Source organism: Pseudophryne corroboree, chromosome 6, assembly GCF_028390025.1.
Source record: "Pseudophryne corroboree isolate aPseCor3 chromosome 6, aPseCor3.hap2, whole genome shotgun sequence".
Lineage (NCBI taxonomy): Eukaryota > Metazoa > Chordata > Amphibia > Anura > Myobatrachidae > Pseudophryne > Pseudophryne corroboree.
The window spans coordinates 370,908,504-371,052,682 of record NC_086449.1 but is presented as its reverse complement, the minus strand read 5'-3'; the positions used below and the strand labels follow the sequence as shown (position 1 = coordinate 371,052,682).

General features: G+C 48.3%; 1 protein-coding gene across 1 annotated transcript; it reads left to right on the top strand.

Annotated features, from left to right (window-relative positions):
• The first annotated feature begins 25,495 nt into the window (after positions 1-25,495).
• Positions 25,496-141,257, top strand: LOC134932346 (transmembrane protein 53-like). The gene is made up of 3 exons (XM_063926691.1): positions 25,496-25,645; positions 106,628-107,162; positions 139,932-141,257. The coding sequence occupies exons 1-3, from the start codon at positions 25,574-25,576 to the stop codon at positions 140,294-140,296; spliced, it is 972 nt and encodes a 323-aa protein (XP_063782761.1). The 5' UTR covers positions 25,496-25,573; the 3' UTR covers positions 140,297-141,257.
• The last annotated feature ends 2,922 nt before the right edge of the window (positions 141,258-144,179 follow it).

The window sequence follows — 144,179 nt, the reverse complement described above, 5'->3', positions numbered from 1 at the left end:
ACTACGAGAAATAGATTTACCGGTAAGTAAAATCTTATTTTCTCTAACGTCCTAGTGGATGCTGGGGACTCCGTAAGGACCATGGGGATTATACCAAAGCTCCCAAACGGGCGGGAGAGTGCGGATGACTCTGCAGCACCGATTGAGCAAACAAGAGGTCCTCCTCAGCCAGGGTATCAAACTTGTAGAACTTTGCAAAAGTGTTTGAACCTGACCAAGTAGCCGCTCGGCAAAGTTGTAATGCCGAGACCCCTCGGGCAGCTGCCCAAGAAGAGCCCACCTTCCTAGTGGAATGGGCCTTAACCGATTTTGGCAGCGGCAATCCAGCCGCAGAATGAGCCTGCTGAATCGTGTTACAGATCCAGCGTGCAATAGTTTGCTTTGAAGCAGGAGCACCAAGCTTGTTGGATGCATACAGGATAAACAACGACTCTGTTTTCCTGACCATAGCCGTTCTGGCTACATAAACCTTCAAAGCCCTGACCACATCAAGCAACTCGGAATCCTCCAAGTCAGTAGTAGCCACAGGCACCACAATAGGTTGGTTTATATGAAAAGATGAAACCACTTTCGGCAGAAAATGTGGACGGGTCCGCAATTCTGCTCTATCCACATGAAAAACCAGATAGGGGCTTTTATGTGACAAAGCCGCCAACTCTGACACACGCCTAGCCGAAGCCAAGGCTAATAGCATGACCACCTTCCACGTGAGATATTTCAACTCCACCGTTTTAAGTGGTTCAAACCAGTGGGATTTCAGGAAACTCAACACCACGTTAAGATCCCAAGGTGCCACTGGAGGCACAAGAGGAGGCTGAATATGCAGCACTCCCTTTACAAACGTCTGAACTTCAGGTAGAGAAGCCAAGTCCTTTTGAAAGAAAATGGATAGGGACGAAATCTGGACCTTAATGGAACCCAATTTTAGGCCCAAATTCACTCCGGACTGTAGGAAGTGAAGGAAACGGCCCAGCTGGAAATCCTCCGTAGGAGCATTCCTGGTCTCACACCAAGCAACATATCTTCACCATATACGGTGATAATGTTGAGCTGTCACGTCCTTCCTAGCCTTTATCAGCGTAGGAATGACCTAATCCGGAATGCCTTTCTCTGCTAGGATCCGGCGTTCAACCACCATGCCGTCAAACGCAGCCGCGGTAAGTCTTGGAACAGACAGGGCCCCTGTTGCAACAAGTCCCGTCTTAGAGGAAGAGGCCACGGGTCTTCTGTGAGCATTTCTTGCAGATCTGGATACCAAGTCCTTCGTGGCCAATCTGGAACAATGAGGATTGTTCTCACTCCTCTTTTTCTTATTATCCTCAGCACCTTGGGTATGAGAGGAAGAGGAGGAAATACATAGACCGACTGGAACACCCACGGTGTCACCAGGGCATCCACAGCTATCGCCTGAGGGTCTCTTGACCTGGAGCAATACCTCTGTAGCTTTTTGTTGAGGCGGGATGCCATCATGTCCACCTGTGGCAGTTCCCACCGACTTGTAATCTGTGCGAAGACTTCCTGATGAAGTCTCCACTCTCCCGGGTGGAGGTCGTGTCTGCTGAGGAAGTCTGCTTCCCAGTTGTCCACTCCCGGGATGAACACTGCTGACAGTGCGCTTACGTGATTCTCCGCCCAGCGAAGAATTCTGGTGGCTTCCGCCATCGCCACCCTGCTCCTTGTGCCGCCTTGTCGGTTTACATGAGCCACTGCGGTGATGTTGTCTGACTGAATCAGAACCGGTTGGTCGCGAAGCAGGGTCTCCGCTTGACGTAGGGCGTTGTACATGGCCCTTAGTTCCAGGATGTTGATGTGAAGGCAAGTCTCTTGACTTGACCACAGACGTTGGAAATTTCTTCCCTGTGTGACTGCTCCCCAACCTCGGAGGCTTGCGTCCGTGGTCACCAGGACCCAGTCCTGAATGCCGAATCTGCGGCCCTCGAGAAGGTGAGCGCTCTGCAGCCACCACAGGAGTGACACCCTGGCCCTGGGGGATAGGGTGATTAACTGATGCATCTGAAGATGTGTTCCGGACCACTTGTCCAGTAAGTCCCATTGAAAGGTCCTCGCATGGAACCTGCCGAAGGGAATGGCCTCGTATGATGCCACCATCTTTCCCAGGACTCGGGTGCAGTGATGTACTGACACCTGTTTTGGTTTTAATAGGTTCCTGACCAGTGTCATGAGTTCCTGAGCTTTCTCTATCGGGAGATAAACCCTTTTCTGGTCTGTGTCTAGAATCATGCCCAGGAAAGGCAGACGAGTCGTAGGAACCAACTGCGACTTTGGAATATTCAGAATCCAGCCGTGTTGCCGTAACACTTCCAGAGAAAGTGCGACGCTGTTCAGCAACTGCTCTCTTGATCTCGCTTTTATGAGGAGATCGTCCAAGTACGGGATAATGGTGACCCCTTGCTTCCGCAGGAGTACCATCATTTCCGCCATTACCTTGGTAAATATTCTCGGTGCCGTGGAGAGACCAAACGGCAACGTCTGAAATTGGTAATGACAATCCTGTACCACAAATCTGAGGTACGCCTGATGAGGTGGATAAATGGGGACATAAAGGTATGCATCCTTTATGTCCAGAGACACCATAATATCCCCCCCTTCCAGGCTTGCAATGACCGCTCTCAGCGATTCCATCTTGAACTTGAACCTTTTCAGGTATATGTTCAGTGATTTTAAATTCAATATGGGTCTGACCGAACCGTCCGGTTTCGGGACTACAAACATGGTCGAATAATAACCCCTTCCCTGTTGAAGGAGGGGAACCTTGACCACCACCTGTTGAAGATACAATTTGTGAATTGCAGTTAACACTATTTCCCTCTCGTGGGGGGAAGCTGGTAGGGACGATTTGAGGTATCGGTGAGGGGGCATCTCTTCGAATTCCAGCTTGTATCTCTGAGACACAATTTCTATCGCCCAGGGATCCACCTGGGAGTGAACCCACTTGTGGCTGAAATTTCGAAGACGTGCCCCCACCGGGCCTAGCTCCGCCTGTAGAGCCCCAGCGTCATGCGGTGGATTTTGTAGAGGCCGGGGAGGACTTCTGTTCCTGGGAACTAGCTGTGTTGTGCAGCTTCTTACCTCTGCCCCTGCTTCTGGCAAGAAAGGACGCACCTCGGACTTTCTTGTTTTTTTGTGATCGAAAGGACTGCATTTGATAATACGGTGCTCTCTTAGGCTGTGAGGGAATAAAAGGCAAAAAATTTGACTTTCCAGCTGTAGCTGTGGAGACCAGGTCCGAGAGACCCTCCCCAAACAATTCCTCATCCTTGTAAGGTAAAACCTCCATATGCCTTTTTGAGTCGGCATCACCTGTCCATTGCCGAGTCCACAGGACCCTTCTGGCAGAAATCGACATAGCATTTATTCTAGAACCCAGTAGACTAATGTCTCTTTGAGCATCTCTCATATATAGGACAGCGTCTTTAATATGCCCCAGGGTCAACAATACAGTATCCTTGTCTAAGGTATCAATTTTCTCAGATAAGGTATCCGTCCATGCTGCTACAGCACTACACACCCAGGCCGACGCGATTGCCGGCCTCAGTAAGGTACCTGAATCTGTATAAATGGACTTCAGGGTAACCTCCTGTTTGCGATCCGCAGCATCTTTGAGGGTAGCCGTATCCTGTGACGGCAGGGCTACCTTCTTGGATAAGCGTGTTAAAGCTTTGTCAACCCTAGAGGAGGATTCCCAGTGTAACCTGTCCGTTGGCGGGAAAGGATACGCCATAAGAATCCTTTTGGAAATCTGCAGTTTTTTATCTGGAGATTCCCAAGCCTTTTCACATAACTCATTTAGCTCGTGTGAGGGGGGGAAAGGTTACCTCCGGCTTCTTTTCCCCATACATATGCACCCTCTTGTCAGGGACTGGGGTTTCCTCTGTGATGTGCAACACATCCTTAATTGCTATAATCATATAACGGATGGATTTAGCCAATTTTGGCTGTAACTTTGCATCATCGTAATCGACACTGGAGTCAGAATCCATGTCGGTATCTGTGTCAACAGTTTGGGATAGTGGGCGCTTCTGAGACCCTGACGGCCTCTGCGACATAGGATCAGGCACGGGTTGGGAACCTGACTGTCCCGAGGCTTCAGCTTTTTCTAACTTTTTATGCAAGGAATTAACATTATCATTTAAAACCTTCCACATATCCATCCAATCAGGTGTCGGCGCCGTAGGCGGAGACACCACATTCATTTGCTCCCGCTCTGTTTCCATATAGCCTTCCTCATCAGACATGTCGACACAAGCGTACCGACACACCACACACACAGGGAATGCCCTCTCTGAAGACAGTTCCCCCACAAGGCCTTTTGGAGAGACAGAGAGTGAGTATGCCAGCACACACCCCAGCGCTATAAACCCAGGAATAACACTGTGACTTAATGCTAACCCAGTAGCTGCTGTTTATATTGCTTTTTGCGCCTATTTATGTGCCCCCCCTCTCTTTTTACCATCTTCTACCGTGTATCTGCAGGGGAGAGCCTGGGGAGCTTCCTCTCAGCGGAGCTGTGGAGAAAAAATGGCGCTGGCGAGTGCTGAGGAAGAAGCCCCGCCCCCTCGGCGGCGGGCTTCTGTCCCGCTTAAATATGCAATTTTTTGGCGGGGGCTCATACATATATACAGTGCCCAGCTGTATATATGCTTAACTTTGCCAAAAGAGGTCCCAAATGCTGCCCAAGGCGCCCCCCCCCGCGCCCTGCACCTTTACAGTGAGCGGAGTATGTGTAGGTGTGTGGAGCAATGGCGCACAGCTGCAGTGCTGTGCGTTACCTCAGTGAAGAACAAGGAGTCTTCTGCCGCCTGTGAAGTCTTCTTTGCTTCTCATACTCACCCGGCTTCTGTCTTCCGGCTCTGTGAGGGGGACGGCGGCGCGGCTCCGGGACCGGACGGCGAGGGTGAGATCCTGCGTACCGATCCCTCTGGAGCTAATGGTGTCCAGTAGCCTAAGAAGCAGGACCTAGCTTCAGAGAGTAGGGCTGCTTCTCTCCCCTCAGTCCCACGATGCAGGGAGTCTGTTGCCAGCAGAGCTCCCTGAAAATAAAAAACTTAACAAAATACTTTCTCTCAGCAAACTCAGGAGAGCTCACTGAAAAGCACCCAGCTCGTCTGGGCACAGTATCAAACTGAGGTCTGGAGGAGGGGCATAGAGGGAGGAGCCAGTGCACACCAGAACCTAAATTCTTTCTTAAAGTGCCCATGTCTCCTGCGGAGCCCGTCTATCCCCATGGTCCTCACGGAGTCCCCAGCATCCACTAGGACGTTAGCAGGGACGTGCGGTGAGCTAAATAGCTCAGGAGGCACTGACTAGCACCAGAGCCAGATATACATGCAATATATGAGCCAAAACGTACATGTGGGTATTATACACAGGTGCAGCAGTAGAAACTATTGGAAATTTGGTGAGTTTTGATCAGAGATTAGCGGAAAAGTAAGCCAGGTGAGGCACTGCCTCCCCTGCCATAGACTTTTTACTCCAGAGTTTTGGCTATAAAAATTATTAGGATAATGTAAAGAAGATATTTCAAACATATTCTTTGTATTTTTCATATACTTTATACAGTCAAAACTCTGGCACAAACGTTAATATGACAGGAAAGGCTCTGCCTCACCCCACCGCACGTCACTGGACGTTAGAGAAAATGGCATTGAGGAAGCTGACCAGGCGAGTGCAGGGACTCTCTGCTCATATATTAGCTGACATTGCAAATTTACACATATACTGTGCAAAAGGAAGCCTGACTGGAGCTTAAATGGGGAATCCAATTAGCTGTGATAGTGCTATCTGTGATCGCGGCTATTGTTATTACACCTATCTCGCGAAAAATCAGCATATTGTAGCCTGCGCGCTCCTGTTTTTCACACTTATCCTATTCCAAAATGGTGAAAATGGGATTTGCGCGATAATAATAGCCGGCAAAAGCGGTGATAAGTATAGGAGAAAATCTGCTTCTACCCCCCAAAAAGCCAAACTACGGAAAACATTATAAAGGTCTATTAGTGGCCATAATAAAACTATTTGGTGTCATTAAATTGGGTCAAATGGCTGTTATATGAATTTAAAAAAGAAATGTGAAAAAAATTATAGAAAGCTATTTTTTCAGCAAAATAAGTGCTCTTATTAAATTTGGGTTACATAAAATGGGTATAAGTATATATTAGGGTCATTTTAGGGGACTTTTTTTTTCTAAAGTGGAAACGGACCAATTACTCCCACCTGCAAGTCTAAAAATACTTGTCCCATTCATAAAGCACCCCAATATACCTGCCCCATACTTGTACCCCAATTTCCATCACTTTGCATTTTTTGACGCTCAAAATGACGTCATTATAGGCTAATTAAAAACCTCAAAGTGCCTAAATATACCCCTTTCACACCACACATGGCGGGTCGCACCCGGGAGCCGTACACGGGTGCGACCCGCCTCAGGCCCCTTTTCACTGACATTCCCAACCTGGCATATTGCCGGGTTGGTTGACGTCCGCGATGACTCGGGCGGCGCTTGTAGATCAGATTATCTCCAAGTGCATTCTGTCCCTATAGTGTCGCATCGACCCGGCTTTCCCGTTCACACACCGCACAGCGACCATGGTTAAAACTCTGGGAGTAATTCAGACCTGATCGCTGCTGTGCGTTTTCGCACAGCAGGCAATCAGATCCAAACTGCGCATGCGTATATACGGCAATGTGCAGACGCGACAGACGGCTGAAAAGCGGATCGCCGGTCAGTGATGGTTTGTGCAAAGGATCCATTCGCACGGGCGTTTGCATGGAGATCGACAGTAAGAGGGTATTTGTGGGTGGCAACTGACCGTTTTAAGGGAGTGTTTGGAAAAATGCAGGCATGTCCAAGCGTTTGCAGGGCGGGTGTCTGACATCAAATCCGGTCCTGAACAGGCTGAAGTGATTGCAGCGGCTGAGTAAGTCCTGGGCTGCGCAGAGACTGCACAAAATCAGTTTGTGCGTCTCTGCTACACATGCGATCGCACACTTGCACAGCTAAAATACCCTCCTCCTGTAAGCAGTGACTATCTGGTCGCAGCAGTGCAAAAATTGCTGCCCAGAGCTCAGGTCTGAATTACCCCCTATGTTCAACCCTGGTTTCTACCAGGGTTGAAATACCTGGTCGCTGGACCTGGGATGTTTCCCCTGGCCCCATTCACACCGCACAGCAACACGGTTATGCGCGCTCATGTGCAATAACCCGTGTTAGAAGCTGGCGGTGTCCAAGGAGTTCAGAACAAACCCCAATATTTTTAGCTTAAAAATAAGAATTTACTTACCGATAATTCTATTTCTCGGAGTCCGTAGTGGATGCTGGGGTTCCTGAAAGGACCATGGGGAATAGCGGCTCCGCAGGAGACAGGGCACAAAAAGTAAAGCTTTAGGATCAGGTGGTGTGCACTGGCTCCTCCCCCTATGACCCTCCTCCAAGCCTCAGTTAGATACTGTGCCCGGACGAGCGTACACAATAAGGAAGGATTTATGAATCCCGGGTAAGACTCATACCAGCCACACCAATCACACTGTACAACCTGTGATCTGAACCCAGTTAACAGTATGAGAACAGCGGAGCCTCTGAAAAGATGGCTCACAACAATAATAACCCGATTTTTGTAACTATGTACAAGTAATGCAGATAATCCGCACTTGGGATGGGCGCCCAGCATCCACTACGGACTCCGAGAAATAGAATTATCGGTAAGTAAATTCTTATTTTCTCTATCGTCCTAGTGGATGCTGGGGTTCCTGAAAGGACCATGGGGATTATACCAAAGCTCCCAAACGGGCGGGAGAGTGCGGATGACTCTGCAGCACCGAATGAGAGAACTCCAGGTCCTCCTTAGCCAGGGTATCAAATTTGTAGGATTTTACAAACGTGTTTGCCCCTGACTAAATAGCCGCTCGGCAAAGTTGTAAAGCCGAGACCCCTCGGGCAGCCGCCCAAGATGAGCCCACCTTCCTTGTGGAATGGGCATTTACATATTTTGGCTGTGGCAGGCCTGCCACAGAATGTGCAAGCTGAATTGTATTACACATCCAACTAGCAAAAGTCTGCTTAAAAGCAAGAGCACCCAGTTTGTTGGGTGCATACAGGATAACAGCAAGTCAGTTTTCCTGACTCCAGCCGTCCTGGAACCTATATTTTCAGGGCCCTGACCACATCTAGCAACTTGGAGTCCTCCAAGTCCCTAGTAGGCGCAAGACACCACAATAAGCTGGTTCAGGTGAAACACTGACACCACCTTAGGGAGAGAACTGGGGACGAGTCCGCAGCTCTGCCCTGTCCGAATGGACAAACAGATATGGGCTTTTTTGAGAAAAAAACCACCAATTTGACACTCGCCTGGTCCAGGCCAGGTCCAAGAGCATGTTCACTTTTCATGTGAGATGCTTCAAATCCACAGATTTGACTGGTTTTAAACCAATGTGTTTTGAGGAATCCCAGAACTACGTTGAGATCCCACAGTGCCACTGGAGGCACAAAAGGGGGTTGTATATGCAATACTCCCTTGACAAACTTCTGGACTTCAGGAACTGAAGCCAATTCTTTCTGGAAGAAAAATCGACAGGGCCGAAATTTGAACCTTAATGGACCCCAATTTGAGGCCCATAGACACTCCTGTTTGCAAGAAATGCAGGAATCGACCGAGTTGAAATTTCTTCGTGGGGCCTTCCTGGCCTCACACCACGCAACATATTTTCGCCACATGTGGTGATAATGTTGTGCGGTCACCTCCTTTCTGGCTTTGACCAGGGTAGGAATGACCTCTTCCTGAATGCCTTTTCCCTTAGGATCCGGCGTTCCACCGCCATGCCGTCAAACGCAGCTGCGGTAAGTCTTGGAACAGACATGGTACTTGCTGAAACAAGTCCCTTCTTAGCGGCAGAGGCCATAAGTCCTCTGTGAGCATCTCTTGAAGTTCCGGGTACCAAGTCCTTCTTGGCCAATCCGGAGCCATGAGTATAGTTCTTACTCCTCTACGTCTTATAATTCTCAGTACCTTAGGTATGAAAAGCAGAGGATGGAACACATACACCGACTGGTACACCCACGGTGTTACCAGAACGTCCACAGCTATTGCCTGAGGGTCTCTTAACCTGGCGCAATACCTGTCCCGTTTTTTGTTCAGACGGGACGCCATCATGTCCACCTTTGGTAATTCCCAACGGTTTACAATTATGTGGAAAACTTCCCCATGAAGTTCCCACTCTGCCGGGTGGAGGTCGTGCCTACTGAGGAAGTCTGCTTCCCAGTTTCCATTCCCGGAATGAAACACTGCTGACAGTGCTATCACATGATTTTCCGCCCAGCGAAAAGTCCTTGCAGTTTTTGCCACTGCCCTCCTGCTTCTTGTGCCGCCCTGTCTATTTACGTGGGCGACTGCCGTGATGTTTTATCCCACTGGATCAATACCGGCTGACCTTGAAGCAGAGGTCTTGCTAAGCTTAGAGCATTATAAATTTACCCTTAGCTATATTTATGTGGAGAAAAATCTCAAGACTTGATCACACTCCCTGGAAATTTTTTTTCTTGTGTGACTGCTCCCCAGCCTCTCGGGCTGGCCTCCGTGGTCACCAACATCCAAAACTGAATGCCGAATCTGCGGCCCTCTAGAAGATGAGCACTCTGTAACCACCACAGGAGAGACACCCTTGTCCTTGGATATAGGGTTATCCGCTGATGCATCTGAAGATGCGATCCGGACCATTTGTCCAGCAGATCCCACTGAAAAGTTCTTGCATGAAATCTGCCGACTGGAATTGCTTCGAAGGAAGTCACCATTTTTTTTACCATGGCCCTTGTGCAATGATGCACTGATTTTAGGAGGTTCCTGACTAGCTCGGATAACTCCCTGGCTTTCTCTTCCGGGAGAAACACCTTTTTCTGGACTGTGTCCAGAATCATCCCTAAGCACAGGAGACTTGTTGTCGGGATCAGCTGCGATTTTGGAATCTTTAGAATCCACCCCTGCTGTTGTAACAGTATCCGAGATAGTGCTACTCCGACCTCCAACTGTTCCCTGGACTTTGCCCTTATCAGGAGATCGTCCAAGTAAGGGATAATTAAGACGCCTTTTCTTCGAAGAAGAACCATCATTTCGGCCATTACCTTGGTAAAGACCCGGGGTGCCGTAGACAATCCAAACGGCAGCGTCTGAAACTGATAGTGACAGTTCTGTACCACGAACCTGAGGTACCCTTAGTGATAAGGGCAAATTTGGGACATGGAGGTAAGCATCCCTGATGTCTCGGGACACCAGATAGTCCCCTTCTTCCCGGTTCGTTATCACTGCTCTGAGTGACTCCATCTTGATTTGAACCTTTGTAAGTGTTCAAATTTTTTTAGATTTAGAATAGGTCTCACCTAGCCTTCTGGCTTCAGTACCACAATATAGTGTGGAATAATACCCCTTTTCTTGTTGTAGGAGGGGTAATTTAATTATCACCTGCTGGGAATACAGCTCGTGAATTTTTTCCCATACTGCCTCCTTGTCGGAGGGAGACCTTGGTAAAGCAGCCTTCAGGAGCCTGCGCAGGGGAAACGTCTCGACATTCCAAACTGTACCCCTGGGATACTACTTGTAGGATCCAGGGGTCCTGTACGGTCTCAGCGTCATGCTGAGAGCTTGTCAGAAGCGGTGGAACGCTTCTGTTCCTGGGAATGGGCTGCCTGCTGCAGTCTTCTTCCCTTTCCTCTATCCCTGGGCAGATATGACTCTTATAGGGACGAAAGGACTGAAGCTGAAAAGACGGTGTCTTTTTCTGCAGAGATGTGACTTAGGGTAAAAACGGTGGATTTTCCAGCAGTTGCCGTGGCCACCAGGTCCGATAGATCGACCCCAAATAACTCCTCTTCCTTTATACGGCAATACACCTTTGTGCCGTTTGGAATCTGCATCACCTGACCACTGTCGTGTCCATAAACATCTTCTGGCAGATATGGACATCGCACTTACTCTTGATGCCAGAGTGCAAATATCCCTCTGTGCATCTCGCATATATAGAAATACATCCTTTAAATGCTCTATAGTCAATAAAATACTGTCCCTGTCAAGGGTATCAATATTTTTAGTCAGGGAATCCGACCAAGCCACCCCAGCTCTGCACATCCAGGCTGAGGCGATCGCTGGTCGCAGTATAACACCAGTATGTGTGTATATACTTTTTATGATATTTTTCCAGCCTCCTGTCAGCTGGCTCCTTGAGGACGGCCCTATCTATAGACGGTACCGCCACTTGTTCTGATAAGCGTGTGAGCGCCTTATCCACCCTAAGGGGTGTTTCCCAACGCGCCCTAACTTCTGGCGGGAAAGGGTATACCGCCCATATTTTCTATCGGGGGGAACCCACGCATCATCACACACTTCATTTAATTTATCTGATTCAGGAAAAACTACGGTAGTTTTTTCACATCCCACATAATACCCTCTTTTGTGGTACTTGTAGTATCAGAAATATGTAACACCTCCTTCATTGCCCTTAACGTGTGGCCCTAATAAGGAATACGTTTGTTTATTCACCGTCGACACTGGATTCAGTGTCCCTGTCTGTGTCTGTGTCGACCGACTAAAGTAAACGGGCGTTTTAAAACCCCTGACGGTGTTTTTGAGACGTCTGGACCGGTACTAATTGTTTGTCGGCCGTCTCATGTCGTCAACCGACCTTGGCGCGTGTTGACATTATCACGTAATTCCCTAAATAAGCCATCCATTCCGGTGTCGACTCCCTAGAGAGTGACATCACCATTACAGGCAATTGCTCCGCCTCCTCACCAACATCGTCCTCATACATGTCGACACACACGTACCGACAGACAGCACACACACAGGGAATGCTCTGATAGAGGACAGGACCCACTAGCCCTTTGGAGAGACAGAGGGAGAGTTTGCCAGCACACACCAAAAACGCTATAATTATATAGGGACAACCTTATATAAGTGTTTTCCCTTATAGCATCTTTTTTATATATTTCTAACGCCAAATTAGTGCCCCCCCTCTCTGTTTTAACCCTGTTTCTGTAGTGCAGTGCAGGGGAGAGCCTGGGAGCCTTCCCTCCAGCCTTTCTGTGAGGGAAAATGGCGCTGTGTGCTGAGGAGATAGGCCCCGCCCCTTTTTCGGCGGCCTCGTCTCCCGCTCTTAACGGATTCTGGCAGGGGTTAAATATCTCCATATAGCCCCCGGAGGCTATATGTGAGGTATTTTTAGCCAAAAAAGGTTTTCATTTGCCTCCCAGGGCGCCCCCCTCCCAGCGCCCTGCACCCTCAGTGACTGCCGTGTGAAGTGTGCTGAGAGGAAAATGGCGCACAGCTGCAGTGCTGTGCGCTACCTTAAGAAGACTGAGGAGTCTTCTGCCGCCGATTCTGGACCTCTTCTCGTTTCAGCATCTGCAAGGGGGCCGGCGGCGAGGCTCCGGTGACCATCCAGGCTGTACCTGTGATCGTCCCTCTGGGGCTAATGTCCAGTAGCCAAGAAGCCAATCCATCCTGCACGCAGGTGAGTTCACTTCTTCTCCCCTAAGTCCCTCGTTGCAGTGATCCTGTTGCCAGCAGGACTCACTGTAAAATAAAAAACCTAAGCTAAACTTTTCTAAGCAGCTCTTTAGGAGAGCCACCTAGATTGCACCCTTCTCGGCCGGGCACAAAAATCTAACTGAGGCTTGGAGGAGGGTCATAGGGGGAGGAGCCAGTGCACACCACCTGATCCTAAAGCTTTACTTTTTGTGCCCTGTCTCCTGCGGAGCCGCTATTCCCCATGGTCCTTTCAGGAACCCCAGCATCCACTAGGACGATAGAGAAATAGGGATTTTGCACTACTTATCCACAGCTCTGAGCTGGTTAAGAGACATCCGCGATAAGCTCTATGGAGACTTATCACTGACAAGTTATTGCTGATAATAGGATACCAGCGAAAAGTTACCGCGAAACCGCAATATCGCGGCTAATTGTACACCCCCCCATAGTCTTGTAACTAATACATTTAGTTAAAACACTGTTTCAACTGTTCTTTCAATAATTATCCCCCAGCAAATTCAAGCATATATCCGATTCACATTATCTAATGTTATATTAATACACACAAAGTTTAAACATTAGCAGAGTGTCTTCCTCCTGAAAAGATTAGTCACATAGATAATGGACACATTCCATACCCTTCTCTTCACTGGCCTCTCAATGCAGAACTGCTAAGCACAAGGGACCGTCTGCAAATAAACCATTTGTCTGCACTGTAACTAACTTTTGCATACTATTCCATGGATACTTTATTGCTAACCATCTAATGCAGTGGTTCTCAAACTCGGTCCTCAGGACCCCACACAGTGCATGTTTTGCAGGTAACCCAGCAGGTGCACAGGTGTATTAATTACTCACTGACACATTTTAAAAGGTCCACAGGTGGAGCTAATTATTTCACTTGCGATTATGTGAGGTGACCTGCAAAACATGCACTGTGTGGTGTCCTGAGGACTGAGTTTGAGAACCTGTGATCTAATGATTACATTTAGGCTTGCCATAATATCCCTTTAATCCAGGACACCAATGATTTACACAGGTTCTGTGGCAGATTAAAATCAGATGTAATGCAGGCTTGAATTTAGCCAGCCACAGAACCCATGAAAATGCATTGGTGTCCTGGAGTAAAAGGTTTTTATGGCAAGCCTAGTTAAATGGGCATCATTCTGTTGTATTGTTGGAAGGTTTGGATAAAGGGCCTGATTCAGATGTGATTGTAGGAGCTATCGCTGCTGCTTAGATAGAAGATGGATGGATTGTTCCGACTGGTTATTGGTTATTTGAGACAGCTAATCACTGATTGATACAGTGGCAGAACCTGCTCTGCAGCTAGGGGTCAGAGACTGACAGGTGAATGTAGATGCCTGAGAATTGCAGGTATCAGTAACTTCCCAGCGAGTCTGGACAATGTGTTAAAGTAGTTTAATTTAAAACAAAACCAGCCAAACAGCTCACACTCACCTGGAAGTCAACAAAGTCTGCAGCTCACAGGCTATTACATTTTACTCCTGATTAGGATGCATCACCACAGTTCCAGCAAGTCTGCCTGGTTTTAAAAGGCAAAACCAATCAAATTTGACTTTTTTTTTTTTAATTATTGTAGCTTTAAAACATCAGGTTGACTAGTCTGGAAATCCCTGCATCTTGCTGGCTATTTCATTTCCCCCTGAGTAGTAACATACATACTCTCTTTGGCAGGCACAAACCACTGCAATGGTTCATACTACTGAATCCCTTCCACCATTCAATGCCGGATCCTTAACCACTTGCCTGGCATGGTCGCATCAGATGTGACCATGCCTGCAAGTGATCTATCTGACCTGGTCGCACAGGATGTGACCAGTCAGATAGAGAGTGTTAGCTGTGGCAGGGAAGGGAAACTTACCTCCGTTGATGCTGTCAGAGGGACCGGAAGGTCCCTCTACCTCCCTGCACTCTCCCCTACTGATTGGCGTGCTGCGGATCACTGCTGATCGGTCAGCGCGGCAGGATTCCCCTCCTCCAGCGGCTGCTGACAATGGCAGCCGCTGGGGAGTGTAAATTAACCCTCCCCCTGTATACCAGGAGGCTGTCCCGCTTTCAAAATGAAAGCCGTGATGGTCGCAATGTTTCCGATGTTCCCGATTGATGTTTGAAAAATATTTATATATATTTTTTTTTACATATATATATATATATATATATATATATATATATATATATATATATTTTATTTTTTTTAACTAAAATCATTTTGGATAGGGTTAATTTCATGTTCTTCACCTAATTCACTCATAAAAACCCCCCACAATTTTGAAGCGGTTTCTGGCAAAATAAATCGTCAGTTAAGTGTTTAATTCACCGATATATGGAACTGCTGGACAAGTATTTGGGGTAAAATCCAAACCTTCTATAAGTGTATCCTAAATGTGATTTAGAGCAATCAAACATCTCACAGGATGGGACTGGTTTGATATACAGAAATCCCCCCTTTATCTCCCACTCTAATCAATTCTACATGCCCCAGGTCACAAACCCAAAACATACCATTCCTCTGTTAACTCTGTAACAACTCATACCCCTTTCAGACCGCATCAAAAACCTGGTATATTGCGGAGTTTTTGCTGTGTCAACCCGTTTTGAACTGCAGTGTGAATGCGCCATTATGAATTAACCAGGTATTTCAACTAGTGATGAGCACCGGAAATTTTTCGGGTTTTGTGTTTTGGTTTTGGGTTCGGTTCCGCGGCCGTGTTTTGGGTTCGAACGCGTTTTGGCAAAACCTCACCGAATTTTTTTTGTCGGATTCGGGTGTGTTTTGGATTCGGGTGTTTTTTTCAAAAAACCCTAAAAAACAGCTTAAATCATAGAATTTGGGGGTCATTTTGATCCCAAAGTATTATTAACCTCAATAACCATAATTTCCACTCATTTTCAGTCTATTCTGAACACCTCACACCTCACAATATTATTTTTAGTCCTAAAATTTGCACCGAGGTCGCTGGATGGCTAAGCTAAGCGACCCAAGTGGCCGACACAAACACCTGGCCCATCTAGGAGTGGCACTGCAGTGTCACGCAGGATGGCCCTTTCAAAAAACACTCCCCAAACAGCACATGACGCAAAGAAAAAAAGAGGCGCAATGAGGTAGCTGTGTGAGTAAGCTAAGCGACCCTAGTGGCCGACACAAACACCTGGCCCATCTAGGAGTGGCACTGCAGTGTCACGCAGGATGGCCCTTCCAAAAAACACTCCCCAAACAGCACATGACGCAAAGAAAAAAAGAGGCGCAATGAGGTAGCTGTGTGAGTAAGCCAAGCGACCCTAGTGGCCGACACAAACACCTGGCCCATCTAGGAGTGGCACTGCAGTGTCACGCAGGATGGCCCTTCCAAAAAACACCCCCCAAACAGCACATGACGCAAAGAAAAATGAAAGAAAAAAGAGGTGCAAGATGGAATTGTCCTTGGGCCCTCCCACCCACCCTTATGTTGTATAAACAGGACATGCACACTTTAACCAACCCATCATTTCAGTGACAGGGTCTGCCACACGACTGTGACTGAAATGACTGGTTGGTTTGGACCCCCACCAAAAAAGAAGCAATTAATCTCTCCTTGCACAAACTGGCTCTACAGAGGCAAGATGTCCACCTCATCATCATCCTCCGATATATCACCGTGTACATCCCCCTCCTCACAGATTATCAATTCGTCCCCACTGGAATCCACCATCTCAGCTCCCTGTGTACTTTGTGGAGGCAATTGCTGCTGGTCAATGTCTCCACGGAGGAATTGATTATAATTCATTTTAATGAACATCATCTTCTCCACATTTTCTGGATGTAACCTCGTACGCCGATTGCTGACAAGGTGAGCGGCGGCACTAAACACTCTTTCGGAGTACACACTTGTGGGAGGGCAACTTAGGTAGAATAAAGCCAGTTTGTGCAAGGGCCTCCAAATTGCCTCTTTTTCCTGCCAGTATAAGTACTGACTGTCTGACGTGCCTACTTGGATGCGGTCACTCATATAATCCTCCACCATTCTTTCAATGGGGAGAGAATCATATGCAGTGACAGTAGACGACATGTCCGTAATCGTTGTCAGGTCCTTCAGTCCGGACCAGATGTCAGCATCAGCAGTCGCTCCAGACTGCCCTGCATCACCGCCAGCGGGTGGGCTCGGAATTCTGAGCCTTTTCCTCGCACCCCCAGTTGCGGGAGAATGTGAAGGAGGAGATGTTGACAGGTCGCGTTCCGCTTGACTTGACAATTTTGTCACCAGCAGTTCTTTGAACCCCAGGTTTTAAATCTAGGATCGAGCACGGTGGCCAAAATGTAGTGCTCTGATTTCAACAGATTGACCACCCGTGAATCCTTGTTAAGCGAATTAAGGGCTCCATCCACAAGTCCCACATGCCTAGCGGAATCGCTCTGTGTTAGCTCCTCCTTCAATGTCTTCAGCTTCTTCTGCAAAAGCCTGATGAGGGGAATGACCTGACTCAGGCTTGCACAACGTTGAAATCATTCTCCACTGCGCTTGAGACAGGTGCATTCCACCTCCTATATCGTGCTCAGTTGTATAGGCTTGAATGGCCTTTTGCTGCTCCTCCAACCTCTGAAGCATATAGAGGGTTGAATTCCACCTCATTACCACTTCTTGCTTCAGATGATGGCAGGGCAGGTTCAGGCGTTTTTGGTGGTGCTCCAGTCTTCTGTACGTGGTGCCTGTACGCCGAAAGTGTCCCGCAATTCTTCTGGCCACCGACAGCATCTCTTGCACGCCCCTCTCGTTTTTTAAATAATTCTGCACCACCAAATTCAAGGTATGTGCAAAACATGGGACGTGCTGGAATTTGCCCAGATTTAATGCACACGCAATATTGCTGGCGTTGTCCGATGCCACAAATCCACAGGAGAGTCCAATTGGGGTAAGCCATTCTGCGATGATCTTCCTCAGTTGCCGTAAGAGGTTTTTAGCTGTGTGCGTATTCTGGAAAGCGGTGATACAAAGCGTAGCCTGCCTAGGAAAGAGTTGGCGTTTGCAAGATGCTGCTACTGGTGCCGCCGCTGCTGTTCTTGCGGCGGGAGTCCATACATCTACCCAGTGGGCTGTCACAGTCATATAGTCCTGAGCCTGCCCTGCTCCACTTGTCCACATGTCCGTGGTTAAGTGGACATTGGGTACAACTGCATTTTTTAGGACACTGGTGAGTCTTTTTCTGAGGTCTGTGTACATTTTCGGTATCGCCTGCCTAGAGAAATGGAACCTAGATGGTATTTGGTACCGGGGACACAGTACCTCCAACAAGTCTCTAGTTGGCTCTGCAGTAATGATGGATACCGGAACCACGTTTCTCACCGCCCAGGATGCCAAGGCCTCAGTTATCCGCTTTGCAGCAGGATGACTGCTGTGATATTTCATCTTCCTCGCAAAGGACTGTTGGACAGTCAATTGCTTGGTGGAAGTAGTAAAAGTGGTCTTACGAGTACGACTTCCCCTCTGGGATGACCATCGACTCCCAGCAGCAACATCAGCAGCGCCAGCAGCAGTAGGCGTTACACGCAAGGATGCATCGGAGGAATCCCAGGCAGGAGAGGACTCGTCAGAATTGCCAGTGACATGGCCTGCAGGACTATTGGCATTCCTGGGGAAGGAGGAAATTGACACTGAGGGAGTTGGTGGGGTGGTTTGCGTGAGCTTGGTTACAAGAGGAAGGGATTTACTGGTCAGTGGACTGCTTCCGCTGTCGCCCAAAGTTTTTGAACTTGTCACTGACTTATGATGAATGCGCTGCAGGTGACGTATAAGGGAGGATGTTCTGAGGTGGTTAACGTCCTTACCCCTACTTATTACAGCTTGACAAAGGCAACACACGGCTTGACAAATGTTGTCCGCATTTCTGTTGAAATACTTCCACACCAAAGAGCTGATTTTTTTGGTATTTTCACCAGGCATGTCAATGGCCCTATTCCTCCCACGGACAACAGGTGTCTCCCCGGGTGCCTGACTTAAACAAACCACCTCACCATCAGAATCCTCCTGGTCAATTTCCTCCCCAGCGCCAGCAACACCCATATCCTCCTCATCCTGGTGTACTTCAACACTGACATCTTCAATCTGACTATCAGGAACTGGACTGCGGGTGCTCCTTCCAGCACTTGCAGGGGGCGTGCAAATGGTGGAAGGCGCATGCTCTTCACGTCCAGTGTTGGGAAGGTCAGGCATCGCAAACGACACAATTGGACTCTCCTTGTGGATTTGTGATTTTGAAGAACGCACAGTTCTTTGCTGTGCTTTTGCCAGCTTGAGTCTTTTCATTTTTCTAGCGAGAGGCTGAGTGCTTCCATCCTTATGTGAAGCTGAACCACTAGCCATGAACATAGGCCAGGGCCTCAGCCGTTCCTTGCCACTCCGTGTGGTAAATGGCATATTGGCAAGTTTACGCTTCTCCTCTGACAATTTTATTTTAGATTTTTGAGTCCTTTTTTTACTGATATTTGGTGTTTTGGATTTTACATGCTCTGTACTATGACATTGGGCATCGGCCTTGGCAGACGACGTTGCTGGCATTTCATCGTCTCGGCCATGACTAGTGGCAGCAGCTTCAGCACGAGGTGGAAGTCGATCTTGATCTTTCCCTATTTTTGGAACCTCAACATTTTTGTTCTCCATATTTTAATAGGCACAACTAAAAGGCACCTCAGGTAAACAATGGAGATGGATGGATACTAGTATACTTATGGATGGACGAGCGACTGCCGACACAGCGGTAGCTACAGCCGTGGACTACCGTACTGCATCTGCTGCTAATATAGACTGGATGATAATGATATAAAAAATATATATATATATCACTACTGCAGCCGGACAGGTATATATTATATAATGACGGACCTGCTGGACACTGTCAGCTCAGCACTGCAGACTCCTAAAGTAAGCTACTAGTATCAAGAAGATAGAAAAAAAAAAAACACCACGGGTAGGTGGTATACAATTATGGATGGACGAGCGACTGCCGACACAGAGGTAGCTACAGCCGTGGACTACCGTACTGCGTCTGCTGCTAATATAGACTGGATGATGAGATATAAAATATATATATATCACTACTGCAGCCGGACAGGTATATATTATATAATGACGGACCTGCTGGACACTGTCAGCTCAGCACTGCAGACTCCTAAAGTAAGCTACTAGTAGTATCAAGAAGATAGAAAAAAAAAAAAACCACCACAGGTAGGTGGTATACAATTATGGATGGATGAGCGACTGCCGACACAGAGGTAGCTACAGCCGTGGACTACCGTACTGCGTCTGCTGCAGTGCTAATATAGACTGGATGATAATGATATAAAAAATATATATATATATCACTACTGCAGCCGGACAGGTATATATTATATAATGACGGACCTGCTGGACACTGTCAGCAGAATGCGTTTATAGAATAAAAACACCACACGACGAGTGTTTAACTTTTTCAGGCAGACAATCACAATATACTGGTGGTCAGTGGTCACTGGTCAGTCACACTGGCAGTGGCACTCTGGCAGCAAAAGTGTGCACTGTTAAAATATGTACTCCTGCTATAACTGCTCCCCAGTCTCCCCCACAATTAAGCTGTGTGAGCAGTGAGCACTCAGCACAGTCAGATATACAGTATTACATAGATGATGCAGCACACTGAGGCTGAGCACAGATATGGTATGTGACTGTGTCACACTGTGTATCGTTTTTTTTCAGGCAGAGAACGGATTAATTAAACTGGTGGTCACTGGTCACACTATCAGCAAGTAGTACTCCTAATATGCTCCCCAAAATTAGTAAAATCAAGTGTCTCTACTACTCTCTAGTCTACTCTAAACGGAGAGGACGCCAGCCACGTCCTCTCCCTATCAATCTCAATGCACGTGTGAAAATGGCGGCGACGCACGGCTCCTTATATAGAATCCGAGTCTCGCGAGAATCCGACAGCGACAGCGGATGATGACGTTCGGGCGCGCTTGGGTTAACCGAGCAAGGCGGGAAGATCCGAGTCTGCCTCGGACCCGTGTAAAAAGCGTGAAGTTCGGGGGGGTTCGGTTTCCGAGAAACCGAACCCGCTCATCACTAATTTCAACTCGTGTAAAAAGAAGGATCCTACATGGTTCGGAACTGGTTCATTTGGCAGTGTGAAAGCCTCAGACCTGGGATATTCAACCGGGGAATCTTTAAAAGGAGGTGATAGGTTGTCTCCCTGCATGATGTAACCAGTCTGAACCCCGGAAATAACAGGCAGCACTCTGTCAACGGTGAGTCTTTATTTATACTGCATTCACAGTGCTACAGTGCTTGGACAATATGGCAACCTGGAGTGAGGATGAAGTTAGGGAGTTGTTGAGGATAAGAGGGGAGACTGAAATCGGTAACCAAATTAAAGGGACTGTAAAGGATGCAATAACCAATAAAAACATCACAAAGATGCTTGCAGCCTCTGGTTTCCAGGGTACCTCACAGCAGGTAATAAATAAAGGCCCTTAAAAAGAATTTCAATAAGGTCCATGACCACAACCGAAATAGAAGTGGTGCTGTCCGTATGGAGTGTCAATATTACGAGCAGTGTGCCACCATATTTGGCCACACAGCACTTACGACACCTGTTAGCTTATCCTCCAGCCACATGTGCTGTGTCGGCCATGACTGCTGCACTACTGAGCACTCCCCAGCCCCTCCTTGTAATACCTTTCAAACCTCATCAATGTGAGCCAGAAAAGTCCATTTAAAATGACATCACACTGTTTTCAATGGGTGAACCGGGTTCAGTGTGAAAGGCACCAACCCGGTAATAACACGGCTCCAAGAGCCGATTGCGGGGTGGCATGCCACGCTACTTATTCTCCATCCAGCGGTGTCGTGGACACCCCAAGAGGGAGAATAGTTGTCAGTATCCCGGTGGTTGGGATTCCGGCACCGGTATGCAGAGCGTCGGGATCCCGACAGCCGGGGTATCGAGCGCCTCCCCTACATGTAGAGTATAGAAGTGTAGATGCTTGTGTAAATCTGTGTCTGACCAGTAAAAAAAAAAGAAAAAATTGCACTTTTCTCACTTGCACATGCATGGATGTTTTAAATATAGATTTATGGAGATTATTTTACGTAGTGGTGTTTTATACACATAAGGTTGCAAAGGTCATTGGCTATTGCACACTACCCTTTGCTTGAGTTGTGACAATGGGCACTAGTCGGCAGGGATCGACGGCCCTGGCATTTATGTGCATGTTAAAGGGGGCGCACACACATGAAAATAGGTGCGGACACTGCTCACTGGGGCGCGCTACAAGTCAGGGGGTTGTGGACTTGCAGCACACCCCATCTTTTTTTGGTACAGGCACTTCGGGCGGGGGGAGTGCAAAACAGAGAGCTGAAAGCTACTCACGGCCTTCTCAGATCTCCGTGTAGCCGGACCAGCCCACCACACCACACCAATGGCCCTACTGGCATATGCCAGAAGTGCCAGCTATGCAGTCCAGCCCTGCTAGTCGGAACGCTTCAGCAGTCTATCTGAAACCCTTTTAGAACCTGTTACAAGGGCCTCTCCCTTTTAGAGTAAACATTAGTGCTACATTAAAGAAAAAAAATTGTACATATCTTACAACAGGCTTTCCCGACCTCGCTCCTCACGGCACACTATCACTACAGGTTTTAGTGATATCCATGCTTGAGCACAGGTGACTTAATTAGCGCCTCAGTTATTTTGATGTAACCATCTGTGTGCTGAAGCCTGGATATCACCAAAACTTGCACTGTTAGTGTTCCTTGAGGACCGCGGTTAGGAATGACTGTCTTACAAAAACAATTGCTCGCTTATCATCTATGCAGGTGCATCCATACTGATGGAATGGAGGAATCAGTATATAATACCGACAGCCAGGATGCCGGCAGTGGGGCGAGCACTAGCTTGCTTCTTGCGGGCAGGTTATATTCTCACTCTGTGGGTGGTGTGGACACCCATAGAGGGAGAAAAGCCTGTGGCGTCGGCATTGTACCACTATACGGGATATCAGCGTCGGCATTGTGATCGCCGGGATCCCGTGTGGCGGAATCTTTACCGCTTCTCGGAACAGAAGATGCTTCTACATTCCCTTCCATCTGGCACAACATACTCTGCTCCTGGATTTCCCCCTAAATTTGTGATTGCAGCCACCTTTGCTGAAACACCTTTCTCACAAATTAACTAATACAACACCAGTGACTGAAATCACAAATATAGGGGCCCATTTATCATTGCATATTTGCAGCTATTTCCCAAAACACCCATTTTCGGGGGTTTGCCGCTAATATTAAGTAACCCTTGAATGTATATGAGGGACCACAGCAGATATCTCTGATACATGCTGCGATCCCTCCATTACTGCTGGCAGCAGCATCCACCATAAGTTTCAATGGGGGATGCAATGCTGCCAGATTTACCTATATCTGGAATACTAGGCATTCCCAATATTGGCCCCTGCAGCTACCACCATCTGGAAATGTCGATAGCCTATGTGCTACACATCACATAGCTGGCCGGCAGAGGGTTTACCTGGAACACTCCCTGGAAGTGGCCTTTGTGCCTGTGCATGTGTTCTGACGGCTGTTGGGATTCCTGCATTGAAATACTGATGCAGGAATCCCAACAGCCGTCAGAACACAGATGCCGGAATAACAACCAGGTCAGCATCCCGACAGGCGGGAACCCGAAGGTAAGTACAGCCGGGAGAGGGAGGGTTTTAGGCTGCAGGAGAGGGGGTTAGAGTTAGGCACCACCGATGGTGAGGTTAAGGCGCTAAAATGGAAGGATTAGGATGTGGAAAAGGGGGGTTAGGTTTAGGCACTGAAAAGGTGGAGGATTAGGGTGGCTGCAGTATGGGAGGGTTAGGGGGCAAGGTAGAATACTTACCTCACCCCTGTCAGTATTGTGAACATTGGGTTGCCGGCGTCGGTATAGCCACCGCTGGGATCCCGTCTGCCGGGATCACAACTGCTAATAATAAACAAACAATCTATGATAAATGGATACAAAAGAAGATACAAACTAGCGCTGCTGATGTTTTAACAAATTAAAACAATCTAAAACGTTAATGAAAGCATCTGCCTGAAAAGCTTCATGTACTCGAACTGAACATGATCCTCAGTATGAATCCAAGTAATTGGAGAGACACTCACATAGAAATTCAGTCTCGCATTCACGTAAGGGTATCTTTAATATTGATAGCAGAATACCAGATGATTTTTTTCAAAGACAGCGAGTAATTGGAATCACACTTACATTAAAATTCAGTCTCGAGTGCACTAAAAGGTTTCTTTTTCCATCCCACATTCACTGCAGACAAGATACTGATAGACCGATGTAGTTAAAAACATACACAGGTTTATTCATAAAAATTGGCAAACATGGATTCCATAATAAAAAAGTCCTGCAGTCAAAAAGTGTTCATCACAGCATGGATAACTGAAGACTGAATTTCTATGTGAGTGTCTCTCCAATTACGTGGATTCATACTGAGGATCATGTACAGTTCGAGTACATGAAGCATTTCAGGCAGACGCTTTCATTAACGTTTTAGATTGTTTTAATTTGTTAAAACATCAGCAGCGCTAGTTTGTATCTTCTTTTGTATCCGTTTGTATTTTGGGAGTTCACTGCTGCATGAATAGACCCCTAAGGGGTCTATTCATGCAGCAAAGAAAAGCCCTGTTTTGCGTTAAACAGGGCATTTCTCTGCTTACCGCAATTCACAGAGCCGGTTACCGTGGAGAAGTCTCTGACTTCCCCAGCGGCACCCCCGCTCTGTGGCTGAATCGCATCACCATACCTTTGTATGGTGAGTGCAATTCATGAAGGTGCGGAAAGCTCTGCTTTCCGCTTCTCCATGGAGTTCCGGTTCGCCATCTCAGGACGGCGTAACCTGAACTGTGGTGCGGAGACATCAGGGAAGCTCAATGCTTCCCTGATCGCTGCTCTGCACCTCGCGCTGGCTCCGCCCCCGACCTCCCAGCAACTACTGCGGCCGGCCGGGAGGTCAACACCCTGCGCATGCGCAAAGGGACCCGCCGCTGGACCCCGCGCATCGCTGGGAAGGACCGCTGGAGATGACCTCACCACAGGAGCCCCAGACACCGCAGCGCATCGTCGGAAGGGTAAGTATACATGAATTGCTACTTATCACAGCTATACATCGCATCGAAGCGATACGATGTATAGTGATAAGTAGCAATTCTGTTTTCGTTTCCTACACGAATAGACCCCTAAGGAGTCTATTCATGCAGTAGAGAAAAGCACTGTTTTGCGTTAAACAGGGCATTTCTCTGCTTACCGCAATTCACAGAGCCGGTTACCGTGGAGAAGTCTCTGACTTCTCCAGCGGTACCCCCGCTCTGTGCCTGAATCGCATCACCATACCTTTGTATGGTGAGTGCGATTCATGAAGATGCGGAAAGCTCTGCTTTCTGCTTCTCCATGGAGTTCAGGTTCGCCATCTCAGGACGGCGTAACCTGAACTGTGGTGCGGAGACGTCAGGGAAGCTCAATGCTTCCCTGATCGCCGCTCTGCACCTCGCGCTGGCTCCGCCCCCCGACCTCCCAGCAACCACTGCGGCCTGCCGGGAGGTCAACACCCTGCGCATGCGCAAATGGACCCGCCGCTGTACCCCGCGCATCGCTGTGAAGGACCGCTGGAGATGACCTCACCGCAGGAGCCACAGACACCGCAGCGCATCGTCGGAAGGGTAAGTATACATGAATTGCTACTTATCACAGCTATACATCGCATCGAAGCGATGCGATGTATAGTGATAAGTAGCAATTCTGTTTTCGTTTTCTACATGAATAGACCCCTAAATGAGAAGTCCAGAAGCAGAGTATATTGTACCTGGTGGAAGGGGTCAGGTTGGAGAGTGTGGTTCTGCAATGCTGTTTCATCACCTTAACAACATTGCTTAGCCGAACACGTTAGCTGTGTAAGGTTGGTGCAGGAGATTGGCAGACGCTCCCTCAGTGAAGGTCTGCTGCTTGTCCTCTGCAGTAACCGGCAGCGCATGATGTGTTGGGAAAGCTTGCTGTGCGCCCTGCGCTGTGCCGTCTGCCGCACCCTCTCCTTCTTCTATACGGTAAGTGGCCAGCAGCAGCCCCGCCAAGCTGGGGTATAACAGAGAAGCCTCGGGCCGCGACCACCAGAGCGCATCGTGTGGAGTGAGGAAGCGCAGCACAGTGAGCTGACTGGCGGCGGTAGCTGCAGTGCAGAATAGCAGCCCTATGTTACCGATATGACAGTACGGACCTGACCTGTTTGTTGGGACTAGTCACTAGATCATGTCATTACTATAAACCATGCTCAGCAGGCTGGAGTTACTAAGCATCCCTGCTATGGCAGCTGCCAGGCACTAGGCGGAGGTGTTGCTGTGTGTAGCTGGGCATGCGGCGGCGACTGCTGCGCTGTGTCAGTGAGGCGCTGGAGTTGGCTCATTTCCTGTTTATGAAGCAATGTTATATAATCATTAATCTCAACACGTGCAAGCCGAAAGGTGATGTATTCTCTCTCTAGGGAATTCGTCTCTGTTAACCACAAAGTGGTAATGTAAGTACTATGGTATGTCCGTGCTGTTGTTAATAATACATATCGAATTGAAAGTGTACACACGGGTTGAGCTAGTGATAATATATCTGGGTGTAGATTTCAGGAGATCTTGCAGGGCAGACAAAGTGGCACCACTGTAGGCAAACACTGAAGTCTTTTGAAAATAGTTCTAATTATGTAATAAATGCTATATTTGTGTCATATATTCACCTTTGTGTATATTCTTTCACCGTTTGAGAACCACTGACCTAGGGGAAGATGTATGAATGAAGCCGTCTAAAGAGTGAAGGCCCATACACACTGGGCGATTTTGAGCTGAAAACAGCTCACTTTTGGTGTGTTGACCTGCTTTCAGCTCAAAGCCGCCCAGTGTGTATGCCCAGGCGATAAAGGGCTATCCATAGCGTCCTGCTATGGAAAGCCGTTCACCCCCCTGACATCGCTGGGCAGCGGGGAAAAGCGCTCAGTGTGTATGCACTGAGCGATTTTCAGCCCAGCGATGTCAGCGATCATCGCTGTGAATACACGCTGGGCAAAAACGCCAAGTGTGTATGCACCTTAAGGGAGTGGAGAAGTTGCCCACAGAAAATAAATGGCTTCTACCTATCAGAATATACTTGATAAATGCTAGCTAGATGCTAAGTTGTTCTAACAAATTCATTTACTTTCCCATTTCTCATACGTCCTAGAGTATGCTGGGGATGCTTCAAGAACCATGGGGTATAGACGGGATCCGCAGGAGACATGGGCACTTTAAGACTTTAAAAGGCGTGTGAACTGGCTCCTACCTCTATGCCCCTCCTCCAGACTCCAGTTAGATTCTGTGCCCAGTGAGACTGGATGCACTCGGGAGAGAAGCAGACCTACTTCTGTGAGTTCAAAGGCTCTGCTTCTTAGGCTACTGGATACCATTAGCTCCAGAGGTCCGATCACTTGGTCCGACAAGCTGCTCGTTCCCGGAGTCGCGCCGTCACCCCCCCTTGCAGAGCCAGAAGAAAGAAGCCGGGTGAGTAAAAGAAGAAACGAAGACTTCAGTGCTGAGGTACCGCGCAGTGGTCGCGCTGCGCGCCATGCTCACACACACACACACACACACACACACACACACACACACAGCGGCACTTGCAGGGCGCAGGGGTGCGCCCTGGGCAGCATGAATATTGAAGTCTTAAAACTGGCAAATACATATATTATAAGTGCCTAGGCACTAAATATAGATCCCCCGCCAGTATAAAAATATGGATTTGAGCGGGACTGAAGCGCGCCGGTGAGGGGGCGTGGCTTAGCCCTCACAGCTCTAACCAGTGCCATTTTCTCTTCACAGAAGCTGCAGAGACGCTGGCCCTGACCTCCACACTGATGTACAAGTAACAGGGTGCAAAAAGGGGGGAGGGGCACAGTAGATTTGGTGCTATTATCTTTATTATAAAAGCGCTAGCAGGTCTGAGGCATTGTATGTAAAGTCTCAGTACCAGGCTGGGTGGTGAGTTGGCAAACTCCTTCTGTGTCTTTCTAACAGGCTTTGCTGTGGGTCTGTCTCGTATAGCCCAGTGTGCTTGAGAGTGTCGGTACGTGTGTGTCGGCATGTCTGAGGCTGAGTGCTCTTCCCAGGAGGAGACCGGAGTGGGGACAGAAAAGACTGTGGGAGTGACCGTGTCGGCACCGCTGAGTGGGTAAATATGTTGAGTGTTTTGAATGCAAATGTGGCTCGGTTGACTAAGAGATTAGATAAATCAGAGTCTAAGAACCAGACATGGAGGAAATATATGGAAGATGCATTGTCACAAGCTCAGACCCCTTTGGGGTCACAGAAACGTGCATTTACCCAGATAGCAGAGACAGATACCGACACGGACTCTGATTCCAGTGTCGACTATAGTGATGCCAGATTAAATCCTAAACTGGCCAAGAGTATTCAGTACATGATTGTGGTGATAAAGGACGTATTACATATCACGGAGGACCCTGCTGTTCCTGATACTAGGGTCTGTATGTTTAAAGGAAAGAAACCTGAAGTAACGTTTCCTCCCTCTCATGAACTGAACACTTTTTGAACAGGCTTGGGAAAATCCTGACAGGAAGGTACAGGTTCCCAAAAGAATTCCAGTGGCATCAGGGCCGTCTTTTCGTATGGGCTCAATGGGCTCTTGCCCAAGGGCCCTAGGAGTATAAGGGCCCAAGGCTGATAGCTGAGGGTCCCCTCTTTCCAGGGGTACCAGATTTTTGAAAATCGGCCCTGAGGAACCAGAGATATTCGACTTTAAAGCAATGGTCCCCATCCAAGCCTGTTAATTGCTCTTCCCAGCCAGATATCTCGAGTTCTGTCTGACTTAGAGTTTTTCTGAGGGTATACTCCAAAAGCTGGGACTCTCCTCTTTTGGCGACCCCTCGCAGCTTGTCTCTACTATGCCCAGAACCAGAAATATCGGCTTTCAAGCAGCTGGTCCTTGCTCCAGCTCCACATGCCCAATATGCAGTTTTATATTTTCATTGGTGGATAGCTTTGGCTCCTGAACTCTGATCCCCAAGTCCCCGAAACCTCCTGAAAGGTGAGACTCTCTAGTTTTTTTTATCCCATTAAAGCTAGGAAATCTATTTCCAGGAACTGGAGATATCTGCAGTAAAGCAAGCTGCCCTCCACCAGAAAATTATGAATATTAAGCCCACTCCACTATTGACCCCTCCCCTGCTTATTAAACACCCCCTACCACCCTGAAGTCACATACCCTGGCTCCTTCATTCAGCCCAATGTCCCCTTCTACAGTTTAGTGTTCTCCTTCCTGCCCCATCTGTGCAGTAAAGGAGTAATTAGCAGAAATTATTTCTCCAGGTCCTACATGCTGAGCGGAAGATAGAACCCCCCTTCTGCCCGCGGGACACCAAAGCTGCCACTGATAGAAACCCCTCACCCCTACCGCTGATGGGTGGGTAGGGGGCCCAGTGCATTGCTGTGCCCAGGGGCCTACACTGCTGTTAAGACGGCTCTGAGTTGCATATCCGTTTCTCTCTGGGGACAGGGAAAATTGGGAGTCAACCCCCTCGGTGGACAAAGCACTATCGCATCTGTCCAAGAAGGTGGCGCTTCCGTCTCCGGACACGGCAGCCTTAAAGGATCCTGCGGATCGTAAGCAGGAAAATACAGTAAAATCCATTTATGTCAATACAGGTTCGCTACTCAGGCCTGCCGTTGCTTCGGCATGGGTGAGTAGCTCTATTGAAAAAATAAGAATTTACTTACCGATAATTCTATTTCTCGTAGTCCGTAGTGGATGCTGGGGACTCCGTAAGGACCATGGGGGTATAGCGGCTCCGCAGGAGACTGGGCACAAAAGTAAAGCTTTAGAACTGCCTGGTGTGCACTGGCTCCTCCCCCCATGACCCTCCTCCAAGCCTCAGTTAGGATACTGTGCCCGGACGAGCGTACACAATAAGGAAGGATTTTGAATCCCGGGTAAGACTCATACCAGCCACACCAATCACACCATATAACTTGTGATCTAAACCCAGTTAACAGCATGATAACAGAGGAGCCTCTAGAAAAGATGGCTCACTACAGCAATAACCCGATTTTTTGGTAACAATAACTATGTACCAGTATTGCAGACAATCCGCACTTGGGATGGGCGCCCAGCATCCACTACGGACTACGAGAAATAGAATTATCGGTAAGTAAATTCTTATTTTCTCTAACGTCCTAAGTGGATGCTGGGGACTCCGTAAGGACCATGGGGATTATACCAAAGCTCCCAAACGGGCGGGAGAGTGCGGATGACTCTGCAGCACCAAATGAGAGAACTCCAGGTCCTCCTCAGCCAGGGTATCAAATTTGTAGAATTTTACAAACGTATTTGCTCCTGACCAAGTAGCTGCTCGGCAAAGTTGTAAAGCCGAGACCCCTCGGGCAGCCGCCCAAGATGAGCCCACCTTCCTTGTGGAATGGGCTTTTACAGATTTTGGCTGTGGCAGGCCTGTCACAGAATGTGCAAGCTGAATTGTACTACAAATCCAACGAGCAATAGTCTGCTTAGAAGCAGGAGCACCCAGCTTGTTGGGTGCATACAGAATAAACAACGAGTCAGATTTTCTGACTCCAGCCGTCCTGGAAACCTATATTTCCAGGGCTCTGACAACGTCTAGCAACTTGGAGTCCTCCAAGTCCCTAGTAGCCGCAGGCACCACAATAGGTTGATTCAGGTGAAACGCTGAAAACCACCTTAGGGAGAAACTGAGGACAAGTCCTCAATTCCGCCCTGTCCGAATGGAAAATCAGATGAGGGCTTTTACAGGATAAAGCCGCCAATTCTGACACGCACCTGGCCCAGGCCAGGGCCAACAGCATGACCACTTTCCATGTGAGATATTTTAACTCCACATATTTAAGTGGTTCAAACCAATGTGACTTTTGGAACCCAAAAACTACATTTAGATCCCAAGGTGCCACTGGAGGCACAAAAGGAGGCTGTATATACAGTACCCCTTTCACAAACGTCTGAACTTCAGGGACTGAAGCTAGTTCTTTTTGGAAGAAAATTGACAGGGCCGAAATTTGAACCTTAATGGACCCCCATTTCAGGCCCATAGACACTCCTGTTTGCAGGAAATGTAGGAATCGACCTAGTTGAAAATTCCTCCGTCGGGGCCTTACTGGCCTCGCACCACGCAACATATTTTCGCCAAATGCGGTGATAATGTTTTGCGGTAATATCTTTCCTGGCTTTGATCAGGATAGGGATGACTTCATCCGGAATGCCTTTTTCCTTCAGGATCCGGCGTTCAACCGCCCTGCCGTTAAACGCAGCCGCGGTAAGTCTTGGAACAGACAGGGTCCTTGCTGGAGCAGGTCCCTTCTTAGAGGTAGAGGCCACGGATCCTCCGTGAGCATCTCTTGAAGTTCCGGTTACCAAGTCCTTCTTGGCCAATCCGGAGCCACGAATATAGTGCTTACTCCTCTCCATCTTATAATTCTCAGTACCTTGGTTATGAGAGGCAGAGGAGGGAACACATACACTGACTGGTACACCCACTGTGTTACCAGAGCGTCTACAGCTATTGCCTGAGGGTCCCTTGACCTGGCGCAATACTTGTCGAGTTTTATAAACATGTGGAAGACTTCTGGGTGAAGTCCCCACTCTCCCGGGTGGAGGTCGTGTCTGCTGAGGAAGTCTGCTTCCCAGTTGTCCACTCCCGGAATGAATACTGCTGACAGTGCTATCACATGATTTTCCGCCCAGCGAAGAATCCTTGCAGCTTCTGCCATTGCCCTTCTGCTTCTTGTGTCACCCTGTCTGTTTACGTGGGTGACTGCCGTGATGTTGTCCGAATGGATCAACTCCGGGTGACCTTGAAGCAGAGGTCTTGCTGAGCTTAGAGCATTGTAAATGGCCCTTAGCTTCAGGATATTTATGTGAAGTGATGTCTCCAGGCTTGACCATAAGCTCTGGAAATTCCTTCCCTGTGTGACTGCTCCCCAGCCTCGCAGGCTGGCATCCGTGGTCACCAGGACCCAGTCCTGAATGTGCGGCCCTCTAGAAGATGAGCACTCTGCAACCACCACAGGAGAGACACCCTTGTGCTTGGTGACAGGGTTATCCGCTGATGCATCTGAAGATGCGACCCAGACCATTTGTCCAGCAGGTCCCACTGGAAAGTTCTTGCGTGGAATCTGCCGCATGGGATTGCTTCATAGGAAGCCACCATTTTTCCCAGAACCATCTCATTGATGTACTGAGACTTGGCTCGGTTATAGGAGGTTCCCGACTAGCTCGGATAACTCCCTGACTTTCTCCTCCGGGAGAAACACCTTTTTCTGAACTGTGTCCAGGATCATCCCTAAGAACAGAAGACGAGTCGTCGGAATCAGCTGCGATTTTGGAATATTGAGAATCCAATCGTGCTGCCGCAACACTACCTGAGATAGTGCTACACCGACCTCCAACTGTTCCCTGGATCTTACCCTTATCAGGGAATCGTCCAAGTAAGGGATAACTAAAATTCCCTTCCTTCGAAGGAGTATCATCATTTCGGCCATTACCTTGGTAAAGACCCGGGGTGCCGTGGACCATCCATACGGCAGCGTCTGAAACTGATAGTGACAGTTCTGTACCATAAACCTGAGGTACCCTTGGTGAGAAGGGTAAATTGGGACATGAAGGTAAGCATCTTTGATGTCCCGAGACATCATGTAGTCCTCTTCTTCCAGGTTCGCAATCACTGCTCTGAGTGACTCAATCTTGAATTTGAACCTCTGTATGTAAGTGTTCAAAGATTTTAGATTTAGAATCGGTCTCACCGAGCCGTCCGGCTTCGGTACCACAACAGTGTGGAATAATACCCCGTTCCCTGTTGCAGGAGGGGTACCTTGATTATCACCTGCTGGGAATACAGCTTGTGAATGGCTTCCAAAACTGTCTCCCTGTCAGAAGGAGACATCAGTAAAGCCGACTTTAGGAAACGGCGAGGGGGAGACGTCTCGAATTCCAATTTGTACCCCTGAGATATCTCCTGAAAGATCCAGGGGTCTACTTGCGAGTGAGCCCACTGCGTGCTGAAATTCATTGAGACGGGCCCCCACCGTGCCTGATTCTGCTTGTAAAGCCCCAGCGTCATACTGAGGGCTTGGCAGAGGCGGGAGAGGGTTTCTGTTCCTGGGAACTGGCTGATTTCTGCAGCCTTTTTCCTCTCCCTCTGTCACGGGGCAGAAATGAGGAACCTTTTGCCCGCTTGCCCACGAAAAGACTGCGCCTGATAATACGGCGTCTTCTCATGTTGAGAGGCGACCTGGGGTACAAACGTGGATTTCCCAGCTGTTGCCGTGGCCACCAGGTCTGAAAGACCGACCCCAAATAACTCCTCCCCTTAATAAGGCAATACTTCCAAATGCCGTTTGGAATCCGCATCACCTGACCACTGTCGTGTCCATAACCCTCTACTGGTAGAAATGGACAACGCACTTAGTCTTGATGCCAGTCGGCAAATATTCCGCTGTGCATCACGCATATATAGAAATGCATCTTTTAAATGCTCTATAGGCAATAATATACTGTCCCTATCTAGGGTATCAATATTTTCAGTCAGGGAATCCGACCACGCCAACCCAGCACTGCACATCCAGGCTGAGGCGATTGCTGGTCGCAGTATAACACCAGTATGTGTGTAAATACCTTTTAGGATGCCCTCCTGCTTTCTATCAGCAGGATCCTTAAGGGCGGCCATCTCAGGAGAGGGTAGAGCCCTTGTTCTTACAAGCGTGTGAGCGCTTTATCCACCCTAGGGGGTGTTTCCCAACGCACCCTAACCTCTGGCGGGAAAGGATATAATGCCAATAACATTTTTGAAATTATCAGTTGTTATCGGGGGAAACCCACGCATCATCACACACCTCATTTAATTTCTCAGATTCAGGAAAACTACAGGTAGTTTTTCCTCACCGAACATAATACCCCTTTTTGGTGGTACTCGTATTATCAGAAATGTGTAAAACATTTTTCATTGCCTCAATCATGTAACGTGTGGCCCTACTGGAAGTCACATTTGTCTCTTCACCGTCGACACTGGAGTCAGTATCCGTGTCGGCGTCTATATCTGCCATCTGAGGTAACGGGCGCTTTAGAGCCCCTGACGGCCTATGAGACGTCTGGACAGGCACAAGCTGAGTAGCCGGCTGTCTCATGTCAACCACTGTCTTTTATACAGAGCTGACACTGTTACGTAATTCCTTCCAACAGTTCATCCACTCAGGTGTCGACCCCCTAGGGGGTGACATCACTATTACAGGCAATCTGCTCCGTCTCCACATCATTTTTCTCCTCATACATGTCGACACAAACGTACCGACATACAGCACACACACAGGGAATGCTCTGATAGAGGACAGGACCCCACTAGCCCTTTGGCGAGACAGAGGGAGAGTTTGCCAGCACACACCAGAGCGCTATATATATACAGGGATAACCTTATATAAGTGTTTTTCCCCTTATAGCTGCTGTATCTTTAATACTGCGCGTAATTAGTGCCCCCCCTCTCTTTTTTAACCCTTTCTGTAGTGTAGTGACTGCAGGGGAGAGCCAGGGAGCTTCCCTCCAACGGAGCTGTGAGGGAAAATGGCGCCAGTGTGCTGAGGAGATAGGCTCCGCCCCCTTATCGGCGGCCTTATCTCCCGTTTTTCTATGTATTCTGGCAGGGGTTAAATTCATCCATATAGCCCAGGAGCTATATGTGATGCATTTTTTTTGCCATCCAAGGTGTTTTTATTGCGTCTCAGGGCGCCCCCCCCCCCAGCGCCCTGCACCCTCAGTGACCGGAGTGTGAAGTGTGCTGAGAGCAATGGCGCACAGCTGCAGTGCTGTGCGCTACCTTGTTGAAGACAGGACGTCTTCTGCCGCCGATTTTCCGGACCTCTTCCGTCTTCTGGCTCTGTAAGGGGGCCGGCGGCGCGGCTCTGGGACCCATCCATGGCTGGGCCTGTGATCGTCCCTCTGGAGCTAATGTCCAGTAGCCTAAGAAGCCCAATCCACTCTGCACGCAGGTGAGTTCGCTTCTTCTCCCCTTAGTCCCTCGATGCAGTGAGCCTGTTGCCAGCAGGTCTCACTGAAAATAAAAAAACCTAAAACTAAACTTTTCACTAAGCAGCTCAGGAGAGCCACCTAGTGTGCACCCTTCTCGTTCGGGCACAAAAATCTAACTGAGGCTTGGAGGAGGGTCATGGGGGGAGGAGCCAGTGCACACCAGGTAGTTCTAAAGCTTTACTTTTGTGCCCAGTCTCCTGCAGAGCCGCTATACCCCCATGGTCCTTACGGAGTCCCCAGCATCCACTTAGGACGTTAGAGAAATGGGCAGATAACTTGTCATCTGAGATAAATACACTAGACAGGGATAGCGTGCTTTTGGTCATATCAGGGACGCTGCAGCATATTTAAAAGAAGCTGCAAGGGATATTGGCCTTTCTCTGACGTCCTAAGTGGATGCTGGGGACTCCGTCAGGACCATGGGGAATAGCGGCTCCGCAGGAGACAGGGCACAAAAGTAAAAGCTTTAGGATCAGGTGGTGTGCACTGGCTCCTCCCCCTATGACCCTCCTCCAAGCCTCTGTTGTTTTTGTGCCCGGCCGAGAAGGGTGCAATCTAGGTGGCTCTCCTAAAGAGCTGCTTAGAGTAAAAGTTTTATTAGGTTTTTTATTTTCAGTGAGTCCTGCTGGCAACAGGCTCACTGCAACGAGGGACTTAGGGGAGAAGAAGTGAACTCACCTGCGTGCAGGATGGATTGGCTTCTTAGGCTACTGGACACTAGCTCCAGAGGGACGATCACAGGTACAGCCTGGATGGGTCACCGGAGCCGCGCCGCCGACCCCCTTGCAGATGCTGAAGAGAGAAGAGGTCCAGAAATCGGCGTCTGAAGACTTATCAGTCTTCATGAGGTAGCGCACAGCACTGCAGCTGTGCGCCATTGCTCTCAGCACACTTCACACCAACGGTCACTGAGGGTGCAGGGCGCTGGGGGGGGCGCCCTGGGCAGCAATGAAAGTACCTATACTGGCTAAAAATACATCACATATAGCCTCTGGGGCTATATGGATGTATTTAACCCCTGCCAGGTTGTCAGAAAAACGGGAGAAGAAGCCCGCCGAAAAGGGGGCGGGGCCTATTCTCCTCAGCACACAGCGCCATTTTCCCTCACAGAACTGCTGGAGGGAAGGCTCCCAGGCTCTCCCCTGCACTGCACTACAGAAACAGGGTTAAAACAAAGAGGGGGGGCACTTATTTGGCGATATGATTATATATTAAGATGCTATAAGGGAAAACACTTATATAAAGGTTGTCCCTGTATAATTATAGCATTTTGGTGTGTGCTGGCAAACTCTCCCTCTGTCTCCCCAAAGGGCTAGTGGGGTCCTGTCCTCTATCAGAGCATTCCCTGTGTGTGTGCTGTGTGTCGGTACGTGTGTGTCGACATGTATGAGGACGATGTTGGTGAGGAGGCGGAGCAATTGCTTGTAATGGTGATGTCACTCTCTAGGGAGTCGACACCGGAATGGATGGCTTATTTAGGGAATTACGTGATAATGTCAACACGCTGCAAGGTCGGTTGACGACATGAGACGGCCGGCAAACAAATTAGTACCTGTCCAGGCGTCTCAAACACCGTCAGGGGCTTTAAAACGCCCATTTACCTCAGTCGGTCGACACAGACACGGACACTGACTCCAGTGTCGACGGTGAAGAAACAAACGTATTTTCCTTTATGGCCACACGTTACATGTTAAGGGCAATGAAGGAGGTGTTACATATTTCTGATACTACAAGTACCACAAAAAAGGGTATTATGTGGGGTGTGAAAAAACTACCTGTAGTTTTTCCTGAATCAGATAAATTAAATGAAGGCGCTCACACGCTTATCACAAGTGGCGTTACCGTCTCCAGATACGGCCGCCCTCAAGGAGCCAGCTGATAGGAGGCTGGAAAATATCCTAAAAAGTATATACACACATACTGGTGTTATACTGCGACCAGCGATCGCCTCAGCCTGGATGTGCAGCGCTGGGGTGGCTTAGTCGGATTCCCTGACTGAAAATATTGATACCCTTGACAGGGACAGTATTTTATTGACTATAGAGCATTTAAAGGATGCATTTCTATATATGCGAGATGCACAGAGGGATATTTGCACTCTGGCATCAAGAGTAAGTGCGATGTCCATATCTGCCAGAAGATGTTTATGGACACGACAGTGGTCAGGTGATGCAGATTCCAAACGGCACATGGAAGTATTGCCGTATAAAGGGGAGGAGTTATTTGGGGTCGGTCCATCGGACCTGGTGGCCACGGCAACAGCTGAAAAATCCACCTTTTTTACCCCAAGTCACATCTCGGCAGAAAAAGACACCGTCTTTTCAGCCTCAGTCCTTTCGTCCCCATAAGGGCAAGCGGGCAAAAGGCCAGTCATATCTGCCCAGGGATAGAGGAAAGGGAAGAAGACTGCAGCAGGCAGCCCATTCCCAGGAACAGAAGCCCTCCACCGCTTCTACCAAGTCCTCAGCATGACGCTGGGGCCGTACAAGCGGACTCAGGTGCGGTGGGGGGTCGTCTCAAGAGTTTCAGCACGCAGTGGGCTCACTCGCAAGCGGACCCCTGGAGCCTACAAGTAGTATCCCAGGGGTACAGATTGGAAATTCGAGACGTCTCCCCCTCTCAGGTTCCTGAAGTCTGCTTTACCAACGTCTCCCTCCGACAGTGAGGCAGTATTGGAAACAATTCACAAGCTGTATTCCCAGCAGGTGATAATCAAAGTACCCCTCCTACAACAAGGAAAGGGGTATTATTCCACACTATATTGTGGTACTGAAGCCAGACGGCTCGGTGAGACCTATTCTAAATCTGAAATATTTGAACACTTACATACAAAGGTTCAAATCAAGATGGAGTCACTCAGAGCAGTGATAGCGAACCAGGAAGAAGGGGACTATATGGTGTTCCTGGACATCAGGGATGCTTACCTCCATGTCCCAATTTGCCCTTCTCACCAAGGGTACCTCAGGTTCGTGGTACAAAACTGTCACTATCAGTTTCAGACGCTGCCGTTTGGATTGTCCACGGCACCCCGGGTCTTTACCAAGGTAATGACCGAAATGATGATTCTTCTTCAAAGAAAATGGACGATCTCCTGATAAGGGCAAGGTCCAGAGAACAGTTGGAGGTCGGAGTAGCACTATCTCAAGTAGTTCTACGACAGCACGGGTGGATTCTAAATATTCCAAAATCGCAGCTGTTTCCGACGACACGTCTGCTGTTCCTAGGGATGATTCTGGACACAGTCCAGAAAAGGGTGTTTCTCCCGGAGAAGAAAGCCAGGGAGTTATCCGAGCTAGTCAGGAACCTCCTAAAACCAGGAAAAGTGTCAGTGCATCATTGCACAAGGGTCCTGGGAAAAATGGTAGCTTCTTACGAAGCGATTCCATTCGGCAGATTTCACGCAAGAACTTTTCAGTGGGATCTGCTGGAAAAATGGTCCGGATCGCATTTTCAGATGCATCAGCGGATAACCCTGTCTCCAAGGACAAGGGTGTTTCTTCTGCGGTGGCTGCAGAGTGCTCATCTATTAAAGGGCCGCAGATTCGGCATTCAGGACTGGGTCCTGGTGACCACGGATGCCAGCCTGAGAGGCTGGGGAGCAGTCACACAGGGAAAAAATTTCCAGGGAGTGTGATATAGTCTGGAGACTTCTCTCCACATAAATATACTGGAGCTAAGGGCAATTTACAATGCTCTAAGCTTAGCAAGACCTCTGCTTCAAGGTCAGCCGGTATTGATCCAGTGGGACAACATCACGGCAGTCGCCCACGTAAACAGACAGGGCGGCACAAGAAGCAGGAGGGCAATGGCAGAAACTGCAAGGATTCTTCGCTGGGCGGAAAATCATGTGAAAACACTGTCAGCAGTGTTCATTCCGGGAGTGGAAAACTGGGAAGCAGACTTCCTCAGCAGGCACGACCTCCACCCGGGAGAGTGGGGACTTCATCGGGAAGTCTTCCACATGATTGTGAACCGTTGGGAAAGACCAAAGGTGGACATGATGGCGTCCCGCCTGAACAAAAAACTGGACAGGTATTGCGCCAGGTCAAGAGACCCTCAGGCAATAGCTGTGGACGTTCTGGTAACACCGTGGGTGTACCAGTCGGTGTATGTGTTCCCTCATCTGCTTCTCATACCCAAGGTACTGAGAATTATAAGACGTAGAGGAGTAAGAACTATACTCGTGGCTCCGGATTGGCCAAGAAGGACTTGGTACCCGGAAATTCAAGAAATGCTCACAGAGGACTCATGGCCTCTGCCGCTAAGAAGGGACTTGCTTCAGCAAGTACCATGTCTGTTCCAAGACTTACCGCGGCTGCGTTTGACGGCATGGCGGTGGAACGCCGGATCCTAAGGGAAAAAGGCATTCCGGAAGAGGTCATTCCTACCCTGGTCAAAGCCAGGAAGGAGGTGACCGCACAACATTATCACCACATGTGGCGAAAATATGTTGCGTGGTGTGAGGCCAGGAAGGCCCCACGAAGAAAATTCAACTCGGTCGATTCCTGCATTTCCTGCAAACAGGAGTGTCTATGGGCCTCAAATTGGGGTCCATTAGGGTTCAAATTTCGGCCCTGTCAATTTTCTTCCAGAAAAGATTGGCTTCAGTTCCTGAAGTCCAGAAGTTTGTCAAGGGAGTACTGCATATACAACCCCCTTTTGTGCCTCCAGTGGCACTGTGGGATCTCAACGTAGTTCTGGGATTCCTCAAATCACATTGGTTTAAACCGCTCAAATCTGTGGATTTGAAATATCTCACATGGAAAGTGACCATACTGTTGGCCCTGGCCTCGGCCAGGCGAGTGTCAGAATTGGCGGCTTTGTCTCACAAAGCCCATATCTGATTGTCCATTCGGACAGGGCAGAGCTGCGGACTCGTCCCCAGTTTCTCCCTAAGGTGGTGTCAGCGTTTCACCTGCACCAGCTTATTGTGGTACCTGCGGCTACTAGGGACTTGGAGGACTCCAAGTTGCTGGATGTTGTCAGGGCCCTGAAAATATAGGTTCCAGGACGGCTGGAGTCAGGAAAACTGACTTGCTGTTATCCTGTAGGCACCCAAAAAACTGGGTGCTCTTGCTTCTAAGCAGACGATTGCTAGTTGGATGTGTAGTACAATTCAGCTTGCACATTCTGTGGCAGGCCTGCCACAGCCAAAATATGTAAATGCCCATTCCACAAGGAAGGTGGGCTCATCTTGGGCGGCTGCCCGAGGGGTCTCTGCTTTACAACTTTGCCGAGCTGCTACTTGGTCAGGGGCACACCCTGGCTGAGGAGGACCTGGAGTTCTCTCATTCGGTGCTGCAAAGTCATCCGCACTCTCCCGCCCGTTTGGGAGCTTTGGTATAATCCCCATGGTCCTGACGGAGTCCCCAGCATCCACTTAGGACGTCAGAGAAAATAAGAATTTACTTACCGATAATTCTATTTCTCGTAGTCCGTAGTGGATGCTGGGCGCCCATCCCAAGTGCGGATTGTCTGCAATACTTGTACATAGTTATTGTTACAAAAATCGGGTTATTATTGTTGTGAGCCATCTTTTCAGAGGCTCCGCTGTTATCATGCTGTTAACTGGGTTCAGATCACAGGTTGTACAGTGTGATTGGTGTGGCTGGTATGAGTCTTACCCGGGATTCAAAATCCTTCCTTATTGTGTACGCTCGTCCGGGCACAGTATCCTAACTGAGGCTTGGAGGAGGGTCATAGGGGGAGGAGCCAGTGCACACCACCTGATCCTAAAGCTTTTACTTTTGTGCCCTGTCTCCTGCGGAGCCGCTATTCCCCATGGTCCTGACGGAGTCCCCAGCATCCACTACGGACTACGAGAAATAGAATTATCGGTAAGTAAATTCTTATTTTTGGGATCAAGGGCCAATGCCATGGCTGTCTCAGCTAAAAGGGCATTGTGGATTCATCAATGGAATGCTGATGCTGACTCGAAGAAGGCTATGGAGTCTCTACCGTTTAACGGTAGTGTCTTGTTTGGTGACGGCCTCACTGACCTGGTATCTACGGCTACCGCGGGTAAGTCGTCATTTTTACCTTATGTTCCTGCACAACAAAAGAAAATGCCCCACTATCAGATGCAGTCCTTTCGGCCCAATAAATTAAAAAAAGGACGAGGTCCTCCTTCCTTGCTGCGAGAGGCAGAGGACGGGGAAAGAGGTCACAGGCTGTGGCAAGTTCCCAAGAGCAGAAGTCCTCTCCGGCTTCTACCACATCCACCGCATGACGCTGGGGCTCCTCTGCGGGAGTCCGCACCGGTGGGGGCACGTCTCAAACTCTTCAGTCAGGTCTGGGTGCTCTCGGACCTAGATCCTTGGATATTAGAAATAGTAACCCAAGGGTACAAATTAGAGTTTCAGGACGTGCCCCCTCACCGATTTTTCAAATCGTCCTTGCCAGCTTCTCATCTAGAAAAGGAAGTGGTATGCGTAGCGATACTAAAGCTGTGTCAAAATCAAGTCATTGTCACGGTACCCCCGTCACAATGGGGGGAGGGTTTTTATTAGAGTCTGTTTGTGGTCCCGAAGCCGGATGGCTCAGTCAGACCGATTCTGAACCTAAAATCCCTAAATTTCTTTCTGGAAATGTTCAAATTCAAAATGGAATCTCTCCGAGCAGTGATCTCCAGTCTGGAGGAGGGGAATTTTATGGTGTCGGTCGACATAAAGGATGCTTACTTACACGTTCCCATATATCCTCCACATCAGGCATACCTGAGGTTTGCGGCTCAGGATTGCCATTACCAATTTCAGACATTGCCGTTTGGTCTGTCCACGGCACCACGGATTTTCACCAAGGTTATGGCGGAAATGATGGTTCTCCTGCGCAAGCAGGGAATCACAATTATCCCGTTCTTGGACGATCTGCTCATAATGGCGAGATCCAAGGAGCAATTGCTGAAGAATGTTGCACTCTCACTGACAATTCTGCAACAACATGGTTGGCTCCTAAACTTGCCAAAATCACAGTTGGTTCCGACGACACGCCTGTCGTTCCTGGGTATGATTCTGGATACAGAATTACAGAGAGTATTTCTTCCAGTGGAAAAGGCTCTGGAAATACGGAACATGGTAAAACAGATTCTGAAACCAGCAAAAGTGTCAGTTCTTCAATGCACTCGGCTGCTGGGGAAGATGGTGGCGGCCTACGAGGCCATTCCGTATGGCAGGTTCCATGCCAGGGTGTTTCAGTGGGACCTGTTGGACAAGTGGTCCGGGTCTCACCTGGACATGCACCGGACCTATCTTCCAGGACCAGGATCTCCCTTCTGTGGTGGCTGCACAGTTCTCACCTTCTGGAGGGACGCAGGTTCGGGATTCAGGATTGGATCCTGGTGACCACAGATGCAAGTCTCTGAGGCTGGTGAGCAGTCACACAAGGGAGAAACTTTCAGGGAAAATGGTCAAGCCAGGAAGCTTGTCTACACATACACATTCTGGAATTAAGGGTCATTTACAACTGCATTCTGCAAGCGGAACATCTTCTTCGCGGTCTGCCAGTCTTGATTCAGTCAGACAACAGAACAGCAGTGGCGTACATAAACCGCCAGGGCGGAACAAAGAGCAGAGCGGCGATGGCCGAGGCCACGAAAGTTCTTCGCTGGGTAGAAAGACATGCAAGCGCGCTGTCAGCAGTCTTCATTCCAGGAGTGGACAACTGGGAAGCAGACTTCCTCAGCAGAATGGATCTCCATCCATCAGAGTGGGGTCTTCATCAAGAGGTTTTTGCAGAAGTAACAAGTCATTGGGGAATTCCTAAAATAGACCTGATGGCGTCCTGCCTCAACAAGAAACTTCAGAGATATTGTTCCAGGTCGAGGAACCCTCAAGCAATAGCGGTGGACGCCCTAGTGACACCGTGGGTGTTTCCGTCGGTCTATGTGTTCCCTTCACTTCCACTCATTCCAAAGGTGATAAAGATTATAAGAAGAACAAGGGTTCAGGCGGTACTCATTGTTCCAGACTGGCCAAGGAGGGCCTGGTATCCAGATCTTCAGGAGTTGCTCATAGAAGATCCCTGGCCGCTTCCTCTGCGGGAGAACCTGTTTCAACAAGGTCCGTGCGTGTATAAGGACTTACCGCGGCTGCGTTTGACGGCATGGCAGATGAACGCCAGATCCTAGCCAGAAAGGGTATTCCCAGTGAAGTCATTCCCACTCTGCTTCAGGCTAGAAAGGAAGTAACGGCAAAGTATTACCACCGTATTTAGAGAAAATATGTGTCTTGGTGTGAATCCAAGAAGGCTCCTACGGAAGAATTTCAGCTGGGGCGTCTGCTCCATTTTTTGCAAGCAGGTGTGGATGCAAACCCAAAGTTGGGCTCTATTAAAGTACAAATTTCGGCCTTATCTATTTTCTTTCAAAAAGAATTGGTCTCCCTTCCAGAAGTTCAGACCTTCGTGAAAGGTGTGCTACACATCCAACCTCTATTTGTGCCCCCAGTGGCACCGTGGGATCTTAATGTGGTATTGCAGTTCCTGCAATCTCATTGGTTTGAACCTTTACGTAAGGTTGAGTTAGAATTCCTTACTTGGACAGTAGTCATGTTGTTGGCCTTGGCATCCGCAAGGCGGATATCTGAATTGGCGGCTTTGTCTCACAAAAGCCCCTATTTAATCTTCCATGCTGATAGAGCGGAGTTGAGAACTCGTCAGCAATTTCTGCCAAAAGTGGTTTCATCATTTCATGTAAACCAGCCAATTGTGGTGCCAGTGGCTACTGACGCCTTGGCGGAGTCAAAGTCTCTCGATGTGGTCAGAGCTTTGAAGATCTATGTCGCCAGGACGGCGCAGCTTAGGAAAACAGAGGCTCTGTTTGTCCTGTGGGCTCCCAACAAGATTGGGGCCCCTGCTTCTAAGCAGACTATTGCGCGCTGGATCTGTAATACGATTCAGCAGGCTCATTCTATGGCAGGCTTGCCGTTACAGAAATCAGTAAAAGCCCATTCTACCAGAAAGGTGGGCTCATCCTGGGTGGCTGCCCGAGGGGTCTCTGCATTACAGCTTTGCCGAGCTGCTACTTGGTCGGGATCAAACACCTTTGCGAAGTTTTACAAGTTTGATACCCTGGCTGAGGAGGACCTCTTGTTTGGTCAATCGGTGCTGCAGAGTCATCCGCACTCTCCCGCCCGTTGTAGAGCTTTGGTTTAAACCCCATGGTTCTTGAAGCATCCTCTAGGACGTATGAGAAAATAGGATTTTAATACCTACCGGTAAATCCTTTTCTCTTAGTCCGTAGAGGATGTTGGGTGCCCGTCCCAGTGCGGGCTGTATCTGCAGTTTGGTTATGGTTACACTCCTGTTGAGTTAAGTTCGGTCAGGCTGTGGCTGATGTTGGTCATACCGTTGCATGCGTTGTTGTTGAATGCCATGTTATACGGCGTGTTTGAGGTGTGAGCTGGTATGTATCTCACCTTAGTTTTAAAAAATTAAATAAATCCTTTTCCTCGAAATGTCCATCTCCCTAGGCACAGTTCCTATAACGAGTCTGGAGGAGGGGCATAGAGGGAGGAGCCAGTTCACACCCCTTTGAAAGTCTTAAAGTGCCCATGTCTCCTGCGGATCCCGTCTATACCCCATGGTTCTTGAAGCATCCCCAGCATCCTCTACGGACTAAGAGAAAAGGATTTACCGGTAGGTATTAAAATCCTATTTTCTCCAAGGCTTGACAAATTTCCCTCAGTCCACTGCTACTGTAACTAATTGGGAAAAAATCTGCACTGTTACCACAAAGGTAGCATTTTCTATTGACAAACTGTAGTCACTCACTATAATATCCTATATAATAAAAGGCTAATGCTGCTCCTCACCTCTATGGGGAGAAATCAATTGTTTTCGTGCTGGCGCCCGACTGAGCAATTCAAGTATTGTTCCGTTCTGGCGTGCACAACCGCTGGTGCTGACGTTACTGTTATGATGTTCCATCATTTTGACGGGATGGAAACAAGTGAATATATAAAGCATTAGGTATTCCTGAAGGTATGCAGTCAGCATACCGCTTGTTGGGATCCCGGCTGTCACAATACTGCCGCCGGGATCCTGACGGGGGCACCATACCGATTTACCCTCTATGGGTGTCCACGACACCCATAGAGGGAGAATAGAATCTGTGGTGAGCTCGTCCCCCTGCCGGCATTTTACCGCTCAGGATGCCTATGTCGGTATACTGACATTCGCCATCCCGTGTGGCGGTAAATCATACTAAACCCATTCCTGAATATGGTTGATTCCAATTGGGAGAATCCCTGGCCTGTCAGTGGGGAGAGGGAGATATTGTTTAGAATCACACTACATGACTCGTTGGCAAACAGTGGTAATCATACTGAATGAGAACCCTACTCTGTGGCATAAAATGGGCAGGATGCAGCAAGCATCGCATTTTGCTTGCAATGCATCCCGCCACACTCTGCATGTACAGTATATCGATGTTTAGTAACGCTGTATGCATGAAGAATATCACAAAGGACTGCTCTTGCAATAAGAGCTGTCCTTTACGATGACAGGACTTCAGGGTTTAGGACCCGGAGTTCTATCTGCACATGCGTTGAGTGCCGCACGTTTTCGGGTTGGATCCCTCTCAGAAGGAGCTGCATACCAGCCCTGGAATCTTTCACATTCCGGGGCTTGGCGCATATGCGGAACGTGGCCAAACCTCCAGAAAAAGCATTTTTGGAGGTTTGGCCGCATTTCTACACTTGATGCATCTCGTCCTATGTATTGGGGGAACTGAGGTGTAGTGTACTGTGAATTGGGCACCAGAGACAGGTATGTGGTGAGATCTGATGGCATCTAGGAAAGTCTGAGGGGTATTGAAGTGATGTTTGGTAGTATATGAAATTTAAAAAAAATTGGTTAGGGGTGATGGCCTTTTTCAATATTTTGGAAAAAATTGTTCAGCCCTGCTATAATTGAGTTGCAAATAATAAAAGTAGATTCCACACTTGTCCCACTCATAAAGCATCCCAATGTACCTGTCCCATACAGTGTAGCCCAATTTCCATACTTTTGCACTTTTTCAAAATAAAAATGACGTCATTATTGGCCAATTAAAAATAATTTAGAACTTCTAAGTGCTTCATTAGTGATTAAGGGGGGTGTCACAAGGGTTCTGAACCAAATCCCAACATTTTTACCTTTTTTTAAAATAGGGATTTTCCTCAACTTTTCACTTGCTCAGAGGTGGTGAAAAGAAATTTGTGATAAACCTATAGAGAATGATTGCCAGCGATTAACTGAATAGGTAAGTTTTTGCGAATAGAGATAAAAGCTAGTTTTTCACATTACCATGGGTGATGTTGGCCAATTGTATATCCCCCAGTGTGTGCTATAAATTCCAAATAATTTGCATAATTATTTTTCTCTGACGTCCTAGTGGATGCTGGGACTCCGTAAGGACCATGGGGAATAGCGGCTCCGCAGGAGACAGGGCACAAGAATAAAAGCTTTAGGATCAGGTGGTGTGCACTGGCTCCTCCCCCTATGACCCTCCTCCAAGCCTCAGTTAGATTTTTGTGCCCGAACGAGAAGGGTGCAGGCTAGGTGGCTCTCCTGAGCTGCTTAGAATAAAAGTTTAATTTAGGTTTTTTTATTTTCAGTGAGTCCTGCTGGCAACAGGCTCACTGCATCGTGGGACTAAGGGGAGAAGAAACGGACTCACCTGCGTGCAGAGTGGATCGGGTTTCTTAGGCTACTGGACATTAGCTCCAGAGGGACGATCACAGGTTCAGCCTGGATGGGTCACCGGAGCCGCGCCGCCGTCCCCCTTACAGAGCCAGAAGAGACGAAGAGGTCCGGTGAAATCGGCGGCAGAAGACAATCCTGTCTTCAGACTAAGGTAGCGCACAGCACCGCAGCTGTGCGCCATTGCTCTCAGCACACTTCACACTCCGGTCACTGAGGGTGCAGGGCGCTTGGGGGGGAGCGCCCTGAGACGCAATATAAATGACAATACCTTAGGTGGCAAAAGAATACATCACATATAGCTCCTGGGCTATATGGATGTATTTTAACCCCTGCCATTTTTACACAAAAAAGCGGGAGATAAGGACGTCGTGAAGGGGCGGAGCCTATCTCCTCAGCACACAAGCGCCATTTTCCCTCACAGTTCCGCTGGAAGGACGGCTCCCTGACTCTCCCCTGCAGTCCTGCTTCAGAATCAGGGTAAAAAAGAGAAGGGGGGGCACTATTGGCAGCAAATGACAATATAAACAGCAGCTATAAGGGAATAACACTTATGTAAGGTTATCCCTGTATATATATATATATATATATAGCGCTGGGTGTGTGCTGGCAGACTCTCCCTCTGTCTCTCCAAAGGGCTCGTGGGGTCCTGTCCTCTATCAGAGCATTCCCGGTGTGTGTGCTGTGTGTCGGTACGTGTGTGTCGACATGTATGAGGAGGAAAATGATGTGGAGGCGGAGCAATTGCCTGCGTTAGTGATGTCACCCCCTAGGGAGTCGACACCTGACTGGATGATCGTGTTCAAACAATTAAGTGATAATGTCAACACTTTGCAAAAAACTGTTGACGACATGAGACAGCCGGCAAATCAATTAGTGCCTGTCCAGGCGTCTCAGACACCGTCAGGGGCCCTAAAACGCCCGTTACCTCAGTGGGTCGGCACAGACCCAGACACAGATACGGAGTCTAGTGTCGACGGTGATGAGTCGAACGTAATGTCCAGTAGGGCCACACGTTACATGATCACGGCAATGAAGGAAGCATTGCACATTTCTGACACTACAAATACCACTAAGAAGGGTATTATGTGGGGGGTGAAAAAACTACCAATAGTTTTTCCTGAGTCAGATGAATTGAATGAGGTATGTGATAAAGCGTGGGTTTCTCCCGACAAAAAACTGCTAATTTCTAATAAATTATTGGCACTATATCCTTTCCCATCAGAGGTTAGGACACGTTGGGAAACACCCCCTAGGGTAGATAAGGCGCTCACACGTTTATCTAAACAAGTAGCGTTACCGTCTCCTGATACGGCCACCCTCAAAGAACCAGCTGATAGAAGGCTGGAAAATATCCTAAAAAGTATATACACACATACTGGTGTTATACTGCGACCAGCAATCGCTTCAGCCTGGATGTGCAGTGCTGGAGTCGCGTGGTCGGATTCCCTGACTGAAAATATTGATACCCTGGATAGGGACAATATATTGTTAACTATAGAGCATTTGAAGGATGCATTACTATATATGCGTGATGCACAGAGGGATATTTGCACCCTGGCATCAAGAGTAAGTGCTATGTCCAACTCTGCCAGAAGAACGTTATGGACGCGTCAGTGGTCAGGGGATGCGGATTCCAAACGACATATGGAAGTATTGCCGTATAAAGGGGAGGAGTTATTTGGGGCTGGTCTTTCGGACCTGGTGGCCACGGCAACGGCTGGAAAGTCCACCTTCTTACCCCAGGTCACTTCACATCAACAGAAAAAGACACCGTCTTTTCAAACTCAGTCCTTTCGTTCCCATAAATACAAGCGAGCAAAAGGCCATTCCTTTCTGCCCCGGGGCAGAGGAAGGGGAAAAAGACTGCACCATGCAGCCGCTTCCCAGGATCAGAAGCCTTCCCCTGCTTCTGCCAAGTCTTCAGCATGACGCTGGGGCTTTACAAGCAGACTCAGGCTTGGTGGGGGCCCGTCTCAAGAATTTCAACGCGCAGTGGGCTCACTCGCAAGTGGATCCCTGGATTCTACAGGTAGTATCGCAGGGGTACAAGCTGGAATTCGAGGCGTTTCCCCCTCGCCGGTTCCTGAAGTCTGCTCTGCCAAAGTCTCCCTCCGACAGGGAGGCAGTTCTGGAAGCCATTCACAAGCTGTATTCCCAGCAGGTGATAATCAAGGTACCCCTCCTACAACAAGGAAAGGGGTATTATTCCACGCTGTTTGTGGTACCGAAGCTGGACGGCTCGGTGAGACCAATTTTAAATCTGAAATCCTTGAACACTTACATAAAAAGGTTCAAATTCAAGATGGAATCACTCAGAGCGGTGATAGCGAACCTGGAAGAAGGGGACTATATGGTGTCTCTGGACATCAAAGATGCTTATCTCCACGTCCCAATCTACCCTTCTCACCAAGGGTATCTCAGGTTTGTAGTACAAGACTGTCATTATCAGTTTCAGACGCTGCCGTTTGGGTTGTCCACGGCACCTCGGGTCTTTACCAAGGTAATGGCCGAAATGATGATTCTTCTTCGAAGAAAAGGCGTATTAATTATCCCTTACTTGGACGATCTCCTGATAAGGGCAAGGTCCAGGGAACAGTTAGAAGTCGGAGTAGCACTATCTCAGATAGTGTTACGTCAGCACGGGTGGATCCTAAATATTCCAAAATCGCAGCTGATTCCAACGACACGTCTTCTGTTCCTAGGAATGATTCTGGACACAGTCCAGAAGAAGGTTTTTCTCCCGGAGGAGAAGGCCAAGGAGTTATCCGAGCTAGTCAGGAACCTCCTAAAACCAGCCCAGGTGTCAGTGCATCAGTGCACGAGGGTCCTGGGAAAAATGGTAGCTTCTTACGAAGCAATTCCATTCGGAAGATTCCATGCAAGAACGTTTCAGTGGGATCTACTGGACAAATGGTCCGGTTCGCATCTTCAGATGCAGCAGCGGATAACCCTGTCACCAAAGACAAGGGTGTCTCTCCTGTGGTGGTTGCAGAGTGCTCATCTTCTAGAGGGCCGCAGATTCGGCATTCAGGATTGGATCCTGGTGACCACGGATGCAAGCCTGAGAGGCTGGGGAGCAGTCACACAGGGAAAAAACTTCCAGGGCTTGTGGTCAAGCATGGAAACATCTCTTCATATAAACATTCTGGAACTACGGGCCATTTACAATGCCCTAAGTCAAGCGAAACCCCTGCTTCAGGGTCAGGCGGTATTGATCCAATCGGACAACATCACGTCAGTCGCCCACGTAAACAGACAGGGCGGCACGAGAAGCAGGAGGGCAATGGCAGAGGCTGCAAGGATTCTTCGCTGGGCGGAAAATCATGTGATAGCTCTGTCAGCAGTGTTCATTCCGGGAGTGGACAACTGGGAAGCAGACTTCCTCAGCAGACACGACCTTCACCCGGGAGAGTGGGGACTTCACCCAGAAGTCTTCCACCTGATTGTAAACCGTTGGGAAAAACCAAAGGTGGACATGATGGCGTCACGTCTAAACAAAAAATTAGACAGATATTGCGCCAGGTCAAGGGACCCTCAGGCAATAGCGGTGGACGCTCTGGTGACACCGTGGGTGTACCAGTCAGTGTATGTGTTCCCTCCTCTGCCTCTCATACCAAAAGTACTGAGAATCATAAGAAGGAGAGGAGTAAGAACGATACTCGTGGTTCCGGATTGGCCAAGAAGGACTTGGTACCCGGAACTTCAGGAGATGCTCACGGAAGACCCGTGGCCTCTACCTCTAAGAAAGGACCTGCTCCAGCAGGGGCCTTGTCTGTTCCAAGACTTACCGCGGCTGCGTTTGACGGCATGGCGGTTGAACGCCGGATCCTGAAGGAAAAAGGCATTCCAGATGAAGTCATCCCTACCCTGGTCAAAGCCAGGAAGGATGTAACCGCAAACCATTATCACCGCATTTGGCGAAAATATGTTGCGTGGTGTGAGGCCAAGAAGGCCCCTACAGAGGAATTTCAACTGGGTCGTTTCCTCCATTTCCTGCAAACAGGACTGTCTATGGGCCTAAAATTAGGGTCCATTAAGGTTCAAATTTCGGCCCTGTCGATTTTCTTCCAGAAAGAACTGGCTTCAGTACCTGAAGTTCAGACATTTGTAAAAGGGGTACTGCATATACAACCTCCTTTTGTGCCTCCAGTGGCACCTTGGGATCTCAATGTTGTTTTGAGGTTCCTTAAGTCACATTGGTTTGAACCACTCACCACTGTGGACTTAAAATATCTCACATGGAAGGTGACGATGCTGTTAGCCCTGGCTTCAGCCAGGCGTGTGTCAGAATTGGCGGCTTTATCATATAAAAGCCCTTACTTAATTTTTCATTCTGACAGGGCAGAATTGAGGACTCGTCCTCAATTTCTCCCTAAGGTGGTTTCTGTTTTTCACATGAACCAACCTATTGTGGTGCCTGCGGCTACTAGGGACTTGGAGGACTCCAAGTTACTTGACGTTGTCAGGGCCCTGAAAATATATGTTTCCAGGACGGCTGGAGTCAGAAAGTCTGACTCGCTGTTTATCCTGTATGCACCCAACAAGCTGGGTGCTCCTGCTTCTAAGCAGACTATTGCTCGTTGGATTTGTAGTACAATTCAACTTGCACATTCTGTGGCAGGCCTGCCACAGCCTAAATCTGTAAAAGCCCATTCCACAAGGAAAGTGGGCTCATCTTGGGCGGCTGCCCGAGGGGTCTCGGCTTTACAACTTTGCCGAGCAGCTACTTGGTCAGGGGCAAACACGTTTGCTAAATTCTACAAATTTGATACCCTGGCTGAGGAGGACCTGGAGTTCTCTCATTCGGTGCTGCAGAGTCATCCGCACTCTCCCGCCCGTTTGGGAGCTTTGGTATAATCCCCATGGTCCTTACGGAGTCCCAGCATCCACTAGGACGTCAGAGAAAATAAGATTTTGCTTACCGATAAATCTATTTCTCATAGTCCGTAGTGGATGCTGGGCGCCCATCCCGAGTGCGGATTGTCTGCAATACTTGTACATGGTTATTGTTAACAAAATCGGGTTATTGTTGTTGTGAGCCATCTTTTCAGAGGCTCCTTCGTTGTTATCATACTGTTAACTGGGTTCAGATCACGAGTTGTACGGTGTGATTGGTGTGGCTGGTATGAGTCTTACCCGGGATTCAATATCCTTCCTTATTGTGTACGCTCGTCCGGGCACAGTATCCTAACTGAGGCTTGGAGGAGGGTCATAGGGGGAGGAGCCAGTGCACACCACCTGATCCTAAAGCTTTTATTCTTGTGCCCTGTCTCCTGCGGAGCCGCTATTCCCCATGGTCCTTACGGAGTCCCAGCATCCACTACGGACTATGAGAAATAGATTTATCGGTAAGTAAAATCTTATTATTAACCATTTCTTATAAAGCGTAGAATATTCCGTTGCGCATTAAAATTATTATTCTTTCTAAGCATTACATCCAAGACAGTTTATTCTGATTCTGCAGTTTTTAAACTCTTGAAACGTCTTTGCAGTATTACTAGAATTAAAATTTCTAGTGTAAAGCGTTTTATAGCTGAAGCGTCCTTTACGATTCAAGGTGCTAGTACTACTGGGGAAAATTCATTTACGGGTGGATGCTTTCACCTGGCTGAGTCAGCATGGAAGTAGCCGCGCTTTACGGCAGCCCGATCTTGCACAAAACTGTTTGCTACTCCATAGGATAGCGAGCACGTTTGAGCAAAACTGGGCAGGTGAAGGGTGTGAGATGTGGTGCCGTTACCCACGTTTAAACGTCACGGCAATTTGCTCCCTTTGTCTGCAGTTGACTTCCACTCTCTGTATTGGAAAAGGTAGTTATGACTGCAAGCATGAAAAAAGCTGAGTTAGCAACATTTTTCTTTATCTGTTTTCACAGCATAATATACTGAAAAGTTCAAACTCTCAAATATGTTCCTGGTCTTTAGCAGGCTTTTCCCCCCCCCCCTGACTTTTGTACTGACTGTAAGTGGGAAGTGCTTATAACAGACCTAAAGGGAGGGAGCAAAAGTGGGAAGCAGAGTCGATGACACAGTGTCTGTGAGTGCTGAGAGAGAGCTGAAACACAGGTGTGGACAATAGTAAGTCTTATTTGTTAAATATCTAATTCTTTAGCTCTGTAAATCACCAAGTATCACAAAGAGATGAATAATAAAATGCTGTTTAATAAAATAGAGTTAAGAAACCAACCCATTCTTCAAGTGCAGTGAGAGGTAACCTGATATACTGTACTTTCAATGGCTCCTCTAACCCAGTGGCTCCCAAACTTTTTTGAATCACTGCGACCTAGAGTATCAGAATTTTGTTCATTGCACACTAGGCGAAACGCTTCTTATTGTGAAATTCAGATAGAAATATTAAATTCAGTGAATTGTGTTTACATGTCATCCTTAAGTTCATTTGTGTGGTGAGGGACAAGATTTGCTTCTGTTTGGCCACATATGTTATGATTGGCAGCCATCAGCACTAGTTTTGCCTATTACATTGACTATAAATAATTTGAATTGGTCCTGGACCACCAATCCAAGGCTCCCCTGCAAGTGTCCTGACGCACGTCAGGGCGTCTAGGCACACAGTTCGAGAACCACTCTCAAACCTTTAAAAGGGCTGCACATTACACTCACAATCAGTAATAAGCTAAAATAAGACATTTACATAAGAGAACCTGATCTGTAATAATATATTAGCAGACATATTTTAAACAAGTGTAACGAGGTGAAAAACAAATCTGGAGGGAGCAGGTGATTGCTCTGAATGTACTAGTTGCTGCATGTAGGTAGTGTTTCTAGGATAATTGCTTTCTTGTAATTGCTGACGGCTCATAAAATAAAATAATCTGCTTTTCCTTTCAACAGCCAATGCCCAGTCTGCAGCATAAAGTAACCCCAATATGAATTGCTCACTGTTATGAATGCAATCCCACACACACACACTGAACTGCAGACTATTTTCTCTTACGTCCTAGAGGATGCTGGGGACTCCATAAGGACCATGGGGTATAGACGGGCTCCGCAGGAGACATGGGCACTCTAAAGACTTTAGATGGGTGTGCACTGGCTCCTCCCTCTATGCCCCTCCTCCAGACCTCAGTTAGATCCTGTGCCTAGAGGAGACAGGATGCACTGCAGGGGAGCTCTACTGAGTTTCTCTGAAAAATACTTTTGTTAGGTTTTTTATTTTCAGGGAGCACTGCTGGCAACAGGCTCCCTGCATCGTGGGACTGAGGGGAGAGAAGCAGACCTACTTAAATGATAGGCTCTGCTTCTTAGGTTACTGGACACCATTAGCTCCAGAGGGTCGGAACACAGGTCTCACCCTCGTTGTTCGTACCGGAGCAGCGCCGCCGTCGTCCTCACAGAGCCGGAAGATAGGAGCCGGGTGAGTATAAGAAGAAAGAAGACATCACAGGCGGTAGAAGACTTCAGATCTTCACTGAGGTACCGCGCAGCGGTAACGCTGCGCGCCATTGCTCCCACAAATTCACACACTGACGGTACTGTAAGGGTGCAGGGCGCAGGGGTGGGGCGCCCTGGGCAGCAAAATTAACCTCTAGGGACACTGGCATTGATATACATATATACTGCGGAGGCAGTATATTACACAAACCCCCGCCAGTATAAAGATTTGAGCAGGACCGAAGGCGCCGTTGAGGGGGCGGAGCTTGATCCTCCAGCAGCTGGCTCCCCGGACTCTCCCCTGCTGAACACAAGTACAGAGGGCACAAAAGAGGGGGGGGGGGGGGGGGCACATTTATTTGGCGCAGTGAGGTTTTTTATATATATATATATATATATATATATATATATATATATATATATATATATACATACACAAAGGAAGTCCTGTACTCGCATCAAATTTTCCAGGGTGGGTGCTATCCCAACAGAACGAAGTCCGCTGAATCCATAGATGTCCACAAAGGTGGCGGGCGCACTCTCACAAATATATTCAAATTCTTTAGTGAATATCAACTGTTCTTTATTGTAGCCTCATAAATCGACGTTTCGATCCTTCCACAGGATCTTTTTCAAGAAAGGCAGTACGATATCATTTATTTCGTGATATACAATCATTAGACAATGCCTAAAAAGAATACAAAAATGAGAAAAAACTCAGCCTCCCAGGCCCCTTAATGATGGCAGAAAATCTATATAAACAGGGCTTCAATTACCCCTTTCACATAGTGACTATAGTGTACAATCAATCTAATTCTTATGATGCTTAATAAACACCTTCAACCAAAGTGTGATTTGTCACCAAAGTGTTCGGAGAAACCACCTTAGTCCCTTAAGCATAAGTTATACTTGTCCACCAAAACGTTCCTAATAGTACCATTTAACCCACTCGTGGGAATGATATTATAATAAAGACTCTCACGGGAACCAGAAATCACTTACACAAGGGCTTAAAAACAGGGTGACAGTATCCAGGGCCAGAGGACTGCCAGCATCGTGTGTGGTCCTATAGCAACTACATGCATGAAATGAGACTGTTAGATGACTGAAAAACTCCACAATTTCAAACAAGACACTAGCATGATAAGTAGGCTATTACCTATAGCGATCACAATCAAGGTATAGTGTATCCTGGGTTCATAGTAGTTCAATACAGCTGCTCAGCCCAACCTACTGAAACAATATTTACTATTCAAAGTGTGCAAATCTCACAACTCAACGCAACATATGCAAGAAACAGTGCTTACCGTGTGCTAGAGCCTGCCATGTGATCCCAGGAAGAATGCTATAGACAGCCTAGCCCCGGATATATATATACCCCCGGACCGGAAGTGCGTGCACAAAGGCAAAAAAGGCAAAAAACTCCACAGTCTACTATATAAAAGATGTACATTGGCTGCATACACTCACCGCAGGCTAATGTTTCACAGGGCGGACACTGTACTCTGCCCGTCATTCAGGCCCTCATGATTTCATGTTCGGCCGCGTTTTGCGTTCCACTCACCGGAAGTGGAACGCTATGCGTTCCAAACCCCGGAAGTGGATGCAGTGTGTTTCTTACAGGGCGGACTCTGTACTCTACCCGTCACTCAAGCCCTAATGATATCATGTTTGGCCGCGTCATGCGTTCCACTGACCGGAGGTGGAACGCAATGCGCTTCAAACCCCGGCAGTGGATGTGGTGTGTCTCTAACAGCTGGGTAGTAACTGTACATCCTCACTGTGAATTCAACTTGGTTTAGCGTTAGGGTTCACGTTCATCGTATCCCCGCACTACCTTCTACCGGCACCACTTACTCGTCTCAATGGGGCAGTTAGAAAAAACTTACATGTATATATATATATATATATATCAACACTGCGGTTCTCCATTACACTAATGAGTCGGGTGGACAACATACTCAACCCGATTAGCCTACACAAAACTCGGTGGCTCAGGAAATATATTCTAATGTCATGCAATCATGACCTGAAGTTTAATAAATAATCTTTACATGATGGTAATTATTTAAATTATTTAAATTCATGCCATCAGGGACCTGGAAGGATGGGCTAACAGACATAATCAAAATACATAAAAAAATAAAAAAAATACATAAAAAACAAACACACATAACACAAATGTCTACAGGAACACCCCATAGGGGTTATTTTCATTTAATCCTCTTGGGGACACCGTATCCAAGCGGCTGATCCAAAAGCACTCCCTTTGTTTCAGCCTCTTGGTCCGGTCTCCACCAGTAACACTCGGGGGCACCATATCAATGATTTTACACTTTAGACTGGCAACCTGGTGACGGGCTTCAATGAAGTGACGAGCCACCGGCTTATCTGATTTGCCGCTATTCAATGCCACATGTATAGATGAGCGGTGATTCGCCATTCGATCCCTAAAATTGCGGGTAGTTAACCCAACGTAAAACAATCCACATGGGCATTTTAGAATGTAGATGACAAAGTCTAATCTACAATGTAGATGATATTTAAGTTTAATGGTAGAACCGGTGTGAGGATGGGAAAATGTTGGCCCCACCATCATTGAACGACACGTAGTGCAGCTCCCACAGGAGAAACAGCCTGGTTTTTGCTGCAGCAACTGGGTAGTAGACATAGGAGCATTAGGATATAATACAGGTCTCATGAGCATTTGCTTTAGATTCGGTCCTCTGCGGTAGGCCAACATAGGAGGGTTCATACGTGAGAAAGGTAATGCTGGATCAGTGCTAACGATTGGCCAGTGTTTCTTAAGTACCTTGTTGAGGTGCCCTGAATGGTTATCATAACGTGTCGCAAAGACTAGACGATTGTCTAGTCTATCCTTATTCTTAGGCTGTGTTCCTGCAAAAATATCACGGGCTCTGGATAAACAATGGGAAAGTGTCTTATGTGTGTACCCACGTTCTACAAAACGCTCTTTGACCTCTTTGAGGGGTAATTGAAGCCCTGTTTATATAGATTTTCTGCCATCATTAAGGGGCTGAGTTTTTTTCTCATTTTTGTATTCTTTTTAGGCATTGTCTAATGATTGTATATCACGAAATAAATGATATCGTACTGCCTTTCTTGAAAAAGATCCTGTGGAAGGATCGAAACGTCGATTTATGAGGCTACAATAAAGAACAGTTGATATTCACTAAAGAATTTGAATATATTTGTGAGAGTGCGCCCGCCACCTTTGTGGACATCTATGGATTCAGCGGACTTCGTTCTGTTGGGATAGCACCCACCCTGGAAAATTTGATGCGAGTACAGGACTTCCTTTGTGTATTACATTGCTGGGGATTGTTCTCTGGTTTCCTGATACCCATCTGTGCTAATTTGTATACATGTGAGAATTGACTATACATGGGCTAAGTTTTGTTCGTTTATGTTGTGTGTTATATCTCAGCTTCTTTAGTTGAGACGGTGAAACGGTTGATCTTGTAAACTCATAGTAATATTTAAGAACTGATTGAATCCCCCCAGTATGACGCAAGAGGGAGCATATTTATTGGACGACGGATTATTGTCCTTGGCAGAACAGGGAACCATCTCATTCACTGACGAAGAGGTTGAAAAGCTACTCTTTGAAAAGATTGATTTTGAGTCTCTGCCTGCAGATACACCGGTCGATGTTTTCTATAAGCTCATTAAACAACGCCAAAAAGAAGTTGACCTAAAGCTCCACGGCCAATTTCTTTCAGAGTATCATCGACGACGGCAGATTCCCAGAGGATTCCGCATCACCAACACACCTACATTAGGAAGGAGTAATCCTAAATTCTGTAGTCGGTGGTGCGGAATCCTCAATAAATGTTCCTTCGATCTTATGGCTTTAGTCATAGAGGAAGTTGGGTTCGAGCTAAAGAACATTAAGATTGAGATTGAAGCTGCCAATATTACAGCTATACCATTGTTGACAGAGGATAAATCTCAAAAATGGATTGACAAGCTACAAACACAGATCGATACGTATCACCGAGAGCTTGTCTCTTTTAAACGTAAAAAATTAGCCATTGTCACCAGTGATTATAAAAACCATTTGGTGTACAGATGGCTATTAGGTAACACCCAAAATCCTATTAACCAGACGGGTAGGTTCCCTAGGAGAAGACGAGCCCCCAGGTATACACGGGAGCTCGCTTCTTCTATTTCGACATCTGATACTGATCCCAATGAGGGCAGCCAACAGAGACGTTTTTTTGGACCAGGGCCCCGAATCCACGATAACGGCAGGAAACAAAAAAGGCAGTGTAGACCACATCCCAGACGAAGCTGGTACTCGAAGAAGAGGGAGACCAAAAAAGACGTGAATGCTGTCTTTAATTTATCTAGTATTCAACTTGATGAAGCCGATTTATCACTTTTAGCTCACGGCTTGTCTTTTGTTCCCACTTGCCATCACAACCGCTTTGAGAGTAGCATTGACCAATTTAAATTTGGTCGGCAACTACGATTAAAAGAGTTCTTTTCTGATAAAATAAGTAAAAATACACCATCCCCCTTTAAAAAAAGTTCAACATTTGACCCGCCTACACAGAACGCCAGTCTAAAAACATTCTTGAGGGTGGTCCAGAGGGACACCAGTAATTTCTCTCCACCTAGACAATTTTTGATAATTTATCTCAACTTGAAAGGAAATCCTTGACTAAATTGAGAGCAGATTCCAGCATTGTTATACGCCCCGCAGACAAGGGCGGGGCTGTGGTCATCCAAGACTGGCAGGACTATGATCGAGAGATCATGCGCCAGCTAGCTGACAGGGAGACTTATAAACAAGTCGATTCAAATCCCGTACCGGGTATTAAACGTACCATAGACGAGTGTCTTAGAAGAGGGAGAAACAATGGTTGGTTTGATGATGAACTATTCTCCTATTTATCAGTTGAGCACCCTCGGTGTCCGATCTTATATACTTTACCGAAGGTTCATAAAACTCTGGTACAACCCCCTGGACGACCCATCATAGCGGCGGAAGGTTCTTTGCTACAACCGTTGGCCAAATTTGTGGATAGTATCCTCCAGCCTATTGTGGTCGAAAGCATGAGCTATATAAAAGACACAGGTGACTTCCTTCAACAATTGAAAAATGTTGATTGTAAGCACACATCATGCTTTTCGGCCACAATGGATGTGAATTCATTGTACACAGTTATTCCACACGACGGCGGACTGGAAACAGTGCGAGCTGCACTGATATCGCACCCTAAATGTACTGTACCAACTGAATGTATTATTGAACTTACCGAATTGGTCTTACGTTCCAATCATTTCCTGTATAAAGACATGTACTTTATACAACTAGCGGGGACGGCGATGGGGTCCAATTTGGCCCCATCGTATGCCAACTTATATATGACGAACTATGAAACAACCCAGATCTTCCCACAATATGGTCCTCAAATTTTATTTTATCGTCGATTCATCGATGATGTTTTTTTACTTTGGCTCGACACTGAGTCATCGTTTCACACTATGGTTAATAATCTTAATCAGTTGGACAGTCCTATAAAGTTTACTTCTAGTATCTCTGGTTCTGAAATTAATTTTTTAGATGTACACATTAGCAAGGTTGGGGATACTTTCGTTACCTCTGTCTATAGAAAACCGACCGACAGAAATCTGACGCTTCATGCGACCAGCCATCATCCACCTGCATTAAAGGAGAACTTGCCAGTGTCCCAATTTCTAAGAGTACTAAGAATTAATTCAGACAGAACCAACATTGAAATTCAACTCAAAGAGGTCAAAGAGCGTTTTGTAGAACGTGGGTACACACATAAGACACTTTCCCATTGTTTATCCAGAGCCCGTGATATTTTTGCAGGAACACAGCCTAAGAATAAGGATAGACTAGACAATCGTCTAGTCTTTGCGACACGTTATGATAACCATTCAGGGCACCTCAACAAGGTACTTAAGAAACACTGGCCAATCGTTAGCACTGATCCAGCATTACCTTTCTCACGTATGAACCCTCCTATGTTGGCCTACCGCAGAGGACCGAATCTAAAGCAAATGCTCATGAGACCTGTATTATATCCTAATGCTCCTATGTCTACTACCCAGTTGCTGCAGCAAAAACCAGGCTGTTTCTCCTGTGGGAGCTGCACTACGTGTCGTTCAATGATGGTGGGGCCAACATTTTCCCATCCTCACACCGGTTCTACCTTTAAACTTAAATATCATCTACATTGTAGATTAGACTTTGTCATCTACATTCTAAAATGCCCATGTGGATTGTTTTACGTTGGGTTAACTACCCGCAATTTTAGGGATCGAATGGCGAATCACCGCTCATCTATACATGTGGCATTGAATAGCGGCAAATCAGATAAGCCGGTGGCTTGTCACTTCATTGAAGCCCGTCACCAGGTTGCCAGTCTAAAGTGTAAAATCATTGATTGGGTGCCCCCGAGTGTTACTGGTGGAGACCGGACCAAGAGGCTGAAACAAAGGGAGTGCTTTTGGATCAGCCGCTTGGATACGGTGTCCCCAAGAGGATTAAATGAAAATAACCCCTATGGGGTGTTCCTGTAGACATTTGTGTTATGTGTGTTTGTTTTTTATGTATTTTTTTTATTTCTCTGACGTCCTAGTGGATGCTGGGACTCCGTCAGGACCATGGGAATAGCGGCTCCGCAGGAGACAGGGCACAAAAGTAAAAGCTTTAGGATCAGGTGGTGTGCACTGGCTCCTCCCCCTATGACCCTCCTCCAAGCCTCAGTTAGGTTTTTGTGCCCGTCCGAGCAGGGTGCAATCTAGGTGGCTCTCATAAAGAGCTGCTTAGAGTAAAAGTTTTGATAGGTTTCTTATTTTCAGTGAGTCCTGCTGGCAACAGGCTCACTGCAACGAGGGACCTAGGGGAGAAGAAGTGAACTCACCTGCGTGCAGGATGGATTTGCTTCTTAGGCTACTGGACACTAGCTCCAGAGGGACGATCACAGGTACAGCCTGGATGGGTCACCGGAGCCGCGCCGCCGACCCCCTTGCAGATGCCGAAGTAAGAAGAGGTCCAGAAACCGGCGGCTGAAGGCTTTTCAGTCTTCATGAGGTAGCGCACAGCACTGCAGCTGTGCGCCATTGCTCTCAGCACACTTCACACCAACGGTCACTGAGGGTGCAGGGCGCTGGGGGGGGCGCCCTGGACAGCAATGTTAATACCTTTTCTGGCTAAAAAGAATACATCACATATAGTCCCTGAGGCTATATGGATGTATTTCACCCCTGCCAGGTCTCAGAAAAACCGGGAGAAGAGCCCGCCGGAATAGGGGGCGGGGCCTATCTCCTCAGCACACAGCGCCATTTTCCCTCACAGAACTGCTGGTGGGAAGGCTCCCAGGCTCTCCCCTGCACTGCACTACAGAAACAGGGTTAAAACAGAGAGGGGGGGGCACTTATTTGGCGATATGATTATATATTAAGATGCTATAAGGGAAAACACTTATATAAAGGTTGTCCCTGTATAATTATAGCGTTTTGGTGTGTGCTGGCAAACTCTCCCTCTGTCTCCCCAAAGGGCTAGTGGGGTCCTGTCCTCTATCAGAGCATTCCCTGTGTGTGTGCTGTGTGTCGGTACGTGTGTGTCGACATGTATGAGGACGATGTTGGTGAGGAGGCGGAGCAATTGCCTGTAATGGTGATGTCACTCTCTAGGGAGTCGACACCGGAATGGATGGCTTATTTAAGGAATTACGTGATAATGTCAACACGCTTCAAGGTCGGTTGACGACATGAGACGGCCGGCAAACAAATTAGTACCTGTCCAGGCGTCTCAAACACCGTCAGGGGCTTTAAAACGCCCATTTACCTCAGTCGGTCGACATAGACACAGACACGGACACTGACTCCAGTGTCGACGGTGAAGAAACAAACGTATTTTCCTTTAGGGCCACACGTTACATGTTAAGGGCAATGAAGGAGGTGTTACATATTTCTGATACTACAAGTACCACAAAAAAGGGTATTATGTGGGTGTGAAAAAACTACATGTAGTTTTCCTGAATCAGATAAATTAAATGAAGTGTGTGATGATGCGTGGGTTTCCCCCGATAGAAAATTATTGGCGGTATACCCTTTCCCGCCAGAAGATAGGGCGCGTTGGGAAACACCCCTTAGGGTGGATAAGGCGCTCACACGCTTATCAAAACAAGTGGCGTTACCGTCTCCAGATACGGCCGCCCTCAAGGAGCCAGCTGATAGGAGGCTGGAAAACATCCTAAAAAGTATATACACACATACTGGTGTTATACTGCGACCAGCTATCGCCTCAGCCTGGATGTGCAGCGCTGGGGTGGCTTGGTCGGATTCCCTGACTGAAAATATTGATACCCTTGACAGGGACAGTATTTTATTAACTATAGAGCACAGAGAGATATTTGCACTCTGGCATCAAGAGTAAGTGCGATGTCCATATCTGCCAGAAGATGTTTATGGACACGACAGTGGTCAGGTGATGCATATTCCAAACGGCACATGGAAGTATTGCCGTATAAAGGGGAGGAGTTATTTGGGGTCGGTCCATCGGACCTGGTGGCCACGGCAACAGCTGGAAAATCCACCTTTTTTACCCTAAGTCACATCTCAGCAGAAAAAGACACCGTCTTTTCAGCCTCAGTCCTTTCGTCCCCATAAGGGCAGGCGGGCAAAAGGCCAGTCATATCTGCCCAGGGATAGAGGAAAGGGAAGAAGACTGCAGCAGGCAGCCCATTCCCAGGAACAGAAGCCTTCCACCGCTTCTGCCAAGTCCTCAGCATGACGCTGGGGCCGTACAGGACCCCTGGATCCTACAAGTAGTATCCCAGGGGTAAAGATTGGAAATTCGAGACGTCTCCCCCTCGCAGGTTCCTGAAGTCTGCTTTACCAACGTCTCCCTCCGACAGGGAGGCAGTATTGGAAACAATTCCCAAGCTGTATTCCCAGCAGGTGATAATCAAAGTACTCCTCCTACAACAAGGAAAGGGGTATTATTCCACACTATATTGTGGTACTGAAGCCAGACGGCTCGGTGAGACCTATTCTAAATCTGAAATATTTGAACACTTACATACAAAGGTTCAAATCAAGCTGGAGTCACTCAGAGCAGTGATAGCGAACCAGGAAGAAGGGGACTATATGGTGTCCCGGGACATCAGGGATGCTTCCTCCATGTCCCAATTTGCCCTTCTCACTAAGGGTACCTGAGGTTCGTAGTACAGAACTGTCACTATCCGTTTCAGACGATGCCGGTTGGATTGTCCACGGCACCCCGGGTCTTTACCAAGGTAATGGCCGAAATGATGATTCTTCTTCAAAGAAAATGGACGATATCCTGATAAGGGCAAGGTCCAGAGAACAGTTGGAGGTCGGAGTAGCACTATCTCAAGTAGTTCTACGACAGCATGGGTGGATTCTAAATATTCCAAAACCGCAGCTGTTTCCGACGACAATTTGCTGTTCCTAGGGATGATTCTGGACACAGTCCAGAAAAGGGTGTTTCTCCCGGAGAAGAAAGCAAGGGAGTTATCCGAGCTAGTCAGGAACCTCCTAAAACCAGGAAAAGTGTCAGTGCATCATTGCACAAGGGTCCTGGGAAAAATGGTGGCTTCTTACGAAGCGATTCCATTCGGCAGATTTCACGCATGACTTTTCAGTGGGATCTGCTGGAAAAATGGTCCGGATCGCATTTTCAGATGCATCAGCGGATAACCCTGTCTCCAAGGACAAGGGTGTTTCTTCTGCGGTGGCTGCAGAGTGCTCATCTACTAAAGGGCCGCAGATTCGGCATTCAGGACTGGGTCCTGGTGACCACGGATGCCAGCCAGAGAGACTGGGGAGCAGTCACACAGGGAAAAAATTTCCAGGGAGTGTGATCAAGTCTGGAGACTTCTCTCCACATAAAACAATGCTCTAAGCTTAGCAAGACCTCTGCTTCAAGGTCAGCCGGTATTGATCCAGTGGGACAACACCACGGCAGTCGCCCACGTAAACAGACAGGGCGGCACAAGAAGCAAGAGGGAAATGGCAGAAACTGCAAAGATTCTTCGCTGGGCGGAAAATCATGGGATAGCACTGTCAGCAGTGTTCATTCCGGGAGTGGACAACTGGGAAGCAGATTTCCTCAGCAGGCACGACCTCCACCCGGGAGAGTGGGGACTTCATCGGGAAGTCTTCCACATGATTGTAAACCGTTGGGAAAGACCAAAGGTGGACATGATGGCGTCCCGCCTGAACACAAGAGACCCTCAGGCAATAGCTGTGGACGTTCTGGTAACACAGTGTGTGTACCAGTCGGTGTATGTGTTCCCTCCTCTGCTTATCATACCCAAGGTACTGAGAATTATAAGACGTAGAGGAGTAAGAACTATACTCGTGGCTCCGGATTGGCCAAGAAGGACTTGGTACCCGGAACTTCAAGAAATGCTCACAGAGGACTCATGGCCTCTGCCGCTAAGAAGGGACTTGCTTCAGCAAGTACCATGTCTGTTCCAAGACTTACCGCGGCTGCGTTTGACGGCATGGCGGTGGAACGCCGGATCCTAAGGGAAAAAGGCATTCCGGAAGAGGTCATTCCTACCCTGGTTAAAGCCAGGAAGGAGGTGACCGCACAACATTATCACCACATGTGGCGAAAATATGTTGCGTGGTGTGAGGCCAGGAAGGCCCCACGAAGAAATTTCAACTCGGTCGATTCCTGCATTTCCTGCAAACAGGAGTGTCTATGGGCCTCAAATTGGGGTCCATTAAGGTTCAAATTTCGGCCCTGTCAATTTTCTTCCAAAAAGAATTGGCTTCACTTCCTGAAGTCCAGAAGTTTGTCAAGGGAGTACTGCATATACAACCCACTTTTGTGCCTCCAGTGGCACTGTGGGATCTCAACGTAGTTCTGGGATTCCTCAAATCACATTTTAAACCGCTCAAATCTGTGGATTTGAAATATCTCACATGAAAAGTGACCATGCGGTTGGCCCTGGCCTCGGCCAGGCGAGTGTCAGAATTGGTGGCTTTGTCTCACAAAAGCCCATATCTGATTGTCCATTCGGACAGGGCAGAGCTGCGGACTCGTCCCCAGTTTCTCCCTAAGGTGGTGTCAGCGTTTCACCTGAACCAGTTTATTGTGGTACCTGCGGCTATTAGGGACTTGGAGGACTCCAAGTTGCTAGATGTTGTCAGGGCCCTGAAAATATAGGTTTCCAGGACGGCTGGAGTCAGGAAAACTGACTTGCTGTTATCCTGTATGCACCCAACAAACTGGGTGCTCTTGCTTCTAAGCAGACGATTGCTAGTTGGATGTGTAGTACAATTCAGCTTGCACATTCTGTGGCAGGCCTGCCACAGCCAAAATATGTAAATGCCCATTTCACAAGGAAGGTGGGCTCATCTTGGGCGACTGCCCGAGGGGTCTCGGCTTTACAACTTTGCCGAGCTGCTACTTGGTCAGGAGCAAACACGTTTGCAAAATTCTACAAATTTGATACCCTGGCTGAGGAGGACCTGGAGTTCTCTCATTCGGTGCTGCAGAGTCATCCGCACTCTCCCGCCCGTTTGGGAGCTTTGGTATAATCCCCATGGTCCTGACGGAGTCCCAGCATCCACTAGGACGTCAGAGAAAATAAGAATTTACTTACCGATAATTCTATTTCTCGTAGTCCGTAGTGGATGCTGGGCGCCCATCCCAAGTGCGGATTGTCTGCAATACTTGTACATAGTTATTGTTACAAAAATCGGGTTATTATTGTTGTGAGCCATCTTTTCAGAGGCTCCGCTGTTATCATGCTGTTAACTGGGTTCAGATCACAGGTTGTACAGTGTGATTGGTGTGGCTGGTATGAGTCTTACCCGGGATTCAAAATCCTTCCTTATTGTGTACGCTCGTCCGGGCACAGTATCCTAACTGAGGCTTGGAGGAGGGTCATAGGGGGAGGAGCCAGTGCACACCACCTGATCCTAAAGCTTTTACTTTTGTGCCCTGTCTCCTGCGGAGCCGCTATTCCCATGGTCCTGACGGAGTCCCAGCATCCACTACGGACTACGAGAAATAGAATTATCGGTAAGTAAATTCTTATTTTTTTTATGTATTTTGATTATGTCTGTTAGCCCATCCTACCAGGTCCCTGATGGCATGAATTTAAATAATTTAAATAATTACCATCATGTAAAGATTATTTATTAAACTTCAGGTCATGATTGCATGACATTAGAATATATTTCCTGAGCCACTGAGTTTTGTGTAGGCTAATCGGGTTGAGTATGTTGTCCACCCGACTCATTAGTGTAATGGAGAACCGCAGTGTTGATATATATATATATACATGTAAGTTTTTTCTAACTGCCCCATTGAGACGAGTAAGTGGTGCCGGTAGAAGGTAGTGCGGGGATACGATGAACGTGAACCCTAACGCTAAACCAAGTTGAATTCACAGTGAGGATGTACAGTTACTACCCAGCTGTTAGAGACACACCACATCCACTGCCGGGGTTTGAAGCGCATTGCGTTCCACCTCCGGTCAGTGGAACGCATGACGCGGCCAAACATGATATCATTAGGGCTTGAGTGACGGGTAGAGTACAGAGTCCGCCCTGTAAGAAACACACTGCATCCACTTCCGGGGTTTGGAACGCACAGCGTTCCACTTCCGGTGAGTGGAACGCAAAACGCGGCCGAACATGAAATCATGAGGGCCTGAATGACGGGCAGAGTACAGTGTCCGCCCTGTGAAACATTAGCCTGCGGTGAGTGTATGCAGCCAATGTACATCTTTTATATAGTAGACTGTGGAGTTTTTTGCCTTTTTTGCCTTTGTGCACGCACTTCCGGTCCGGGGGTATATATATATCCGGGGCTAGGCTGTCTATAGCATTCTTCCTGGGATCACATGGCAGGCTCTAGCACACGGTAAGCACTGTTTCTTGCATATGTTGCGTTGAGTTGTGAGATTTGCACACTTTGAATAGTAAATATTGTTTCAGTAGGTTGGGCTGAGCAGCTGTATTGAACTACTATGAACCCAGGATACACTATACCTTGATTGTGATCGCTATAGGTAATAGCCTACTTATCATGCTAGTGTCTTGTTTGAAATTGTGGAGTTTTTCAGTCATCTAACAGTCTCATTTCATGCATGTAGTTGCTATAGGACCACACACAATGCTGGCAGTCCTCTGGCCCTGGATACTGTCACCCTGTTTTTAAGCCCTTGTGTAAGTGATTTCTGGTTCCCGTGAGAGTCTTTATTATAATATCATTCCCACGAGTGGGTTAAATGGTACTATTAGGCACGTTTTGGTGGACAAGTATAACTTATGCTTAAGGGACTAAGGTGGTTTCTCCGAACACTTTGGTGACAAATCACACTTTGGTTGAAGGTGTTTATTAAGCATCATAAGAATTAGATTGATTGTACACTATAGTCACTATGTGAATGGGGTAATTGAAGCCCTGTTTATATAGATTTTCTGCCATCATTAAGGGGCCTGGGAAGCTGAGTTTTTTTCTCATTTTTGTATTCTTTTTAGGCATTGTCTAATGATTGTATATCACGAAATAAATGATATCGTACTGCCTTTCTTGAAAAAGATCCTGTGGAAGGATCGAAACGTCGATTTATGAGGCTACAATAAAGAACAGTTGATATTCACTAAAGAATTTGAATATATTTGTGAGAGTGCGCCCGCCACCTTTGTGGACATCTATCTATATATATATATATATATATATATATATATATATATATATATATATATATATAAAAAATATAATATAGAAAAGCGCTGTACTGACTGGGTTTATATTCCAGTGTCCGGTGGCGCTGGGTGTGTGCTGGCATACTCTCTCTCTGTCTCTCCAAAGGGCCTTACTGGGGGACTGTCTCCATATAGATATATATCCCTGGGTGTGTGTGGGTGTCGGTACGTGTGTGTCGGCATGTCTGAAGCGGAAGGCTCATCTGAGGTGGAGCAGATGATTGTGGTGTCTCCGTCGGCGACGCCGACACCTGATTGGTTGGATATGTGGAATGTTTTAAATGCAAATGTGTCTTTATTACATAAGAGATTGGACAAAGCAGAGTCCAGGGAAGTAACAGGGAGTCAATCCATGGCTTTGGCTGTGTCACAGGGCCCTTCAGGGTCTCAGAAACGTCCCCTGTCCCACATAGCAGACACTGATACCGACACGCATTCTGACTCCAGTGTCGACTATGATGATGCGAGGTTACACCCTAGGGTGGCCAAAAGTATTCATTATATGATTATTGCTATAAAAGATGTTTTGCATATCACAGATGACCCCTCTGTCCCTGACACGAGGGTATTCATGTTTAAGGAAAAGAAACCTGAGGTAACCTTTCCCCCGTCTCATGAGCTGAACGCCTTATTTGAAAAGGCTTGGGAAACTCCAGACAAGAAACTGCAGATTCCCAAGAGAATTCTTATGGCGTACCCTTTCCCCGCGCAGGACAGGGTACGGTGGGAATCCTCACTCAGGGTGGACAAGGCTTTAACGCGCTTGTCCAAAAAGGTGGCGCTACCATCTCCAGACACGGCAGCCCTCAAGGATCCTGCTGATCGCAGACAGGAGACTACCTTAAAATCAATTTATACACATACGGGTGCCTTGCTCAGACCGGCGGTAGCGTCGGCATGGGTATGTAGCGCAGTAGCAGTGTGGGCAGATATCTTGTTATCTGACATTGACACCCTAGATAGGGATACCATTTTATTGACCTTGGGTCACATTAAAGACGCAGCCTTATATATGAGAGACGCTACGAGAGACGTTGGGCTGTTAGGTTCAAGAGCCAACGCCATGGCTGTTTCTGCTAGGCGAGCCCTGAGGACCCGCCAATGGACTGGGGATGCTGATTCAAAGAGACATATGGAAGTTTTACCTTACAAGGGTGAGGTCTTATTTGGGGAGGGTCTAGAGGACCTGGTTTCCACGGCTACCGGGTAAATCTTCTTTTTTGCCTTATGTGCCCCCATAGCAAAAGAAAACACCACAATATCAGATGCAGTTCTTTCAGTCGCATAAGTCCAGAAGAGGTCGGGGTTCTTCCTTCCTCGCCAGAGGTAAGGGAAGAGGGAAAAGAATGCCTGCGACGGCTAGTTCCCAGGAGCAGAAGTCCTCCCCGGCTTCTACTAAATCCACCGCATGACGCTGGGGCTCCGCTGAGGGAGTCCGCGCCGGTGGGGGCACGTCTTCGACTCTTCAGCCAGGTCTGGGTTCTGTCAGACGTGGATCCTTGGGCGATGGAAATTATATCCCAAGGCTACAAACTGGAATTCGAAGAGGTGCCCCCTCTCCGATTTTTCAAGTCGGCCTTGCCAGCTTCTTCCTCAGAGAGGGAAATAGTTTTAGCTGCAATTCAAAAGCTGTATCAACAGCAAGTGATTATCAGGGTTCCCCTAGTCCAACAGGGAAAAGGGCACTATTCAACCCTGTTTGTGGTCCCGAGACCGGATGGCTCGGTCAGACCCATTCTGAATCTAAAATCCCTAAACCTGTACTTTAAAAAAGTTCAAATTCAAGATGGAATCGCTCCGGGCAGTGATCTCCAGCCTGGAAGGGGGAAAGGGGGGGGGGGGGGGGAAGGGTTTTATGGTGTCACTAGACATAAAGGATGCATACCTTCATGTCCCCATATATCCCCCTCATCAGGCGTACCTGAGATTCACTGTACAGGACTGTCATTACCAGTTTCAGACGTTGCCGTTTGGGCTTTCCACGGCTCCGAGGATTTTCACAAAGGTAATGGCGGAAATGATGGTGCAGGGAGTCACAATTATCCCGTACTTGGACGATCTCCTGATAAAAGCGAGATCGAGAGATCAATTGATGAAAAGCGTGTCGCTCTCCTTGAGGGTGCTGCAGCAGCACGGCTGGATTCTAAATCTACCATAGTCACAGTTGATTCCAACGACTCGGCTATCTTTCTTAGGCATGATTCTGGACACGGAACAGAAGAGGGTCTTTCTCCCCGTGGAAAAAGCCCAGGATCTCCAGAACATGGTCAGAGACCTGCTAAAACCAAAAAGAGTGTCAGTCCATCAATGCACTCGAGTACTGGGAAAAATGGTGGCGGCCTACGAGGCCATCCCCTTCGGCAGGTTCCATGCGAGGACATTCAGTGGGACCTTCTGGACAAGTGGTCGGGGTCCCATCTACAAATACATCAGAAGATAAGCCTGTCCCCCAGGGCCAGGGTGTCTCTCCTGTGGTGGCTGCAGAGTGCTCACCTTCTCGAGGGTCGCAGATTCGGTATTCAAGACTGGGTTCTGGTGACCACGGATGCGAGCCTCCGAGGATGGGGAGCAGTCACACAAGGAAGAAATTTTCAGGGACTATGGTCAAGCCAGGAGGCGTGTCTACACATCGACGTACTGGAATTGAGGGCCATATACAATGGCCTACGACAAGCGTAGTATCTTCTTCGCGACCTACCGGTTATGATTCAGTCAGACAACGTCACAGCCGTGGCTCATGTAAACCGCCAAGGCGGGACAAGGAGCAGGGTGGCAATGGCGGAAGCCACCAGGATTCTTCGCTGGGCGGAAAATTACGTAAGCGCGCTGTCGGCTGTCTTCATTCCGGGAGTGGACAACTGGGAAGCAGACTTCCTCAGCAGACACGATCTCCATCCTGGAGAGTGGGGACTTCATCAAGAAGTTTTTGCAGAGATAACAAGTCGTTGGGGGCTTCCTCAAATAGGCATGATGGCGTCACGCCTCAACAAGAGGCTTCGGAGGTATTGTGACAGGTCAAGGGACCCTCAGGCAGTAGCGGTGGACGCTCTGGTGACACCATGGGTGTTTCAGTCGGTCTATGTGTTCCCTACTCTTCCGCTCATCTCAAAAATATTGTGACTCATAAGACAAAAAAGAGTGAAAACAATACTCATTGTTCCAGATTGGCCTCGAAGGGCCTGGTATTCAGATCTTCAGGAAATGATCACAGAAGATCCGTGGCCTCTTCCTCTCAGAGAGGACCTGTTGCAGTAGGGGCCCAGCGTGTTCCAAGACTTACCGCGGTTACGTTTGACGGCATGGCGGTTGAACACCAAATCCTAGCTGGGAAAGGTGTTCCAGAGGAAGTCATCCCTACTCTGATAAAGGCTAGGAAGGAGGTGACGGCAAAACATTATCACCGTATCTGGAGGAAGTATGTATCTTGGTGTGAAGACAAGAATGCTCCTACGGAAGATTTCCATCTGGGCCGTTTTCTTCACTTTCTACCGACGGGAGTGGATATGGGCCTAAAGTTAGGCTCCATTAAGGTACAGATTTCGGCCCTATCAATTTTCTTTCAGAAGGAATTGGCTTCTCTCCCAGAAGTCCAGACTTTTGTAAAGGGAGTGCTGCACATCCAGCCTCCTTTTGTGCCCCCAGTGGCACCATGGGACTTTAATGTGGTGTTACAGTTCCTAAAATCTCACTGGTTTGAACCTCTTCAAACGGTTGACTTAAAATTTCTCACTTGGAAAGTGGTCATGTTGTTGGCCTTGGCGTCTGCAAAGCGGGTGTCCGAATTGGCGGCTTTATCTCACAAAAGCCCCTATCTGATTTTTCCATGTGGATAGAGCAGAGTTGAGGACTCGTCCTCAATTTTTGCCTAAGGTGGTTTCATCGTTTCATATGAACCAACCTATTGTGGTACTTGTGGCTACGGGTGACTTGGAGGATTCCAAGTCCCTTGATGTAGTCAAGGCCTTAAAAATGTATGTAGCCAGGACGGCTCGGATTAGGAAAACAGAGGCACTGTTTGTCCTGTATGCTGCCAGCAAGGTTGGCGCTCCTGCTTCTAAGCAGACTATTGCTCGCTGGATCTGTAACACGATTCAGCAGGCTCATTCTACGGCTGGATTGCCATTGCCAAATTCGGTAAAGGCCCATTCCACTAGGAAGGTGGGCTCTTCTTGGGCGGCTGCCCGAGGTGTCTCGGCGTTACAGCTTTGCCGAGCGGCGACTTGGTCGGGTTCAAACACTTTTGCAAAATTCTACAAGTTTGATACCCTGGCTGATGAGGACCGCATGTTTGCTCAATCGGTGCTGCAGAGTCATCCGCACTCGTCCGCCCGGTCTGGAGCTTTGGTATAATCCCCATGGTCCTTACGGAGTCCCCAGCATCCTCTAGGACATAAGAGAAAATGAGATTTTAAACCTACCGGTAAATCTTTTTCTCCTAGTCCGTAGAGGATGCTGGGCGCCGGTCCCAGTGCGGACATATTTCTGCAAGGCTTGTATATAGTTTTCTGCTGCAGGGTACACTGGTCTCCACAAGGATAGACATTGGGGTGTAGAGTAGGATCTTGATCCGAGGCACCAACAGGCTCAAAAGCTTTGACTGTTCCCAAGATGCATAGCGCCGCCTCCTCTATAACCTAGCCTCCCTGCACAGGAGCTCAGTTTTGTAGTTGGTGCTGCAGATAGCAGGCACATAACAGGGGCTGCTCCAGTCAGCCCTAAGAAGAGCTTTTTTGTGAAGAAAAGTGAAGACTACAAGGGCGGCAGCAGAGTTTAGATGTCAGGAGACATTCCCTGCTGCAGCTCCATCACTCCCCAGTGGTGCTGTACACTCCCGTGTCCTGGTTGCCGGGTACCTACAGCAGGAGGCTCCGGTTTTCTTCACGTTAGACACACACGGCTGGGGCTCTCCAGGATCGCGTGGCCGCGCTTCGGGAGGTGGTAAGTGGGTCCCGTTCGCAGGACTTGCTCTTTATCGCGATCTGGCGCGTCCGGTGGGAGGCGGGCCGCGCACGCTAACGTGGACACTGTGACAGTACAGGCGACCCCACTAGGCCACCAGGGCGCAGGCACAGGTCGGTTTCTCTTATAAACCGTTTTATATAAGCCCATAGTGTTAGGGTCTCCTGCCCTGTGCTGCCACGTCGTCATGGCAACCGGGAGACAAGTGCTAGTGGAGTAACCTGAGCGCAGCTGATACTCCGGTTCGGGTCTTTTGCTGTACAGTGGTTATAGGCTCTGTGCACAGCAGGGGATCCGGTGCTGGTTTTTGTGCTCACAGTCTGTGAGGTCTGAGTGGGGCGTGGACAGCACCTGCTTTATAAGGCCTCTTTTCAGGGTAAGCAGATGCTGCTGAATCTTTGTTGGTTAGTCAGTTCATGAAAGTTAGCCAGTACTGTGTAGCTTTGTATTTTTTTGTTGCTTACTGCAAATAGGCCTGGGGATTTGGTATTACACTCTGCCAATCCAGACCTAGCAGTAAGACTGGAGTCAGTCGTTTAGCTTGCTGGGGTTCTGTTACTACTCTGTGAACTTAGCAAGTTTGCGGCTGTATTCTAACACTTGCCTGTCTTATCCTGTCTCACTGTGCTAGGTGTCAGGGGTCAGTTTAGTGGCAGTAAGCTTAAACCTGTGCACTGCAAGTGAGAATCAGGATTGTGGAGTCTCTCCTTGTGTCTATCATTCCATCTCTGACCAAGGAGTTTACTGCCACACCCGTTGGTAACCCTTTAGGGTTTTGCTGTTGCCCTTAGCAACAGCATTTCGGGTTCTCTACGTATTAAAACACAACATCTTGCTATTTCCATCTGAGCAGTTCTAATACAAGGGAGATACCCAGTTCCTTAGCCTCTGGGCTTCTCTGTTCACTTTGTGTGTATTTTGTTACCCTATCACCTTCTGTGTACGTTATGTCATATTCCCCAGTTTGTCTGTGAGTCCATTTGTTTTGCATAACAGTTCAAACACCAGTACATTCCTGCAGACACTGGAGTGCATAACAGTTCTGACACCAGTACTTTCCTGCAGGCACTGGTGTGCATAACACATAGTACCGGTGGTTATGTCCAGCAGGGGGGATAGGGCTTAGACCTGTAGCCCCTCCCCCAGCCCCAGGGCGCCATTTACAGTAAATTTTCCCGCCCTGGAGCTGCATATCTCTCTCTCCCTCACTCCCAGTCAGTGTTTGGGCGCCATTTTTCTCTGCTACACTGTTCCTGGGACTGCTTGGGCAAATCCTCCTTTGTAAAGCCGCCTGACAGTCAGCGCTGTACCTTTTACAAGACACTTAAATATTCTACATGTCGTTTAAACAGTGATGGTTAAAAAAGAGTGCATTTGGTCAGGGTTATTTGGTACAAGTACCCTGTGATATACATCCAGTCTTTACTGTGCAGTGTTATAGCTATTGATTACATAGCTATATATAAACTTGTCCAGTGCAGTATTATTGCTTGTCATAACGTCTGCATTGTACAAACTGTGACTATATGTGTGTGCATTGGCCTGCTGGGTGACCTCCAAATTTCGTGTCTCTCACTCAGCTTGCTATCCCTATATTCTATAACCTGTGGGGGCTAGGTGCGTCAGGTTTATTAGAATATAATATAGGATATTCACAAGATATACTTTAATTGTATTTTTCTCAGTGATTTTAGTCGCCATATCTCTCCAGAATCCTTGTTTGTGCTGACTACACTGCACAGGGGTTTGGGTCAGGTATTGTGCTGCTGACAAATTGTACTGTGTTACCTTATACTGCAAGTTATAACATGTCTGCTTTTGAGGGTAATGGTTCTGGGGCTGAACACATTGGGAGTGGTGCTAAAGCCGCAGATACTTTTGAGGAAAATATAACAGCTGAGGGCTCTGGTTCTGGGGGTTCCTTGCCCCCCAGTGGGACTGTGGCAACGGGGGTCCAGAATGACCCGCTGTGGGCTACTTTCTCCACACTACCGAATACGCTAGTTACTAAACTAACTCCCCCTATGGGACCTCCTATGCCGGTCCAACCGTATATGGTCCCAGCGGTTAATCCGCCGTGGGCACATAACTTGTCTGCTCAGTTAAAGAAATTGAACCAGTCACTGACTACTAAAAAGTCAAACCCTCGCTCGCCTAAGACCAAGGGGTCCTCTAAGCGGGCCATTACTTCCTCACAATCCACTGCTGTCACTGACACCTCATCTGATGAAGGTGGCGTTTACACTGACCCCACAGATTCTGACACTGATAATACTGATGGGGATAGTAGTTCACAGGTGGATGTTCCTGATCTATTGGAGGCTATAAAGTTGATTCTACAGATTACGGATGATCCCGAGCCATCCGTTTCTCCTAAGAAACCAGATAGATTCAAGCGTCAGAAGGTGGTTCAAACAAGTTTTACCTCATTCTGATCACCTGGTTGATATACGTCGGGAATCCTGGAAAAATCCAGGTAAGAAGTTCGTGCCTCACAAGAAGCTGCTTGCTCGCTATCCCCTCGTGCCAGAGCTGCCTAAAATTTGGGAGACTCCTCCAGTGGACTCGCATGTGGCAAGGATGGTGGTTTCCTCAGCTCTACCTGTCACTACCGTCACTTATCTGAAAGAGCCTACGGATAAACGTGTGGAGGGTTGTCTGAAAGCGATTTACACCCTCACGGGTGCTGCTCAAAGGCCCACTATTGCAGCAACATGGGCTGCAGAAGCTATTGAAGCGTGGGCCCAAGAGTTGGAAGCTGAAATCTCTTCTGACCATGCTAGACAATGCTTGTCATATATTATCACAGCTTCTCACTATATTAAGGAGGCGGCTTCTGATGCCGGTGTTCTGGCAGCCAAGGCTATTACTACGTCAGTCCTGGCTCGCCGGATATTGTGGCTAAGATCCTGGTCTGTGGATCTGGATTCTAGAAAAACCCTGGAGGTACTCCCTTTTAAGGGAAATATCCTGTTCGGAGAGGACTTAAATAAGATAGTGGCTGATTTGGCTACTGCCAAAACAGCCTGTCTGCCAAGTACTGCTACTTCTGTGCCGAAGGCCAAAAGTACTTCCTTTCGTCCCTTTCGTCCTTCAGGTAAAGCAAAAGGTCAGGCGTACCACAAACAAGCCCGCACTTCTAAACCTGGTAAGCCAAAGCCCAAAAGAGCCTGGGCTGCCCGTCAGCCAGCTTCCAAGACCGATAAGCCTGCCGCATGACGGGGCGGGCCTCCCCCGCTTCTAGGGTATACCCAGGAATGGTTGAAGACCACTTCAGATGCCTTGGTACGGGAAGTCGTCACTCGAGGCTACGCCATAGCCTTCAAAAACCGTCCCCCCTCATCGATATTGCCTGACAGACATCCCCTCGGACCAGACAAAGGCAAAGACTCTTCATTCAGTGGTACAGACCCTCCTGGACACAGGAGTGGTAGTGCAGGTGCCTCTTGCTCAGAGGGGCCAGGGATACTATTCTCCGCTGTTTCTAGTCCCGAAACCGAATGGGTCCTCCCGGCCCATTCTCAACCTCAAGGCATTGAACAAGTTTGTGAGAATCTCCAAGTTCCGTATGGAAACCCTTCGCTCTATTGTTCTGGCCTTGGAACCTGGGGATTATATGGTCTCCCTGGATATACAGGATGCTTACCTGCATATTCCTATAGCAGTGTCGCATCAGCAATACCTGAGGTTTGCGGTTGGCAACCTCCATTACCAGTTTCTCTGACGTCCTAGTGGATGCTGGGACTCCGTCAGGACCATGGGGAATAGCGGCTCCGCAGGAGACAGGGCACAAAAGTAAAAGCTTTAGGATCAGGTGGTGTGCACTGGCTCCTCCCCCTATGACCCTCCTCCAAGCCTCAGTTAGGTTTTTGTGCCCGTCCGAGCAGGGTGCAATCTAGGTGGCTCTCATAAAGAGCTGCTTAGAGTAAAAGTTTTGATAGGTTTCTTATTTTCAGTGAGTCCTGCTGGCAACAGGCTCACTGCAACGAGGGACCTAGGGGAGAAGAAGTGAACTCACCTGCGTGCAGGATGGATTTGCTTCTTAGGCTACTGGACACTAGCTCCAGAGGGACGATCACAGGTACAGCCTGGATGGGTCACCGGAGCCGCGCCGCCGACCCCCTTGCAGATGCCGAAGTAAGAAGAGGTCCAGAAACCGGCGGCTGAAGGCTTTTCAGTCTTCATGAGGTAGCGCACAGCACTGCAGCTGTGCGCCATTGCTCTCAGCACACTTCACACCAACGGTCACTGAGGGTGCAGGGCGCTGGGGGGGGCGCCCTGGGCAGCAATGTTAATACCTTTTCTGGCTAAAAAGAATACATCACATATAGTCCCTGAGGCTATATGGATGTATTTCACCCCTGCCAGGTCTCAGAAAAACCGGGAGAAGAGCCCGCCGGAATAGGGGGCGGGGCCTATCTCCTCAGCACACAGCGCCATTTTCCCTCACAGAACTGCTGGTGGGAAGGCTCCCAGGCTCTCCCCTGCACTGCACTACAGAAACAGGGTTAAAACAGAGAGGGGGGGCACTTATTTGGCGATATGATTATATATTAAGATGCTATAAGGGAAAACACTTATATAAAGGTTGTCCCTGTATAATTATAGCGTTTTGGTGTGTGCTGGCAAACTCTCCCTCTGTCTCCCCAAAGGGCTAGTGGGGTCCTGTCCTCTATCAGAGCATTCCCTGTGTGTGTGCTGTGTGTCGGTACGTGTGTGTCGACATGTATGAGGACGATGTTGGTGAGGAGGCGGAGCAATTGCCTGTAATGGTGATGTCACTCTCTAGGGAGTCGACACCGGAATGGATGGCTTATTTAAGGAATTACGTGATAATGTCAACACGCTTCAAGGTCGGTTGACGACATGAGACGGCCGGCAAACAAATTAGTACCTGTCCAGGCGTCTCAAACACCGTCAGGGGCTTTAAAACGCCCATTTACCTCAGTCGGTCGACATAGACACAGACACGGACACTGACTCCAGTGTCGACGGTGAAGAAACAAACGTATTTTCCTTTATGGCCACACGTTACATGTTAAGGGCAATGAAGGAGGTGTTACATATTTCTGATACTACAAGTACCACAAAAAAGGGTATTATGTGGGTGTGAAAAAACTACATGTAGTTTTCCTGAATCAGATAAATTAAATGAAGTGTGTGATGAGGCGTGGGTTTCCCCCGATAGAAAATTATTGGCGGTATACCCTTTCCCGCCAGAAGTTAGGGCGCGTTGGGAAACACCCCTTAGGGTGGATAAGGCGCTCACACGCTTATCAAGTGGCGTTACCGTCTCCAGATACGGCCGCCCTCAAGGAGCCAGCTGATAGGAGGCTGGAAAATATCCTAAAAAGTATATACACACATACTGGTGTTATACTGCGACCAGCTATCGCCTCAGCCTGGATGTGCAGCGCTGGGGTGGCTTGGTCGGATTCCCTGACTGAAAATATTGATACCCTTGACAGGGACAGTATTTTATTGACTATAGAGCACAGAGAGATATTTGCACTCTGGCATCAAGAGTAAGTGCGATGTCCATATCTGCCAGAAGATGTTTATGGACACGACAGTGGTCAGGTGATGCATATTCCAAACGGCACATGGAAGTATTGCCGTATAAAGGGGAGGAGTTATTTGGGGTCGGTCCATCGGACCTGGTGGCCACGGCAACAGCTGGAAAATCCACCTTTTTTACCCTAAGTCACATCTCAGCAGAAAAAGACACCGTCTTTTCAGCCTCAGTCCTTTCGTCCCCATAAGGGCAGGCGGGCAAAAGGCCAGTCATATCTGCCCAAGGATAGAGGAAAGGGAAGAAGACTGCAGCAGGCAGCCCATTCCCAGGAACAGAAGCCTTCCACCGCTTCTGCCAAGTCCTCAGCATGACGCTGGGGCCGTACAGGACCCCTGGATCCTACAAGTAGTATCCCAGGGGTAAAGATTGGAAATTCGAGACGTCTCCCCCTCGCAGGTTCCTGAAGTCTGCTTTACCAACGTCTCCCTCCGACAGGGAGGCAGTATTGGAAACAATTCCCAAGCTGTATTCCCAGCAGGTGATAATCAAAGTACTCCTCCTACAACAAGGAAAGGGGTATTATTCCACACTATATTGTGGTACTGAAGCCAGACGGCTCGGTGAGACCTATTCTAAATCTGAAATATTTGAACACTTACAGATGCTTCCTCCATGTCCCAATTTGCCCTTCTCACTAAGGGTACCTCAGGTTCGTAGTACATAACTGTCACTATCAGTTTCAGACGATGCCGGTTGGATTGTCCACGGCACCCCGGGTCTTTACCAAGGTAATGGCCGAAATGATGATTCTTCTTCAAAGAAAATGGACGATATCCTGATAAGGGCAAGGTCCAGAGAACAGTTGGAGGTCGGAGTAGCACTATCTCAAGTAGTTCTACGACAGCATGGGTGGATTCTAAATATTCCAAAACCGCAGCTGTTTCCGACGACAATTTGCTGTTCCTAGGGATGATTCTGGACACAGTCCAGAAAAGGGTGTTTCTCCCGGAGAAGAAAGCAAGGGAGTTATCCGAGCTAGTCAGGAACCTCCTAAAACCAGGAAAAGTGTCAGTGCATCATTGCACAAGGGTCCTGGGAAAAATGGTGGCTTCTTACGAAGCGATTCCATTCGACAGATTTCACGCAAGACTTTTTCAGTGGGATCTGCTGGAAAAATGGTCCGGATCGCATCTTCAGATGCATCAGCGGATAACCCTGTCTCCAAGGACAAGGGTGTTTCTTCTGCGGTGGCTGCAGAGTGCTCATCTACTAAAGGGCCGCAGATTCGGCATTCAGGACTGGGTCCTGGTGACCACGGATGCCAGCCAGAGAGACTGGGGAGCAGTCACACAGGGAAAAAATTTCCAGGGAGTGTGATCAAGTCTGGAGACTTCTCTTCACATAAAACAATGCTCTAAGCTTAGCAAGACCTCTGCTTCAAGGTCAGCCGGTATTGATCCAGTGGGACAACACCACGGCAGTCGCCCACGTAAACAGACAGGGCGGCACAAGAAGCAAGAGGGAAATGGCAGAAACTGCAAAGATTCTTCGCTGGGCGGAAAATCATGGGATAGCACTGTCAGCAGTGTTCATTCCGGGAGTGGACAACTGGGAAGCAGATTTCCTCAGCAGGCACGACCTCCACCCGGGAGAGTGGGGACTTCATCGGGAAGTCTTCCACATGATTGTAAACCGTTGGGAAAGACCAAAGGTGGACATGATGGCGTCCCGCCTGAACACAAGAGACCCTCAGGCAATAGCTGTGGACGTTCTGGTAACACAGTGGGTGTACCAGTCGGTGTATGTGTTCCCTCCTCTGCTTATCATACCCAAGGTACTGAGAATTATAAGACGTAGAGGAGTAAGAACTATACTCGTGGCTCCGGATTGGCCAAGAAGGACTTGGTACCCGGAACTTCAAAAAATGCTCACAGAGGACTCATGGCCTCTGCCGCTAAGAAGGGACTTGCTTCAGCAAGTACCATGTCTGTTCCAAGACTTACCGCGGCTGCGTTTGACGGCATGGCGGTGGAACGCCGGATCCTAAGGGAAAAAGGCATTCCGGAAGAGGTCATTCCTACCCTGGTTAAAGCCAGGAAGGAGGTGACCGCACAACATTATCACCACATGTGGCGAAAATATGTTGCGTGGTGTGAGGCCAGGAAGGCCCCACGAAGAAATTTCAACTCGGTCGATTCCTGCATTTCCTGCAAACAGGAGTGTCTATGGGCCTCAAATTGGGGTCCATTAAGGTTCAAATTTCGGCCCTGTCAATTTTCTTCCAAAAAGAATTGGCTTCACTTCCTGAAGTCCAGAAGTTTGTCAAGGGAGTACTGCATATACAACCCCCTTTTGTGCCTCCAGTGGCACTGTGGGATCTCAACGTAGTTCTGGGATTCCTCAAATCACATTTTAAACCGCTCAAATCTGTGGATTTGAAATATCTCACATGAAAAGTGACCATGCGGTTGGCCCTGGCCTCGGCCAGGCGAGTGTCAGAATTGGTGGCTTTGTTTCACAAAAGCCCATATCTGATTGTCCATTCGGACAGGGCAGAGCTGCGGACTCGTCCCCAGTTTCTCCCTAAGGTGGTGTCAGCGTTTCACCTGAACCAGTTTATTGTGGTACCTGCGGCTATTAGGGACTTGGAGGACTCCAAGTTGCTAGATGTTGTCAGGGCCCTGAAAATATAGGTTTCCAGGACGGCTGGAGTCAGGAAAACTGACTTGCTGTTATCCTGTATGCACCCAACAAACTGGGTGCTCTTGCTTCTAAGCAGACGATTGCTAGTTGGATGTGTAGTACAATTCAGCTTGCACATTCTGTGGCAGGCCTGCCACAGCCAAAATATGTAAATGCCCATTTCACAAGGAAGGTGGGCTCATCTTGGGCGGCTGCCCGAGGGGTCTCGGCTTTACAACTTTGCCGAGCTGCTACTTGGTCAGGAGCAAACACGTTTGCAAAATTCTACAAATTTGATACCCTGGCTGAGGAGGACCTGGAGTTCTCTCATTCGGTGCTGCAGAGTCATCCGCACTCTCCCGCCCGTTTGGGAGCTTTGGTATAATCCCCATGGTCCTGACGGAGTCCCAGCATCCACTAGGACGTCAGAGAAAATAAGAATTTACTTACCGATAATTCTATTTCTCGTAGTCCGTAGTGGATGCTGGGCGCCCATCCCAAGTGCGGATTGTCTGCAATACTTGTACATAGTTATTGTTACAAAAATCGGGTTATTATTGTTGTGAGCCATCTTTTCAGAGGCTCCGCTGTTATCATGCTGTTAACTGGGTTCAGATCACAGGTTGTACAGTGTGATTGGTGTGGCTGGTATGAGTCTTACCCGGGATTCAAAATCCTTCCTTATTGTGTACGCTCGTCCGGGCACAGTATCCTAACTGAGGCTTGGAGGAGGGTCATAGGGGGAGGAGCCAGTGCACACCACCTGATCCTAAAGATTTTACTTTTGTGCCCTGTCTCCTGCGGAGCCGCTATTCCCCATGGTCCTGACGGAGTCCCAGCATCCACTACGGACTACGAGAAATAGAATTATCGGTAAGTAAATTCTTATTTTCGTCCGTTACCTTTTGGTTTAACCACGGCTCCGCGAGTCTTCACCAAAGTTATGACGGCGGTACTCCGCCGTCAAGGGTTCAGGATCCTACCGTATCTGGATGACTTGTTGATACTGGCAAATTCCCCAGAAATTCTCCTACATCACCTAGATATGACTGTCCGGTTTCTACAAACCCACGGGTGGCTCATCAACTGGAAGAAATCCTCCCTGGTCCCTGCTCATGCATGGTGCACCTGGGAGCGCTATTGGACACTCACAACCAGCGGTTGTTCTTGTCTCAGGAGAAAGTCCTGAAGCTTCAGGACAGGATTCGTTGCTTCCTCTCTCGTCTGCAAGTGTCGATACATTAGGCGATGCAGGTGCTTGGCCTCATGGTGTTAGCATTCGACATGGTGGAGTATGCTCAATTTCATTCTCGCCCTCTCCAGAGGCTGATTCTGGCCAAGTGGGACGGCCTGCCTCACCGGATCAGGTCTCGCATGATCTCATTGACTCCGGAGGTCCGTCTGTCGCTGTACTGGTGGCTCCGGGACCAACAATTGTGCAGGGGTCGTCCCTTCTGGATACCCGACTGGGTCTTGTTGACGACGGATGCCAGCCTAAGGGGTTGGGGTGCGTTGTTGGAGCAACACTCCCTTCAGGGTCGGTGGACCAAGGAGGAGTCTCTCCTCCCAATCAACATTCTGGAATTGCGGGCAGTCTTCAACTCATTGAACCTGGCCCAGCATTTAATACAGAACCATCCTGTTCAAGTACAGTCGGACAACGCCACCACAGTGGCTTACATAAATCATCAAGGCGGCACTCGAAGCCGCTTCGCAGTGAAGGAAGTCTCACGGATTCTTCAATGGGCGGAACGCCATCTACCGGCCATATCGGCAATATTCATTCCGGGAGTCCTGAATTGGGAAGCGGACTTTCTCAGTCGTCAGGACGTACATGCCGGAGAGTGGGGCATCCAACCAGAAGTGTTTCAACTCCTTGTGGAAAGGTGGGGCCTTCCAGATGTGGACCTGATGGCGTCTCGACACAATCACACGGTTCCCGTCTTCGGAGCAAGGACAAGCGATCCTCAAGCAGCATTCGTGGATGCGCTGGCGGTGCCATGGAAGTTTCGGCTGCCGTACGTGTTCCCTCCGGTGTCACTCCTGCCCAGGGTAATTCGGAAGTTCAAGCAGGAAGGAGGAAGCCTGCTTCTCATAGCTCCAGCGTGGCCCAGACGGCACTGGTTCTCAGACCTTCAGGGCCTCTCGTCAGAGCGTCCAATTCTACTTCCACAACGCCCAGACCTCCTCGCTCAGGGCCCCTGTGTCTACCAGGACCTGGCCCGGCTGTCTTTGACGGCGTGGCTCTTGAAGCTTCTGTCTTGAGGGCTAAAAGGTTTTCTGAGGCGGTCATTCAAACTATGTTCCGGGCCCGGAAACCGGCTTCTGCTCGGATTTACCATAGGGTCTGGCATTCTAACTTTGTTTGGTGTGCATCTAACAATTATGACGCTTCCAAGTTTAGTACAGCCAAGCTTTTGGCTTTTCTTCAGCAAGGCCTAGACTTAGGCCTGCGTCTGGCCTCCCTCAAGGTTCATATTTCTGCATTGTCGGTGTGGTTTCAGAGAAAAATTGCGACCTTGCCTGATGTTCATACCTTTACTCAGGGTGTGTTGCATATCCAACCTCCCTATGTCCCGCCTGTGGCTCCTTGGGACTTGTCGGTGGTTTTGGAGGCGTTACAAGAGTCTCCGTTTGAACCTCTTGGTTCAGCTGATCTTAAGTGGCTTTCCCTTAAGGTGGTATTTCTGCTGGCTATTGCCTCTGCTAGAAGAGTGTCGGATTGGGTGCCTTGTCTTGTAGTTCCCCATATCTGATATTTCACCGTGACCGGGCGGTTCTTAGGACCCGTCCCGGATATTTACCTAAGGTGGTTTCTTCGTTCCACCTTAATCAGGAGATTGTGGTTCCGGCCCTGGTCTCTCCTGACTTGTCTCCCAAAGAGTGGTCTTTGGATGTGGTACGGGCTCTCCGTATCTATGTGAAGAGAACTGCTTCTATTAGGAAATCTGATTTTCTCTTTGTTCTGTTTGGTTTTCACAAACGTGGCTGTCCTGCTCACAAGCAGACTTTGGCCAGATGGATTAGAATGGTGATTGCACATGCTTATGTGAAGGCTGGTCTGTCCGCTCCTGCTCACATTACGGCTCATTCTACTCGGTCTGTTGGACCTTCTTGGGCGGGCCGCCGTGGTGCGACCCTTGAACAATTGTGCAAGGCGGCTACGTTGTCCTCAGTGAACACTTTCATAAGGTTCTATGCCTTCGATACTGCAGCTTCCCAGGATGCTTCCTTTGGACGCCGGGTTCTTGTGCCCGCTACAGTGCGTCCCCTCCCATAAGGAACTGCTTTAGGACATCCCCAATGTCTATCCTTGTGGAGCCCAGTGTACCTCGCAGCAGAAAACGAGATTTATGGTAAGATCTTACCTTTTTTAAATCTCTGTCTGCGAGGTACACTGGGCTCCACAAGGCGCCCACCCTGACGCACTTAGCTTCTTTGGGTTGGTCTGGCATTAGCCGCAGACTCTTCTCCTGTCGTGAGAGTGTGGTGTATGTGGTTACTAACTGTTGTCGTCTCTTTTCTCTTGGGCTGGTTAACTAAAAACTGAGCTCCTGTGCAGGGAGGCGGGGTTATAAAGGAGGCTGCGCTATGCATCTTGGGAACAGTCAAAGCTTTTGAGCCTGTTTGCGCTTCGGATCACGATCCTACTCTACATCCCAATGTCTATCCTTGTGGAGCACAGTGTACCTCGCAGAAAGAGATTTAACAAAGATAAGTTCTTACCATAAATCTCGTTTTCTCTTACGTCCTAGAGGATGATGGGATCCACATTAGTACCATGGGGTATAGACTGGTCCATTAGGAGCCATAGGCACTTTAAGAGATCAATAGTGTGGACTGGCTCCTCCCTCTATGCCCCTCCTGCCACACTCAGTTTAGAAAATGTGCCCTGAGGAGCCGGTCACAGCTAGGGGAGCTATTAGGAGTGTTCTTAGTTTCTCTGACGTCCTAGTGGATGCTGGGACTCCGTCAGGACCATGGGGAATAGCGGCTCCGCAGGAGACAGGGCACAAAATTTAAAAGTTTGACCACTAGGTGGTGTGTACTGGCTCCTCCCCCTATGACCCTCCTCCAAGCCTCAGTTAGGTTTTTGTGCCCGTCCGAGCAGGGTGCAATCTAGGTGGCTCTCCTAAAGAGCTGCTTAGAAAAAGTTTAAGTTTTTTATTTTCAGTGAGTCCTGCTGGCAACAGGCTCACTGCAACGAGGGACTTAGGGGAGAAGAAGTGAACTCACCTGCGTGCAGGATGGATTTGCTTCTTAGGCTACTGGACACTAGCTCCAGAGGGACGATCACAGGTACAGCCTGGATGGGTCACCGGAGCCGCGCCGCCGACCCCCTTGCAGATGCCGAATAGAGAAGAGGTCCAGAAACCGGCGGCAGAAGACGTCTCAGTCTTCATGAGGTAGCGCACAGCACTGCAGCTGTGCGCCATTGCTCTCCGCACACTTCACACCAGCGGTCACTGAGGGTGCAGGGCGCTGGGGGGGGCGCCCTGGGCAGCAATGTAATATACCTATTCTGGCTAAAATATATCACATATAGCCCCTGGGGCTATATGGATGTATTTAACCCCTGCCAGGTTCCAAAAAAACCGGGAGAAGAAGCCCACCGAAAAGGGGGCGGGGCCTATTCTCCTCAGCACACAGCGCCATTTTCCTGCCCAGCTCCGCTGCGAGGAAGGCTCCCAGGACTCTCCCCTGCACTGCACTACAGAAACAGGGTAAAAACAGAGAGGGGGGGCACTTATTGGCGATATTTATAATATTTGAGCTGCTATAAAGGGAACACACTTATTAAGGTTGTCCCTATATATATTTATAGCGCTTGGGTGTGTGCTGGCAAACTCTCCCTCTGTCTCCCCAAAGGGCTAGTGGGGTCCTGTCTTCTATCAGAGCATTCCCTGTGTGTCTGCTGTGTGTCGGTACGTGTGTGTCGACATGTATGAGGACGATGTTGGCGTGGAGGCGGAGCAATTGCCTGTAATGGTGATGTCACCCCCTAGGGAGTCGACACCAGAATGGATGGCTTTGTTTATGGAATTACGGGATAGTGTCAGCACGCTACAAAAGTCGGTTGACGACATGAGACAGCCGGCAAACCAGTTAGTACCTGTCCAGGCGTCTCAGACACCGTCAGGGGCTGTAAAACGCCCTTTACCTCAGTCGGTCGACACAGACCCAGACACTGACACTGAATCCAGTGTCGACGGTGAAGAAACAAACGTATTTTCCAGTAGGGCCACACGTTATATGATCACGGCAATGAAGGAGGCTTTGCATATCTCTGATACTGCAAGTACCACAAAAAGGGGTATTATGTGGGGTCTGAAAAAACTACCTGTAGTTTTTCCTGAATCAGAGGAATTGAATGACGTGTGTGATGAAGCGTGGGTTACCCCTGATAAAAAACTGCTAATTTCAAAGAAGTTATTGGCATTATACCCTTTCCCGCCAGAGGTTAGGGCGCGCTGGGAAACACCCCCTAGGGTGGACAAGGCGCTCACACGTTTATCCAAACAAGTGGCGTTACCGTCTCCTGATACGGCCGCCCTCAAGGATCCAGCTGATAGGAGGCTGGAAAATACTCTAAAAAGTATATACACACATACTGGTGTTATACTGCGACCAGCAATCGCCTCAGCCTGGATGTGCAGTGCTGGGGAGGCTTGGTCGGATTCCCTGACTGAAAATATTGATACCCTGGATAGGGACAGTATTTTATTGACTATAGAGCAATTAAAGGATGCGTTCCTTTATATGCGAGATGCACAGAGAGATATCTGCACTCTGGCATCAAGAGTAAGTGCGATGTCCATATCTGCCAGAAGAAGTCTATGGACACGACAGTGGTCAGGCGATGCGGATTCCAAACGGCATATGGAAGTATTGCCGTATAAAGGAGAGGAATTATTTGGGGTCGGTCTATCGGATTTGGTAGCCACGGCAACAGCCGGGAAGTCCACCTTTTTACCTCAAGTCCCCTCCCAACAGAAAAAGCCGCAGTCTTTTCAGCCGCAGTCCTTTCGTTCCTATAAGAACAAGCGAGCAAAAGGACATTCATATTTGCCCCGAGGCAAAGGAAAGGGTAAGAGACTGCACCAAGCAGCCCCTTCCCAGGAGCAGAAGTCCTCCCCGGCTTCTGCAAAGGCCTCAGCATGACGCTGGGACCTTACAAGCGGACTCAGGGGCGGTGGGGGGTCGCCTCAAGAATTTCAGCGCACAGTGGGCTCACTCGCAGGTGGACCCCTGGATCCTGCAGGTAGTATCTCAGGGTTACAGGTTGGAATTCGAGAAGTCTCCCCCTCGCCGGTTCCAAAAGTCTGCTTTGCCAACGTCTCCCTCCGACAGGGCGACGGTATTGGAAGCCATTCACAAGCTGTATTCTCAGCAGGTGATAGTCAAGGTACCCCTTCTACAACAGGGAAAGGGGTATTACTCCACGCTATTTGTGGTACCGAAGCCGGACGGCTCGGTAAGACCTATTCTAAATCTGAAATCTCTGAACCTGTACATACAAAAATTCAAGTTCAAGATGGAGTCACTCAGAGCAGTGATAGCGAATCTGGAAGAGGGGGATTTTATGGTGTCCTTGGACATCAAGGATGCTTACCTTCATGTCCCAATTTGCCCTTCACACCAAGGGTACCTCAGGTTCGTGGTACAAAACTGTCATTATCAGTTTCAGACGCTGCCGTTTGGATTGTCCACGGCACCCAGGGTCTTTACCAAGGTAATGGCCGAAATGATGATTCTTCTTCGAAGAGAAGGCGTATTAATTAACCCTTACTTGGACGATCTCCTGATAAGGGCAAGATCCAGAGAACAGCTGGAGGTCGGAGTAGCACTAACTCAAGTAGTGCTCCAACAGCACGGGTGGATTCTGAATTTTCCAAAATCCCAACTGATCCCGACGACACGTCTGCTGTTCCTAGGGATGATTCTGGACACTGTTCAGAAAAAGGTATTTCTTCCGGAGGAGAAAGCCAGGGAGTTATCCGAACTAGTCAGGAACCTCCTAAAACCAGGGACAGTGTCTGTGCATCAATGCACAAGAGTCCTGGGAAAAATGGTGGCTTCTTACGAAGCGATTCCATTCGGCAGATTCCATGCACGAATTTTTCAGTGGGATCTGCTAGACAAATGGTCCGGATCGCATCTGCAGATGCATCAGCGGATAAAATTGTCGACAAGGACAAGGGTCTCTCTGCTATGGTGGTTGCAGAGTACTCATCTGTTAGAGGGCCGCAGATTTGGCATACAGAACTGGGTCCTGGTGACCACGGATGCCAGCCTGAGAGGCTGGGGAGCGGTCACACGAGGAAGAAACTTCCAGGGCGTGTGGTCAAGCCTGGAAACGTCTCTTCACATAAATATACTGGAGCTAAGAGCAATCTACAATGCTCTAAGCCTGGCAAAACCTCTGCTTCAGGGTCAGCCGGTGTTGATCCAGTCGGACAACATCACGGCAGTCGCCCACGTAAACAGACAGGGCGGCACAAGAAGCAGGAGGGCAATGGCAGAAGCTGCAAGGATTCTTCGCTGGGCGGAAAATCATGTGATAGCACTGTCAGCAGTGTTCATTCCGGGAGTGGACAACTGGGAAGCAGACTTCCTCAGCAGACACGATCTTCACCCGGGAGAGTGGGGACTTCATCCAGAAGTCTTCCACATGATTGTGGTCCATTGGGAAAGACCAATGGTGGACATGATGGCGTCCCGCCTCAACAAAAAACTGGACAGGTATTGCGCCAGGTCAAGAGACCCTCAGGCAATAGCTGTGGACGCTCTGGTAACACCATGGGTGTACCAGTCAGTGTATGTGTTCCCTCCTCTGCCTCTCATACCCAAGGTACTGAGAATTATACGGCAAAGGGGAGTAAGAACGATACTCGTGGCTCCGGACTGGCCAAGAAGGACTTGGTACCCGGAACTTCAGGAGATGCTCACGGAAGATCCGTGGTCTCTACCTCTAAGAAGGGACCTGCTTCAGCAGGGACCGTGTCTATTCCAAGACTTACCGCGGCTGCGTTTGACGGCATGGCGGTTGAACGCCGGATCCTAAGGGAAAAAGGCATTCCGGAAGAGGTCATCCCTACCCTGGTCAAAGCCAGGAAGGAGGTGACTGCACAACATTATCACCGCATTTGGAGAAAATATGTTGCATGGTGTGAGGCCAGGAAGGCCCCGACAGAGGAATTTCAACTGGGTCGATTCCTACATTTCCTGCAAACAGGATTATCTATGGGCCGCAAATTAGGGTCCATTAAGGTTCAAATTTCGGCCCTGTCGATATTCTTCCAGAAAGAATTGGCTTCAGTTCCTGAAGTTCAGACTTTTGTAAAAGGAGTACTACATATACAGCCCCCGGTTGTGCCCCCAGTGGCACCGTGGGATCTCAATGTAGTTTTGGATTTTCTCAAATCCCATTGGTTTGAGCCACTCAAATCGGTAGATTTGAAATATCTTACATGGAAAGTAACCATGCTACTGGCTCTGGCTTCAGCCAGGAGAGTGTCAGAATTGGCAGCTTTATCCTATAAAAGCCCATATCTGATTTTCCATTCGGACAGGGCAGAATTGAGGACGCGTCCTCATTTTCTGCCTAAGGTGGTATCAGCGTTTCACCTGAACCAGCCTATTGTGGTGCCTGCGGCTACTAGCGATTTGGAGGATTCCAAGTTGCTGGACGTTGTCAGAGCATTGAAAATATATATTTCAAGGACGGCTGGAGTCAGAAAATCTGACTCGCTGTTTATACTATATGCACCCAACAAGCTGGGTGCTCCTGCTTCTAAGCAGACGATTGCTCGTTGGATTTGTAGCACAATTCAACTGGCACATTCTGTGGCAGGCTTGCCACAGCCTAAATCTGTCAAGGCCCACTCCACAAGGAAGGTGGGCTCATCTTGGGCGGCTGCCCGAGGGGTGTCGGCATTACAACTTTGCCGAGCAGCTACGTGGTCAGGGGAGAACACGTTTGTAAAATTCTACAAATTTGATACCCTGGCTAAGGAGGACCTGGAGTTCTCTCATTCGGTGCTGCAGAGTCATCCGCACTCTCCCGCCCGTTTGGGAGCTTTGGTATAATCCCCATGGTCCTTACGGAGTCCCAGCATCCACTAGGACGTCAGAGAAAATAAGATTTTACTTACCGATAAATCTATTTCTCGTAGTCCGTAGTGGATGCTGGGCGCCCATCCCAAGTGCGGATTGTCTGCAATACTTGTACATAGTTATTGTTACAAAAAAATCGGGTTGTTTATTGTTGTGAGCCATCTTTTCAGAGGCTCCTACGTTATCATACTGTTAACTGGGTTCAGATCACAAGTTGTACGGTGTGATTGGTGTGGCTGGTATGAGTCTTACCCGGGATTCAAAATCCTTCCTTATTGTGTACGCTCGTCCGGGCACAGTATCCTAACTGAGGCTTGGAGGAGGGTCATAGGGGGAGGAGCCAGTACACACCACCTAGTGGTCAAACTTTTAAATTTTGTGCCCTGTCTCCTGCGGAGCCGCTATTCCCCATGGTCCTGACGGAGTCCCAGCATCCACTACGGACTACGAGAAATAGATTTATCGGTAAGTAAAATCTTATTTTTTTTTATTTTAATTAGATCTTTAGGTACAGGAAGGCTGCTGGCAACAGCCTTCCTGTTTTGTGGGACTTAGGGGGGGAGTAGGAACCAACTCTAGAAGTTAATGGTTCTCTATCTCCACTGACAGGACCCTGAGGGTGATGAGGTGATGATTGCAAGCCCACGAGGCGACCGCTCACTCCCGCAGCGCGGCCGCCAGTGGTGAGTACAGCGCCGGCGTCCCGGTTAGCGGGTCGCCGGCGGGAATGGCGGCACAAGGGTGGGAGCGCAGCTCTGACAGGCTGCGCTCCAGGAAGGCTCAGCAACACTTCGTGTAGGTGCTTGGAGGGGTGTCCTGGGCCAGCACAGTCACCCTAAACTGGTCACAGACGCTAACAGGGGCTAATCCCGCTGTTAGCATAGAGACCTCCGGCCAGTATAATCAAATTTGTGCGGGAAGCTGCGTGCCATTGCAGGGGGCGTGGCTTCTCCTCAGAGCAGATCCAGCATTCGCCAGCGCCATTTTCCTCCCTTCAGACACAGAAGAAATGCTGACAGGGAGCGCTGACCCTCCACGTAACTCCAGTTACTGCAGTACCAGGGTGTTATAGACGGGGGGAGTGAAGTGTTAGTAATAATCAACCTATTAAGGTTGGTTTCTCAGCGCCGGGCTTTTATCATAATAACTGCTCCAAAGGGCGCTGTGTGGCTGGCTCCTTAGACTCTGTGACTCTCTGAAGATACTCTGGGGGGAAACTGTATCTGACATTTTCCTCTGTGTGTGTGTGTGTGTGTGTGTGTGTGTGCGCTTATCCCACATTACCATGTATAAGGACTCTGTGTCCTGTGCTACAGAGTGTTTCTCTTCTCCTGAGGAGTCTATCCCATGTACTCAGGATTGCAAAATACTGTCTCAGCCTTCTGAATCTGAACCCCCATGAGTGGATTCTTTAAGGGGAATGATATCCCAGATTTCTACAAGGATGTCACATACTGCGAAAGAGACGCAGGTTTTTGAGGAAATCTGTGGAGGGGTTACAGTATTTGGCCCCCACTACTTCATCAAAAACCCCACCTACATACCCACAAAAGCATACACTTGCCCAGATAATGCAGGCTGACACTGATACCGACTCTGTTATAGGGGACGGTGATGGGGATATGCAGGGAGGGGATGCATCCCTTGCAAAAGGGGTGCAACTAATGATTGAAGCATTAGGGATGTTTTACACATTTCTGAGAACGTACCTGAACAGGTGGAGGAATCTTATTTTACAGAAAGTAAGAAATCCTCGCTTACCTTTCCAGCTTCCAAGGAGTTAAACTCTTTGTTTAAAAAAAATCCTGGGAAATCCCAGAGAAAAAAAGGGTTCTCATTGCTTTCCCTTTTCCTGAAGAGGATAGACAAAAGTGGGAAAACCCACCTATAGTTGACGCATCTGTATCTGGGTTGTCAAAAAAGTTGGTTTTACCTGTTCCTGGTTCAACCGCTTTAAAAGAACAGGCTGAACGCAGGATTGAGACCACACTCAAATCACTGTACACAGCTAATGTTGTTGCTTTACGGCCCACTATTGCTTGTGCGTGGATTTCTAAAGCCATAGTAAAGTGGTCAGGCACATTGAAAGAAGACTTATATACTATGGATAGAAGTGACATTGATTCTTACATCACATACAGGATTCTGCAGGGTTTGTGGTGGAGGCCATGAAGAACCTTGGCATTCTGAATGCACGGGCTACTGCTATGGTGGTCTCGGCATGCAGAGGACTCTGGCTACGCCAATGGACTGCGGATGCGGAATCCAAGAAAAGTGTGGGGAACCTACCCTTCACAGGTCAGGCTCTGTTTGGGGATGCATGGATCTCCACAGCAGCTGCGGGTAAGTTAACTTTTCTTCCCTCAGCAACACCACCGGCTAGGAAGTCTTTTCCTTCCTTCGGGCAGGTGGGAGCGAGACTAAAAGTCTTCAGTCGCGTTTGGGCATCATCATGCCTAGACCCCTGTTTAAAGGATATTGTGGCCCAGGGATACAGACTGGAGTTTCAACATCTCCCACCTCACAGATTCTTCAAATCAGGCTTACCGGTTTTGCTGACAGACAGCGCTATCCTACAGGAAGCAATTCAAAAATTGGTTCAAACAAATGTCATTGTTCCTGTTCCACTCCACCTACAACACAAGGGATATTACTCAAACCTGTTTGTGGTACTGAAACCGGACGGTTCCGTAAGGCCAATATTAAACCTAAAGTCATTGAACCCCTACTTGAGGGAATTCAAATTCAAGATGGAGTCTCTGAGGGCAGTGATCTCAGGTCTGGAGGAGGAGGAATTCCTGGTATCCCTGGATATCAAGGATGCATACCTTTACATTCCGATCTGGCCGCCTCATTAGGCTTGTCTCAGATTTGCGCTCTTGGAATGTCATTATCAATTGCAAGCACTGCTATTTGGCCTCTCCACAGCACCGAGGGTATTCACCAAGGTCATGGCGGAGATGATGTTACTCCGGAAACAGGGTGTGAACATAATTCCATATTTGGACGATCTGTTGATAAAAGCGTTTTCCAAGGAGAAGTTGTTGCAGAGTATTTCTCTCTCAACTCGTCTACTCCAGGATCATGGGTGTATCCTGAACCTTCCAAAATCACATTTGGAGCCGACAAGGAGACTGCCCTTCCTGGGAATGATACTTGATACGGAAGTACAGAGGGTGTTTCTACCGGTGGAGAAAGCGTTGGTGATCCAGTCAATGGTCTGGGAACTCCTGAAACTGGACAGGGTATCGGTTCATCAGTGCATTCGTCTTCTGGGGAAGATGGTTGCCTCCTACGAGGCTCTTCAGTACATTAGGTTCCATGCGAGGTTCTTCCAACTGGATCTCCTGGACAAATGGTCGGGATCACACCTTCACATACACCAGCGGATACGCCTGTCGACGAAAGCCAGAATTTCGCTCCTGTGGTGGCTACAAACGTCTCACCTACTCGAAGGCCGCAGGTTCGGGATTCTGAATTGGATCCTCCTAACCACGGATGCAAGCCTCAGCGGTTGGGGAGCAGCCACCCAAGGGGAAAACTTCCAAGGAAGGTGGTTCAGTGAGGAATCTCTCCTTCCAATAAACGTTCTGGAACTGAGGGCCATTTACAACTGCCTTCTACAAGCAGCACATTTTCTGCAAAATCAAGCCATTCAGGTTCAGTCGGACAACGTCACAGCGGTGTCCTACATAAACAGACAGGGCGGAACGAAGAGCAGAGCTGCGATGTCAGAGGTAACAAGAATCCTCCTCTGGGCAGAAAAGCACGCGGTGGCGCTGTCAGCAATCTTCATTCCGGGAGTGGACATCTGGGAAGTGGACTTCCTCAGCAGACACGCTCTTCAACCAGGAGAATGGTGCCTCCATCCGGAGGTGTTCGCAGAGGTGACAAGCCGGTGGGGGGCGGTTACCTCTGATAGACATGATGGCCTCTAGCCTCAACAAGAAGCTTTGGAGGTACTTTTCCCGGTCGAGAGACCCACACGCAGTGGCTGCACTAGTCACTCCGTGGACGTTCCAGTCGGTGTATGTGTTCCCTCCACTTCCGCTCAAACCAAAAGTTCTCAAGCTCTTAAAAAGAACAAGAGTTCAGGCGATCCTCATTGCTCGGACTGGCCAAGATGGACTTGTTACGTGGATCTTCTGGAATTACTGCTGGAGGATCCGAGGCCTCTTCCTCTTGGCGAGGACCTTCTCCAACAGGGGCCGTTTGCCTATCAAGACTTAACGCAGCTACTTTTCACGGCATGGAGGTTGAAGGCCAGATCTTGGCTCAGAAAGGCATTCCGAAAAAGGTCATTCCTATCCTGATACAGGCTAGGAAGGGAGTAACTTCAAAGCATTACCATTGAATTTGGAAAAAGTATGTGTCTTGGTGGGGATCCAAGAAGTTTCCTGCGGTGGAGTTTCAACTTGGACGGTTTCTCTTTCTGCAAGCAGGTGTGGCTGTAGGCCTATGCTTGGGCTCCATAAAGGTCCAGATTTCGGCCTTGTCCATTTTCTTCTGGAAACAATTGGCGGCTCTTACTGAGGTTCAGACATTCTTGAAAGGGGTTCTGCATATTCAACCACCCTTTGTGCCTCCTACGGTACCTTGGGATCTTAATGTGGGGGCGTTGTCCTGTAAGAGCCCCTATTTAATTTTCCATGAGGATAGAGCTGAGCTCAAAACGCATGAGCACTTTCTTCCAAAGGTTGTCAGCCTTTCATATTAGTCAACTTATTGTGGTGCCAGTGGCTATTGCCTCCTCAATTACCTCAAAGTCCTTGGATGTTGTGAGGGCTTTGAAAATCTGTGTGAAGAGAACTTCTCGTCACAGGAAGTCGGATGCTCTGTTTGTCCTTTATGATTCCAACAAGGTTGGGTGCCCTGCTGCTAAGCAGACAATTTCTCGCTGGATCAGGCTCACTATCCAGCAGGTTTACGGTGTCCACAATCTGTTTAGGCCCACTCTACTCGTAAAGTGGGTTCTTCCTGGGCGGCTGCCCGGGGTGTCTTGGCTCTTCAGCTTTGCTGAGCAGCTACTTGGTCAGGGTTGAACACGTTTGCTAAGTTTTACAAGTTCAATACTTTGACCAAACTTTAGGTCCTCAGAGGCCAATTTTTTCTGCAGGAACCTCGGCACTCTCCCTCCCGTACTGGGAGCTTTGGTAAATCCCCATGGTACTAATGTATCCTCTAGGACGTAAGAGAAAATAGGATTTTAATTACCTACCGGTAAATCCTTTTCTCGTAGTCCGTAGAGGATGCTGGGCGCCCGCCCAGTGCACCATATTCATACATTGTTACTTGGTTCAGTTTGTTAGTTCAGCCGTTGCTGAATCGTTCCAAGTTGGTTAGCTTGGCTATCCTTTTGTTGTATGTGTGAGCTGGTGTGAATCTCGCCACTATCTGTGTATAATCCCTCTTTCGAAGATGTCTGTCTCCTCGGGCACAGTTTCTAGACTGAGTCTGGTAGGAGGGGCATAGAGGGAAGAGCCAACCCACACTATTGATCTCTTAAAGTGCCCTTGGCTCCTAATGGACCTGTCTATACTCCATGTTACTAATGTGGACCCCAGCATCCTCTACGGACTACGAGAAAAGGATTTACCGGTAGGTAATTAAAATCCTATTATTCTTTAAACTTACCATTTGGATATGGGATACTCAACCTGTAATAGTTGTTTCTCTATTTAAATTATCTCTCACTCTCCCCCTGCCTTTCATATTTTCACTCTCTCTGTGCTCTGACAGCAATAGTCTGTGGAAATCACTACTCTGGTGGTCTGTGCCACGCAGCAATGCATAGCGGTTATTACACCATCCGCTATCTGATCCCTGTATGTCCCAGGACAGAGATTTAGGAAACTGTTGCGACAGCAAAATTTAGAACCCGGACGCGAACCAGTAGCATGTGACAAGCACATTAGGTCAGTTGTGCACATCACGTATATGTATTGAGTAAAGATGGCAGGCAAAGGCGAGTGAGTGCAAACATTTTATGTATGTGTCTAAACGGTGCCTCAGTGATGTATGCAGTTGCGTGGATAGTGTGTGAAATACGGGGGGGGGGGGGGAACTATGTTAGGTGGGTGGGGTTTGTATTTACAGTTAGTGTAAATAAAGTTGGGGGAGCAACACTTCACAAGACAGGAATGAACAGAGACACAGTCCACCAAGAGTAAACACACTGGCGGTTATTCAGGTGCAGTTGCACCTGAGACCATTGATGCAAAGTACCGATTTCTCTATCGTCCTAGTGGATGCTGGGGTTCCTGAAAGGACCATGGGGAATAGCGGCTCCGCAGGAGACAGGGCACAAAAGTAAAGCTTTCCGATCAGGTGGTGTGCACTGGCTCCTCCCCCTATGACCCTCCTCCAAGCCAGTTAGATTTTTGTGCCCGGCCGAGAAGGGTGCAATCTAGGTGGCTCTCCTAAAGAGCTGCTTAGAAAAGTTTAGCTTAGGTTTTTTATTTTACAGTGAGTCCTGCTGGCAACAGGATCACTGCAACGAGGGACTTAGGGGAGAAGAAGTGAACTCACCTGCGTGCAGGATGGATTGGCTTCTTGGCTACTGGACATCAGCTCCAGAGGGACGATCACAGGTACAGCCTGGATGGTCACCGGAGCCTTGCCGCCGGCCCCCTTGCAGATGCTGAAATAAGAAGAGGTCCAGAATCGGCGGCAGAAGACTCCTCAGTCTTCTAAAGGTAGCGCACAGCACTGCAGCTGTGCGCCATTTTCCTCTCAGCACACTTCACACGGCAGTCACTGAGGGTGCAGGGCGCTGGGAGGGGGGCGCCCTGGGAGGCAAATGAAAACCTATTTTGGCTAAAAATACCTCACATATAGCCTCCGGAGGCTATATGGAGATATTTAACCCCTGCCAGAATCCGTTAAGAGCGGGAGACGAGGCCGCCGAAAAAGGGGCGGGGCCTATCTCCTCAGCACACAGCGCCATTTTCCCTCACAGAAAGGCTGGAGGGAAGGCTCCCAGGCTCTCCCCTGCACTGCACTACAGAAACAGGGTTAAAACAGAGAGGGGGGGCACTAATTTGGCGTTAGAAATATATAAAAAAGATGCTATAAGGGAAAACACTTATATAAGGTTGTCCCTATATAATTATAGCGTTTTTGGTGTGTGCTGGCAAACTCTCCCTCTGTCTCTCCAAAGGGCTAGTGGGTCCTGTCCTCTATCAGAGCATTCCCTGTGTGTGTGCTGTGTGTCGGTACGTGTGTGTCGACATGTAGGAGGACGATGTTGGTGAGGAGGCGGAGCAATTGCCTGTAATGGTGATGTCACTCTCTAGGGAGTCGACACCGGAATGGATGGCTTATTTAGGGAATTACGTGATAATGTCAACACGCTGCAAGGTCGGTTGACGACATGAGACGGCCGACAAACAATTAGTACCGGTCCAGACGTCTCAAAAACACCGTCAGGGGTTTTTAAAACGCCCGTTTACTTTAGTCGGTCGACACAGACACAGACAGGGACACTGAATCCAGTGTCGACGGTGAATAAACAAACGTATTCCTTATTAGGGCCACACGTTAAAGGCAATGAAGGAGGTGTTACATATTTCTGATACTACAAGTACCACAAAAGAGGGTATTATGTGGGATGTGAAAAAACTACCATAGTTTTTCCTGAATCAGATAAATTAAATAAAGTGTGTGATGATGCGTGGGTTCCCCCCGATAGAAAATTATGGGCGGTATACCCTTTCCCGCCAGAAGTTAGGGCGCGTTGGGAAACACCCCTTAGGGTGGATAAGGCGCTCACACGCTTATCAAAACAAGTGGCGGTACCGTCTATAGATAGGGCCGTCCTCAAGGACCAGCTGACAGGAGGCTGGAAAATATCATAAAAAGTATATACACACATACTGGTGTTATACTGCGACCAGCGATCGCCTCAGCCTGGATGTGCAGAGCTGGGGTGGCTTGGTCGGATTCCCTGACTAAAAATATTGATACCCTTGACAGGGACCGTATTTTATTGACTATAGAGCATTTAAAGGATGCATTTCTATATATGCGAGATGCACAGAGGGATATTTGCACTCTGGCATCAAGAGTAAATGCGATGTCCATAACTGCCAGAAGATGTTATGGACACGACAGTGGTCAGGTGATGCAGATTCCAAACGGCACAAAGGTGTATTGCCGTATAAAGGAAGAGGAGTTATTTGGGGTCGGTCCATCGGACCTGGTGGCCACGGCAACTGCTGGAAAATCCACCGTTTTTACCCTAAGTCACATCTCTGCAGAAAAAGACACCGTCTTTTCAGCCTCAGTCCTTTCGTCCCTATAAGATCATATCTGCCCAGGGATAGAGGAAAGGGAAGAAGACTGCAGCAGGCAGCCCATTCCCAGGAACAGAAGCGTTCCACCGCTTCTGACAAGTTCTCAGCATGGCGCTGAGACCGTACAGGACCCCTGGATCCTACAAGTAGTATCCCAGGGGTACAGATTGGAATGTCGAGACGTTTCCCCTTCGCAGGCTCCTGAAGTCTGCTTTACCAAGGTCTCCCTCCGACAAGGAGGCAGTATGGGAAAAAATTCACAAGCTGTATTCCCAGCAGGTGATAATTAAATTACCCCTCCTACTACAAGAAAAGGGGTATTATTCCACACTATATTGTGGTACTGAAGCCAGAAGGCTAGGTGAGACTTATTCTAAATCTAAAAAATTTTTTGAACACTTACAAAGGTTCAAATCAAGATGGAGTCACTCAGAGCAGTGATAACGAACAGGAAGAAGGGGACTATATAGTGTCCCGGGACATCAGGGATGCTTACCCCTATGTCCCAAATTTGCCCTTCTCACTAAGGGTACCTCAGGTTCGTGGTGCAGAACTGTCACTATCAGTTTCAGACGCTGCCGTTTGGATTGTCCACGGCACCCCGGGTCTTTACTAAGGTAATGGCCGAAATGATGATTCTTCTTCGAAGAAAAGGCGTCTTAATTATCCCTTACTTGGACGATCTCCTGATAAGGGCATAGTCCAGGGAACAGTTGGAGGTAGGAGTAGCACTATCTCGGATACTGCTACAACAGCACGGGTGGATTCTAAATATTCCAAAATCGCAGCTGATCCCGACGACACGTCTGCTGTGCCTAGGGATGATTCTGGACACAGTCCAGAAAAAGGTGTTTCTCCCGAAAGAGAAAGCCAGGGAGTTATCCGAGCTAGTCAGGAACCTCCTAAAAACAGTGCATCATTGCACAAGGGTCCTGGTAGAAAATGGTGGCTTCCTACGAAGCAATTCCATTCGGCAGATTTCACGCAAGAACTTTTCAGTGGGATCTGCTGGACAAATGGTCCGGATCGCATCTTCAGATGCATCAGCGGATAACCCTATATCCAAGGACAAGGGTGTCTCTCCTGTGGTGGTTATAGAGTGCTCATCTTCTAGAGGGCCGCAGATTCGGCATTCAGGATTGGATGCTGGTGACCACGGAGCCCAGCCCGAGAGGCTGGGGAGCAGTCACACAAGGAAAAAATTTCCAGGGAGTGTGATCAAGTCTGGAGACTTTTCTCCACATAAATATACTGGAGCTAAGGGTAAATTTATAATGCTCTAAGCTTAGCAAGACCTCTGCTTCAAGGTCAGCCGGTATTGATCCAGTGGGAAAAACATCACGGCAGTCGCCCACGTAAACAGACAGGGCGACACAAGAAGCAGGAGGGCAATGGCAAAAACTGCAAGGACTTTTCGCTGGGCGGAAAATCATGTGATAGCACTGTCAGCAGTGTTTCATCCCGGGAATGGAAACTGGGAAGCAGACTTCCTCAGCAGGCACGACCTCCACCCGGGAGAGTGGAAACTTCATCGGGAAGTTTTTTCCACATGATTGTAAACCGTTGGGAAATACCAAAGGTGGACATGATGGCGTCCCGTCTGAACAAAAAACGGGACAGGTATTGCGCCAGGTCAAGAGACCCTCAGGCAATAGCTGTGGACGTTATGGTAACACCGTGGGTGTACCAGTCGGTGTATGTGTTCCCTCCTCTGCTTCTCATACCTAAGGTGCTGAGAATTATAAGACGTAGAGGAGTAAGAACTATACTCATGGCTCCGGATTGGCCAAGAAGGACTTGGTACCCGGAACTTCAAGAGATGTTTACAGAGGTCTTATGGCCTCTGCCGCTAAGAAGGGACTTGCTTCAGCAAGTACCATGTCTGTTCCAAGACTTACCGCAGCTGCGTTTGTTGGCATGGCGGTGGAACGCCGGATCCTAAGGGAAAAAGGCATTCCGGAAGAGGTCATTCCTACCCTGGTCAAAGCCAGAAAGGAGGTGACCGCACAACATTATCACCACATGTGGCGAAAATATGTTGCGTGGTGTGAGGCCAGGAAGGCCCCACGAAGAAATTTCAACTCGGTCGATTCCTGCATTTCCTGCAAACAGGAGTGTCTATGGGCCTCAAATTGGGGTCCATTAAGGTTCAAATTTCGGCCCTGTCAATTTTCTTCCAGAAAGAATTGGCTTCAGTTCCTGAAGTCCAGAACTTTGTCAAGGGAGTATTGCATATACAACCCTCTTTTGTGCCTCCAGTGGCACTGTGGGATCTCAACGTAGTTCTGGGATTCTTCAAATCACATTGGTTTAAAACCAGTCAAATCTGTGGATTTGAAGCATCTCACATGAAAAGTGACCATGTTCTTGGCCCTGGCCTGGACCAGGCGAGTGTCAAATTGGTGGGTTTTTTTTTCTCAAAAAAGCCCATATTTGTTTGTCCATTCGGACAGGGCAGAGCTGCGGACTCGTCCCCAGTTCTCTCCCTAAGGTGGTGTCAGTGTTTCACCTGAACCAGCTTATTGTGGTGCCTTGCACCTACTAGGGACTTGGAGGACTCCAAGTTGCTAGATGTTGTCAGGGCCCTGAAAATATAGGTTCCAGGACGGCTGGAGTCAGGAAAACTGACTTGCTGTTATCCTGTATGCACCCAACAAACTGGGTGCTCTTGCTTTTAAGCAGACTATTGCTAGTTGGATGTGTAATACAATTCAGCTTGCACATTCTGTGGCAGGCCTGCCACAGCCAAAATATGTAAATGCCCATTCCACAAGGAAGGTGGGCTCATCTTGGGCGGCTGCCCGAGGGGTCTCGGCTTTACAACTTTGCCGAGCGGTTATTTAGTCAGGGGCAAACACGTTTGTAAAATCCTACAAATTTGATACCCTGGCTAAGGAGGACCTGGAGTTCTCTCATTCGGTGCTGCAGAGTCATCCGCACTCTCCCGCCCGTTTGGGAGCTTTGGTATAATCCCCATGGTCCTTTCAGGAACCCCAGCATCCACTAGGACGATAGAGAAAATAAGAATTTACTTACCGATAATTCTATTTCTCGGAGTCCGTAGTGGATGCTGGGCGCCCATCCCAAGTGCGGATTATCTGCAATACTTGTACATAGTTACAAAAATCGGGTTATTATTGTTGTGAGCCATCTTTTCAGAGGCTCCGCTGTTATCATACTGTTAACTGGGTTTAGATCACAAGTTGTACGGTGTGATTGGTGTGGCTGGTATGAGTCTTACCCGGGATTCAAAATTCCTCCCTTATTGTGTACGCTCGTCCGGGCACAGTACCTAACTGGCTTGGAGGAGGGTCATAGGGGGAGGAGCCAGTGCACACCACCTGATCGGAAAGCTTTACTTTTGTGCCCTGTCTCCTGCGGAGCCGCTATTCCCCATGGTCCTTTCAGGAACCCCAGCATCCACTACGGACTCCGAGAAATAGAATTATCGGTAAGTAAATTCTTATTTTTCGGTACTTTGTGCATACAGAGGACCCATGCTGGGACATAGGACGCATACCGGAATCAGACTATCATTGATTGACAGTCTGATGCTGTGTAGGGAGGGGCGGCGATGAGCTCCGTTGGGAAAAACAGAGGCGTGTCACCACTGTGTAGGAGGTGGAATCTGTCGTAGGATCGAGATTTCCTGTCCCCTGCGATGGGCGGCTTATGTGGCACCATAGGTGTGTGCTTTGATCCGATGCAGCTCGGATCACTAGTGCAGCAGGAGGCATCTGCATGCAATAGGTGTCTCCTGCTGCATTAACTTAAACAGCGCTATCAGCACCTCCAACCGCCCCTGAATGACCCCCACTGAGTAAAAAAAAAAAATCCCCAAGTAAATAGGCTTAAGGCCCCCATACATCAGCCATAAATTGGGGAAATTTGGCACTTTGCAGATGATTGTTCAAATAAATCTGCAATGTATGACGTTCATAGATCACAGATTCAGACCAAAAATCGATTGGGATTGTTAAATCAGGTTGTCCAACATGTTGGATTTCACAGATCAATTGGGGCTGTAGATTGCTAGTGTACGGTAACGATAAGCAGATTTGCCGACCGTTTCTACTAAACTGACAAGCCTTTCAAGATTGTCAGATCTCTAGATCACTGAAAAACATCTGTATGGGCACAGATTTGTTGATTGGGGTATCTTTAAATTTGGTCAAAAATCTCATATTCTAATTGTTTATGTGTGATTGCTGATGTATGGTGGCGGGATCGGTATGGTATCCCTCCACACGGTATTCCTATGGTCAGTATACCAGCATCTGCATCCCGAACGGTGGAATGCTGGCAGGGGGGCGAGTGCAACGAAGCCCCTTGCAGGCTCGCTGAGCTTGCCACGCTGCAGGCTTAGTGGCGAGCTACGCTACAGGTTCTATTCTCCTTCTATGGGTGTCGTGGACACCTATAGAGGGGTAATCGCCTGCCTCGCCGGTATACTGGCGGCGGTATGGTAGCCTAGTCGGGATCCCAGCATCTGTATTGTGACTGCCAGGATCCCGACGAGCCGTATGCTGACCGCATACCATGGGGGCCTATAGACAGTGATAAAATAAAGAACAGCAGAGTGAACCCCTGCAAGGACAGCACCCAGACTCCTTCTCATGCCCCTTATATCCCACCGGACTCCTCTGCATGCCCTTTTATTTTATTTATTACCAGTTATTTTTATAGCGCACACATATTCCGTAGCTTCTTTACAGAAAATATTTTGGCCATTCACAACAGTCCCTGCCCCAGTGGAGCTTGAAACCTATATTTTACCTACCACATGTACACGCACACTAGGTTTAATATTTTTTTGCTGGGAGCCAATTAACCTACCAGTATATTTTTGGATTGTGGGAGGAACCCGGAGCACCTGGACGAAACCCACGCAAGTATGGGAGAATATACAAACTCCACACAGTTAGGGCCATGGTGGGAATTAAACCCATGACCTCAGTGCTGTGAGGCAGTAATGCTAACCATTACAACATCCGTACTGCCAAGCAGACCTGTTTGCTGTCCTTTTGTGCACATGTTCCTTTTATGCCTCTGTAATGTAAAAGTCACAGGTAAACTTTGTTTTAGTATATATTAAACTACAGATGATACTGCAGTATGTAATGTGTAATGCTTTTCTATCTCAAGTCTGTATCAAGGCCCTCATTCCGAGTCGTTCGCTCGGTAATTTTCATCGCATCGCAGTGAAATTCCGCTTAGTACGCATGCGCAATATTCGCACTGCGACTGCGCCAAGTAATTTAACAATGAAGATAGTATTTTTACTCACGGCTTTTTCTTCGCTCCGGCGATCGTAGTGTGATTGACAGGAAATGGGTGTTACTGGGCGGAAACACGGCGTTTTATGGGCGTGTGGATAAAAACGCTACCGTTTCCGGAAAAAACGCAGGAGTGGCCGGAGAAACGGGGGAGTGTCTGTGCGAACGCTGGGTGCGTTTGTGACGTCAAACCAGGAACGACAAGCACTGAACTGATCGCAGATGCCGAGTAAGTCTGAAGCTACTCTGAAACTGCTAAGTAGTTTGTAATCGCAATATTGCGAATACATCGGTCGCAATTTTAAGAAGCTAAGATTCACTCCCAGTAGGCGGCGGCTTAGCGTGTGTAACTCTGCTAAAATCGCCTTGCGAGCGATCAACTCGGAATGAGGGCCCAAGCCAGCTGCCAGCATATATGTAAAGATGAGCTGCTGTGCTGGGAATAAGCGACTTCTGGGGCAGTCACAGTGTGTGTGATGAGCTTTCAGCTGTGTGCAGCTCAGAGGAGTTACTGGGTCTGCGTTTTTTACCACTACTCAGTTATAATCTGCCATTAATTAATTATGGTATTAACTTACGTCATTAGGTGTTATGACTCTATTACACAATGTATTTGCAATCTCATGTTTACCACCTAATGGCTTACATAAGATCTGTAGAAGACTTGGCAGAGTCCGATAAAGGGGAGGATGGCAGCAGCGGATTATTAAATTACAGCTGTAGAGCTCTAAGCAAGAGGGGAGGGAGAGGGAGGGTGGTGTTCCTACAAGCACCATGGGAGATAAGAGGGGGTGAAGCTGCTGCAGTCCTCAGGCTCAGACCCAGGGTGAGCACTCCTTTGTCTTTAAGATGAGTGATAATGGAAACTGTATTGTGTGCTCTAGTCTGTATTACAGGTGCATGTAATGTAGGGGTTAATTTAAACATTAAAAATCGCAACAGATTCCCCCAGCACACTGCAATGGACCACACTCAGACTTGCATCTTACGCAGTAAAAAATGCAGCGGTGTCAGTTACATACATTTGCAGATAATTGGTAAGCTGCGGCAAGGTGTCTTTGCTCTGGTGGTCCTACACTACACAATAGCACCTACTATGAGTCATTTAATTATGTATTTCTTTTTATGTATATATAAAACACATGATTATGTGGGGGTGATTCAATTGTTTTACCCCGCGGCTGCTACTTGATTGCGCCCGAGGAAGCAATTTAATTTTTGCTCCGCTTGGGTGCGAATAGCTGTGGGGGGGGGATAGGGACACTTCAGCTCACTGCCTCCTGCGGTGGCGAACTGAAATGAGTGAAAAGTAACTTTTTTCTCCGGCAGGGTCCACAAGATAACAATGGGATATGATGGAGCGACAGCGGATTGGCACCAAACGATCACAAGCTTTCAGTCACAGGCATCTGGATCGACTGTCTTTGACGATGTGGCTGTTGAAATATCTATCCTGATGTCAAGAGGTTTCTCACAACAGGCAAATTCAAACTATGCTCAGAGCAAGGAAACCCTCCTCAGCTCGCATTTATCACCGAATATGGCAAACCTATATTCATTGGTGCAGTGAAAGAAGTATGGACCCAAAATCTTTTAGAGTATCCAGAATCTTAGATTTCCTTCAGGCAGGAATGGATAAGGGTTTGAAGGTGGCCTCCTTGAGAGTACAAGTATCAGCGTTGACTGTATGGTTCCAAAAGAAAATTGCCAATTTACAGGATGTGCATACTTTTTTCCAGGGAATGCTGCGCATTCAACCGCCTTTTGTTCCTCCTGCAGTCCCTTGGTATTTAAGTCTGGTTCTCAAAGCTCTTCAAGTTGCTCTGTTTGAACCACTTAATAAAGTGAATCTTAAATGGTTGACAGCTAAAGTTCTCTTTCTACTGACTATGGCATCAGCTAGAAGAGTGTCAGATTTAGGAGCGCTGTCCTCTAAATCTCCTTTTTCTGATTTTTTTTTTCTTTTTTTTATCCAGATAAAGCAGTTCTCAGAACTAGCTCTGGTTATTTTCCTAAGGTGGTATCTAAGTTTCACCTTAATGAAGAAATTGTAGTCCCGGTTTTTCAGGTATCGGGACTTTCTGCGGGAGAAGCGTCGCTGGACGTAGTCCGTGCATTAAGAATCTACGTGGATCGTACCAGTGCCATCAGAAAGACTGATTCTCTCTTCATTCTCTACGGATTTCACAAGAGGGGATGGCCTGCTACGAAACAGACGCTAGCAAGATGGCTTCGAATGACTATTTCAGAAGCATATTCTCAAGCTGATCTCCCTGTTCCGGCTAATGTCTCTGCTCACTCTACACGTAAGGTAGGTCCTTCATGGGCAGCACAACATGGTGCTTCAGCAGAACAGATATGTAAGGCAGCCACATGGTCTTCCATTAACACATTCATTAGACATTATGCTTTGGATACTTTTGCCTCTCATGACGCTGAATTCGGGCGTAAGGTTCTCCTGTCCAATCAGGAGCGTCCCCACCACTAAAAATTGCTTTGGGAAATCCCATTGTTATCCTGTGGATAACCTGTGGACCCTGCCGGAGAAATATACATTATGGTAAGAACATACCGTTGATAACGGTATTTCTCCTATGTCCACAAATTCCACAGGGATCCCACCCTGACGTACCTGATTTGAGGATCTTTATACTCACTAAACTCTTCCCTCTTGCATGGAAGGGTGTGCATGTGTGTTCTTCTCGTCTGAATAGGGTTCTACATAATGCTCCTGCCTAAATGCTTTGGAATCCAACTGATTTGCCTGAGCCAGTGGTCGGGGATATATGGACAGGCCCGTTGCATCCTGGGAGTACTGAAAGCTTGTGAACGTTTGGTGCCAATCCGCTGTCGCTCCATCATAGCCCATTGTTATCCTGTGGACATAGTAGAAATACCGTTATCAACGGTAAGTTCTTACCATACAGTATATTTCTTGCTGCAGGTAGTATCTTAGTGTGGTTTAGCTTAATTGTGCAACTAAAACTGTGCTTTTGGGCATGTCAGAAGTAATGTGCTCCTGATTGGCACCCTTTACTTTGGCCACCCAAAAAAAAATCAATTGAATCCCCCCCTCTGAATGTGTGATCTGCTACTTCCTAATTGCATCCACAAGACTCCTTTCCTGTCCATAGTCTTGCTATTCCTCTCTGTGGAAAGAAAAATATGTTGTTTACCATAGACCTTAATTTATATTGTAGCTTGTCAACACTTGTGTGATAATAGTAACTTTTATATGCAAATTGTTGTAAATGCTCTTCTCCGATTACTGCAGGGTCATTATCTCCATTATCAGACCAGTACCATACCTCGTGCTTTTGCTATGAATACAACTTCTGGAACTCTCTGTGAAGATCAAACCCAGACTACCTCAATGCTGCCTCCAAATGTGAAGAGATACTCCAACTTTGTATCGCTGTACATCAATCCCTCGCACTCTGTAAGCTGTCTGTCCTCCCGTCCACTTTTACTCTTCCTTCCCTGGCTAGGCTCAAAGTCTCGATCCCATGAAAAGTATATTCAGCTGTACTTTAAATTGGGGTTTGATGTGCTAGTGGCAGAGAGCTCATTGTTACACTTTCTGTGGCCCAAAACAGGGCTGGAGTATGCAGGACAGTTGGTAGATCTACTGATTGGAGAAAAGGATCTTTGCTCTCGCAGACTTTATCTCCATGCAATATCCATTGGAGGCTATTTGTTTGCACAGATGTTGGTGTGTTCATCCAAGGAACAGCGGACTATGCTGGAGAGGATATATGGCCAGGTATTCGACAGCCTTGTGATCGGCAGTATGGAAAAGATGGCGACAGGTGAATAAGTGACTTGCATTTCATGTTGTGTGTAATAATCTACCATGTCGAAAATAAATGATTAGTTATAGTACATGTATAGCGGATAATCTCTGCTGCAGTGCCTTTAGTGTAACAGCATTTATTTACATATTGTATAACATAACCCGCTATGCCCCCAAAAATAGGATTTTAATTACCTACCGGTAAATCCTTTTCTCGTAGTCCGTAGAGGATGCTGGGGTTCCATTTAGTACCATGGGGTATAGACGGGTCTCTTGGGAGCCATGAGCACTTTAAGAGTTTAAAAGTGTGGGCTGGCACCTTCCTCTATGCCCCTCCTACCAGACTCAGTCTAGAAACTATGCATCAAACATGAACAAACCATGCAACATGAAGAAACCATGTTAACCAGCATGAAACTAACCAGCAGGAACTAGAAGAAACCCTTCTAACCAGCATGAAATAGGAACAGCAACAGCTGAACCAATACTTAACCAAGCAACAATGCAGGAAAACGAAGCACTGGGCGGGCGCCCAGCATCCTCTACGGACTACTAGAAAAAGATTTACCGGTAGGTAATTAAAATCCTAGTTTCTCTTACGTCCTAGAGGATGCTGGGGTTCCATTTAGTACCATGGGGATGTACCAAAGCTCCCAGTACGGGAGGGAGAGTGCTGAGGCACCTGCAGAATAGATTAACCAAACTTTAGGTCCTCAGAGGCCAAAGTATCGAACTTGTAGAACTTGGCAAACGTGTTCAACCCTGACCAAGTAGCTGCTCGGCAGAGCTGTAAAGCCGAGACACCCCGAGCAGCCGCCCAGGAAGAACCCACTTTATGAGTAGAGTGGGCCTTAACAGATTTTGGACACGGCAAGCCTGCCGTAGAATAAGCATGCTGGATAGAAAACCTGATCCAACGAGAAATTGGGATCATAAAGGACAAACAGAGCGTCCGAATTTATGTGACGAGAAGTTCTCTTCACATATATTTTCAAAGCCCTCACAACATCCAAGGACTTTGAGTAATCGAGGTGTCAGAAGCTACTGGCACCACAATAGGTCGGTTGATATGAAAAACCGACACAACCTTTGGAAGAGATCGCTGACGCATTCTGAGCTCAGCTCTATCCTCATGGAAAATCAAGTAAGGGCTCTTGTGCGACAACGCCTCCTGTGACAGCCTTCAAAGTAAGAAACTTTACATCCACCACCTGCAAAGGTTCAAACCGATGCGATTTCAGGGACTGCAACACCACATTAAGATCTCAAGGTGCTGTAGGAGGCACAAAGGGTGGTTGGATGTGCAGAACTCAATTCAAGAATGTCTGAACCTCAGGGAGGGCAGTGAATGGTTTCTGGAAGAAATGGACAAGGCCGAAATCTGGACTTTTATGGAGCCCAAGCGTAGGTCCACATCCACACCTGCTTGCAGAAAGAGGAGAAAATGTCCTAGATGAAACTTCACTGTAGGAACTTCTTAGATTCACACCAAGACACATACTTTTTACCAAATCCGAAGGTAATATTTTGACGTTACTCCTTTCCTAGCCTGTAGGAATGACCTTTTTTGGAATGCCTTTCCGAGCTAAGGTCTGGCGTTCAACCTCCATGCCGTCAAACGTAGTCACGGTAAGTCTTGATAAGCGTACGGCCCCTTTTGAAGAAGGTCCTCGCGAAGAGGAAGAGGCCTCGGATCCTCCCAAGAGTAATCCCAGAAGATCCGCGTACTAAGCCCTTCTTGGCCAGTCCGGAGCATAGGGGATCCCCTGAACTCTTGTTCTTTTTATTGGTTTGAGAATCCTTGGGATGAATGGAAGTTGGGGGAACACATACACTGACTGGGACACCCACGGAGTTACCAGGGCGTCCACCGCCACTGCCTGTGGGTCTCTTGACCTGGAACAGTACTTCCGAAGCTTCTTGTTGAGGCGAGAGGCCATCATGTCTATCTGAGGTACACGCCATCGGCTTGTTACCTCTGCGAATACCTCCGGATAGAGGCCCCAATCTCATGGATGGAGATCGCGTCTGCTGAGGAAGTCTGCTTCCCAGATGTCCACTCCCGGATGAAGATTGCTGACAGCGCCAGCGCGTGTCTTTCTGCCCAGAGGAGGATTCTCGTTACCTCTGACATTGCAACTCTGCTCTTCGATCCACCTTGCCGGTTTATGTAGGGCACCCCCCTGACGTTGCCCGACTGAACTGGAATGGTTTGATCTTTCAGAAGATGTGCCGCTTGTAGAAGGCCATTTTTATATGTCCCTTAGTTCCAGAATGTTTACTGGAAGGAGAGCTTCCTGACTTGACCACTTTCCTTGGAAGTCCTCTCCTTGGGTGACTGCTCCCCAACCTCTGAGACTTGCATCCGTGGTTAGAAGAATCTAATTCTGAATCCCGAACCTGTGGCCCTCGAGTAGGTGAGAAATTTGCAGCCACCAGAGGAGTGAATTTCTGGCTTTCGGTGACAGGCGTATCCGCTGGTGCATGTGAAGGTGTGATCCTGACCTTTTGTCCAGGAGAGCCAGTTAGAAGAACCGTGCTCAGAATCTTCCGTAGTGTAAAGCCTCGTAGGTGGCTACCATCTTCCCCAGAAGGCGAATGCACTGCTGAACTGATACCCGGGCTGGCTTCAGGACATCCCGGACCATTGATTGGATCACCGATGCTTTCTGTCGGCTCCAGATGTGACTTTGGAAGGTCCAGGATCCACCCAAGATCCTGGAGTAGGCGAGTTGAGAGAGCAATACCTCTCCCTGGAAGATGCTTTTAGCAGCAGATCGTCCAGATATGGATTTATGTTCACTCCCTGTCTGCGGAGGAGTAGCATCATCTCTGCCATGACCTAGGGGAACACCCTTGGTGCTGTGGAGAGGCCAAATGGCAGTGCCTGGAACTGATAGTGACAGTCCAGCAGCTCAAATCTTAGATAAGCCTGGTAAAGGTACGCATCCTTGATATCCAGGGATACTACGAATTCCCCTATCCACCAGACTTGAGATCACTGCTCTGAGACTCCATCTTGAATTTGAATTCCCTCAAGTAGGATTCAGTGTTCTTAGATCTAATATTGGCTTGTCACATTTGGAGCCGACAAGGAGATTGTCTTTTCTGGGATAGATCCTTGACACGGAAGTGCAGAGGGTGTTTCTGCTGGAGGAGGAAGTGTTGGTGATTCAAACAATGGTCCGGGATGTCCTGAAGCCAACCCGGGTATTGGTTCATCAGTGCATTCGCCTTCTGGGGAAGATGGTTGCCTCCTACGAGGCTCTGCAGTACGGAAGGTTTCATGCTCTGTTCTTCCAACTGGATCTCCTAGACAAATAGTCGGGTTCTCACCTACACATGCACCAGAGGATACGTATGTCGCCGAAAGCCATGATTTCACTCCCCTGGTCGCTGCAAATGCCTCACTTTCTGGAGAGCTGCAGGTTCGGGTTCAGGACTTGGTCCTTCTTACCACGGATGCAAGTCTCTGGGGCCGGGGCGCAGTCACTCAGGGGTAAACCTTCTAAGGAAGGTGGTCAAGCCTGGAATCCAGTCTTCAAATAAACATTTTAAAACTAAGAGCCATCTACAACGGTCTTCTCCAAGCAGCTCATCTTTTGCGAGATCGAGCCATTCAAGTGCAGTCGTACAATGTAACGACGGTGGCCAACATAAACCGACAGGGCGTAACGAAGAGCAGAGCTGCAATATCTGAGGTTACAAGAATCATCCTCTGGACAGAAAAGCACGCAGTGGCGCTGTCTGCAATCTTCATTCCGGGAGTAGACAACTGGGAAGCGGACTTCCTCAGCAGACACAATCTCCATCCAGGAGAGTAAGGACTCCATCCGGAGGTGTTCACAGAGGTAACAGTTTTTTGGTGTGTACCTCAAATAGACATGATGGCCTCTCGTCTCAACAAAAAGCTTCGGAAGTATTGTTCCAGGTCGAGGGACCCGCAAGCCGTGGCGGTGGACGCCCTAGTGACTCCGTGGGTGTTCCAGTCGGTGTACGTGTTTCCTCCACTTCCACTCATTCCAAGAGTTGTAAAACTCATAAGAACAAGAGTTCAGGCAAACCTCATTGCTCCAGACTGGCCAAGAAGGGCTTGGTACGTGGATCTTCTGGATCTACTGCTGGAAGAGCCGAGGCCCCTTCCTCTTTGGAAGGACCTGCTGCAACAGGGGCCGTACATTTATCAAGTCTTCCTGTGGCTACGTTTGACGGCATGGAGGTTGAACGCCAGATATTAGCTCGGAAGTGCATTCCGAACAAGGTTATTCCTACCCTGATACAGGCTAGGAAAGGAGTAACGTCTAAACATTACCATCGTATTTGAAAAAAAATTATATCTTGGTGTGAGTCCAAGAAGTTTCCTACAGTGGAGTTTCAACTGGGACGGTTTCTCCTCTTCCTGCAAGCAGGTGTGGATATTGGCCTGAGGTTGGGATCCGTAAAGGTCCAGATTTCGTCCCTATCCATTTTCTTCCAGAAACCATTGTCTTCCCTCCCTGAGGTTCAGACTTTCTTGAAAGGGGTTCTGCACATCCAGCCTCCCTTTGTGCCACCTACGGCATCCTGGGATCTTAACGTGGTGTTACAGTTCCTCCAATCGGATTGGTTCGAACCTCTACCGGAGGTTGAGGTCAAGTTTCTCACGTGGAAGGCTGTCACTTTGTTGGCCTTAGCTTCTGCTAGACATGTGTCTGAGTTGGGAGCCCCTACTTGATCTTCCATGAAGATAGAGCTGAGCTCCGGACACGTCAGCAATTCCTTCCAAAGGTTGTATCGGCATTTCATATCAACCAACCTATTGTGGTGCCAGTGGCTACTGACTCCTTAGATGAAATTAAGTCCTTAGATGTAGTAAGGACTCTGAAGATCTATGGAAGAGGACTGCTCATCACAGAAAATCTGACTCTCTTTTTGCCCTATATGATCCCAAGAAAATTGGGTGTCCTGCTTCTAAGCAGACTATCTCTCGCTGGTTCAGGTTCACTATCCAGCATGCGTATTCTACGGCGGGATTGCCGTGTCCTAAGTCTGTTAAGGTCCACTCTACTCGTAAGGTGGGGTCTTCCTGGGCGGCTGCCCGGGGTGTCTCGGCATTACAACTTTGCAGAGCAGCAACTTGGTCTGGGTCGAACACGTCTGCAAAGTTCTACAAGTTCGATACTTTGGCCTCTGATGATCTGAAGTAAAGTCAATCAGTTTTGCAGGAGCCTCCGCGATCTCCCTCCCGTTCTGGGAGCTTTGGTACATCCCCATGGTACTAATGTGGACCCCAGCATCCTCTAGGACTTAAGAGAAAATAGGATTTTAGTTACCTACCGGTAAATCCTTTTCTCGTAGTCCGTAGAGGATGCTGGGCGCCCACCCAGCTCTTTGTTTTCCTGCAGTTGTTATCTGGTTCAGTACAACTTTTTTGTTTAGTTATGTACTGCATTATTACTTGGTAAGTAATGTTTCAGCTGTTGCTGAAGTTTTTCAAGCTCGTTAGCTTGATGTGCCTTGTATGTGTGAGCTGGTGTGAATCTTGCCACTATCTGTGTATAATCCTTCTCTAGAAGATGTCTGTCTCCTCGGGCACAGTTTCTAAACGGAGTCTGGTAGGAGGCGCATAGAGGGAGGAGCCAGCCCACACTCTCAAACTCTTAAAGTGCCATTGGCTCCTGGTGGACCCGTCTGTACCCCATGGTTACTGTGGACCCCAGCATCCTCTACGGACTATGAGAAAAGGATTTACCGGTAGGTAATTTAAAATCCTATTTCTATACCATATGAAAAGGTTGAAATATATATATATTTTTTCTCTTACGTCCTAGAGGATGCTGGGGACTCCAAAAGGACCATGGGGTATAGACGGGATCCGCAGGAGCTTGGGCACACTTAAAAGACTTAATCTGGTTGTGAACTGGCTCCTCCCTCTATGCCCCTCCTCCAGACCTCAGTTAGACTTTGTGCCCAGGAGTGACTGGATGCACACTAGGGGAGCTCTCCTGAGTTTCTCTAGAAAAGACTTTGTTAGGTTTTTTATTTTCAGGGAGACCTGGCTACAGGCTCCCTGCAGCGCGGGAGTGAGGGGAGAGGAGCAGATATACTTTTTCTTAGTTAAGGGCTCTGCTTCTCGGCTACTGGACACCATTAGCTCCAGAGGGTTCGATCACTTGGTGCGCCTAGCTGCTTGTTCCCGGAGCCGCGCCGTCACCCCCTCACAGAAGCCAGAAGAAAGAAGTCGGGTGAGTATGAGAAGATCAGAAGACTTCAGGACGGCAGAAGACTTCAGTAACGGAAGGTACAGCACAGCGGTAACGCTGTGCTCCATGCTCCCACACACATCACCAACGGTATTTACTGGGTGCAGGGCGCTGGGGGGGGCGCCCTGGGCAGCATGTTACTGGAGTTTTGGGGCTGGCAGAGAGCTTTTCGGCATTTTTCATTTTTAAATTTGGCGGGCCGAAGCGCGCCGGGAAGGGGGCGGAGCTTCGTCCCGCGGCTCACAGGCGCCATCTTCTCCTTCAACACGCGGCTGAAGGGAGACGCTGCCGGGACCTCCACGTTCCTCAGACAAGTAACGGGGAGATGTGCAGAAGGGGGGGGCCGCAGTGTGGTGCTTATTATCATTACAAAGCAGCGCTGGGTACATATATCTTTTCTTGGGATATATGGGCGCTGGGGTGTGAGCTGTCATACTCCCTCTGTGTCCTCTCTCTGGGCTTCATTGTGGGCCTGTCACCTAGCTGGGACGTTCTGTGTGTTGTGTGTCGGTACTACGTGTCGGCATGTCTGAGGCTGAATGTTGTTCACCAGAGGAGGTTATTGGGGGAGCGGATGCGGGGCTAGATTTGGGACTGTCGACGCAGCCGACACCTGATTTACTCGCATTGCTCAATACTATAAATTCGAATGTTGCTTCTTTATCAAAGAGGTTAGATAAGTCTGAGTCACAGACGCAGGTGTGGAAAAAGTCCATGGAAGAGGCTTTGTCTCGGGTTCAGAACCCATCCGGGTCACAAAAGCGTCCATTTACTCAGGTGGTAGATAGTGATACCAACACGGACTTTGATTCCGATGTCGATTTCACTGAGGCTGCTTTACATCCACGGTTAGTTAAGAGTATTCAGTACATGATTGTGGCTATAAAAGATGTTTTACACATTTCTGATGAACCTGCGGTACAGGAAACCAAGGATTTGCTTGTTCAAGGGAAAAAAACCTGGGGTGAAGTTTCCCCCCTCTCATGAAATGAATACTCTTTGTGAAAAGGCTTGGGAGTCGCCGGACAAGAGGTGGCAGATTCCCAAGAGGATTTACATGGCGTATCCTTTCCCCTCTGATGACAGGGAAAAATGGGAGGCATCTCCAAATGTTGACAAAGCTCTATCTCGTTTGTCTAAGAAAGTGGCACTTCCGTCCCCTGACACGGCAGCTCTCAAGGATCCGGCGGATCGCAAGCTGGAGACGTCTTTGAAGTCCATTTTCGCTAATTCGGGTGCATTGCTCAGACCTGCTGTGGCGTCGGTATGGGTGAGTGGTGCTATTGCTAATGGGCTGAGAATTTAGCTAATGATATGGATACCCTTGATAAAGATAATGTCCTTTTTACTCTCTGTTATATCAAGGACGCTGCAGATTACCTGAAGGATGCGGCGAGGGACGTCTGTCTTTTGGGTTCAAGAACCAATGCCATGTCGATATCAGCCAGGAGGGCGTTGTGGATCCATCAATGGAACGCTGATGCCGACTCTAAGAGGGCTATGGAAGCGTTACCCTTCAAAGGTACTGTCTTGTTTGGGGACGGCTTGGCTGACCTTGTCTCGACCGCGACTGCGGGCAAGTCCTCTTTTCTTCCTTATGTTCCCACACAACAGATAAAGGCACCACATCAGCAAATGCAGTCCTTTCGTCACAATAAATACAGGCGTGGAAAAGGTTCGTCCTTCCTCGCTTCAAAAGGTAGAGGAAGGGGAAGGAAACCTCCTGCAGGCTCTGGCGCCCAGGACCAAAAGTCCTCCCCTGCTGCTACCAAGTCCACCGCATGATGCTGGGGCTTCCCTGGGGGAGTCCGGACCGGTGGGGGGCCGTCTACGAATATTCAGTCAGGTCTGGATTCAATCAGACCTGGATCCTTGGGTCCTAGAGATTGTGTCTCAGGGATAAAAACTGGAGTTTCAGGAGATACCCCCTCACCGGTTCTTCATTTCGGCATTACCAGTAGCTTTTCCGGACAGGGAGGTGGTGCTGGCAGCGATTCAAAAATTGTGCCTACAGAGGGTCATTGTTCCCGTTCCCTCGTCCCAGCGGGGGGAGGGGTTCTACTTGAGCCTCTTTGTTGTGCCGAAACCGGACAGTTCGGTCAGACCAATTCTGAATCTAAAATCCCTCAATCCATACTTGAAAGTTTTCAAGTTCAAGATGGAATCCCTTCGAGTGGTAATTGCCAGCCTGGAAGGGGGGGATTTTATGGCGTCAGTCGACATAAAGGATGCCTACTTACATGTCCCTATATATCCTTCGCATCAGGCCTTCCTCAGGTTTGCGATACAGGATTCTCATTACCAATTTCAGACGTCGCCGTTTGGGCTCTCCACGGCTCTGAGGATTTTCACCAAAGTCATGGCGGAAATGATGGTTCTCCTTCGCAAACAAAGGGTTACAATTATCCCGTACTTGGACGATCTCCTGATAAAGGCGAGGTCCAAGGAACGGTTGCTGAGAAGTGTAGATTTGTCACTGTCGGTTCTACGACAGCACGGTTGGGTACTCAATTTGCCAAAATCTCAGTTGATTCCGACCACTCGGCTGCCTTTTCTGGGCATGATTCTGGACACAGATTTACAGAAAGTATATCTTCCAGAAGAAAAGGCTCTGGAACTGCAGGCGATGGTCAGGGAACTTCTGAGGCCGCCGAGTGTGTCAATCCATCACTGTACTCGGGTTCTGGGGAAGATGGTTGCGGCGTACGAAGCCATTCCATTTGGCAGGTTTCATGCCCGGGTGTTTCAGTGGGACTTGCTGAGCAAATGGTCCAGGTCTCACCTGCACATACACCGGAAGACAAGTCTATCTCCCAGAGCCAGAATTTCTCTCCTGTGGTGGCTACAAGATCATCACCTCCTAGGGGGACGCCGGTTCGGTATCCAGGATTGGGTGCTTCTAACAACAGATGCAAGTCTCCGGGGCTGGGGCGCAGTCACCCAAGGAAGAAACTTCCAGGGGAAATGGTCGCTCCAGGAAGCATGTCTCCACATAAATGTTCTCGAGTTAAGAGCCATTTACAACGGCCTGCTGCAAGCAAGAAGCCTTCTTCAGGGTCGACCTGTCCTGGTACAGTCAGACAACATCACAGCGGTGGCGCATATAAACCGTCAAGGCGGAACAAGGAGCAGAGCGGCAATGGCGGAGGCCACAAGAATCCTTCGCTGGGCGGAACAACACGTGAGCGCCCTGTCAGCAGTCTTCCTACCGGGAGTGGACAACTGGGAAGCAGATTTCCTCAGCAGACACGATCTCCATCCGGGAGAGTGGGCTCTTCACCAAGAGGTGTTTGCAGAGGTGACAAAACGTTGGGGAATTCCGCTGATCGACATGATGGCGTCTCGTCTCAACAAGAAGCTCCCGAGGTATTGTTCCAGGTCAAGGGACCCCCAAGCCAGTGCAGTGGACGCCCTGGTGTCTCCGTGGGTTTTCCAGTCGGTGTATGTGTTCCCTCCACTTCCTCTCATTCCAAAGGTACTGGGGATCATTCGACGAGCAAGGGTTCAGGCGATTCTCGTCGTTCCAGATTGGCCAAGAAGGGCCTGGTACCCGGATCTTCAGGAATTACTGGTGGAAGATCCTTGGCCGCTTCCTCTAAGAGAGGACCTGTTGTTGCAGGGTCCATGCGTGTTTCCAGACTTACCGCGGCTACGTTTGACGGCATGGAGGTTGAGCGCCAGATCTTAGCTCGTAAAGGTATTCCTAGGGAGGTCATTCCAACTCTCATTAAGGCTAGGAAGGAGGTTACGGCGAAGCATTATCACCGTATTTGGAGAAAGTATGTTTCCTGGTGTGAGTCTAAAATGGCTCCTGCGGAAGATTTTCACTTGGGTCGCTTTCTCCACTGTTTACAGGCGGGAGTAGATGTAGGCCTGAAATTGGGTTCCATCAAAGTGCAGATTTCGGCTTTGTCTATTTTCTTTCAAAAAGAGTTAGCTGTCCTCCCAGAGGTTCAGACTTTTGTGAAAGGAGTAATGCATATCAACCCTCCGTTTGTGCCTCCTGTAGCTCCATGGGACCTTGATGTAGTCTTACGGTTTCTCATGTCTTCCTGGTTTGAACCTTTGCATAAGGTTGAGTTGAAATTTCTCACTTGGAAGGTAGTTATGCTATTGGCACTGGCGTCTGCCAGGCGGGTGTCAGAGTTGGCGGCCTTATCTCATAAGAGCCCGTACTTGATTTTTCATTCGGATAGGGCGGAATTGAGGACTCGTCAACAATTTCTGCGGAAGGTGGTTTCTTCATTTCACATTAACCAACCTATTGTGGTCCCGGTGGCTACGGAAGCTGTGGCGATTCCAAAATCTCTGGATGTTGTAAGAACGTTGAAGATCTACGTCACTAGGACAGCTGTTGCTAGGAAAACTGAGGCGCTGTTTGACTTGTATGCTTCCAATTGGTCATCCTGCTTCAAAACAGTCTATTGCACGCTGGATTTGTAGTACGATTCAGCAGGCTCATTCTTCGGCCGGACTACCGGTGCCGAAGTCAGTAAAAGCCCATTCTACCAGGAAAGTGGGCTCATCTTGGGCGGCTGCCCGAGGCGTCTCAGCGTTACAGCTTTGCCGAGCAGCTACTTGGTCGGGTTCAAACACTTTTGCTAAGTTCTATAAGTTTGATACCCTGGCCGATGAGGACCTTGCGTTTGCTCAGTCAGTGCTGCAGAGTCGTCCGCACTCTCCCGCCCGTTCTGGAGCTTTGGTATAATCCCCATGGTCCTTTTTGGAGTCCCCAGCATCCTCTAGGACGTAAAAGAAAATAGGATTTTGGTACCTACCGGTAAATCCTTTTCTCCTAGTCCGTAGAGGATGCTGGGCGCCCGTCCCAGTGCGGACTGTTACTTGCAGTGTTTTCTTGCTGGTTAAATTAATTTATACACGGGTTGTGTATTTCTTGTTTCAGCTTGTTGCTGTTATCTGGTTTAAAGTTACTCCGGTTGTACGGTATGTTTGTGGTGTGGGCTGATATGTTTGTAGCCCTTAGTTTAAACAAAAATCTTTTCCCCGAAATGTCCGTCTCTCCTGGGCACAGTTCCTATAACTGAGGTCTGGAGGAGGGGCATAGAGGGAGGAGCCAGTTCACACCCAGATTGTCTTTTAAGTGTGCCCAAGCTCCTGCGGATTCCGTCTATACCCCATGGTCCTTTTGGAGTCCCCAGCATCCTCTACGGACTAGGAGAAAAGGATTTACTGGTAGGTACCAAAATCCTATTTTATATATATATGTATATATGTATATATATATATATATATATATATTTTTTTTTTTTATTTTTTTTTTGTATATATATGTGTATGTATATGTGTGTGTAATATGTACGTACGTACTAGGTGCTTCATCGCGCCCTACGGGTGCTCTTCACACCGTTGGAAGGGGCTGCGCCCCCTTAACCCCTGCAGAGACATGAGGCGGCAGGGAGGGGGCACAGAGACGCAGGGAGGTGACACAGACGCAGGGAGGGGACGCAGGGCGGCAGGGAAGGGATGCAGAGACGCAGGGAGGGGACGCGGGGCGTTAGAGAGGGGATGCAGATACGCGGGGCGGTAGGGAGGGGATACAGAGATGCGGATCGGTAGGGAGGGGATACAGAGAGGCGGCCGGTAGGGAGGGGAGTCACCAGTGAGGAAGCTGATGGAGAGGAGGGAAAGTAGTGGAGGGGGTGGACACCGGTAGATAGGGCAGTGAGCTGAGCCTACTCCTGGGGATACAGGGAAAGTATGGGGGGGGCCTGGTGGATGTGACCAATGGTGGAAGTGATGACAGTGTGACCCCAACACACATTACTGGGGTGGCAGAGCTCTCTCCTGGCCCCCAGCTCGCACCTGATACTCACAGCTGTGCTGCCTGTGCACTCTCTGTCACCTATGAAGTTGGTGCAGCGTCCACAGTACCACGCGCGTGTACCCTGTCTTTGGCCTGTGGAGCCGGCAGTCCAGGCCCTGTGGTGTGCAGTCCGAGCCTCTGGGGATGGTGGGAGGCAGCGTTGTCTTAGGTGTGCGGAGGAGGCGGCGGGTGTCTGTACGTGGCGCAAGGAGGGCTATGTGAAGCCTTCTCCTGTGCTACCCGTCCCTCCTAATGTGTATGCCGGCGACAGCAGTCAAGCGCGGGTGATGCTGCGCCGTAAGTGCACTGTGTTCGTCCGTTGTGCGGACGGCGTCTGGCGGGACAGTGGGTCCCAGGCACGGCTGCAATGCGGGAGCTGGCGCTGGGGGTGTGCGAGGGTGGGTTAGCGGCGGTGTGGGCTGCGGCTGTGTGGGCTGTCGTAGTGCGGTTGGTGGGTCCCGCTACAGTATTGCACAGGCGTGGCTGCAATGCGGGGGCTGGCGATGGGGTTGTGGGGAGGGCGGGAGGGGTGGTGTGGGCTGCGGCTGTCTGGTCGGCCGTGGTGCGGCCGGCCACCGTTTCCGTGCCGCCGATGGATGTGGGAGATGCTGGTCGGGTGGGATTGGTGCTGTGGGGTTAGGCTGGGCAGTGTGTGCTGGCCTGGGGGTGGCTGGGCCGTCAGTGGCTGCATGTGGGAGCTGGTGGAGGTGGGTTTGGGGGGGTGTGGTGCGGGTGGCGTTGGGGTGTATGTGGCTGTGTTTGTGGGGAAACCAAGGGAGGGGTCCATGCTTACCAGGCAGTGTGCTGCGTCTGTCCACTGGCGGCTTCTGTCTGGGGATGGTGGCCGGATTCTGTGGCTGCTGCTCCCGTTACTGTTAAGTGGTGTGCTGGCACTGGGACAGGGCAGTAGCCGCTAACTCCACCCAGGCCTGTGACTACACCTAGCGTTAGTGGGCCAGGCACAGAGTCACAGGGCTAATATATAGGAGATGTATATATGCGTGTGTGGAAAATTTTATATATATGTTGTGGCAGAGACAGCATTGTTTCATGTGAAAGTAATGTGGAGGATCCAGACCAGGTTTTGGAAGCAGTAGCAGAATCCCAGGTGTGTGATCAGCAGCACTTGGGATCTCCTGATATAAGGGTTTCCAGGGAAGAGTCACCTTGCTCCTGACGGCAGTTAATGTCCAGGTGATAGGCCGGGTTGTGTGGGTTAGACTAGGAACCACTGGAGCTTATCAAGAGTCTGCTATGCTGAGTGTGCCTGTATGCTACTGCCTGTAATACCGACTGCATATGGACTTAACTTGCTATGTGGTAACCTGCTGTACAAAATAAACACTGAAAGTGTTCATCTGAGTTCCCGTGTATGTGATCCTTGTCACAAGTGGTGGAGAATGCAAGCAAAGACACAGTGTACAGCAGAAACTGTTGGTAAGCATACCGGTGTTTAAACTGCAATTTTTTTCCTTTTCTTTTCTTCCTCTCTGGTTATGCAGTGCAAGTGGCAGCCTTAAAAGGCTATAGCATTATAGGCAGACTGTTTGCTGTTATGTGTTAAATAGCCAGCAAAGCAGGCGCGTGTCGGCTTGAACTGTTTGATAAGCCTGGCACATTATATTAAACCTCCTAGATTTGTCCTTAAAGGGGCCACGCAGGACAATATGGAGAAAAATCTGAGCCAGAGCGGGAAAGGCTACTGAAGCTCACCCCAGCGGATGATATAGAGGCATTCCTTTGCACGTTTGAGCGCACGGCCACGTGGTTGGGATGGCCTGTGGAGGAATGGTCTGACAGGCTGGCTCCCTGCTTAACAGGGTAGGCACAGCGGGCGTATGTTGACATGACTGTGGCTGAGGCACACTCCTATACTGCCCTGAAAAAGGCTATACTGGATAGGATTGGAGTGATGGGGCCCAGCAAAGCCCAGGAATTCCATGATCGGCGGCTGGATTCATATTTTGTGTTGAAAAATGATTTGCTATATCATGTCGCTACTTTACAAGGAAAAAAGGTAGATCAGCTCTTGGTTCTCCGAAAACTGGAACGACTGGTGTTAGAAGCTGCCCATACGCATTTGTGGGGTGGCCATCTAGGGGAGGAGAAAACACTCCAACGCATCCAGTTATGGTTTGTTTGGCCCGGCATCTATGCTTCTGTTAAGAGGTATTGTCAGGAATGCCCAGTCTGCCAGAGGACAGCACCTCGGCCAGAGTTTAGAGCTCCACTGGTACCCCTCCCTATCATTTCCGTACCTTTTGAGCGGATTGGTATGGATCTGATAGGGCCAGTGGAAAAATCTGCTCAAAGGCACCAATACATGGTGGTAGTTGATTATGCCACCAGGTACCCAGAGGCTATACCTCTGCGAATATGAAATCTGGCACTATTGCCAGGGAACTACTAACCATGTATACCCGCTTAGGAATACCGAAAGAGGTCTTAACTTACCAAGGTACACCTTTCATGTCTAAACTCATGAAAAATTTATGTTTGTTGCTAAACGTAAACAGGATTACCACCTCGGTGTACCACCCGCAGACAGATGGCCTGGTAGAAAGATTTAATAAAACCCTTAAGCAAATGATAAAGAGGGCAGTGTCACAAGAAAAACGAGATTGGGATCTGCTCCTACCTTACTTGATGTTTGCGGTCAGAGAGGTACCTCAATCCTCTACAGGGTTTAGTCCCTTTGAGCTCCTCTATGGGAGACAGTCCAGAGGAATTCTAGATCTCTTAAAAGATGGGTGGGAAGAACAAACATGTCAGGACCCTAACATCATCGTTCAGTTTGTGGCCCAGTTATACGGCCGTCTAAGACAGATTGCGCCACTGCTGAACGAACACATGGAAAGGGCCCAACAATGTCAGAAACAGAAGTATGACGTCACCTCAGTCAACCGGTCCTTTAATCCGGGAGACAAGGTGTTAGTGCTGGTGTCCACCACAGATAGCAAGATGTATGCACAATGGTGGGGTCCTTATGAGATCATCGAGGCAGTGGGACCAGTCAATTACAGGGTCCGACAGGAGGGTAGAAGGAGGGAGGTACCAGTCTACCATGTCTACCACACTACACAGGTTAAAAACCCTGGAAGGAAATTGCCAATCAGCCCACTTTGGTAGCTAAAAAGGTTTCAGAATGCCAGGTACCCATTGAAGTCACGCTTACTCCTGAACTGAAACGGGAAGTGGTGAGCTTGGTGAAATGCTACCAAGATATATTTTCTGCCATTCCGGGAAAGACACAGATCATCCAACATGATGTTGTGACTCCACCCGGGGTGGTCATTAAACAGAGACCATATCGCATACCCGAATCGAAGCGGGCAGCGGTAAAGCAAGAGGTGGAAAAGATGTTACTGGTGGATCCCTCTATAACCCCTAGGCGTGAGTGGAATAATCCAATTGTCCTAGTACCGAAGCCTTCAGGTGCCTTACGGTTCTGCAATGACTTCTGAAAATTAAATCAAGTGTCCCTGTTTGATTCTTACCCTATGCCCCGGGTGGACGAGTTGGTAGAAAATTTAGCCAATAGTCAATATCTCACTACACTTGATTTGACAAAAGGTTATTGGCAGATCCCGTTAACAGAAGCTGCTAAGGCAAAAACAGCCTTTTCTACCCCAGAAGGCTTATTCCAATATAAAATGCTCCCATTTGGTTTACATGGAGCCCCAGCAACTTCCAGAGAGCTCTGAATAAGTTGCTGCGGCCCCACAGGTAATATGTGACTGCATATTTAGATGACATTGTTATTTTCAGCTCTGACTGGGAGTCACACCTACCAAATGTAGAAGCCGTTTTACAATTTCTACGGGCACACGGGTTTACCGCCAACCCTGAGAAATGTGCCATTGGTATGATTGAGGCCAAGTATTTGGGGTACATTGTGGTCAGCGGACAGGTTAATCCTCAGCCTAGTAAGGTCGAACCAGTCCTCACCTGGTCTAGACCTAAATGTAAATCACAACTTAGGACATTTCTCGGTTTGGTCTGATATTATCGCAGGTTCATTTGAGATTTCACCGCTAGAGCGGCTCCAGTAACTGAACGTCTTAAAAAAACAATTCCCAGACAAGATAACGTGGTCTAGACCAGTGGAAACTGCTTGGCAGGATTTAAGACGAGCTTTGTGTACTGAGCCTGTCTTGCAAGTTCCTGACTTTAAAAAGCAATTTGTGTTACAAACGGATTCCTCTGGGACAGGATTAGGAGCAGTCCTATCCCAAGAGGTAGATGGAGAGGAGAAGCCCATCCTCTACCTTAGCCGTAAATTATTGCCCAGGGAGCGCAGGTACTGAACTGTAGATCAGGAGTGCTTGGCCATTAAATGGGCAGTTGAGTGATTAAGATATTATTTATTGGGACAAGAGTTTTTGTTGGTCACGGACTATGCACCCTTACAGTAGAGGCATACAAACAAAGAGGTGAATGCTCGTGTGACCCGTTGGTTTTTGGCTTTGCAGCCTTTTAAGTTTGAGGTGAGGCATCGTCCGGGAAAACAGCACCTTCATGCCGATGCCCTTTCCAGGAGGTTTTTAGGTCCTGTTCCTCCAAGCAACCCTATGGTGGAAGCTAGGGGAGGAGGAAGAAGGGACCACTGGAGCTTATCAAGAGTCTGCTATGCTGAGTGTGCCTGTATGCTACTGCCTGTAATACCGACTGCATATGGACTTAACTTGCTATGTGGTAACCTGCTGTACAAAATAAACACTGAAAGTGTTCATCTGCGTTCCCGTTTATGTGATCCTTGTCACAAGTGGTGGAGAATGCAAGCAAAGACACGGTGTACAGCAGAAACTGTTGGTAAGCATACCGGTGTTTAAACTGCAAGTTTTTTCCTTTTCTTTTCTTCCTCTCTGGTTATGCAGTGCAAGTGGCAGTCTTAAAGCAGCTAGCATTATAGGCAGACTGTTTGCTGTTGTGTTAAATAGCCAGCAAAGCAGGCGCGTGTCGGCTTGGACTGTTTGATAAGCCTGGCACATCCTATTAAACCTCCTAGATTTGTCCTTAAAGGGGCCACGCAGGGCAATATGGAGGAATTGCTAAAACAATTTGCTGAACTTGCAGCTGGGCAACAAACCCAGATTCAAATGTTACATGAGGGGCAACAAACCCAGATAGCTGGGCAACAAACCCAGATTTAAATGTTACATGAGGCACAACGAACCCAGGCTGAAAGACAGCAAACTCAAATGTTGTGTGATGAGTTAAAAGCGCTAAAAAAAATCTGAGCCAGAGCGGGAAAGGCTACTGAAGCTCACCCCAGCGGATGATATAGAGGCATTCCTTTGCACATTTGAGCGCACGGCCACATGGTTGGGATGGCCTGTGGAGGAATGGTCTGACAGGCTGTCTCCCTGCTTAACAGGGGAGGCACAGCGGGCGTATGTGTGTGCCTGTATGCTACTGCCTGTAATACCGACTGCATATGGAATTGCTATGTGGTAACCTGCTGTACAAAATAAACACTGAAAGTGTTCATCTGAGTTCCCATGTATGTGATCCTTACCAATACCAATATATATACACGTGTATTGTTTGTCCCTGAAGACGGGGCTTGTTCCCCGAAACGCCGTAGGACTGGAATAAAAGATTTCTATACAGCATAATTCCGACTGCTGAGTGCCGCTGATTTCTCCTTCTATTACATTGGATCTTGCAAAGGATCACAGAAGGCACCGCAGCAAGTAATCCAGCAGCCCCCACTCTGAGTGCCGATCCCAACACCGCTATCTATATATATATATATATATATATATATATATATATATATATAGTTGTGCTCATAAGTTTACATACCCTAGCAGAATTTGTGATTTTTTTTGGCCATTTGTCAGAGAATATGAATGATAACTCACAAACTTTTCTTTCACTCATGGTCAGTGGTTGGGTGAAGCCATTTATTGTCAAACAACTGTGGTTACTCTTTTTAAATCATGATGACAACAGAAACTACCCAAATGACCCTGATCAAAAGTTTACATACCCTGGAGATTTTGGATAACATGCACACAAGTTGACACACACAGGTTTGAATGGCTACTAAAGGTAACCATCCTCACCTGTTATCTGTTTGCTTGTAATCAGTGTATGTGTATAAAAGGTCAGTGAGTGTCTGGACTCCTGAAAGACCCTTGCATCTTTCATCCAGTGCTGCACTGACGTGTCTGGATTCTGAGTCATGGGGAAAGCAAAAGAATTGTCAAAGGATCTGTGGGAAAGGGTAATTGAACTGTATAAAACAGGAAAGGGATATAAAAAGATATCCAAGCAATTGAGAATGCCAATCAGCAGTGTTCAAACTCTAACTAAGAAGTGGAAAATGAGGGATTCTGTTGAAACCAAATCACGGTCAGGTAGACCAACAAAAATTTCGGCCACAACTGCCGGGAAAATTGTTCGGGATGCAAAGAAAAATCCACAAATAACTTCAGCTGGAATACAGGACTCTCTGAAAAAAAGTGGTGTGGTTGTTTCAAGATGCACAATAAGGAGGCATTTGAAGAAAAATGGGCTGCATGGTCGAGTCGCCAGAAGAAAGCCATTACTACGCAAATGCCACAAAGCAATCCCGCTTACAATACTCCAAACAGCACAGAGACAAGCCTCAAAACTTCTAGAACAAAGTCATTTGGAGTGATGAGACCAAAATTGAACACTCTGGCCACAACCATAAACGTTACATTTGGAGAGGAGTCAACAAGGCCTATGATGAAAGGTACACCATTTCTACTGTGAAACACGGAGGTGGATCGCTGATGTTTTGGGGATGTGTGAGCTACAAAGGCACTGGAAACTTGGTCATAATTAATGGCAAGATGAATGCAGCATGTTATCAGAAAATTCTGGAGGAAAATTTGCACTCATCAGCCCGGAAGCTGCGCATGGGACGTATTTGGACGTTCCAACATGACAATGATCCAAAACACAAGGCCAAGTCGACCTGTCATTGGCTACAGCAGAATAAATTGAAGGTTCTGGAGTGTCCATCTCAGTCTCCTGACCTCAATATCATTGAGCCACTCTGGGGAGATCTCAAACGTGCAGTTCATGCAAGACAGCCCAAGAATTTACAGGAACTGGAGGCTTTTTTCCAAGAAGAATGGGCAGCTTTACCATCTGAGAAAATAAAGATCCTCATCCACAACTACCACAAAAGACTTCAAGCTGTCATTGATGTTAAAGCGGGCAATACATGGTATTAAGAACTGGGTTATGTAAACTTTTGATCAGGGTCATTTGGGTAGTTTCTGTTGTCATTATGATTTAAAAAGAGTAAACACAGTTGTTTGACAATAAATGGCTTCACCCAACCACTAACCATGAGTGAAAGAAAAGTTTGTGAGTTATCATTCATATTCTCTGACAAATGGGCAGAAAATCACAAATTCTGCTAGGGTATCTAAATTTATGAGCACAACTGTGTGTATGTATGTATGTATGTATGTGTGCGTATGTATGTATGTATGTGTGCGTATGTATGTATGTATGTGTATATATATATATATATATATATATATATATATATATATATATAATTATAAACACTGCCAGGAGTTCGTTTTACTATAATTTTTTTCTTTTTAGGTCATTGATTGCTCTTGATTAATAAATGTCTTTTCTCTTACGTCCTAGAGGATGCTGGGGACTCCAAAAGGACCATGGGATATAGACGGATCCGCAGGAGCCTGGGCACACTAAAAAGACTTAAACTGGGTGTGAACTGGCTCCTCCCTCTATGCCCCTCCCCCAGACCTCAGTTAGACTTTGTGCCCAGGAGTGAAGGGACACACACTAGGGGAGTTCTCCTGAGTTTCTCTAAAAGACTTTGTTAGGTTTTTTATTTTCAAGTAGACCTGCTGGCTACAGGCTCCCTGCAGCGTGGGAGCGAGGGGAGAGAAGCAGGACCTACTTCTTCTTAGTTTAAGGGCTCTGCTTCTTGGGCTACTGGACACCATTAGCTCCAGAGGGTTCGATCACTTGGTGCGCCTAGCTGCTTGTTCCCGGAGCCACGCCGTCAATCCCCTCACAAAAGACAGAAGCAGGGTGAGTATTAGAAGAACAGAAGACTTCGGTGACTGCAGAAGACTTCAGTAACGGAGGTAACATGCGGAGGTCGCGTTGCGCTCCATGCTCCCACACACCAACGGCACTCTCAGGGTGCAGGGCGCTGGGGGGGGGGGGGGGGGGGGGGAGTGTCCGGGGCAGCAAGTTACTGAGGCTCTTTAAACAAGAAAAGGCTGGCTTGAGTTGTTGTTCGGTGTCCGGGCACTGTGTCCGCTACCCCCGCCAGCATATCGCAGCTGTCCCGCTGCGCGCCATTGCTCCCACACACCAACGGCTGGTATCGGGTGCAGGGCGAAGGGGGGAGGGGGGGGTCGCCCTGGGCTGTATGTTTATATTTATTTTGACACTCCCAGTATACATATACAGTGGGTAGCCACTGTATGTGGTCCCCTGCCTGCATATGACGGGTTTAATATAGTGGGCTACCGCGTGCCGATAAGGGGCGGGGCTTAGCCCTCAGAAAGAGACAGCGCCATTTTAAGCAATGTCCCCGCAAGAACTTGTGTACAGCACAAACAAGGGGGGGCACATATATGTTAGTGTTATGTAGGAATGTATAACACTATTTACTTTGGAAATGGGCATGTACTCTTGGTTGTGTATACTCTCTGTGTGCTCCCTGTCAGAAATACACTTGTGTCGACATGTGTGAATGTTCTGTTACTAACGCCTCTGGGGTTCATTGTCTGCATCGCCGACACCTGTTCGGTACTTGATACAGTAGATACTGAGTCAACAGATCGGTTGTGTTATACTTGTTCATAGTTAACACGGTATGGGAGACACAGCAGTATGTGGGTAACCCTGTCGGCACCAACTGTTATTACTGTCTGTAAATTGACATGCTGTAACTAACTTATACCTGTATATATATTTATATGTATTTATATGGTTCGGTTCCGTGAGTCTGTGGCTCGAGCACAGACATGGTTATTAAAATTATATACGTATAATTCCTTCGGATCCCTCGGGGTCACAAGTGTGTTATTTTGCCTGGTTACTACTCCCTGCTGTCGACGATTACTAGGTTTTCTGTCGACTATAATGTTTCCTGGTAGAGCCACAACTGCGGATTCAGTACATGGTCATACACATTCAGAACACATTAATGTCAGTTGGGCCCGAAGGTTCCGGACAATCCGCTTATATGTATGTTATATGTATATATAGGTGGGTTATGTGTGTATATGTGAATTACATTATGTATATTCATCTTATGATTTTTAATGAATGCTGAAGTAATAGTATTCTTTCTCATGTGCTGGTCGCTCTGTTGATAAAGCTCTAGGTCGGCCGTGACGAGTGGGTCTCCTGTCCTCTCAAGGAGTCCAAATGTTTATTCTGTTCCCACGGCGGAGAGAATACTTTGAAAGTCAACTCCTGGTCGACACGGGGTCCTGTCACAAAGGATCGGATACAGGAAGCTAAGTGATATTTTATTTCTATTATTTGGACTTAGTTGCATTACATGCACATGTGGGAGTGTTTATATTCGGAGGGGCATCCGATAGAATTATCCTGCAGAGATAGGGGATTTTCCTTAGGTTGGGTCTTCCCTATACATCGCGGCAGGCTGCAGTGCGTATGCAGGAGGTGGCCGGGGAAATGCTGAGGCTGACTCAGAGAGATACTGGAGTTTTTTCCCTGGGGCGGGGTGCCGCTGTTTGGGGATGCCTTAATTCAGTCACTCTCGGCGGATACTGCTGGTAAATCTAACTTAGTGAGTTAGATTCCCTCACAAAGGTTGGTGACGCATTCCTTTGTGGGATGCAGTCGCTTTAAACTAGTTCGATACCGTTCTTTTTTTCTCCTTTTCTCTGACGTCCTAGTGGATGCTGGGAACTCCGTAAGGACCATGGGGAATAGACGGGCTCCGCAGGAGACTGGGCACTCTAAGAAAGAATTAGGACTACTGGTGTGCACTGGCTCCTCCCTCTATGCCCCTCCTCCAGACCTCAGTTAGAATCTGCGCCCGGCTCGAGCTGGTTGCACACTAGGGGGTCTCCTGAGCTTCTAGTAAAGAAAGTATTTATTAGGTTTTTTATTTTCAGTGAGATCTGCTGGCAACAGACTCACTGCTACGAGGGACTTAGAGGAGAGAAGCGAACCTACCTGCTTGCAGCTAGCTTGGGCTTCTAGGCTACTGGACACCATTAGCTCCAGAGGGATCGAACACAGGCCCAGCCTCGGTCGTCCGGTCCCGGAGCCGCGCCGCCGTCCCCCTTGCAGAGCCAGAAGCAAGAAGAACGTCCTGGAAATCGGCGGCTGAAGACTCCGGTCTTCATTAAGGTAGCGCACAGCACTGCAGCTGTGCGCCATTGCTCCCTATGCACACCACATACTCCGGTCACTGATGGGTGCAGGGCGCTGGGGGGGGGGGGGGGGGCGCCCTGGGCTGCAATTAGAGTACCTTACATTGGCAAACAGCACATAATATAGTCTAATAAACTGTATATGTGCAAAAATCTCCTGCCATAATATTAATATAAGAGCGGGAGAAGCCCGCCAAGAAAGGGGCGGGGCTATCTCCCTCAGCACACTGGCGCCTTTTCCTCTTCACAGCTCCGCTGGAAGACAGCTCCCCAGGCTCTCCCCTGCAGTTTCCAGGCTCAAAGGGTAAAAAAGAGAGGGGGGGCACTAAATTTAGGCGCAAACTGTATTTGTATAGCTCCTATAGGGAAAATCACTTTGTGTTAGTGTAATTCCCTGATTATATAGCGCTGTGGTGTGTGCTGGCATACTCTCTCTCTGTCTCCCCAAAGGACTTTGTGGGGTCCTGTCCTCAGTCAGAGCATTCCCTGTGTGTGTGCGGTGTGTCGGTACGGCTGTGTCGACATGTTTGATGAGGAGGCTTATGTGGAGGCGGAGCAGGTGCCGATAAATGTGATGTCACCCCCTGCGGGGTCGACACCAGAGTGGATGGATATGTGGAAGGTTTTACACGACAGTGTCAACTCCTTGCATAAAAGGTTCGATGACATAACAGCTGTGGGACAGCCGGCTTCTCAGCCAGTGCCTGCCCAGGCGTCTCAAAGGCCATCAGGGGCTCAAAAACGCCCGCTACCTCAGATGGCAGACACAGATGTCGACACGGAGTCTGACTCCAGTGTCGACGAGGACGAGACTAATGTACATTCCATTAGGGCCATCCGTTGCATGATTACGGCAATGAAAAATGTGTTGCACATTTCTGACATTAACCCAGGTACCACTAAAAAGGGTATTATGTTTGGGGAGAAAAAGCAACCAGTGGTTTTTCCCCCATCAGATGAGTTGAATGAAGTGTGTGAAGAAGCGTGGGCTTCCCCCGATAAGAAACTAGTGATTTCTAAAAAGTTACTGATGGCGTACCCTTTCCCGCCAGAGGACAGGTTACGTTGGGAGACATCCCCGAGGGTGGATAAAGCGCTCACACTCTTGTCAAAAAAGGTGGCACTGCCGTCTCAGGAAAAGGCCGCCTTAAAGGAGCCTGCGGATAGAAAGCAGGAGGCTATCCTGAAGTCTGTATATACACACTCAGGTACTATACTGAGACCTGCTATTGCTTCAGCATGGATGTGCAGTGCTGCAGCAGCGTGGTCTGATTCCCTGTCTGATAACATTGATTCCCTTGACAGGGACACTATAATGCTAACCATAGAGCATATTAAAGACGTAGTCTTATATATGAGATGCACAGAGGGTTATTTGCCGGCTGGCATCTAGAATTAATGCAATGTCCATTTCTGCCAGGAGAGTATTATGGACTCGGCAGTGGACAGGTGATGCGGATTCTAAAAGGCAGATGGAGGTTTTGCCTTACAAGGGTGAGGAATTGTTTGGGGATGGTCTCTCGGACCTCGTTTCCACAGCAACAGCTGGGAAGTCGACATTTTTACCTCAGTTTCCCTCACAGCCTAAGAAAGCACCGTATTATCAGGTACAGTCCTTTCGGCCCCAGAAAGGCAAGCGGGTTAAAGGCGCGTCCTTTCTGCCCAGAGGCAGGGGTAGAGGGAAAAAGCTGCACCATACAGCCAGTTCCCAAGAACAAAAATCCTCCCCTGTTCCACTAAATCCACCGCATGACGCTGGGGCTCCACTGGTGGAGCCAGGTGCGGTGGGGGCCCGTCTCCGGAACTTCAGCGACCGGTGGGTTCGCTCACAGGTGGATCCCTGGGTTCTACAAGTGGTATCTCAGGGATACAAGCTGGAATACGAGACGTCTCCCCCTCGCCGTTACCTCAAATCAGCCTTGCCGGCTACTCCCCAGGACAGGGAGGTAGTGCTGGCGGCAATTCACAAGCTGTATCTCCAGCAGGTGATAATAAAAGTTCCCCTCCTTCAACAGGGACGGGGTTACTATTCCACAATGTTTGTGGTACCGAAACCAGACGGTTCGGTGAGACCCATTCTAAATTTGAAATCCTTGAACACTTATATAAGGAAGTTCAAGTTCAAAATGGAATCGCTCAGGGCGGTTATTGCAAGCCTGGAAGAGGGGGATTACATGGTATCACTGGACATCAAGGATGCTTACCTACATGTCCCCATTTACCCACCTCACCAGGTGTACCTCCGTTTTGTGGTACAGGACTGCCATTACCAATTCCAGACGTTGCCGTTTGGTCTGTCCACGGCACCGAGGGTATTTACCAAAGTAATGGCCGAAATGATGATACTCCTTCGAAAGAAGGGAGTTATAATTATCCCGTACTTGGACGATCTCCTTATAAAGGCGAGGTCCAGGGAGCAATTGTTGGTCGGAGTAGCACTATCTCAGGAAGTGTTACAACAGCACGGCTGGATTCTGTTCTGTTCCTGGGTATGATTCTGGACACAGAACAGAAGAAGTTGTTTCTCCCGGAGGAGAAGGCCAAGGAGTTGTCATCTCTGGTCAGAGACCTCCTGAAACCAAAACAGGTGTCGGTGCATCACTGCACGCGAGTCCTGGGAAAGATGGTAGCTTCTTACGAGGCAATTCCATTCGGCAGGTTCCATGCAAGGATCTTTCAGTGGGATCTGTTAGACAAGTGGTCCGGATCGCATCTTCAGATGCATCGGCTGATCACCCTGTCCCCGAGGGCCAGGGTGTCTCTGCTGTGGTGGCTGCAGAGTGCTCATCTTCTCGAGGGCCGCAGATTCGGCATACAGGACTGGGTCCTGGTGACCACGGATGCAAGCCTCCGAGGTTGGGGGGCAGTCACTCAGGGAAGAAACTTCCAAGGACAATGGTCGAGTCAGGAGGCTTCCCTACACATAAATTTTCTGGAACTAAGGGCCATTTACAATGCCCTAAGTCATGCAAGACCCCTGCTTCAAAACCAGCCGGTGCTGATTCAGTCAGACAACATCACGGCGGTCGCCCATGTAAACCGACAGGGCGGCACAAGAAGCAGGATGGCGATGGCAGAAGCCACAAGGATTCTCCGATGGGCGGAAAATCACGTGATAGCACTGTCAGCAGTGTTCATTCCGGGAGTGGACAACTGGGAAGCAGACTTCCTCAGCAGGCACGACCTCCACCCGGGAGAGTGGGGACTTCATCCAGAAGTCTTCCAGCTGATTGTAAATCGTTGGGAAAGGCCACGGGTGGACATGATGGCGTCCCGCCTCAACAAAAAGCTAAAAAGATATTGCGACAGGTCAAGGGACCCTCAGGCGATAGCTGTGTACGCTCTAGTGACACCGTGGGTGTACCAGTCGGTTTATGTGTTCCCTCCTCTTCCTCTCATACCAAAGGTGCTGAGGATAATAAGAAAGAGAGGAGTAAGAACTATACTCATCGTTCCGGATTGGCCAAGAAGGACTTGGTACCCGGAACTACAAGAAATGATCTCAGAGGACCCTTGGCCTCTGCCTCTCAGACAGGACCTGCTACAGCAGGGGCCATGTCTGTTCCAAGACTTACCGTGGCTGCGTTTGACGGCATGGCGGTTGAACGCCGGATCCTGATGGAAAAGGGTATTCCGGTTAAAGTAATTCCTACGCTGATAAAAGCTAGGAAGGATGTGACAGCAAAACATTATCACCGCATATGGCGAAAATATGTTGCTTGGTGTGAGGCTATGAAGGCCCCCACAGAAGAATTTCAGCTGGGTCGATTTCTGCACTTCCTACAGTCAGGAGTGACTATGGGCCTAAAATTGGGATCCATTAAAGTCCAGATTTCGGCCCTGTCTATTTTCTTTCAAAAAGAACTGGCGTCACTGCCTGAAGTTCAGACGTTTGTTAAGGGAGTGCTGCATATTCAGCCCCCTTTTGTGCCCCCAGTGGCACCTTGGGATCTCAACGTTGTGTTGGATTTCCTAAAATCACATTGGTTTGAGCCACTTCAGACCGTGGAATTAAAATATCTCACGTGGAAAGTGGTCATGCTTTTGGCCTTGGCTTCGGCTAGGCGGGTGTCAGAATTGGCGGCTTTGTCCTGTAAAAGCCCCTATCTGATCTTCCATATGGACAGAGCAGAATTGAGGACTCGTCCCCAATTTCTCCCTAAGGTGGTATCAGCGTTTCATTTGAACCAACCTATTGTGGTGGCTGCGGCTACTCGGGACTTGGAGGCTTCCAAGTTGCTGGACGTAGTCCGGGCCCTGAAAATCTATGTTTCCAGGACGGCTAGAGTCAGAAAGACTGACTCGCTGTTTATCCTGCATGCCCCCAACAAGCTGGGTGCTCCTGCTTCTAAGCAGACTATTGCTCGCTGGATCTGCTCCACGATTCAACTTGCACATTCTGCGGCTGGACTGCCGCATCCTAAATCAGTAAAAGCCCATTCCACGAGGAAGGTGGGCTCTTCTTGGGCAGCTGCCCGAGGGGTCTCGGCTTTACAACTTTGCCGAGCTGCTACCTGGTCGGGATCAAACACGTTTGCAAAATTCTACAAGTCTGATACCCTGGCCGAGGAGGACCTTGAGTTTGCTCATTCGGTGCTGCAGAGTCATCCGCACTCTCCCGCCCGTTTGGGAGCTGTGGTATAATCCCCATGGTCCTTACGGAGTTCCCAGCATCCACTAGGACGTCAGAGAAAATAAGAATTTACTCACCGGTAATTCTATTTCTCGTAGTCCGTAGTGGATGCTGGGCGCCCGTCCCAAGTGCGGATTGTCTGCAATACTTGTATATAGTTATTGCTTAACTAAAGGGTTATTGTTATGAGCCATCTGTTCAGTGAGGCTCAGTTGTTATTCATACTGTTAACTGGGTATAGTTATCACGAGTTGTACGGTGTGATTGGTGTGGCTGTTATGAGTCTTACCCGGGATTCCAAATCCTTTCCTTGTAGTGTCAGCTCTTCCGGGCACAGTTTCCCCTAACTGAGGTCTGGAGGAGGGGCATAGAGGGAAGAGCCAGTGCACACCAGTAGTCCTAATTCTTTCTTAGAGTGCCCAGTCTCCTGCGGAGCCCGTCTATTCCCCATGGTCCTTACGGAGTTCCCAGCATCCACTATGGACTACGAGAAATAGAATTACCGGTGAGTAAATTCTTAATTTCTGTGCAGATGGAAGGTGAAAAGATAAGTGTTCTGCAGCCTTTTTAGGTTCGCAGAAGCGGAGGTCATTTTCTGTTTCTCACACATCCACCACATGGTGCTGAATCTACCTGCCTGGACCCCACTCCGGTGAGGACTCGTCTACTACCTTTCAGTTAGTCCGGGAATAGACCAGGACCCGTGAGTTAGTTATAGAATCCGGAGGGCGACTGTCTAGAGTTACAGATGTTTCCCCTCACTGATTTTCTAATAGATCTTACCGTTTCCCCTCTGGAAGGGGAGGTAATACGCGACACCACATCAGAGGTGCGTCAGGTTTGGGGCCTTGTCCACCTGTCCCGGTTATAAAAAAAAAAAAAAAGGTTTACATGCGTTGTTCTACGCATTCAGATTACCTGTAGGGATAGCCAGGATGGTCTTTGCCATTTCACTGGAGTGATGGTAGTATGATGGTTTTCTTTCAATAGTAAGAGCCATTGTTATTCTGTAATGAGATGTTCGCCTGATTGAGGCGAGGTCAAGAAACAAGTGGAGCACATTGTTGTTTCTTTCTCTGACTGTTCTTCAACACAGGGAAGGGCTGTTGTTCCCAACGACGCAGATGTCGGAGGTGGTATCGGGGTAGATACTGAACGGTTGAGGTTCTGTTTTCCTGTAGTAAGAGGTCTGAGGATCCTGTGTCGGATCAGATTTGCAGTGCCAATCCTTCGGTATGTTCCGTTGATGAAGAAGTTGGGGGAGGCCTAAGAGGCTTTTTCGGTGAACAGGTCAAATGCCAGAGTGGTTTTCACGGGACCTGTTGAGAATGCGGTCCGGGTCTCACTGGCACATGCACCGGAATATAATTCTAATGGCCAGGATATCGCTCCTGTGGTGTCTGCTCAGTTCTCACCTCCTAGAGGGACGAAGGTACGGTATCCAGGATTAGATCCTAGTGTCCATGTATGCAGATCTCCGAGGCTGGGGAGCAGTCCTTGCATGGGAAGTATTTCCAGAGGAAAAGGTCCAGCTGCGGAGCTTGTCTACAATGAGTTTTCTTGAAGTAAGAGCTATTTTCAACGAACAGATTCTTTGTGATCTGCCCGTGTTAATTCTGTCGGACGACTAGACAGCAGTGGCGTAAGTAAGCCGCTAGTGCGGAACAAGGAGCAAAACGGCAGTGGCAGAAACTGAAATAGTTTTCTGCTGGGTGGAAAGACTGGAAAACGTTTTATTAGTATTCTTAGTTTAGGACGTAAACGGCGGAGAAATAGATTTCCCCTGCAGACGCGATCTCCATCCGGGGGAAATACTGTCGTCATCGAGAAGTTTTACAGAAGTGACAAGTCTTTGAGGAGTGCCTCAATTGGGCATGGTGGCATCTCGCCTCAACGAGAGACCTCAGGAATATGGTTCCAGGTCAAGGGACACTCAAGCTATAGCAGTGGACGCCCTCGTGACACCTTGGGTGTTTTCAGTCGGTCTATGTGTCCCCTCCGCTTTCACTCTGCTGAAGGTGATAAACGTAAGAAGAAAAGAGGTTCTGGCGATCCTCATTGTTCCGGCCTTGCCAAGGGGGCTAGGTATCCAGTTCTTCAAGGTTTATTCATAGAAGATTCCTGGCCTCTTCCTCTACGGGAGGAACTGTTACAGCAAGATCCGGGCGTGTATCAGGACTTACCACGGCTGCGTTTCACAGCGTGGTGGTTGAACGCCATATCCTAGTCCGGGTATTCCCAGTGCGGTCATTTCCACAATTCTTCAGGCTGAAAAAATGAAGTAACGGCGAAGCCTTAATACCGTATTTGGTGTAAATATGTGTCTTGGTGTAAATCTAAGAAACTTCCTACGGCGGATTTTCAGCTGAGTCGTTCTTCTCCATTCTTTGCACGCAAGTGTTGATGCAGGCCTACAGTTAGGCTCCGTTTCAGGGCAGTTTTGACCTTGTAAATTTTCTTTAAAAAAAAAAAAAGACACCTTTCCGGAAGTTCAGACTTTCGTTAAAGGAGTACTGCACATCCAACCTCCATTTGTGCCCCATTGGCACAGGGGGCTCTTGACGTGGTGTTGCGTTTCTTGTGTCTCACTGATTGGGACCTTTATTGAAGGTTGTGTTAAATTTCTCTCTTGGAGAGTGGTCATGCGTTTGTTTTTTGGGCGACCGCAAGGCGGTTGTCGGAAGTAGCGGATTTGTCTCACGAGAGTCCCTTTTTGTTTTTCCAAGTGGATAGAATTGAGAATTCAGATAGTAGTTCTGCCGAACTGGGTTTTCGGGGTTTATCAAAAGCCTACCTAGTTTGATGCCTGTGGTAATTTCAGCATTGGCTGATTCAATGTCTCTCGAGGTAGTCAGGGCTTGGATTATTTAGGTAGCCAATTTGGCTCTGATTGGGGAAACAGAGGTTCTGTTTTTCCGGTATGCTCCCAGCATGTTTGGGGTGCCTGCGGCTATGCAGTCTGTTACATGCTGGACCTGTGATACGATTCGGCGTGCTCGTTCTACGGCTGGATTGCCGTTACCGAAGTCGGTGGAAACCCATTCTACTAGGGAGATGGGCTCTTCTTGGGCGGATGCCCGAGGTGTCTCGGCGGGTTAACTTTGCCGAGCGGCTACTTGGTAGGGTTTCAAACACCTTTGCTAAGCTCTTCAAGTTTGATACCCTGGATGATGGGGACCTCATGTTTGCTCAATCGGTGCTGCAGAGTCGTCCGCACTCTCCCGCCAGTTCTGGAGCTTTGGTATAGAGCCCATGGTCCTTTTGGAGTCCCCAGCATCCTCTAGGACGTAAGAGAAAATAGGATTTTAGTACCTACCGGTAAATCCTTTTCTCCTAGTCCGTAGAGGATGCTGGGTGCCCGTCCCAGTGCGTACTGTGTCTGCAGTTGTTGATTTTGGTTGCACTTTGTGGTGTTTCTTCTCTGTCAGGCTATCGCTGACATTGTTCATGCCATGACAAGTGGTTTCTTATTATTGGTTGGGTTGACACACAGGTTGTGTTACATATTCTCTCAGCATATGGCTGTATGGTTTTCATACCGTGGGCTGGTATTCTGTTGAAGGCCATGTCTTGCGGTATGTTCGTGGTGTGAGCTGGTATGACACTCACGTGTTTACATTATAAATTCTTTCCTTGAAATGTCCGTCTCTCCTGGGCACAGTTTTGTAACTGAGTTATGGGGGAGGGGCATAGAGGGAGGAGCCAGTTCACACCCAGTTTAAGTCTTTATAGTGTGCCCAGGCTCCTGCGGATCAGTCTATACCCCATGGTCCTTTTGGAGTCCCCAGCATCCTCTACGGACTAGGAGAAAAGGATTTACCGGTAGGTACTAAAATCCTATTTTTATTTTTTTTGTTACTTGTGATAACTGCAGCTTGGTTATGATTATTCATTTTATTAATTTCAGGTTATTGCCCTTGTTTCCTATACATGGTTTGGAATCATAGTGCCACTATTTTAAAGACCCAAAAGGACCATAAAAGCTTGTTTTTACTGAAGTCTGATATGTCCAGCATTATATATCATTTAGATTGTATTTAGGAATGCACTTTCCTTAAACCAATTTTGGTATTTTCCCTCAAGCTAATGAAAACGGGTTGTCATGTAAGCCCCGTACACATGGGGGACATGTGTGCTGACCGATCTAGCACAGACCGCTCAGCACACACATCTCCCCCAGCTCAGCACTCAGCGCAATGTGTGCTGAGCGAGAGCGCGCTCATTTCACCCAGCGGGGAAATGAGCGATCTACTAGATTTGCCAAATCTAGAGTCATCGATAAGAACGCACGGAGCCGCGGATCGCTATGGGCATACACAAGGAGAGATCCGTGCTTAATTTCTAAGCAATCTAGTCAGATTGCTTAAGGTGGGTACACACTAATAGATATATCTGCAGATCAATTGATCTGCAGATATATCTATGGACGGATCGGGCAGTGTGTTGAGCATACACACTGCCCGATCCGTCGGGGACTGACGTCATGAACTGGGCGGGCGTGTACACACGCCCGCCCAGTTCAGCTGTTAGTTACCGCCGCCCGCCGCAGCATGTGTACGGGCGGTCGGCCGACCGCCCCGTACACACAAAGCGACGCGCCAATATATCGGTAGATGTATTGGCCGTCAGCTGTGCTGCGCGGCCGACACGATACGTCTGTGAACGACGGAGTTCACAGACGTATCGGCCATACACACTGTCAGACGATCCCGTGATATATTGGCCGTTCAAGAGAACGGCCGATATATCGACCAGTGTGTACGGGCCTTTAGAATTTAAGCACGGATCTCTCCGTGTTTATCCCCCTGTAGATCAGTGCCTCAGAAATCCGGGGGTAGATGTATTATGCGGCGTTATCGGAGGCAGTGGTATCAGTGCATGTTAAGTGCGCTGATACCGCTTTACCCCCATGTATTTATGTGGCTCCTGTCATTATCGGTATTGCTATCTTTTAAGATTGTGCACATACAGTATGTGAGGGGCAATGTATGAACCATTCCAAAACCTGCAGCTATTGATTTCAGCAGTTACCCATTCACAGCCACTGTAGTGGCTGCTGTGTTTGCCAGCTCCAGGCTACATGTGAGTTCTTGCAATGCTAAGTTGCAGAATCTCCTGCATGTGCACTGGTGCCGGCCGGGATGGGAGATACATTGAAATACATTGCACCAGCACTAGGATGGGGGGTGGAGGGGTCTAGCAGGGATAAAGAGGTGAAACAGGAAAAGCAAAACTGGCACGATATGTGCCGCTTAAATACATCGACCACACTGTCCATTGGACACATAATAGGTGTTTTCCTTATTAAAGGTTGAAAAGAATGGGATGAAACTTACATGATTTTATTTTTTTTAATTATATTTTCTCTTGTTCAGTTATGATAATTTAATCCATTTTTGACCCTCAGGACTGTTCTTTACAAATTTTTCTGACAGAGCAAATACTATATCTATTAATACCTTTATTGATTACCACAACAGTGCTGTGTATATTTGGTGTTTGTATACAGTAATATTTATGTTATTTTATTCTACAATGTACTAGTTTCTATGAAACTAAACCAATGATGTGCACTTTCTGTATAAAAGGTATTTCTTTGGAAGATCATGCTGTTGGTGGTCATGACTGTGTGTTGAATACACTGTTATAAGCAGTTCTTGCTCTGTGAATCTCACACTTCTGTTTTACATTCTTGCAGGTGTAGCTCGCATGATCACCTTCCCTCTTCTGGAGCCACTGGTGATACGTGGAACACTACTTTACTTCTCTCTCCTAAAAGCCCAAACTGCAGACTACTATGAAAGGGGAATTCAAACCTTTTGGGACAAGCCAATACACTGCCCAGCACTCTTCTTCTACTGCATGAATGACCCAATGAGTGATCATGCAACGGTGGAAAAGGTCATGCAGGACTGGGAGAAACATGGGCTCAAAGTGCAGGGCAAGAAATGGGAGGATTCTGTGCACGCAGGACATCTACGTAGACACACTCAGGAGTACACCAACACACTGACCAGTTTCCTCCATAGTCTGCTGACCAATGTCCCTAAAAGCAGACTCTAGAAGGACTAAACAGTCCCACCACATTGGTAACTTTATGAAAAGAGCTGGAAAGCTGTATATGATTAAACTGGAAGCATACTATGCAGTGCTTTACATAAACTTTTTATATATCTTTAAGTAAAACCATTTTGTCCTACAGATGGAGCCTTGCTCATCTAGCCTTCTCTGTTGCAACAAGGTTTATTAGCATAAGCCTTTCATCTATTGGTCTCAGCTGCAATACAATACAGAGAGAACAATACAGCAGGGGATTAACTCCGACAGCACTGGCTCAATTAATCCTATTAAAGGGATAGAGGAGCAGGGCTCCATCTGTATATCAGCGCTCATCTCCCTTTGTATTGTTTCAGGAATGTTTTACTCATTATATCAGTGCCTTCCTCAGTGGAACTCTGGAAGATATGCACTAGAATGTCCTTGGACTGTAGGAGGACATTAGAGCATCCTGAAGAAACCCACATGAACCCATAGAGCAGAGATTTTAAAAAACGATCCTCAAGGTACCCAAACGGTCCAGGTTTTAGGTATATTCATGGCTCAGCACAGAAGGTTAAATCAAATTGACTGAGGTGCTAATTTAGTCACCAGTGGCCAAGCATGGATGAGCTTAAAACCTGGACTCTTGGGGTGCCTTGAGGACCATGCTCTAGAACCTCTGCCATAGAGAAAAAATGTTCCAATATGCTTCTGCTGTACCTTGGACCTTTTTATAGATTACTGCCTAAAGTGGGGATGCATACTGCTTTATTGCATTGAATGATCCATATGCTTGAGTACTCTATATTTCCTGCTAACTTGATTTTATAAATTACTACATTTAAAATCTGAAATACATTCAAATTATTTTAGTTAATAGCTTGATCACTATTTTAACAAAAATATTTTTTTACACTCCAGCTGTAAATAAAGAGTGACTCTGTGGATACTAAACTATAAAATGCCAACATACTATTCAACTATTGTTCTACCGAATCTACCTCATGTTTTGTTCTTACTAATTGTATTTTGAACCATTAGTGTATTTGAACGTAATATTGTGTATTTCACTGTTAGAATGTATGTTCATCCACCATTTCATCTAACCGATCAAATTTGTAAAAGGTGTTCATTAAAGTAATAGATTTCCAACACCTAGCTAATTTTCTCTAACGTCCTAAGTGGATGCTGGGGACTCCGTAAGGACCATGGGGAATAGCGGCTCCGCAGGAGACTGGGGGGAATAGCGGCTCCGCAGGAGACTGGGCACATCTAAAGAAAGCTTTAGGACTAACTGGTGTGCACTGGCTCCTCCCCCTATGACCCTCCTCCAAGCCTCAGTTAGATTTCTGTGCCCGACGAGAAGGGTGCACACTAGGGGCTCTCCTGAGCTTCTTAGTGAAAGTTTTAGTTTAGGTTTGTTATTTTCAGTGAGACATGCTGGCAACAGGCTCACTGCATCGAGGGACTAAGGGGAGAAGAAGCGAACTCACCTGCGTGCAGAGTGGATTGGGCTTCTTGGCTACTGGACATTAGCTCCAGAGGGACGATCACAGGCCCAGCCTGGATGGGTCCCGGAGCCGCGCCGCCGGCCCCCTTACAGAGCCAGAAGAGCGAAGAGGTCCAGAAAAATCGGCGGCAGAAGACGTTCCTGTCTTCAATAAGGTAGCGCACAGCACTGCAGCTGTGCGCCATTGCTCTCAGCACACTTCATACTCCGGTCACTGAGGGTGCAGGGCGCTGGGGGGGGCGCCCTGAGACGCAATAAAACATGATAAAAATACCTTACATGGCAAAAAAATACATCACATATAGCTCCTGGGCTATATGGATGCATTTAACCCCTGCCAGAATATACAGAAAAACGGGAGATAAGGCCGCCGAAAAGGGGGCCGAGCCTATCTCCTCAGCACACTGGCGCCATTTTCCCTCACAGCTCAGTTGGAGGGAAGCTCCCTGGCTCTTCCCTGCAGTCACTACACTACAGAAAGGGTTAAAAAAAGAGAGGGGGGCACTAATTAGGCGCAGTATTAAAACATACAGCAGCTATAAGGGGAAAAACACTTATATAAGGTTATCCCTGTATATATATATAGCGCTCTGGTGTGTGCTGGCATACTCTCCCTCTGTCTCCCCAAAGGGCTAGTGGGGTCCTGTCCTCTATCAGAGCATTCCCTGTGTGTGTGCTGTGTGTCGGTACGTTTGTGTCGACATGTATGAGGAGAAAAATGATGTGGAGACGGAGCAGAGTGTCTGTAACAGTGATGTCACCACCTAGGGGGTCGACACCTGAGTGGATGTACTGTTGAAAATTACGTGACAGTGTCAGCTCTGTATAAAAAAACAGTGGTTGACATGAGACAGCCGGCTACTCAGCTTGTGCCTGTCCAGACGTCTCATAGGCCGTCAGGGGCTCTAAAGCGCCCGTTACCTCAGATGGCAGATAAAGACGCCGACACGGATACTGACTCCTGTGTCGACGGTGAAGAGACAACCGTGATTTCCAGTAGGGCCACACGTTACATGATTGAGACAATGGAAAATGTTTTATACATTTCTGATAATACGAGTACCACCAAAAAGGGGTATTATGTTCGGTGAGGGAAAAACTACCTGTAGTTTTCCTGAATCTGAGAAATAAAATGAGGTGTGTGATGATGCGTGGGTTTCCCCCCGATAACAATTGATAATTTCTTAAAAAGTATTGGTGTATACCCTTTCCCGCCAGAGGTTAGGGTGCGTTGGGAAACACCCCCTAGGGGGGATAAGGCGCTCACACGCTTGTAAGAACAAGGGCTCTACCCTCTCATGAGATGGCCGCCCTTAAGGATCCTGCTGATAGAAAGCAGGAGGGTATCCAAAAATGTATTCACACACATACTGGTGTTATACTGCGACCAGCAATCGCCTCAGCCTGGAGGTGCAGTGCTGGGTTGGCATGGTCGGATTCCCTGACTGGAAATATTGATATCCTAGATAAGGATAGTATATTATTGCCTATAGAGCATTTAAAAGATGCATTTCTATATATGCATGATGCACAGCGGAATATTTGCCGACTGGCACCAAGTATAAGTGCGTTGTCCAATTCTACCAGTAAAATGGTCAGGTGATGCGGATTCCAAACGGCATTTGGAAGTATTGCCTTTGAAAAGGGACATTTGGGGTCGGTCTTTTAGACCTGGTGGCCACGGCAACAACTGGGAAATCCACGTTTGTACCCCAGGTCGCCTCTCAAAATAAGACGCCGTATTATCAGGCGCAGTCCTTTGTTGGCAAGCGGACAAAAGGTTCCTCTTTTCTGCTCGTGACAGAGGGAGAGGAAAAAGGCTGAAGAGATTAGCCAGTTCCCAGGAACAGAAACCCTTTCCCGCCTCTGCTAAGCCCTCAGTATGACGCTAGGGCATTACAAGCTCAGGCACGGTGGGGGCCCGTTCTCAATGAATTTCAGTGCGCAGTGGGCTCACTCGCAAGTAGACCCCAGGATCCTTCAGGTAATATCTCAAGGGTACATATTGGAATTCGAGACGTCTCCCCCTCGCCGTTTCCAAAAGTCGGCTTTACCGACGTCTCCCTCTGACAGGGAGGCAGTTTTGGAAGCCATTCACAAGCTGTATTCCCAGCAGGTGATAATCAAGGTACCCCTCCTGCAACAGGGAACGGGGTATTATTCCACACTATTGTGGTACCGAAGCCAGACGGCTCGGTGAGACCGATTCTAAATCTAAATCTAAAATCTTTGAACACTTACATACAGAGGTTCAAATTCAAGATTGAGTCACTCAGAGCAGTGATTGCGAACCTGGAAGAAGGGGACTACATGATGTCTCGGGACATCAAGGATGCTTACCTTCATGTCAAAATTTACCCTTCTCACCAAGGGTACCTCAGGTTATGGTACAGAACT

Coding starts and splice junctions, on each gene's coding strand:
- LOC134932346 (XM_063926691.1), top strand. CDS start 25,574: ATGATGTGTTGGGAAAGCTTGCTGTGCGCCCTGCGCTGTGCCGTCTGC. Junction 25,646..106,627: donor CCCTCTCCTTCTTCTATACG/GTAAGTGGCCAG, acceptor CGATTACTGCAG/GGTCATTATCTCCATTATCA. Junction 107,163..139,931: donor TATGGAAAAGATGGCGACAG/GTGAATAAGTGA, acceptor ACATTCTTGCAG/GTGTAGCTCGCATGATCACC.